This window comes from Aplidium turbinatum, chromosome 6 (assembly GCF_918807975.1).
Source record: "Aplidium turbinatum chromosome 6, kaAplTurb1.1, whole genome shotgun sequence".
Classification (NCBI taxonomy): domain Eukaryota; kingdom Metazoa; phylum Chordata; class Ascidiacea; order Aplousobranchia; family Polyclinidae; genus Aplidium; species Aplidium turbinatum.
In genome coordinates, this window is record NC_137477.1 from 4,593,326 (window position 1) to 4,737,504 (window position 144,179).

At 39.6% G+C, this 144,179-nt stretch overlaps 6 protein-coding genes across 7 annotated transcripts in view; 2 read left to right on the forward strand and 4 right to left on the reverse strand.

Annotated features, from left to right (window-relative positions):
• Positions 1–8,053: 8,053 nt before the first annotated feature.
• LOC145772668 (uncharacterized) lies at positions 8,054–28,512 on the reverse strand. The gene is made up of 4 exons (XM_082584538.1): positions 27,535–28,512; positions 26,115–26,270; positions 10,547–10,636; positions 8,054–8,403 (listed from the first exon to the last, which is right to left on the reverse strand). Exons 1-4 carry the CDS (start codon positions 28,501–28,503, stop codon positions 8,251–8,253), a joined length of 1,368 nt encoding a protein of 455 aa, XP_082440664.1. The 5' UTR covers positions 28,504–28,512; the 3' UTR covers positions 8,054–8,250.
• Positions 28,513–45,687: 17,175 nt separating this feature from the next.
• On the forward strand, positions 45,688–79,485 carry LOC145772651 (uncharacterized). Its single transcript, XM_082584518.1, has 22 exons — positions 45,688–46,431; positions 57,434–57,518; positions 57,814–57,870; positions 58,544–58,655; positions 59,863–59,956; positions 60,902–61,046; positions 61,712–61,889; positions 64,280–64,426; positions 65,362–65,547; positions 66,035–66,184; positions 66,570–66,659; positions 67,256–67,449; positions 67,899–68,266; positions 69,031–69,173; positions 72,024–72,152; positions 73,022–73,112; positions 73,485–73,642; positions 74,097–74,247; positions 74,742–74,870; positions 75,402–75,503; positions 76,365–76,540; positions 76,817–79,485. Exons 1-22 carry the CDS (start codon positions 45,757–45,759, stop codon positions 78,363–78,365), a joined length of 5,109 nt encoding a protein of 1,702 aa, XP_082440644.1. The 5' UTR covers positions 45,688–45,756; the 3' UTR covers positions 78,366–79,485.
• A 2,227-nt stretch (positions 79,486–81,712) lies between these two features.
• Positions 81,713–88,933, reverse strand: LOC145771898 (E3 ubiquitin-protein ligase Mdm2-like). The gene is made up of 8 exons (XM_082583654.1): positions 88,813–88,933; positions 87,509–87,607; positions 86,366–86,499; positions 86,037–86,115; positions 85,478–85,582; positions 85,027–85,176; positions 84,416–84,523; positions 81,713–83,812 (listed from the first exon to the last, which is right to left on the reverse strand). Exons 1-8 carry the CDS (start codon positions 88,813–88,815, stop codon positions 83,219–83,221), a joined length of 1,272 nt encoding a protein of 423 aa, XP_082439780.1. The 5' UTR covers positions 88,816–88,933; the 3' UTR covers positions 81,713–83,218.
• A 5,737-nt stretch (positions 88,934–94,670) lies between these two features.
• On the reverse strand, positions 94,671–100,411 carry LOC145771820 (solute carrier family 66 member 2-like). The gene is made up of 4 exons (XM_082583552.1): positions 100,093–100,411; positions 99,410–99,543; positions 98,839–99,055; positions 94,671–97,901 (listed from the first exon to the last, which is right to left on the reverse strand). The coding sequence occupies exons 1-4, from the start codon at positions 100,299–100,301 to the stop codon at positions 97,724–97,726; spliced, it is 738 nt and encodes a 245-aa protein (XP_082439678.1). The 5' UTR covers positions 100,302–100,411; the 3' UTR covers positions 94,671–97,723.
• A 3-nt stretch (positions 100,412–100,414) lies between these two features.
• Positions 100,415–103,357, reverse strand: LOC145771819 (uncharacterized). Its single transcript, XM_082583551.1, has one exon. The coding sequence runs from the start codon at positions 103,220–103,222 to the stop codon at positions 102,383–102,385; it is 840 nt and encodes a 279-aa protein (XP_082439677.1). The 5' UTR covers positions 103,223–103,357; the 3' UTR covers positions 100,415–102,382.
• A 35,598-nt stretch (positions 103,358–138,955) lies between these two features.
• The window catches only part of LOC145771601 (iron-sulfur cluster transfer protein NUBPL-like), an 8,949-nt gene continuing 3,725 nt past the window's right edge, over positions 138,956–144,179 (forward strand). The window contains exons 1-4 of one of the 2 annotated variants that reach the window (XM_082583307.1): positions 138,956–140,628; positions 142,702–142,863; positions 143,724–143,811; positions 144,092–144,131. In XM_082583307.1, coding sequence (XP_082439433.1) covers positions 139,048–140,628; positions 142,702–142,863; positions 143,724–143,811; positions 144,092–144,131 — 1,871 coding nt within the window. In that variant the 5' untranslated portion in view covers positions 138,956–139,047. Of the gene's footprint in view, positions 140,629–142,114; positions 142,277–142,701; positions 142,864–143,723; positions 143,812–144,091; positions 144,132–144,179 lie in introns of those variants that run through there. The other variant, XM_082583308.1, reaches the window with a different exon arrangement.

Sequence of the window (144,179 nt, forward strand, 5' to 3'; positions counted from 1 at the left end):
ACATTGGAGAGTGAGACGACACAAAAAATTTGCGGCATGTGTCGCAAATGTGATGTTTCGTTTCAAAGGTTAGTTGTGTGCTCACATTGGGTGGTGTTGTTGTGATTACGCTCATTGATTGTTTTTTTTCAGTCGAGTAGAGAAACTAGCACACAAACATCGATCAGTCAGGCACCCATGTCCAACTTGTGGGTAGATATATAAAGAAAAAAAGGCTGAGCCATCACATAAAATCGAAGCACAACCCACCCCAACCCAAGATGCAGGAGGCTATGGCAACAGAAAGTGGATTGGCGATTTAGTAGATATGCTTTAAAAATGCTGTAAAATGAAAGCAAGTTCCAACATCACACACCTGGGTCCTGGGTTTATTGAAGCCTTTTTTTGAGGAATGGGGAAAATGGCTACCAGAGCAAGCTTGCTCTCAACATAAAAGTGACTTCAAAAAACATAAATTGTGGAATGATTAAAAAAAGTGTTCAAAGAAATAGAGTGGGAGGATGAGCCCGTGAGTTCTTTTAAAATAAAATCATAATGTCTCACTCTTTTTTCTGATGTAAATTTTCTTTTACTTTTGCAGAAAGGTCTAGGGGAGCTCATCAAAGACATAAGCGAAAGGCATTGGGTGCTGATGACATTGTTGGGAATTGTAAGTTTATAGAAAGTATAAGAAGGCAATGAACCAGGTATGGTTAAATGATACGAATATGCTGACAATGGAAGCCATATTATTATTTTTATTTAATAAGTTTGGTTTGATGGAGAGAGTGGTGGATAGTGGAAAATTCCTACTTTATGAAATCAATTTAATTATGTATTTTATCTTTTTCAGGAGAGGGGTGAGAGCGTTCTCTCATCAACCCACAAGTTTTTAACTGAAGTCTTCTCAAATGTGTTGCGACAAAGAGCTGGAAGTGGATAATCGAAGAAGAAGAAGAACGCCTTTTTTATATTGCTTTTTACCATTTCAATAAACAAAAAAAAAGACAATGTCGTTTCTGATTCATATTTTATTGACAAATCAGATAAAGCAATCACAGAATAGAATGTAATTTAATACGTTTTTGAGGTCGAAGTAGCATTAGGTTCCAAATGTTATTATTGTTTTGGGGAAAAAAATACGCAGACAAGCAAAGGCATCACCATCCGTCAAAACCCACTCTCAAAAGATGATTACCTTAGTGTTTTAAAAAGTAAACTCTCGAAAATGGGAAAAAAACACCGGGTTTAGAGTTCACAACCATAGGATGTACACATACCTCCAGGAACGAAATGGTTTGAATTATGTTTATATCAAACGTGTTGTGCGGGAGGATGGAGTTTCCACAAAGCCTCTGCGTATATGATTCAATGTATTGTTTGTTTTTTTCATGATATATTTGTGTTAATTTGTGTATGTATCATGCTTTTTTCTTAACTCAAGGGTTGTAATGAGAATCCATAGTTTACTAACACTCCACGTTGTTTTTTTATTATTAATTTCTGTTGTGGGGATCACGTTCATGCGTATTTTTTCTTTTTTGTTAATCTAAAGCTTTCTGTTTTGTTTTCAGAAATTTTACAGAAAAAATAAAAAGTTTTGTAATAACTAATTAATAAAATGGAGATAGCTATTGTAGAAATAGATTGGATTGTGGAACGATTGGAAAAAGTGTTCAGAGAAATAGAGTGGGAAGATGAGTCCGTGAGTTAATCATAATGTCTCACTCTTTTTTCTGATGTGAATTTTCTTTTGCTTTTGCAGAAAGGTCTAGGGGAGCTCATCAAAGACATAAGCGAAAGGCGTCGGGTGCTGATGACATTGTTGGGAATTGTAAGTTTATAGAAAGTATAAGAAGGCAATGAACCACGTCTGGTTAAACGATACAGATATGCTGGCAAGGGCAGCCATGTTATTATTATTACTTTTTTTTAATAAGTTTGGTTTGATGGAGAGGGTGGTGGATGGTGAAGAATTCCTACTTCTTGAAATCAATTTAATTAGGTATATATGTATTTTATCTTTTTCAGGAAAGGGGTGAGAGCGTTCTCTCATCAACCCACAAGTTTTTAATTGAAGTCTTCACAATTGTGTTGCAACAAAGAGCCGGAAGGGGGTAATCGAAGAAGAAGAATGCCAATTTTATATTATTTTTTATCATTTCAATAAACAAAAAAAGACAATGTCATTTCTGATGCATATTTTATTCACAAATCAGACAAAACAATCACAGAATAGAATCTAATTTTATACGTTTTGAGGTCAAAAAGCGCTTGGTGATTGATCCTTTAGGACTTTTAAATATTTGAAGATTTCTTGTAATTGGTGTTGATCTTCTGGAGTTGACAAGAGACATGCTTCATGATAAACCTTCACATTCACTTTACCATCGATAATATGAGAGAGATAGGCAGCTGACGAGCAGGGCCGGATTTAGCTGATGGGGGGCCCGGGGCACTTTTAGATCGGGGGGCCCCATGCAAAAAAAACTTTCAAGCCTAAGGTGCGAAAAACCATCTCTACGTCTACAGTAGCATCAGTCCAGTACTGCACAGCATTTTGCAGAAACTTTAAAGGCCAAAAGGAAAAAAATAACACATAGGAGGGCCCTTCAAAAGTCGGGAGGCCCGGGGCAACTGCCCCCTCCCCTAAATCCGGGCCTGCTGACGAGTAGACTTTCCCACTGGTAAAGTTCAAATCAATTTGTTGAGGGAGGAGCTCCTCTTTCACACGCTGGCTATGCTGACTATGAGCACAATAATCTGAATCTTCTTCTTTGCTCTAGTATAAAAGTTGTAAGATATTTTTTGTGGAGGGTAAAGCAAAAAACTTTTGTTTCAAAATTAGCCTTTTTCTCGACTTTGCAAAGTTGTTCAGGATGAAACGCTTTTCTCGCAATGCAAACAGATGATGAAGCTCGTCTTAAGTGAGGATTGAATCCAATTTCATGATTTACATTGAAAGTACTGGCGATGTGAACAACTTTTGCTGTAGCATGTTTGAGTTTTGACACAGCTTTTTAGCTAAGCCTTGTTCAGCCTCATAGAATGGTTCATAATCCCTAACATACGTTGTGGCGCATAGATTGATGAGATTTGTTTCTCCATGTTTTCCAAACCATCACATAAAAAAACATTCATTCCACCCTTTTTATACTGTGAAAAGGAAAAAAAGGCTTTCCCTTTTTTCTAATAAAGAGAAATGTTGTTGTGCTTTTTGAATAAGTATCATAAATTAATCATGGATACTCAGAAACTGGCAAGGGTTTTACCGACCGATTCATATGCATTATGCAAGGACAGTTTTTAAAGGTGTATTCGAGAAGGAGCAATTTGATTGAAATTGACTTTAAAAACCCTAGCTTATGCGTTATCAAACATGACAGGTCCAATCAACCTAGCTCACATTGGGTAGTTGTCGTGATTGTTCATCTTGGAAAATAACAACATCATGCATTGTCAGTCTGATCCATTATCTTATGAAAAATACTTTATTGATCAAGCGGGAAATGGTCTCCCGCTGTTTCATGGAGCCGAATTTCAGCGAGGTCATGGTCTTGCAACTATATTCTCTTCAGCTGCAAAAATGATGATGCCCTTCCTCAAAAAGACATGAAAAGCCATTTTCCATCAAGTAATCCATTCCGGCTCAGAATTTCTAGGAGATGTTTTAAAAGGAAAAAATGCAAAGCAGGCAGTGGTGAAAAGAAGTAGGGAGGCTGGCTCTAGCCTTCTTCACGCCATGATGAATCACAGAAATAAAAAGCGCAAGCAACCCTCAAAGACATTCAAATCAAAGAAAGCAAAGAAGAAAGCAAAAGATATATTTTCTTAAATGGCGTAGGTTCATCCTTTGTCTTGTGAGTGCTTGAAGTCAGATTTGAATCTTTTTAGTGTGAATCCCTACTCAAACCAGCGTTGAAGATGGAAAATGGATAGAATTTCAACCATTGAACAACATTTCTGAACGTGGTTCTATTGAATTTACCGGGAATTCCTCTGGAAACGCTTGTTTTGATTTGTCAAATTCCATGCTTTTTGTGAAAGCACAAATCGTAATAGGAGATGGAACGAATATTGATGCACAGGCGGATGTGGCTGGTACAAATTATTGGATGCATTTAATGTTTTCTCAAGTGGATCTTTATCTCAATGATAAACTCATCACAGTTTCAGATAACACTTACCGCTACAGATCTTATCTAGAGACATTACTCCGCTTTGGACCAGCTGCCAAAGACTCTCAACTCTCCGCATCAATGTGGAGTAAAGAGGAGATACCCCATCACACATGTCGGATCTTGATCAGAACAATACTAGTTTCACAAAAAGAAAAGGTTTGACTGCAACTAGCCGTCAAGTCGAAATGCTGGAAAAACTTTATTTGGACGTTCTCTTTCAAAACCGATATTTACTGAGTGGTGTAAATATGAAACTACGTCTAATTCGTTGTAAGCATGCTTTTAATTTGAAGGCAGACTGCTGGCGCCGAGTTTAAAACTGTCATAAAAGAGGTATCTATTTACTCGACAAGTGAATTTAAGCCCGGCTGTCATCACAGGGCATATTATACAAAAGCATTGCAAGTTTCAAATGCAAAATATCCGATTTGTCGTGTTGTTACCAAAACGTTTAGTATTCCACGTGGAGATATGAGTTCAACTCATTAGAATGTTTTCATGGGCCAGATGCCTAAACGTGTTGTTATTGGGTTTGTCAAAAATATGGCTTACAATAGTGCTTATCATCAAAACCTATTTCATTTTGAACATTTCAATATCAATTTTTTATCGTTGTATTGAATGGAGAACAGATTCCTTCAAAACCTCTAACTCCAGAATTTTCTGACCAACCACAGTATGTTTGTTCATACAGCCAGGGTTGCTGTCATCACAGGGCATATTACACAAAAGCATTGCAAGTTTCAAATGCAAAATATCCGATTTGTCGTGTTGTTACCAAAACGTTTAGTATTCCACGTGGAGAATAGTAGCAGACCCAGTGGCAAAAGCTTCATCAATAAATTATGCAAGTTTCCAAACCTAACTGATTTTGCTTAGTTAGTAATTTGGAATTTGTGCTATGTTTAAACGATACGTGTTTACGAGAAAGAAAATGCAGTAATCTGATGCGGCAGCTAAACCGTTCAGTCAAGTTCAGAAGCCATGAGAAAGTCTAAGCAGCAAGCATCAAGTACGTTCTTTAACTAATGTACCATAGCAAATAGCGGAATGGCTCGTTTCGGTGAGTCCGTTTCGGTGAGTCCGATCCCTTAGCAGGGGATTTTTTCAATTTTTTTATTAAATTATTGCGTACCGTAGCCTAATTATCATTGCTGTTTTAGGGTTAGGGGTTAGAGATTAGGAACTCACCGAATCAGACTCACCGAATAGATAGGGTCTGCTACTATTCGGTGAGTCCGATTCGGTGAGTCTGATTCGGTGAGTTCCTAATTTCTAACCCCTAACCTTAACTCCTAACCCTAAAACGGCAATGATAATTAGGCTACGGTACCCGATAATTTAAAAAAAAAATTGAAAAAATCCCCCGTTAAGGGATCGGACTCACCGAATCGGACTCACCGAAACGGGCCATTCCGTGATCTCTAAGTGGTCAAAACTGGTTTTGACCACTAAGCGGTTTAAACTGGTCAAAACCCAGAAAAATATTTTTATGTAGTGAATGGTCGGCTACCTGGGCTATTTAGGAAATATAAAAGCAGTTGTGAGCTGTGACCATTTTGATATGCAGGCCTCGAAATAGCTGGCTGCCATGGCCGCCTGAACTTTCATTAATGGCCACCAATACCAACCTGTCAGGCAGCCACAGATGGCTGCCTGTAAAATTCGTACGAAAGATTATATTTATCTTGGATTTTTCTCTTGGTTCAGCGCCGCCAAAAACAAGACATCAAACAGCGTTAAGACTACTACCTTAATTACACGTCGTTCTACGTCTTATGTGCTACGCAACAAGTGGGCAAATGTTGAGCAAATTTTATGACAAAATTGATGGCAAATGTTTTTCATAAAAAAAATTGTTGGAATAAATTCTTATACTTCAGTTGGCTGTGCAAATGGTTCATCGTTCTACCAAGAATTTTTTGGTTCATCAGAAACTTATTTTTAGAATTTGAATTTTCTCAATAATTAAAATAACCAACTGATTGAAATATCAAAAATAAACAGACAAATTGAATATTTTTTGTTCCAAATCCAGCATTTAGGTTATTGTTGATCAAAACAAAATATAGTAGAACATCATTACTAAACATGGAGGATTGGAGGGTAATATTTTTAATTCAATTGAAAAGCAACTTGATTCATACACTAAAGGGGTTTTGACCAGTAATAGGTGGTCAAAACTGCCCGGTTTAAACCGATCAACCCTGCATACAGCACCCTTTTCAATAGAACAGGAACTTTTTTTAAAGATTTGGGAAATTGTATTGACTACTCCGATTATGCCAAGGGTTACAATCTGTTTGCTTTTGATTTAAGCCCAAATTTGAATGATGGTGGTCACTTTGATCTTGTGAGACACGACACACTTCGTTTCGCTGAGACTTTTCGATTGTTTGTGCGAAATGACTTGAAAAACTTCGGTCATTTTTTATATGTTTTGGTCATTTTTTCTGATGAAAATATTTCCTTTCAAGTAGCTGATACAAACTAAAATTTGCACTTCCTGACTAGCTACAACATTAAGTTTCACTGAGAAACGTTGTTTCTCTTCGGACATTTTGACCGAATTGACTATATTTTTTTCGGACATTTTGCTAAAAAATCGGTCACTGACCGATAAATGACCGAAAAAAAAACAGGATACTGTGTATGCTGAGTTTGATAATGTGTTGGAGTTGGATAATGTATATACAAACACCAGAGCAAAAAAAAGGCAGAGTGATAGTCAAGATCCAACAGTATTGATATTTTAATAACCTAACAAAAAATCCCTTCAAAGAAATACCTGCAAGATGATACCTACTTACCAAACGAAAATCAAATGTAAAGGAAGTTGGTGTCAAATCATTTCTCACCATGCCAAATAGGCCAAAATCAAATATCCACCCACGCGATATAGGCCCAATATCAAGTATAAAGGATATTGAGTGTCAAATCATTTCCCACCACATGATATTGGCTCACCACATGATATAGGCTCATCACGTGGCATAGGCTCACCACACGATATTGGACCACCACGCAATATTGGGGTATCTCTTCATATAATACTACTCATGCTCAATTGCAAGCCTTCAATATATTTTTTACCTTGCGCTTCTGGTAGATTGTAGATTATGTAGAATCTTCAATAAATAGGTTTTGAGATTTATTGAATGGTTCTATGAAGTATTGCTTCAGAATACCTCAAAATTTAGATTAGTTTACTTCAGAATACCTCAAAATTTAGATTAGTTTACTTCAGAATACCTCTAATACTTTAGTGCACCTAACTACACGTCGTAACCAACTGACGATATAAGAATTGAGTAAGTGCAAGTACATTAGAAATATCGTTTGACGTAGGCTTCCTTTCAATTTACATTAAAGTAATACATCAAGCACAGGAAGGCCAATGGAACCAAACAAATGGAAAAATTCTAGATTTTATATGATGGTCTGGAAAAGGGTTGGGTGTCCTAGTACCGGTAGTAAAATTAGACTTTCGGCTTTAAATTAGCAATGCATACCACGAGCTTTGAAGGCACTAAGCAATAGCATTCTTAATACAACACTTGCAGTACGGTATAATGACTGTCCGAATACGCTATGTCATAGTAATACGGCATGCAGTAACCAGAGCTCACTAGAGTTGAAGATCTAAAGCTGCTGCGCTACATTTGTCCTTAGTATTATGTTGAACATATATGTTATAACAGGGTCTGCTACTATTCGATGAGTCCGATTCGGTGAGTCCCTAACCCCTAACCCTAAAACGGCAATGATAGTTAGGCTACGGTACCCGATAATTTAAAAAAAAAATTAAAAAAATCTCCTGTTAAGGGATTGGACTCACCGAATCGGACTCACCGAAACGGGCCATTCCGGTTATAACATATAGCCTAATATATGCAACATTTCGAACTAGTTCTTAGGATGAAGTGAACAATTAAAAAAGGTGGTATAACTAGGACCATTACCCATATAAATGCTTTCAGTTGCAACAACCAACGAATAATTACTATAATAAATTATAACGTCGAAATTTCGATATATATAACTATGTAAAATAATAAAAAGGCACTTCACCTAGATAAATGCTACAACACTATATAATGTCGACAATAGTTGAAGATTTCTTCAGTGACGAACTGTCAGATGTTTGTGCTATTTTCGACGACGGTTGAGTGAGTCGTATATCGCCTTCAGATTTGACCAAGTCGACACCTTCCACGACGCTTTCATGATGAGTCAGCAAATTCTATGCAAAATCGTATTTAGTCAAAAAGCAATGCGTCATTGTCAATACTGATATATGAGTGGAACATTGCTATTTGCTGGGTCTGCTACTATTCGGTGAGTCCGATTCGGTGAGTCTGATTCGGTGAGTTCCTAATCTCTAACCCCTAACCCTAAAACAGCAATGATAATTAGGCTACGGTACGGAATAATTTAATAAAAAAATTGAAAAAATCCCCTGCTAAGGGATCGGACTCACCGAAACGGACTCACCGAAACGAGCCATTCCGCTATTTGCTATGGTACATTAGTTAAAGAACGTACTTGATGCTTGCTGCTTAGACTTTCTCATGGCTTCTGAACTTGACTGAACGGTTTAGCTGCCGCATCAGATTACTGCATTTTCTTTCTCGTAAACACGTATCGTTTAAACATAGCACAAATTCCAAATTACTAACTAAGCAAAATCAGTTAGGTTTGGAAACTTGCATAATTTATTGATGAAGCTTTTGCCACTGGGTCTGCTACTATTCGGTGAGTTCCTAACCTCTAACCCCTAACCCTAAAACGGCAATGATAATTAGGCTACTATACCCAATAATTTAAAAAAAAAAATTGAAAAAATCACCGAATAGAGATCAGACTCACCGAAACGGGCCATTCCGTTTGCCACTGTAAAAGCGGCATCTTCAGTATCTTATTCAAACAGAACAGACTGACTTATTTTGTTTTATTGTGCGGTTGTATCTTAAATGTAGGATCCTTGTATAATAATAACAACATCTATATAGTGCCACATCCAAAGTGTAAACTATGTTACTGGGCGCTGTACATGACCAATTGACAATGGTGAAAGAATATGCTGCCCTCACTAAGGGAACGTTCAAATATTACGTAACGCTTTTTTTCCGAACTTTTGACACCCCCCTCCCCCATGTAACGCCAACGTAACGCTTTTTTCAATCCCCCCCTCCCCCATGTAACGCTTTTTCACTACGAATTCAGCACAAAAAACTGCCATTCCGTACTCGAAAGCGTTACGTAACGTTTTGCTTGAACCCCCCCGATGTGACGCTAACGTAACGCTTTGCATAAACCCCCCTCCCCCTCGAAGGCGTTACGTAATATTTGAACGTTCACTAACTCAATCTTGTAAGTTTAGGCTGCTTTGGAAAGAAACTTCATTTCAATTCACGTCGATTAAACTGAGATTTTCAACATCACAAAAAGTAAGTTCACTCCTATTTGTTCGAGAATCGAGATGACTCAAAAGCTAAACTTTGCATAGGTTCAGTGGTTCACCGATCCCTTGGATGTCTGGACATGCAAATATGGATTAGTATGACACTGAATTTCGTTCCTGCATAGCACGACTATATTGACAGCTTTTGGTGAAACATACATCAATGATGAAAACTGCATCGAAGCAATCTAACAGTGAACAAAACCAAACTTTTCCAAATCTGTGGTATCACTGGTATCATAACGAACTCTGCATAGTATATACATAGCCATTAGCCTCACAAACGGAAATACTGTACGCTGGACGTCACAAAATACTTTATAAATCATGGAAATAAACAACATATTTCTTTGCTGAACTAAAACCTGGAAATACTGTACCTAATGTTCATACGTTGACATGTGGAGTACGTAAGACAAAATTGCACACAAATAAATCACAACCGCTTGTCCTGCAGAAAATACATCTCTGAATACACACTTGCACGCAGTTATACATCTTCTTGGTTCTGAAAACTTAACCTAGAAAGACAAACTATTGCTTGAAGCAGTTATTCATTCTCTGTTTAATTTATTCGTGGAATAAATCTTCGAGTTAGTAATCTGAAGCTGAATAATTTGACAATTGATAAAAACTTCCATTACACGATAGTATGAGATGCTCTGCTGAATCTGGTCTGATAATATTAAATTTCTGTTAAAAAAGAAACGAATAGAAGATTCCATTTTTAAGTGGTGAGTTGGATATCAGAAACTGTATCAAGCTGTGTTTCAACCCTAAATTATATAAAGTCAGGAGCGGTCATATTATTAGCAAATGAGAAAAATTAACACATTCAACATAGCGAGACAGATACTGTGATCACAAGAAATGGCTTGACAAATCCAAGTACAAGCCAAACTTTAAGTGTTTATTGATTTACCTGGGCCTTGTCACTGTTCTGCAATGCTGTGGCTAATTCTTTTCTTGCTTTTTGAATAACAAACACCGTCAAAGCAATGCCAATTGCAACCTAAGAAATAAAAGCAAAGTTACATGAAACGAAAACACCATAGAATTTTAGTCAGAATGGCCCGTTTCGGCTAGTCCGATTCGGCTAGTTCCCTATTCGGCTACAGTCCGGTTCAGCTAGTCTGACTAGCCGATTCGGCTGGTTCCCTATTCGTCTACAGTTTTGAATTGTATTTTGTATTTTATTCCACAATATCGTTTCTTTTGCATTCCAACTAAGAAAAATAAATTGAAATGAAATTTAGCGAAAAATGTTTGAACTATTAAATTGAAATGTTTGCTCACATAAAATCGACATGTATCCTACGTCACCGTCTGTATGCAAACTTAGAATATATATATTAGAATCCTCAACTATTACAAAATTCCAAATCCAACGACGCCTTCTGTTTATTTAGAGAATGTTGTATTTTATTCCACAATATCGTTTCTATTATAGTTGAAATTATCGAAGCTTTAGATGAGTGGGGTTTAAACCTAACCACAGAGATCTTAAAACTAAAAAGCAAATTAAGTTTATTTTTGAACTATTAATGTTTGCTCAGATAAAATTGACATGTATCCTGCGTCGCCATCTGCATGCAAACTTAGAATACGGTATATTACTATTAGACTCCTCAACTATTACAAAATTCTAAATCCAACGACGCATTCTGTTTATTTAGAGAATTTTGTATTTTATTCCACAATATCATTTCTTTTATAGTTGAAATAATCGAAGCTTTAGATGAGTGGGGTTTAAACCTAACCACTAAGAGTGAGATCTTAAATCATATTTATGACACCGAAAACATCCCTAGTGATATGGTATGTTCCATATTCATAACTTTACCAAAGAAAACCGGAGCAACAGAATGATCACTCCACAGAACATTTAGCCTTGTGAATCATCTAATAAAGATCTTACTCCGAATCACGATGATGAGATTGAGACCAAAACTAAAATCGGAAAATTCAACAGCACAGTTTGGATTTATTCCAGTCAAAGGGACCACAAAAAGGAATTTTTACATTAAAAATGATAACAGAGAGATGTATGTCCGATTCTTCTGTTTATTTAGAGAATTTTGTATTTTATTCTACAATATCATTTTTTTTGCATTCTTGCATTTTATCCAGTGTTTACCTTTGAGTGCCTTTCCAGACGGCAAAATCCGTCATTTTTTACATTGATTCAACATCTGCAGACGTTGAATCAATGTAAAAACAATATTGTGGAATAAAATACAACATTCTCTAAATAAACAGAAGGAGTCGTTGGATTTAGAATTTTGTAATAGTTGAGGATTCTAATATATTCTAAGTTTGCACACAGACGACGACGACGCAGGATACATGTCAATTTTATCTGCGCAAACATTTTAATTTAATAGTTCGAAACTAAATTTAATTCACTTTTTAGTTTTCACTAAATATCGCTAAGTAATAAACAGAAAGCGTAGTTTGATTTAGAATTTTGCAATAGTTGAGGATTCTAATATATATAATATATATTCTAAGTTTGCATACAGACGGTGACATAGGATACATGTCGATTTCATGTGAGCAAACATTTCAATTTAATAGGTGAAACATTTTTCGCTAAATTTCATTTCAATTTATTTTTCTTAGTCAGCAAAAGAAACGATATTGTGGAATAAAATGCAAAATTCTCTAAATAAACAGAAGGTGACGTTAAATTAATTATTGTTGGATTTTCAAAAAATTGCCGAATAGGGAACCGAACTAACCGAAAAAGACTGTAGCCGAATCGGAATAGCCGAATTGAACTGTAGCCGAATAGGGAACTAGCCGAATCGGACTAGACAGATAGTAGCAGAGCCGAATTTTAGTACCCACATATTGCGCATAGGTTTCATAAATTGCATGGGTTCTATCATAGGTGCCGGGTTTTGAGACTTGAAGTAATTGAATACAAGTAGATGAGATTTGGTGCTGATATAAATTGTGTTCGAATTTAGAGTTATTTGAGAAGCCGTTCGTTAAAGTTCTTCAAGAAGTCAGATTATCATTTCACTAGTAGAATTATTCGACATTTAATTGACTGCTTTTCGGTTTGACCCATTAAACTACGTCATTGAATCTTTCCAAGTCTTTTTCCTGGTAAGAGATAGAAAGAAATCGTGACATTCTGGGGGCTCGTCCGGGATAAACCGAAAAAAAAAATTAACCGAAAAACCGAAGAATACCGAAGATTTATTGAAAGAATAATAAATTAATGTCAAGATGGCGGATTCTGTCAAACATGAGATGATTGAAGACTTAGGGAGCATGGCTGAACGAATGGGGCTGACTGGTAATGAGAAGTCTCAGTTTGTGATGGAAGAGTATCACAAGATAATGGACCAAAAAGCTCAGCGAGAAGCTGACGAAAGAGAAGATAGAAGAGCTGCTCGTGAAATAAGGAAAGCAGAACTTGAAGCTGAGGAAAAGCGAGCACAACTTGAAACTGAAGAAAAGCGAGCACAACTTGAAGCTGAAGCAGAGGAGAAACGGGCGCAGCGCGAAGCCGAAGCTGAGGAGAATCGGGCGCAACGCGAAGCAGAAGAAAGAAGAGTGCAATATGAATTGGAAAAGTTAAGGCTTGATTTAGAAAAACAAAAACTGGACATTGGTGAGCGATCTAATTCTACTAATGATAATGCTCAAGATGTTATTGTGGCGCAAGACATTCAAAATGCTGATGTTTGTTTGTCAGCATTGATGTTTGTTTGCGTCTATCTGCCATTGTATATCGCCAAGCTTTATAATGTAGGCTCAGGCCTCGAAATTCACGGCGGACATGTCCGCCGTCACAGCATGTGATGTCCGCGGGAAGTACCATCTAGATCGGTCATATTTGTCCGCCGAGAAATAACACAGGAACTAGCGATACAAGTCGTCATTGCATAGCACGAACAATTGTTGCAATTAGAGATGTACCGATATATCGGTATTGGCATCGGTATCGGTGATATCGGCCATTTTTTGAGTATCGGTATCGGTATCGGCAAAATTTGGCCGATACTGTGGCCGATACTAAACATGTAAAAAAAGGCGTTTGCTGCGGATTTTCTGCGGAAACAAAGATATAGATTTTTTAAAGTAGTAACTAACGTCACATTGAAGTAGAAAAATAACAACCTGTTCAAATTTTTGATACCTCACAGTCCCATGACATCATGCGCGCACCTTTTGGCATTGTTTGCTTACAGTGATTCTTTCACTCAAACTAAACGTTTTGTTTCAGCAGTTTTGCGTTGTTCGATTCTTAAGTTGTGAAGGAGACTCAATTTCTCCAATATTTATCATTTGTGTTTTTTTTTTACTCTCATCAGAGGATAAAACCAGGCCAAGACTACCCAGGTGGCGGGAATGTGTAGTTTTGCATCGTTTTTGCGTTGCTGGACGTTTGAGGGACCCGTGTGGCTTGGTTGTTTTTTGGTGGGCTGGTTCTGTCAGGTTGTGATTTGGTTTCCGCCTTTCGTTGTGGTGGACTCACCAGGCTTGAACAATGTTGTGGCGGAGTGGGTGGGCTCGGGGTGGGGCGGTGGGACTGCAAATCCTCACTGAACTAATCAATAAGTAGTCTTGTTGCGCCTGGGATGGCGGCCTCATTGTGGGGGGGGGAGTTTCCTTCCCTGCTGTCGGCACGGGGCTGGGCGCTCACTGGTGCGGTGGGCTGTTGCGATTCGCTGGCCATAACGGTGTAGCTTCCACGCTAGCCATTTAGACCATCCAATCAACTACATGTTTCTCGGCAGCCGTTTGCTTTCTTTTTGGGCCTACTTATTCTGCCGTGACATTGTTTGGGCTTGGTGAGTTTGTTGCGGCTAAGGGTGGAAGTTGAATCGCCGACTGGTGGAGCCGGCTTGCTGGGGGCAGCCGAGTTGCACGGGTTTTTTGAGCATTTGGCGGGGTGGGAGCGATGCAGAATTGTGCATTTTTGCTACCTGGGTAGTCTTGGCCTGGCAAAAGCTTTTCAACCAAACGACAAGCGCCCTTAGGTTGCACATTACTTGTCGAATAGTTTTTTGTACGACTACACAAATCCCTTGGTTTACATTTTACATCTTATTATCAATTACCTGATAGCCTATTTGGAGAGTTTGCGCAAACACTTTATTAATTTTTCAGAAACCCCAATTATGATGTAATGTTTCTTCCCTTATACCCCAATCATCAATTACGGTGGCTTTTCATTACTAAAACCTACTATTATGACACAACAATGCGGTTGAGATTGGATTCTTGAATCTTTAATAAATTATGCCAATTTAAAGCTTTTTTTAATAGTTTTATGCAAATAAGGTAAAACTTAGCATTTGATATAATTCCTTGCAAATACCAAAATTGCTTCTTTTTGTAACACCAAAGTATCGGCCAAAATATTGATATCAGTATCGGTATCGGCCTAAATATTGGTATCGGTACATCTCTAGTTGCAATAATATATTTTCCAGCGCATTCTAGCGAGCATCTAGAAAATGTGAATATTGTATCCCTTAGCTTCCATTCAAGGAAGAAAACTTTCGATTTTTACGTTGCTTCAACGATTGATGACATTGAATCAGCGTAACAAACACGAATTCTTCGCTAAGAATCGATAGGAGTACAGGTACTTCTCCACTAGTCACGTGCAATTTAGTTCAAGTTTTACGTCACAATGTATGGCTTTGATCTCCGAGTAATATTGATACGGCAAGGTTGGTTACTAAATTAGATTATACGAGTAGGCTATTACAGCAAGATGCAACAAAATTTGTTAAGTTTTGGTATTACATGTGAAGAAGGGGTGTTCTTCCCGGCCATCAGCACAAGGCTGATCACTAGGGTGGATCAAAAAAAATGAATTTTTGGGTTCAGCTTAGTGCATCTGCCAAAAGTTGCAGTTTGGGCTATCTTTTACATTGGTACTTGAAAAAACATTTTTTGACCCCGTTTGACCCCTATCCAAGAGCTCTCTAGTGGCCACCGAGCCAAAATTCCTTAAATTGGCGATATTTTTTTTTCTAGTAGGTGCAGGCTTGTGGTTTTGGTGTCTATCCCCGCTAAATCAAGTCTTGGGAAGTCATTTCTGCAATCTAAAATCATCTATGGGCAAGCAAAATGACATCAGAGCCTTTATTCAGCAAAAATGCTTGAAAAAGTTGGAAATTTATTGTTTTTTTAACCTTTTGCGGTCCAAGTAGATCCCTGGGATGCAAAATAAAATTATGTAACATGGTCTAACGTCACCCCTGGGATGATGTCTACATATTGGTGATCAACAAGGTCCAAGCATTTCCGTGGGGTGCTTTTGAAAATTGGGAAATTTTGAGAAAAAAATATTTTGGTCCTCAACGGACCAAAATCGGAAAAGAAATTTGGAGCTCAAAAGGTTAAAAAAGGGCAAAGAAAAACAAATGCATAATGCTTCTAAAGGTATTGCTGTTAATACACTAAAGAAAACATATAAAAGCAAACAATTACAGTATGAAGTTTTGCAAAAATGTCTTTAATTTATGCATCCAGTTATCCATAGCATTACAGTAATGGACACAAAATGCACAACAACGGGTTCAGGCAAAATCAGTCTGTTAGTGTTTTGTTGAGGAGCTTATATCAAATCCTGCAGACATATCTTTCTTAAAATCAATGATGCCTGACAGCGACAGGACAGCCACAATAGCCGGATTTGACTATTTCATTCGCACGATTTAGAAGGAAAGAAAATAGGATTCTGAGTGCAAAAAAAAACGACAAAAATACTCTAAAAAAGAAACACAAAAACTGCTTAGAACTACTGTAGCTCTTAAGATAAGGAACTTCTCTGGTCAGCTTGTTTACATCACATCGGTGAAAGCGTTGTGTCACGTATCTTTGAAGATTTAAAGCTAGAGGTTTCAAAATAACCAGAAATGAGCATCTTCATGAGACTCCGCAAGAACTGGGATTCTATTTCACAGTGGCCAACTGCTAAGTACACTGGATGCCAATAGCTTTCCAGTAACAACACACGATCTCATTCAGAACCTCAAAGATGGCGTTGTTCAACTTGCACAAAGCAAATTGTTCATTTGAGGCAACTATAAAGAACTTATGAACTTGTGCAATGTGCATTGCTTAAATATCAGTCCTGGTCTACAAAATGTGAAATTCTACCGTCCTGGGGCCACACACAAGGCCAGATGGATGGTCAAATTGATTCATTCCTTTTAATTGGTGCTCCTGGAAAATCAAATAGCTAAGTTACCTAAGGGAACTATCACATCAGTTCTACAAGTGGCTAAACTGAAAGATCTCATGAACTTCATTTCACTTGTCTAATGTCTACTGTATAATACATATTGGTTTCGGTGTAGTACTGTAGATGCTCCTTGGAACTGTTTGACTATGTACAAGAACATTTTCAGATACGGAGCAGTGCATAAGTTGATATCAGATGCTGCTGAACGTAGCTTCAAACGTCACTTTTGGTATCTCTCTGCTGAGATGGTACCACTGGCAATGTTCAGCTCTGAAGTTCAGGAAGAGGGAAAACGTCAGATGGCTGATGAACTTATACATGTAAAACCTACAGATCCTGTTTTTACACCAGCAGATCGGTTTGGCACTGGCTAGCTACAGGAAACCACGTTTTCCATCAGAAATCAATCTGGAATCAAAACTGACAGATTTTATCACAAAGGACTCTCGGTTCTTTTTCTCTGTTTTAGAGATAAATGATGATTTTCTTCCTTTATCAGTAGAGAAATGGTCTGAATCAAAGTCGTACCAGAAAGCTGTTTACAATGTTGGTTCCATCAATGTCACAAATGATGTGGCTGAACGTGGAGTTAAACTGAACATCGATTACCTACATAGTGCCAGAAACGAGGAACACTATCAAAACACTTTACAAATAGTGAAAGCCAACAGAAACGACACACCTAATTTGAGAGAGAAAAAACTAATATCCTCTTGCACAGATTAGACTAGTCGATCACATTGCCTTCTGTGACAAGGTGTGTTTGTAAAAGTTTGCAGTTATACAGATTCAAGTTTCATGTAGCAAACTTACTAGCCTATTGTTAACCTTCTAGATGTGTATTTGATCTATTTCTAGTGCGAAAGTAGAATTTTAGACCACTTCCGCTCACTGAAGTTGTATTTTTAGCTATTCCAACGCGCAAAAAATGTGAATTTACAGAGAATATTCTTTTAATTCACTGTACAATAGATAGTCGAACAGGCATACTTTTTATGAGTTTTATGCATATTATTTTGTTGAAACATAGCCTACAAATTCTGCTAAGAAGCGTGAAAGTAATTCCATATTATATTTACTTAATGGCAAACCTGGAAATTTGAATGGGATGGTGGCCCACATAAACATGCCCCAATTCTACTGATTTTTGGTCCAGCAAAGATTCTTGGCTAGTGGAAGAATCTCACAAATCTACAAGTCAATAGTACAAAAAAGGAAAAACCAAGGGGGTTGTGTGCACGCTACCTAGGATGTATTCAATGGGATGCTTATTCAGTAGCCAAATGCAAGTTTTGCCTCTAGTAAACATCATATAAACTCAATTGAAAATAAACCATTGAAATAAACAATATCTAAAGCTGTGATGAATGCAATAGTTAAGTTTACACTTGGACCTCATATCACCACCACCTCGACCATCTCATTGGACTAGAGGCCAGTTTGCACACAAATGGTCATATACTAGTGTGTTATACCTAGGTTACACTTTTTTTAGTATTTCATCCATAAAACTGCCCAAAATATCTAAAAATGCCATTTCTTCCCCATAAAATGCGTTTTTTAGAGAAAAAATGTCATTATGCAATTTTGGCTGCCCATGCATCATTTTAGACTGCATAATTGACTTCCCAAGACTTGATTTAGTGGGGTTAGACACCAAAATCATTAGCCTACACCCTGTAGAAAAAAAATTATAGCCAATTTAAGGAATTTTGGCTTGACGGCCACTAGAGAGCTCTTGGATAGGGGTCAAACGGGGTCAAAAAATGTTTTTTCAAGTACCAATGTAAAAGATAGCCCAAACTGCAACTTTTGGCAGATGCACTAAGCCGAACCCAAAAATTCATTTTTTTTGATCCACCCTACTGATCACTCGCTAGTACAGCAAGCAGCAGTAACGCTTCGCTAACCAGAACGGTGTAGCTTCCACGCTAGCCATACTAGCCATAAAGACCTCCAATAAACGGTGAAGTTTCTGGGCAGCCGATTGTAGCATCGAATAGACAGCGATAGACACGTGTTTCGCCCATGAGGCTGGGCTCATCAGTATCGCACCGTAGTGTTAAACTGTTTTATTCACATCAACAGCGCACGGGTACAAATAATTGACACGGCGAGTTGCCACTTGGGTAATCGACCGCCGCTTTACCAGTCAGTTTAACTCTAATCCTTGTGGAAAGAAAAGAGCCAACAAAACCAGCAGGTGCCAGGGGTAGGACATGTGAAGAAGGGGTGTTCTTCCCGGCCATCAGCACAAGGCTGATCACTCGCTAGTACAGCGAGCAGCAGTAACGCTTCGCTAACCAGAACGGTGTAGCTTCCACGCTAGCCATAAAGACCTTGGTATTACAGTTAGGAAAGAAAAGACTTAAAGGAAAATTCACTTTCGCTCACATGACACGCAAAAATAAACTTAAAGAAAAAAGCCTGTGAAACTTTGCACAGCAGAAAATAGTAGCGTTGGTGTAGAAATTTTCCGACTCGTGCCCAGAGTATTGTGACGCAATAAGCCACACGACCTCGTTCGGGGGAAGTTAATCAGTTATGTGACGTATTGACCAGCTACACGGCGCTTTGACTCATCAAGCGCAAGTCGTTGGTCTGATGAAAGCCTTTCAGAGTGACTTTACTGATTTTTTAAAAAACCTTCTAAAACCGTAGTTATAGTTCTGAAATGGCGAAGAATTATTATCAAGATAAAGTGATTAAGCATGACGATCGAGGCTAAAACTGGTGTGTCCGGCTGTCCGCCGTGAGACTTGATTTGTCCGCCGAGATAGCTGCTCAAACCGGACACGTTTGTCCGCCGTCAACAAAAACGAATTTCGAGGCCTGTAGGCTACTTCGAATTATATGCTAGTCACTTTGAACTTTAGCTCTTAATACGCGTAGATACTAAACTGAGCAAACTGCACCTCGTTATTGACACTCCCAAAAAAAAAAGCAGAAGAAATCAAGAATAACGTTTTTCAATCATTGTTACTATGCTTCAACGGCACCATGTTGGCGTTTATCAGCTATCGTACTTCTGTTATCTCAGGAGCAGCGCTCTTGTTGCAACAAGTAGCCTAGATCTTTTAATGGAGATCGGTCCGCAATGAAGCTCAAACTAACGCAAATTTGAACTTACAAACATTTGCTTTAGGATTTTTTTTAAAATAATTTGCGGGGGGGAGCCATCCCGAGCTAAATTCACGGGGGGGGGCGCCGCCCCTCCGCCCCCTGGAGTCGGCGCCTATGGGTTCTATGATTATCTCTTTATTGCACATGCCGTTGACAGTTTTAATTCAAGTACAAACTATATTTAACGTTCGCAAATAACAAAACAGTAGAATCTGCTAACTCAAGACTGGAAGGAAAATTGGCCAGTTAAGCAAAACTTTATTGATTTTGTAAATTAAGCTTTTATATATAAAAACTTGTGAACTCAAACAAGACAAAGAATGCATGCCGTTTGTTTGCAAACAAATGTTAGCCATCTGCAAAATAGAACCAGCTTGGAAAAAGAAGTAGATGCAATCATAGAAAGACCATACACAGTTTAACCCTCGCAATACCAGAAACTAAGGAAGTAATTGAGACAACTGTGCAAGCGTGCACTAACTAACAACAAAAATCGCAGTTCTTTTGCGGAAACTTCAAAATATGGTGTGAAATCAAACGGCATTTGATATTTAGCAGAACAAGATGTTTAAAACTTTGTTTATTTTTAATTTCTTTACTTTTATGCCTTGTAATTATGTGGTACCGGTACTGCTATTTTGGGGAGCAATTCTTTTAGGCGCAGACAGTTAGGTGCCGGTCAAATAGGCGCGCACACTGTGGCGTCTAGATATTTAGGTGCAGAGCACTGTCGCTCCCGTTCATTTAGGTGCTATTCGTAGTAAAGTCTGCAGATTGTATTATACAAGCTTGGCAGGTAGGGCAATGCTATTCACAAAATGTTATATTGAACAGAAAAATATGTTGTTTTGTTAATGCGCGTGCATTTATTTGTTGTTAGTCATGACTTCAGTGAGTGAAGCTGCTTAAACCGGCAATGCTTTTCACACAAAATCTTATATTGAACAGAAAAATATATTGTTTATTTGGGTCTGCTACTATTCGGCGAGTCCGATTCGGCGAGTCCGATTCGACTAGTCCGATTTGGCGAGTGCCCTATTCGGCGAGAGCCCTTTTCGGCGAGTGCCCTATTCGGCGAGTTTTTGAAATTTTTGAAAGGAAATTATCGGGTACCATAGCCTAACTATAATTGCCGTTTTTACATCGTTTTAACGTCGCTAAACGTTGAAATCGTGCAGAAAGGAATAAAAATAAAATGTTTGAACTATTAAATTAAAATTCGTCATGTCAGTTCAGTTGTTTTTATTTCTGACCATCATATCAAAAACAATATAATACACGTCAATATAGCAAAGATAGAAGCGACAAAACGCGAACGTTAAAATCGTGCTTGAGTTCGTCATGTCAGTTCAATTGTTTTTCTTTCTGATCATGATATCAAAAACAATACACGTCAACATAGCAAAGGTGTAGAAAAAGGTAGAAGCGACAAAACGCGAACGTTACAACGTGCGTGTGACCGAAGTAAGTTATTGAGTTGAAAGAAACTTGGCACGGTCGCAACACTTTCAGAAAAATTTAAGATATGAAGGGAAAATAAAACAAAGAAAATGTTACAAAAAAAAAAAAAATAGATCATGTTTATGTCTATAAGTTAGTACTTTCGAATAGTTAAAATGATTAGTTTGGACCAACAAATGTGTGGCCTACAGCTTGGATTGAAAGGAAATTATCGGGTACCGTAGCCTAGTTATCCCTACCAGCAAAAATTTGTTCCAAGAACCCAGTTAGCCTAACAGTTCATTTTTACATTGTAGTAACAGAATGAAAAGGCTAAACAAATGTGTGGCCTATCGTGTTAACGTCGCTAAACGTTGAAATCGTTTAGGAAAGGGAGCTTTTGCTGACTAGGATACTTTGAAACTGAGAAACATTCACAGAAGCCCTACGATTTGTTCCAAGAACCCATTTAGCATAACATTTCATTTGTACATTGATTCAACATCTGAATACATTATCTTAAAAATGCAACGTATCGTAGGGCTTATGTGAATGTTTCTCAGTTTCAACGTATCCTAGTCAGCAAAAGCACCCTTTTCTACACGATTTCAACGTTTAGCGACGTTAACACGATAGGCCACACATTTGGTTAGCCTTTTCATTCTGTTACTACAATGTAAAAATGAACTGTTAGGCTAACTGGGTTCTTGGAACAAATTTTTGCTGGTCGGGATAACTAGGCTACGGTAGCCTACCCGATAATTTCCTTTCAATCTAAGCTGTAGGAGTGTAGGTCACACATTTGTTGATCCAAACTAATCATTTTAACCATAGGCGCCTAAGCCGTGGGGGCCAGGCCCCCACGCATATTTCCACGTGGGAGCAACTTTTTATGCGGCATTGATACATAAAACAATAGATGAACTAGCGATCGGCAGCAGGAAAACATTTTTAAATGCAAACCGCAACAGCTTCGCAGTAAATAATCACTAGAACGAGTAGCGATGCTACAATCCCAACCGACAAAAAATCTGTCAGTTTTACGTTGATTTAACGTCTGCAGACGTTGAATCAATGTAAAAATGACTGATTTTGCTGCCTGTGACATAGCAAAAATCTACCATTTTGCGTCGATTCAATTTCATCAAATGTTGAATGCACCCAAAAACAACATAATTTGCTACGTTGACGCAGCATGCGTTTAAGTTAATGCGCTTGCAAACTGCTTCGCTGTCGCTTTCGAAAGTCGAAACCTCTGCAGAGAATTGTCGCTGCAGTGAATCGGTTGCTGTGAAAATGAACTTGAAGTCTCGGCCCGAGGTTACCACTAACCAACGTAACAAGGGCTGGTACAAACCGCACTGCCCACAGTCGCACAAGCGGCATAATCAATACAACAACGGACTCGCGCAAACTGCATGGCGCACACACGTCCGTTGCCATAGAAACCCGATCAAAGGCGGGGAATATGCGCATCTTTTGTTTCATCTGCAACACGAAAACGGGCGTTTTACAGCGAATTGAAACTTGAAAGCTGGTCAGCCATAAGTTGCGATATTGTAGTGAAAAGGGAGCAATGTCAAGTCGAAAACTTAATCAAACGTCTCTCTGCAACTATTTTTCAAGGGCTGTTTACGGATGTCAGCAACTTTTAAATTTATTAAAGGTGACGTGCTGTTGAATTGATGTAAACATGAATGATTTTGCTTTCAACAGGTATATTTTCAAGCATATGATCAAGTTAGTATTTTCATTCCATTTACAGTATACCTTTTAGTAAACCTTTTCGTCTCTTGTTTCATGCTAATAAATCTAGTTCGTTGCTAAAGTTTATGTTGCGCTTAGCTTAAAGTGTCGCAGTCCATCAACCGCTAGCCTACGCAGACGCATAGCATGTGTTTTGGTCGAGCTTTGTTTATAATAATTAACGGTAGGTCGAACGTAGCGATAACTCCGAGTGTGGCAATAAAAGCAATCCTAGTGTGACGACATAATTACGTCATCCATCTGCGTGACATTTCGCTGAATTTACGTTGCTGCTGATGAAACACGCTTTCGCCCCCATGGCCAAAAAAATTGTGCCGCCTATGATTTTAACTATTCAAAAATACTAACTTATACTATAGACATAAACATTATTTTTTTGTAACATTTTCTTTGTTTTATTTTTCCTTCATATCTTAAATTTTTCTGAAGGTGATGCAACCTTGCCAAATTTCTTTCAACTCAATAACTTACTTCGGTCACAAGCACGTTTTAACGTTCGCGTTTTGTCGCTTCTACCTTTTTCTACACCTTTGCTATGTTAACGTGAATTGTTTTTGATATCATGATCAGAAATAAAAACAACTGAACTGACATGACGAATTCAAGCACGTTTTAACGTTCGCGTTTTGTCGCTTCTACCTCTGCTATGTTGACGTGTATTGTTTTTGATATGATGGTCAAAAATAAAAACAACTGAACTGACATGACGAATTCAAGCACGTTTTAACGTTCGCGTTTTGTCGCTTCTACCTTTGCTATGTTGACGTGTATTGTTTTTGATATGATGGTCAAAAATAAAAATAACTGAACTGACATGACGAATTTTAATTTAATAGTTCAAACATTTTATTTTTATTCCTTTCTGCACGATTTCAACGTTTAGCGACGTTAAAACGATGTAAAAACGGCAATTGCAATTAGGCTATGGTACCCGATAATTTCCTTTTAAAAATTTCAAAAACTCGCCGAATAGGGCACTCACCGAAAAAGGCTCTCGCCGAATAGGAAACTCGCCGAATCGGACTAGTCGAATCGGACTCGCCGAATCGGACTCGCCGAAACGGGCCATTCCGTGTTTATTTAATGAGCGTCTTCAGCATTTATTTGTTGTTAGCCCAGGTTTGCGTTGGCGAAAGCTTTATCAATAAATTGTTCAAGTTTCCGAACTTGACTGAGTTCACTTTTAGTTATATATATATGATAAGTCAAATAATAACTACATTAAACATCAGTAAAAAAATATACCGTAGCCCATAGGCGCCGACTTTTATTTTTGCACGGGGTGGCGGATAGCACAATATGGCAACCTAAAAACTTTCAAACTGCATGTTTTTGTTTGATTTTTTCTAAGCGTGTTTCGTAGATGCAATTGTCTTTTCACACCTGATTTGTAGCTCGATATTTTACAAAGCAACTTTAAAACAAAGCACAGGAAGTATGTCGTGAATTTTATTGTTACGTTGCTGCTCTGACACTCTGTCAATCCAACTGTTAATCAACTGGTCAAGTTGTAACCGTGAAGCTTCAGCTTCATAAACATTTAAAATTAGGACGTGGTTCAATCGCTGTTGCGTCATGGTAGATCGCAAGTAGGTTTTTATGCGCATGAGCGTCAGTTAAAAAATTTTCAAAAAATGAGGGAGGCGATGGAAAGATCGTATTTTATTGATTAATAAATCCCATGGTAAACGTAACGAATGTAACAATGACTTATGACAAGTATATAACAAATAAAACGATCGCAACAACAACAAGGAAAAAACTTGTAGCCACGTGTTGCGTAATCTTCACGTAGCTTGCTTGATGTTACGCGAGTATCATGCTTGTGACAAAAACAATCATTTTCTTCGCAATACTGTATTGGTTCACCTCTTGCTTTACGTTGACTTGAAGCGAAAACCAATGATCAAAAAAAAGATTTAAACGTCCGTTAAAATTACATTTATTTGCAGTAAGTAATGTAACCTAAACGGGGTGGCTGCCACCCCGCCACAGCGGTTATGGGGTGGCGTGGCCACCCCATAACCCCGTAAGTCGGCGCCAGTGCCAAGCGGGTGGTAGGCTTGAGTGAAGACTAACTTAGTTTTCCGTCAAAACCCAGACTAGGTTTTGCCTAAGCTGAGCTGATACAATCTGCAGACTTCACTAGGAAATAGCACCTAAATAAACGGGCGCCACAGTGCTCCGCACCTAAATATCCTGACGCCACAGTGTGCGCGCCTATTTGACCGGCGCCTAATAGACGTGGACCCCTATTTTGCATTCATCAAATGCTGGCATTTGCTCAACAATCTAACCTCTCAGCGTGATTTATTCGGAATCGATTTCACAATAATAATAGCATCTTCAGCTACCACAAGTAAAAAAGAAAAATTGTCATACTTTTTTTGTAAAGTTTCTTTTTGTCAAAAATCGTAATTTGCAGCAGCTTCGTCATAAGTTAACATGATAAACGTAAACCTTTTGTCACAAACAAGCAAATTAAAACTTGCAATGAATCTCATACTTTGGAAGCAGTAAAGTAGACAAATTGTGTGAAAAAAAACTGTAGCAAATCCATTAGCACATTGTAACTGCAGAACAACGTTAAGTCAAGCACTGGGTCCGTCGCCTCATACCTTTTTTACCAAGACAGTTAACCCAATTTACAAAAAAGTTGAGAGGTGATTTTATTTGGATGAAACAAAGTGTCACCCAGGAGTTTGATTTCAATACAAAATTTTGTTTCCAAATATTTTTAAGAAGCTGTTTCGTGTCATTCAATAAAAACTGCTACCCAGAGAGCATATCAGCCATTTTTACATTGATTTAATATCTGTAAATGTTGAATCATTGTAGAAAATGACTGATTTGCTGTCTGGGTAAGGATTCCATGGCATAAAAAGTGCTTGAAAAAACTGTTGTATATGCATTATGCAACTATAGTTGGTTGTAAACTAACCTGCAAAAAAAACATCAAATAGTTTTTTTGAGAATCTTCTCCAATTATTTGTTCTATGGATCGAAACTTTGATGCAATGTAACAGTTCAGCATTTGAGTTGGAAGTAATCCCACATCTGAAGCAAGGAGATAGTACTTCAGGCTAACATTTGAAACCTAAAACAATAAACAAATGTTTAGAAGTGATGCTGAAAAAATGTCGACATATCAAAGATACATCCCATACATTTGAGGCATATTTGATCATAGTCTATATCAGGGTTACTCAACTAATGTTAACAAAGGTCCAGTTTGACAAGTTGAATATTTTTAGCGGTCCGTGAATAAGTTATTTCACATGCAACCATGAAAGTTAAATTATCTGTACCAAACCACGTTTTGAGGTAAAATGTAACTCAAATTGGATTTCTGAGAAAGTGTTGGGGAGTCTGGGAGTCGTAGCCCCCCAGCAACTAGGATGATCACAGTAAAAATTGCTTCCTCCCAGTAGAAATCTGTTTAAAGCCCTGAAACATGGCAATGAGGTTATTCTTCCAAAAGCTCAAGGTTCACAATCAACACCCCAGTTGAGTAGCCCTGGTCTAGATAGAAATATAATTTGCAAGAATCCTGGCATTTTCTTATTTGTGTCTAAGTAACTACTGCATCTTAATTATGATAATATTAGTTCACAATCTGCAGAAAAATAATAATGAAACAGGGCAATGCAATCAGTTAAATGCTTCACAAAAGTTTACATGGGTAATATAAAGTAAGGTACCAATAAAACTACAGCTGAAGCATGTAGTGACATACTAATATATCTTTTTCACACACTTCCTAGCCCTACTCACAATTTTGTTTTCAGTACAAAACCAGAAAACATATTGAAAAAAAAATTTTCCTGGTACGGTATGTCATAAACATTATGGAGGTTATATAATATATATACCATTTGAAGTGAACAGTTTCATTCAACAGCAAAAAAAAATCTTTGGGACTGGTTAGGCATAGCAGGATAGATTTTCAAATTCTTTTGATAATGCCATATGCCTATGTTTATGGAAGTATTCAAAGCACTTTCCAATATTTTATCAGCCAGCAAAATTTGATGCTTAATAAGTTAATATATTGGTACATACTGATGTGATGGCTATGGCTATCCCTCGTCTTCGAGGATGATGGCCTTCGCGATAGAACATACTGATGTAAAACCATGCTCATGCTATTGCTCAAGGTATTTACACTCGTGCATCTTGCATACTCAAGGTCTTAATTTCGTCTGGGGTATATATAAAACTTAAAAATCTGGTTTCCAGTTTAAACAAAAATTCACTAACAAGGAAAGTTTTCCTCTTGTTGTTCTTGAAGGATCAGTTAAAGAGTCAAGTATGACAACTATTTTTAAGCGAGGTGAACATAAAAAAACAGCAATATTTACCGCAAAAAGCCCGTTTTGAAACCCAAATGGAATAGGGGTAAGCCTCGTCAAAGTAATAACTTTCAAGCCAGATTTCCCATCAACAACTTGTAAGATGCTTTCTATCTGGTCAAAATTTGGCCTTTTCTTCAACAAATTCATCACACAAGTAGCAAGATATCTTTTGCACACAACATGTGCAATAGTCAAACCACAAGTGACAGAGACAATAACAACAAGAAGGCCTAACCAAAATCCATACAAGTATCCAGCTGCAAGGTTCAAGATAACATAGCCCCACATCAAGGGAAATGAAACAAGAGTAAATAATATGATGAAAAGTGCAGCTAAAGTTGCTTCATTCACATCTTCAAAATATAATAAGGCGTCTATAAGAAGTGAGGTTTGCTGAGTGTACTTCCAGAGAGTATAACAAGCAGTAACTACAATCAATGAGATCCAAACTAGCAAACACAATGGAGAACAACACAACTTAGAAACACCTGCTTCTTGATCACGAAGGCAAAAGCAACAAGTTTTCCCATAGCAAGGATATAACGAGTTTGTATTTGAGTAGCCTGCAAATTGGAATGAGGCTGGCAGAAATGCCACTGCGCATGGAATAAATGGATAACAAAGCAAATTGAGGACAATACCAAATAAAGACTTTATGCAATTTGTTAACGGAGAACATGAGGTGCAGCATGAGCATTGGCTTCCAGAGCAAAAACGTTGTTGTATACAGGTTGTTCCATTATAATTTGAAGTATACAAACTGCAAAAATTTTGCTTTTCTTCTGTGTACTCATAAGGCAGAGTGTTAAGTGAAGCAATTTTGCTTGTTTCTTCAAGAGGTTCATTTAACACAGACAAATTGGAAGACTGAGACTTAAAACTGTGAGAAATTGCAGTTACAGCATCCTTGACTTTTAATACAACTTCTTCAATCGCTAAAAATGCATTTTTGACCCTTGTCTTTAGCTTGCTCATATTATCATGTTCTTACATATCCTGACAATAATATATGAAAATTTAACCTTACATTAGCAGCCCTTGAAATTAGCTTCCATCTACGACGGCAAAAACATTGCCGTCGCCAAATCAACAAACCTTGGGTTGCGGCGGCAATTGCCGTATGCTTTAATCAAAAAAAAATTTATGCGTTTCTTTTTCATCTTCACTTAGCCCAGAGCATCACGCACGCTATTTTATACGCTGACAATGCTCTTGTGAATTGTAAAAAGTTTGCAACCTTATAAATACTGGCTTAATTGTTACGCAAAAGTTATTCTTTCAATTTCATCAAATGCTTATTTTTGACCAGTGTCGTTGCGAATATAAAAAGTGGTATATATATACAAAATTGGATAAATGGTTCTTCGGCAGTAAAGAAAAGTAATGCTTCCGATCATATGGCATTGCGCGATCATGAACGGGCAGTTTTGCGTCTTCAAGTATTCCAGTGACGACGGGACAACCTCATGCTCCGATTCTGACTAGTTCTTTATCCAACAGACTTTGTGTTGCTCGCAGTATCCTAATTGTGCCGAAATTATGTTAGTGTACTGTATACGGTACGTAAATCGAGGCAATCTTCTCGCAGGGAGCTATTGATTTGTTATCGGTACCTGACTGAGCAATTAATGTTATTTCATGATAATTTAACGTTGCTAGATGTCGAATTAATGTAAAACAAACGTAAATATCTTATTGGGCATTGTTGTTACGCGATATAACTCGCCGGGAAAATTAAATCGATTTGTGCTGACTCAAACGTTGAATCAACCCAAAATTAACTTACTTTTCCCCCCCAATGAGTTACAACGTGAATCACCGTAACAGCGTGCGTATCGCGTTGATCGCTTTATCGCTACTTTTGGTATTATTACATCACAACAAATCAAACAGTGCGGTTGTGATAGACCAGTGGTTCTCAACCTTTTAACAGTGGGGGACCGGCAAAATTTTTAAAAAATGTTCCCGGACCGGCAACCAAAGATTGTAGTGAATAGAATGAATATTTGTAACGTTATGTTAACCAAAGTTGTCGTTGCGCACCATAATGCAAGGTTTTAGCATATGATTTGTATTCAGGACAAAAATCGGAATAAAACGACAATCCAATCAACTCAAACAGAAAAATGTCCATTTGCATACAATATCAATGCCAGTGGGAATTTTGCTTTATTATTAAAGCTAGAGATGAAAAAGAATTGTCGTTTCTAAAGAGCTAGTTGAAACAGCTACCATCAAATCGATTGTTTTGAAAGTTAGGCACGAATTCGTTTGCATGAGATAACCAGAAGTGTGACAATAATGTTTTTCGAATCTGGACTGCAAAGTGGAAGCACAACATATTGTAATTCGATCAGACTTTGTCATGAAGATTAAAGTTGCATGTGTTGACATCATCGATGCATGGATTGTATATCCAAAAGTTTCCATGTCGAGGATCTTCATGTTACGCAAAATGATCGTCAAAATTGTTAGCCAACTCTTTGAAGTGTTGACTCACAATGCTTAGCACCTCTTTTTACTTTATTTACCACTCCATTTCACCAGCATTTTCCACAGCAAATTGGCTTGTTTTCATTCTATTCCGAAGCGCTATTTTCCGCATAGTCTTTGAAAAACAAGATCTTTGCTTTCTCAAACTCCGGTTATGGCAAATTTAAATTGCAGGCCTGACTTTATCCCGGAACTTCAAATTTATCTAATTTCAAATTTTCGTCTCCAACAACTTTGAATTTTTTCACAATCAAGGACAAAATTCCCCATTTGGTTATGTATCTCTGTGTTTCAAAACTTTTGAAAACTACACGCAATTTGTAACAAAAACATTATCTACGACACAGAGTTAGGTCATAAAAAAGTTTACCTTTATTTATGTAGAGATATGTCTTCAATTTTACATGGAGATATGTCAGTTTTACAGCTGTGCATGTTTCACAGTGCGATCACAATTTTACAATATGCTAATGACTCCACATTAAAATAAGCTTTGCAAAAAGTAAGATCTTCTGCGGACCGGCACCGGTCCGCGAACCGGCAGTTGAGAACCACTGTGATAGACTATTCGATTATTTTTTTCTCTTCTCGTTTTGCATGTTTTGATACAATTTTTTAGTAATAAACGTTCACAGCATTGCCAAGGCAATTTCAACTTTTGCCGTTTGGCCTCGTCAACGTTTTTGCGAAGTAAAAATATGCTAATTTTGAATAGGCTACTGTGTGAGTGTTCACAGCAAGTAAAATAGTCCGAGGTGAGGTCTTAGTGCGATGTTTTTGCTGATTAAACTCACGCTGCAAGTAAATCAAACAGTAAGAAATTTTGAACAATTTTTGTCCGAATTAAATGCTCATTTTGCGACGGCATTTTTATTGCTGTAGCAGAATGGCTATTATGACGTTTGCGGCGGCATTTACCACGGCAATTGCCGTGTGCCGCCGCTAATTTCGAGGACTGCATTAGTAGAGAACATTTGTTAAAATACTCAAAAACAACATAGACCTATATTGAGCATAGCCTAGGCCCACCAAACAGCACGATAAAATCATACTTTAGTTTCAACATCAGCCAAACAAACATAGAAAGATCAAAAGTAAGCTATATAACCAAATATCTGAGAGTTTATATGGATAAAAAAATAACTTTAAAGCAAACTGAAACATAAACTTTGACTATATGATATATAAATATATATAATATATAAACCATTATTTATTCAACTACAAAAAGTTTGCGCTACCATTTTATTTGCAACTGCTGCAATCAATTAGCCTACTGGATTAAATATATACTGCAATGAAATCAAATGAAACAGATTTATAATAATACTGTACAAGGACCTGGTTCTTTTTTTTTCGCTGAGACTTTTCGGTCATTTGTCCGAAATGACTTGAAAAAATTCGGTCATTTTTTATTTATTTCGGTCCTTTTTTCTGATGAAAATATTTCCTGTCAAGTAGCTGATACAAACCAAAATTTGCACATCCTGATTAGCTACAAGATTAAGTTTCGCTGAGAAACGTTGTCGTTTTTTCGGACATTTTGACCGAATTGACTATACATATATATTTTTTCGAACATTTTCATAAAAAATTGGTCAATGGCCGATAATGGACCAAAAAAAAAAACTGACAAGGAGAGTTTACATAAATCACCTGGAAATAAAATGATCACAGGTCACAGCAATTAGCAGTAGCCTACCTAGCCTATGAACAGTGACGAGTACGGTACCCTATAAAATCAGAAACAAAGCAGAAACAGCAGTGAATGATGACAGTGATCAAACCAATTACAGTGTTACAAAAAGTCCTGTTGGCAGTAAGTAGCCTAGCTATGTATGTTTGACCATAATTTTTTTGCAATTAAATTTATGCATCCTATTGTTTGATATTAATTGTCTTCATCTTTTTTATATATACTATTGCATTATGTACGGTAACATTTCGTCATTATTACCGCAACGTATATTATTACGATACGTTTTATATGACTGAAACTTGTGTTTCACTTTCAGGTCTGCAAAAGTTTTGTTCGGAAAGCATGGTAGCCTAAACTGTTTTTATTTTTAGTGGCAACACAAATATTTAAAAATATTGCATTTTCGATATCTAATACCGTATCTATCTTAAAGCACAAAATTGATCTTTATTGGAATTGTCTTTAGAAAATAACTATTGGAATTTATTTAAAAAAATAACTATATTGAGATTCCAAACAGTTGAACGACCACGAGAGCTCTAAACGACGTCTACATTCATAAATACAATTCAAAGAAACGTCCTCATGCAAACGGTTTTGCTGGGTTGTGCCAGCAGCAGCCAGAGTTATACTAACAGCTATTTGAGCGAACTGCAACATTCTACATCCGTTACACAGCACGACAATTGTTGTAGCAATGTAGCCACAAAAGGAAAAAGAGTGGCAGTTCAAGATCCTGTTGTAAGGAGGTTGATTTTCAGCTCGCAAGTGCTTTTTTAGTTTACTCTGAAATATTGAAATCACTGTTGGAAACACCTTGGTCTTTTCCTGTCTGTCTGACAATTTGGTGAGATTTTGTTAGGGTTGCCAGATTGGGCGCTTTTACGCCCAATTGGGCTACTTTTGATTTCTCCAGGCGCCAAAAATTCGCTTTGGGCGCGCTTTTTTGGTTGGCGCCCAATTGGGCTACTTTTTTTTTTAAATATAAAATAACTTTTTATGTAAAAATTGTATTATGTTTAAGATTTTTACCTAATTTTTAGTTATTTCACTGAGGAGCAGCGTTTTTGGAGACCTCGGTCAGGCAAGGTAACCAATTTGGTAGAAAGATGTCAATTTTCAAAAATGTGCATGTTTAGGGTTTAATATTTGGCAATCCTGGCAACTTAAGTGATCCAGGTTTTTAGGCAGTGGCTATTTGACCGGCGCCGGTCTTTGAACCTGAAACACTATTTGACCGGTTATGACGTCACTATACAAGGCACTTTTTTTCTTTTTCTCTTTCAAAGCAAAAGACGAGAGCACGTATATAAGCTCTAAATCCGACTATTTTATTCAACTCGTTACGTGGCGAGTGCGATACGTCGCCGCCTCCTATTCCAGAGGGACTGAGTTCGATACTACCCGGAAGCGTTCTTCTTTTTTATCTATTTTTTTTAACTAAATTTTGACACGAAGTGCATTTTTGTAGTCAATTTTTAATTTGAGTTGTCTACAGCCCAATTTTTTATGTCTTTTCAAATGTGAGTAATAAAGTTAGAGTTTTTTTAATTTGCTGGAACTTGAGAATTTCTCTGGGTAATTTTCCGTTTGTGGCCGTGCTAACTATAGCCTACTACATAATTTTTCATTCAGGCACGTTGTAAACCTTCAAGGTTTTGCCACTTTTTCCCGTTCATTATCGTGCTGGGAGGTCCATATCGATTTTTGTAGTTAGTATCTTTTTCGTCCCTGACGCGTTAATGACGAAAAATAAAATGATTAATGGTATGTAAATGTAATGCAACTCAAATTAAAAATTGACTACAAAAATGCACTTCGGGTGAAAATTTAGTTAAAAAAAAAAAAAAATGCTTGCGCGTGGTATCGAACTCAGTCCCTCTAGAATAGGAGGCGGCGACGTATCGCACTCGCCACGTGACGAGTTGAACCAAATAGTCGGATTTAGAAGTTATATACAGCGCGCTTCTCGTCTTTTGCTTGGAAAGAGAAAAAGAAAAAAAGTGATGGTATAATGACGTAATGACGGTCAAATAGTGTTTCAGATTCAAAGACCGGCGCCGGTTAAATAGCCACTGCCAGGTTTTTATGAAAATGCAGGTGGATATCCAGTTCAGTTTGTTTTTATTTCTAACCATCACAACGAAAAACAATAAACGTCAAACATATTCAGGGGTCTAGAAAAAGGTAGAAGCGACAAAACACGGACGCTATAACGTGCATGATGCCAAAGCAGGACAATCAGTTATGGCATGGTCGCAACACCTTAATAAAGTTACAAATGTAGAAAGATGAGAGAAAAAAGGCTAGTGAAGTTTTTTTTTAACAATTTATATGAGTAACAAAAAACAAGACAAAAAGATACTTTCTACGTTGATCGACCTTGGTGGGTTATCAAAACTGTTGATGGTCTTGAGGGAAACACTTTTGAAGCGTTAGCTCAGTGGTCGGGAACCTTTTTAAGTAAGAGAGCCATGGCATTAAAGCTGCATTTTTGGAAATACATTTTCGTGAGGGCCGTAGGTTATACTGCAATGCCTTAACACTTAATACAATTAACACGTGGTGGCACTGGTGAAGTTTTGAAAGTAGGAACGTGTCTTGACAAGAGGAGAAAAACAGCGGGCGGGTTTTCCTCACCAGAAAAAAATTACAATTAATTTGGTGCATTCTGAGTGCATTTTCAGCTCTAAATTGTAATGAAAAGTTAAGATAAAATTTTTGCGGTTTGCACTTGTAACATGTACCATGTTTTTAATTAACAAATTTATATTTTAACATTTAACCGAAAATTATCAGTATTGCAAAATGCATTTCAATGCTGCAAATTCAAAACCTAACGTTCTCATAGAACATAAGTCAAGCTTCCTGTTAACAAACGCCACTCACACAGAATCTAGCTCAACACATCTGTATTTCTAAAGCGACATAACTATGAAACCGGTATAGCTTTTCCCTTGATTCTTACGATAGCTGTTATTGATGAAAAGGCTCTACCGGTATATTATGAAGTAAGCGGGGAATTGAAAAAGACAGGCATTCGAAATTTGACTGGCAAAACGAACGGACTGAATTTTTAGAACGAAAAGGTTAAATGCACGCCGGGAGAATGTCACTCATCCGACACCCGTCTCAATAAACTAGATTAGTTAGTCAATTTTCTCAACTCCCCGAATACTAAAACTTGTAACATTGATAAACAATAAAATGTATGATTCTATTTAATTCGTTTGCTTTTTGTAGGAAGTCATACCCCTAGACTAGACAGCCAGAAGCCTAAATTATCTTTTTAATTAGAGACAGAGAGCCTCAAAATCCCTTTAAATTATCCTTTTTAAATTATCCTTTTATTTTTTAACCAAATTACGACAGTAAGTTAAGCAAATCCCTACACACTTTAGAAGACTTTTTTTTGCGAGCCAGATGCCGTCTTCAAAAGAGCCATAGGTTTCCCACCCTTGCGTTAGCTCATCACGAAAAGAAATTAAACCATTTTTTGTGTTTAGGTAGGCTACTTGTTTGTAGTTATTTTAACAAACAGTTGAGTGAATGCATATGGTTGCCAATCTGTATGAAAGATGTAAAGAACTGGAAAAAACATTTATAATTTGGGACTGATGATCAAGCGTTCTGGAAGTATTTTGTATAATAGCCTATCTCTTTGCTTGGGCTCCATTTTAGAACCCCCAAAAAAATTGGGCTACTTTTGGGCTACTTTTTGCATAAGCTTGGGCTATTTTTTATATTAACCTCTGGCAACCCTAGATTTTGTATAGGGCGCACTATGATTTAATGAAATTTATTCTTGGACTACGTAAAACAAAGTATTATAACATTTATGATTTCTTGATAAAAGTGTACTGATATACAAGCAATTCATTTTTAATAAGTTTGCTGGGCTACGGTATATTTTAGATTTTGAAAACTATGTACGGTGGCCTAGGTTTTTTTTTTCGGTCATTGACCGATTTTTTAGCAAAATGTCCAAAAAATATATAGTGAATTCGGTCAAAATGTCCGAAAAAATATATAGTCAATTCGGTCAAAATGTCCGAAAAAAACAACGTTTCTCAGCAAAACGTAATGTTGTAGCTATAGTCATGAAGTGCAATACAGGCCTCGAAATTCGTTTTTGTTGACAGCAGACAAACGTGTCCGGTCTGAGCAGCTATCTCGGCGGACAAATTAAGTTTCACGGCGAACACACCAGTTTTAGCCTCGATCGTCATGCTTAATCACTTTATTTTGATAATTTTTCGCCATTTAAGAGCTATAGCTACGGTTTGGAAGGCTTTCATCAGACTAACCAGGCGCGCTTGAAGAGTCAAAGCGCCGTGTAGCTGCATACGCCGCATAACTGATTAACTTCCACCGAACGAGGTCGTGTGGAATTTTGCGTCACAATGCTCTGGGCACGAGTCGGAAAACTTCTACACTACCGCTACTATTTTCTGCTGTGCAAAGTTTCACTAGGCATTTTTCTTTAGGTATATTTTTGCGTGTTCTGTGAGCGAAAGTGAATATTCCATGGGCATTTTCTTTCTTACTGTAATACGAAAACTTAACAAATTTTGCTGCATCCTGCTGTAATAGCCTACTCGTATAATCTAATTTTGTAACCAACCTTGCCTTTTCAATATTACTCGGAGATCAAAGCCAGACATTGTGACGTAAGACTTGAACTAAGTTGCGCATCGGTTCTTAGCGAAGAATTCACCTTTGTTACGCTGATTTAATGTCATCAATCGTTGAAGCAACCTAACAACCGAAAGTTTTTCTGCTTCAATGGAATCTAAGGGATATGATATTCACATTTTCTAGATGCGCGCTAAAATGCGCGGGAAATTATATTCTCCCAATCGCAACAATTGTTCGTGCTATGCAATGACTATTTGTATCGCTAGTTCCTGTGTTATTTCTCGGCGGACAAATATGACCGATCTAGATGGTACTTCCCGCGGACATCTCATGCTGTGACGGCGAACATGTCCGCCGTGAATTTCGAGGCCTGTGCAAATTTTGGTTTGTATCAGCTACGTATTTGAAAGGATATATTTTCATCAGAAAAAATGACCGAAATAAATAAAAAATGACCAAATTTTTTCAAGTCATTTCCGACAAATGACCGAAAAGTCTCAGCGAAAAAAAAAACAGCGGTAGGCTACCGTATTTTAGCTAGGTACTGTACAGTACCGTAGTTGGTATCCTGTGGTACGGTACTGATGTCACAAATTTCAACAACAGAACTGATGGTGAGAATCTTTATCTTCAAATCAAGAGAGAGAGAAAAATTTTATTTCTTGTGTTGCGAGAATAGTACAATACAATTGCTATAAAATAGCGTCATAGCATAGGCCTACTAGATTGTCTACAACAGACAGGAAGCAGCGAAGCGAAACACTACTGTTCACACACTTTACCCCATAGATCTTAGTCGATTCCAATTTTTGTCTTATATTCCTGCCATAGTCTCAGAGGTGGGCGTCGGACGCGCTACTTTTAAAGTACCGTATCGCGCTACCGCTACCAATTTACAAAAGTACGGTAGCGCGCGCTACTCGGACCAAAGTAGGGGTCCACGACTCCACGTCTTTTAGGCGCAGACAGTTAGGCGCCGGTCAAATAGGCGTGCACACTGTGGCGTCAAGATATTTAGGTGCGGAGCACTGTGGCGCTCGTTCATTTAGGTGCTATTTCTAGTAAAGTCTGCAGATTGTATCAGCTCAGCTTTGGCAAAACCTAGTCCGGGTTTTGACGGTAAACTAAGTTACTCTTCACTCAAGCCTACCACCCGCTTCAGTATAGCATGTACGGTATATTTTTTACTGATGTTTAGCGTAGTTATTATTTGAATTAACTAAAAGTGAGTTCAGGCATGTTCGGAAACTTGAATAATTTATTGATAAAGCTTTTGCCGACGCAAACCTGGACTAACAACAAATAAATGCCGAACACGCGCATTAAACAAAAACTCTATTTTTCTGTTCAATATAACATTCTGTGTGAAAAGCATTGCCGGTTTAAGCAGCTTCACTCACAGAAACCATGACATATTTTTCTGTTCAATATAACATTTTGTGTGAAAAGCATTGCCGGATAAAGTAGCTTCACTCACTGCAGCCAACACTAACAACAAATAAATGCACGCGAATTAACAAAACAACATATTTTTCTGTTCAATATAACATTTTGTATGAACAGCATTGCCCTACCTGCCAAGCTGATACAATCTGCAGACTTTACCAGGAATAGCACCTAAATGAACGGGCGCCACAGTGCTCTGCACCTAAATATTCTGATGCCACAGTGTGCGACTGTGCGCGCCTATTTAACCGGCGCCTAACTGTCTGCGCCTAAAAGACTTGCTCCCCAAAGTAGCGCGCCCTACTGCTACTTCTTCCACTACTTTTATCTAAAATGACACTAGGAAACACTCTTCAAGTCCCTAGTCACACAAAAATGACCTTGAAAACTAATGTTATCATTCGTTTACACTGTCATTTTAACGTCGTTATAGAAAACACATTCTAAGGGAAATTTATGTTACGCATCTTTTAAAAACACGAGCATTTTCGCTATAAATACCAGTTCATTTGTAGTGTTGTTCATTCGCAATTCAAAAGTTGTACTGAAGAGAGCTAAATGCTCGAAATCCGGATATACAACAAACTCATGTTGTGTATGAATTGGAATTAAAAGCGAATTTAAGTTCATCTGGTCCTTTGTCTCCATTCATAGAATTTGAGCATACGCTGACGACGACGAACATCAAACAGCAAGCGCTATTACTAGGCTACAAAAAATAATGAAAATGTTTCTTCCAATGCTTCGTGAAACTCAGCTTCAGCGTGAGAACTCTCATTGCCTCCCACAAATTATCAAAGTTCAATGTCTACAGGAGCTGTTTGAACTACATTTACGAAGTTACTAGGGTTCAATCATTGTATTTTAAAGTAAAAATGAGAAGTCATATTTTATGAACTAAAACAGAAAATATGACTTTATATTATAACTTCTTAAATTGACCCCGTAGCAACGTCGTTGTTTCACTGTTATCGGTTTGACAACTTTCTGCAACACCAAAAAAAATATGACTTTAAAGACTTTTACTTACATCTTTCGATAACGGTTAGGGAGTATTTTGAACAATAACACACTCGAACAACTAACAAAAAACTTCAGTTTCGCTTGAAAATCACTAGAAAATTCAAATGTCTAATGCATGTACCTACCAAACCAGCTACTTAGTAGTTAAGATCTCAGCACTAGCTGACCTAGTGACCTACCGCAAGTGTTTATAATATTAAGAGGCTAGTTTAATAGCTGTTTAAATTGCATTTAGGAAGTTACTTAAAAATTTAAATAGCTGTTTAAATTGCATTTAGGAAGTTACTAGGGTTCAATCATTGTATTTTAAAGTAAAAATGAAATGTCATATTTTATGAACTAAAACAGAAAATATGACTTTATTTTCTTAAGCTTCACGATAAACCGGGACGCTGCAAAGCAACTACATACTGTAAATTATATATGTCACCACCGTTCCGACCGGCTAAACTTTCGCTGCCGTCGCCCAATTTGACCGTCGTCCACTTGGCACGTCGCCCAGTTTGGCCGTCGCCCACTTGGCTCGTCGCCCACCTTGGTCGTCGCCCACTTGACACGTCGCCCACCTGGTCTCGCCCAAGGTGGCATCGCCCACTTTGCCTCGCCCAGTTGTCGTGTACCGGGTGCCAATACACCAAAAAAATCATTGTCGGAGTCATGACTGGTGTTGGTGTCACTCTTCTCGGTATCAACCTGGCTTGATGTCTTCCGCATCAGTCGAATTACATCTGTCTTGACTTTTTCTCGCAGTGCGTCTGTATCATCCGTGGAAACGTAGTGCAGAAATTGGATGTAAAAAATGAGTATTTTTTTACTTTGAATTGCTTTAAATTAAAAAATAGCGGGTAGAGGGAGTGCAACTGAAAAAAAGTAGCGCTACCGCTACTTTGGAAAAAAATAGCGCCACTACGGCAGCCGCTACTCTAACTAAAGAGTAGCGGTGCTACTGCTACTTTTACCAAAGAAGTAGTGCGCTAATGCTCACCTCTGCATAGTCTTTATGAGCAGGGTGGAGACTTGTATACCAACACAAATCATTTTTACGATAAACTTGACAACGTTTTACATTGGAGTTAGTTTATGTGTCTGCTGACAATGTGTGCATTAACTTATGTTTCAGAAAAATATAGGTTTGAGCGCATGATGTCATGCTTCAGTGATGCAAAGTAGCCATACCTTTAGACTTTAGAGGCTGTCACCTTTTACTAAACCGGAATGGCCCGTTTCGGTGAGTCCGATTCGGTGAGTCCGATTCGGTTAGTCCGATTCGGTGAGTTCGATCCCTTAACGGGGGATTTTTTCAATTTTTTTTTTAAATTATCGGGTACCATAGCCTAATTATCATTGCCGTTTTAGGGTTAGGGGTTTGGGTTAGGGGTTAGAAGTTAGTAACTCACCGAATCAGACTCACCGAATCGGACTCACCGAATAGTAGCAGACCCTACTAAACACCCTTGATTGTTATACATAATATATCATAAATTAGCAGTTAGTTTAGGCTACATGAGTACACGTTTTCCTGAAAATAAAATCTGCATCATACCTAGGGATGGTACCCGGTCATTTGGTCGACAGGACGTTTGGTCGACAGACATTTGGTCGACAGGACGTTTGGTCGACAGACATTTGGTCGACAGGACGTTTGGTCGACAGGACGTTAGGTCGACAGAACGATTTATTTTAGGGTTAGGGTTAGTTAACTAACCATAACCCTAATCTAACCCTGACTCTAACCCTAACCCAAAAATGAATCGTTCTGTCGACCTAACGTCCTGTCGACCAAACGTCCTGTCGACCAAACGTCCTGTCGACCAAACGTCCTGTCGACCAAATGTCTGTCGACCAAACGACCGTGCACCCCTAGGGATAGGGATGCAAGTTCTATTTTTGGACTTGTTTTTTTCAAAAATATGTTTTAAAAAACAAATCAAAAGCCAAAAAAATATATATTATATATATATTTATATATTATATATTTATATATATATATATTATATATATATTTTTTGTGCAAAAAGTTTGTTTAGAATTTAGATTCTGGAACTAAATAAGTACTTTTACTTCTCTGAAATATCTGTGCTAAAATAATGAAGACATCGATAAGTTACAGTAACCACTATCAGTCAACCAGACTGCATATTCACCAATTAGATTTTAAAGAACATTTACTCATATATATACACAATGAAAAAACTAAACATAAGACAAGCAACAAAGGAGGTTGTCTGTTAACACTGTCACCACAATGACAACATGTCCCAGTATTTATCATCTAAACAGTCCTCATCATTGGTACTACTTGGTAAGTATGTAACGTCATATGCGCCGACTTCCGGGGGGCGGCGCCCCCCGTAAATTTATGATTGAGGGAATGAGGGGCAACAAAAATGGTTATTACAACTTACAAGTGGTGTTTCAAAGATAAAACACATCGCGAAAGAGATTTAGATAATTTAAACAGACTTAAAAATGCCAAAATCAAAAAAACAGCCTACGTTGCTCTTGCCCGCAAAACAGCAGCTGATCGCATGGCTTTCTCATACGGTATGGAAATTTCAAAGTAGATGGTAGAGTAATTTACGCTGCTGGAATAGTCACGTAACTATTCACTGCAATATTAAGTAAACCAGCTGAATTAGACGCGCTATTTTCAACAAGGTCTTCTCGCTGTGAGACAATTATGATTCAACAGAACGCATTGTTTTCTTCGCGATGTGTGAGAATTAAATCAAAAACCGATAAAAAGAAAAGGTGTTTAATGGTCTTGGTTGCAGATATTGCCTGCTCTTACCGCTATTATCACCTAGCTAACCTGACATCATTGTTTTATGCGGCCGCTAAGGTTTGACATCGACTTTAACGATAATGGAATGTTACGTAATAAAAGCGATTATATCCTACACGCAAAAATATGATCTCTTAAAACAGCTAGATCTCATAAAAAATAATGATCTCAAAAATATGATCTCATAAAAAAATGATCTCTTAAAACAGCTCTTTTTGCTGTTTTGTCTCGTGAGCTTTGCATATAGCTCAACAAATGCATAAAGTTTAGAATTGACAAGAAATCATTAAATTTGAAAATTAAGGTTGAATCACTGCTAATAAACCAGGGTTCGATCTTAGCGGTAGTCCGCTAGCCAATGGCTAGTGAAAATTTGCGCGGACTAGTAGAAATGTTGCAGTACTAGTCCGATTGGCTAGGGAAAATATTCGCCGGTGAAAAGTTTTGGTGTACAAAATGGCGATTGGCGACGTCACTCTCACTCTGAAATACTGCAGAAATTTGCTTGCCAGAGGCGAAATTGCACAAAGAAGGCTGCAAAGTCGGTCAATTGAGCACGTGACTACTTTTTTCTCGCATTTTCGCACGCCAGGTCTCCAGAGTTGCCAATTTGGCTTTTTTGAAGCCAGATTTTGAGAATCTGGCTGTTTTTAAACTCGCTTGGCTTAATTTTTTTTAAATAAAAAAAGCCAGAAAAATTAGGCTTTTTCTGGCTTTTTTTTCATGTTTCATCGATTTTTTGTCAAATTAATAAAAAGTCAACATAATTTTGGCTTTTTTTGGCTGCGATTTTTTTTAGGAAAAAATTCGGTCTGCGTCAATTCGAGCAGTATTTTCTACCTTATATTTGGTTGTAGTGTCCGACCGAATTTCGTTTTGAAGCCGAAACTAGAAAATTTTCTAGTTGCTTGTCTTTTCATTAACTATGTTTCTGCGTTGTCGCTGAAGTCAAAGTTCGGTGGGACACTATTTGATTGTGCACTTTTTATATGTGTATGTTTAATGAATACTAATTGGCTTTTTCAGCTATTTTTTGCTGGTTTTTTTTGTGACTACGTCTGGCTTTTTTTGGTGAAGACAGGTTGGCAACCCTACAGGTCGCCAGCATTTCAGCAAACAGCAGTTATCGAAATTAACGTTTGTTTGTTGATATATCGTGATCAAATGCTGATTCAACGTTACTACAAAGCGTCTAACGCTGAGTGTTAGCTGGGTAGTTATCGCTATTGTTAATACGTCATCAGACAAGTGAAAAGTCAGTAAACTGGTCGGACTAGTGAAAAATCGTGCGGGCTAGTGAAAACGGGGAGCAACTAGTCCGGTGGGCTAGTGAAAAAAAAAGTTAAGATCGACCCCTGTAAACGTATTCAAAACTTTTACTTAGGCCGACGCAATTTCACACTCCGTAGGTTAATCTAGATCGACAATGATTTTAAGTGCGTTCATTTTGAAAACTGCCGAGCTGGAGACAAAAGCGTGTCCTGTGTTCGTTGAACTTGTCTTTTTGAGGTGAAAATCACTTGCGAACATCTCGACCTATACTCGAGTATATAGCCCACTGTATTCAATAAAAGACTATAAAAACTTTCGATAAAAAAACAAAAGAGAAAACACTTCGCCGTTAACCCTTTGAAGGTAAGTAGCCTAATTAGCAAAACGAGCGAAACGAGGTTAATAAAACTGATAGCGGGTTTTCATTCTGCTTGAGATCATGATTTTTTATGTTTTATTTCGATAACTTCACTGTCTTGATCGTTGTTATTCACTCGCATGAAAAGGAAATGAATTGGCTTGTTTTCAAACTGTTCCAATTATGAGCTAACAATATCAAAATTTTTACGACTAGGCCTACTGCATGCATAAAACTAATCGTTTCACTTTCAAGCAGCGGTTCTAATAAATTCGGCTTGCGACCTAGGTGTCAATATAAACAAGACACTAAGCTTAATCAAAGACAATTTTATTTCAGTGAAATAGCATTGTGGTTATGACGTCATCACCTTTTTCGCCCCCCAAGGTTTTTTGAAAAGTCGGCGACTAACGTCTCACACTTCTGACATAGAACCAAGTCAAAATTATAGCAGCCCTTTAAGCTCCTGGCAGCCATGGCCCCCAAGAAGTCATAAATGCCCTTCGAAACTACTGCGCTGGCCACGTTTGGTCGCTGGCTTCCACAAGTAAACATTTTTCCACTTGTTATTTGAAACTATTTTTGTCCATTGGCGCTCGTATTTCAAACTTTTTTCTTACTCACATTTACAACTTTTACCATGTCAACCCTCATTTATGTTATTACATTTGTAGGCTGTTTTTTGCTAAGTCTTTTTGGTCATTTGTCCGGAATGACTTAAAAAATTTGGTCATTTTTTGTAATAAAATTGTTTTCTTTTTGTGCTACTTTTATATTTGCATTTATCACATGTAATAAGGCATTAGATCAACGTTTAAACATTAAGCTTAAGTCTTGTATGTATTTCCAATTGTAAAAAACAATTGCGTTTACTAAAATCGATTTACGCACATATCTATTTTATATCATATCTATCTAAAAAAACTAGCTTGTAGGAGTTATGATGTCATAAATATATTTTACAATTCTCATTCTATCGATTGATTATGAAAGTTGCGTACATTTGTGATTGATAGATGCATAATGCCAATAGTATTTTGTAATTCTTTTGAAGGTTCATGGTTTGAAATGAATGGTAATTTTCAGTGGTCTACTCAATACTGTTAGCTTACTTCCTTGGAACTCATTTATTCTAGCACTCAACTGAACTATTGCTTAGAGCCATGGTGGTGGAGTAATGATAGTTTATAAGAAGGTGAGTTGTTATCTTTTCTACATGTCATGTATGTATATTGTATATATATATCATCTTTTCAAATCTGCACAATTTAGTTTTTCATTATATGTTTACAAAGCATAATTTGTCGATTCATTTAAGGTATGATAAAGCTTGGGTCTTTGGGTAGAGAGTTTTTGTAACATACCGTATTTATCCGTACGTATAAGTCGCAAAATTTTGCACCAAATCTTGCCCAAAAAGGTTGGGGTGCGACTTATACACAAGGTTCTGAACTTCCGACAAACGAATGCTACAGATCGTGCATTAGCGCTGCTATTAAGCGTTTGTATTTTGCGTGCGAGGATTGCGAGCATCGCATCAACATGCTCACTGCACAGCATGCATGTGAATTTAACGCGAATATCTCGCATGTGCGTGTGCGGCACGCTTGATTACAATGAGAAAAAGGCACGTCTCGGCAAGCAAACACGTGGCGACATAAAAGTACGGTATTTTTTTTTATTTCAAAACAATTTTTTTGCGAATTGCCCCAAGAACAATGGGACAAACTATTTGGCATCAGTGAAGATGAAAACGAGTTTGAAGGAGAGCTTTTAAAATTTTGATTGTTGTTTTTCAATAAAATTTGCTAAAAAAAAAATGTGTACCAATATTTGAGCCAAATTTTGGGGTGCGACTTATACACGGATAAATACGGTAATTAAACCGTATGATTTATTTCTAAGCACCAATTCACTTTTAGCTTTTTACACTTTGTGCCATAAATACTCGTATAGGTTAAAATTATAGTGGAGACTGGAGAGTGGTACTAGAGTAACTGTAGTGTATTATATAGTGTATCACAGTATTTCAGTATATTATCCTTTAATACTAGCAATAAAAACATTTTTTTAGAAAAACAAGGTGTTAAATCGGCATTACACCTACAATAAAGACATTTTAACATTGATGTAACGGTGGCACAAGAACTAAATATGTCATTGCTTAACCACTTTTACTAACTTGTTGTTTAATAGTCACTTCTTTACTTTTTCTGCTTCGGTATTTAGGTAATCATCTAATTGATCATGTATCCTGGAAATCATCAGTACTTTGTTGGACAACCAGCAACAGCAAACCGGCAACATGTTCAAGGATCTTATCTCCCAATGAACCAGCAACAGAATCATCAAGGATTTTCTGCAGTGCAAAATACCGCATTACAACAATTGCAGCAGCATCAAACAGTGCTGCAAACCAACAATAACTACATTGCTAGTCAACAGCAAGTAACTCCCAATGCTCAAAGGCGATTAACCAAGCAAACTTCACAACAACAGCATCTAATTGACCAGATGCAGCTGTGCTACAGTCCCACTCAAGTAGCTGCAAACCAAGTTTGGATGTCAAATGGATCTACTATGCCTTCCCAACAAGTTTCAGAACAACAAGCTCAAAACCTTCCATGGCAACGTCATTCAGATGGTCAAGCATTGCATTCTGATCAACATCTTTCAACTGGTGTTGCGGCGCAGCGAGGCTTGAGGGACATTCTTACAGGTCAACACGTCATGTCTCCATCAGCTACTTCTCAGCTTTCCACCATAAATAAAAACGTGCAAGGCTCTCAAGTAACAAATATGCCCATCTTGCAACAGCAGCAACAGTCTGTTAGTCGTCTATTGCCTCCTTCTGTGAATCAGACTTTGAATTCAAATTCTCCAACTAGCTGGGATAGCAGTAGGCGCCTTCTTCAGACCCACCGTCTTCTGCAATCACCCACCCAAACTCAAGTCCCTCGACAGCAATCCATAAACAGAACAAATTCCATGCCATCACCCCACAGTAGCTTGCCTCATGCAGCTAATCGCATGCTTCCAGTCCGACCGAAAGACCTGCAAAGTAAGGCCATGCCTCAACATGCAATGACCTTGCATAAACAAAAGATTGGATTGCAAAATCAAACAGGAACAGGACAGTTTGATAAAAGAGACAAAATCCATATACGATTTGATCAACTGGCTAAGCAGGTACTGTCTGATGTATGGTAGCCTATAGTATTAGTACGACTACGATATAGCCTACATAAATTTATGTTATGAATTTTTAAGAGCCACTGTTATTTTGCAATGTTGTTTAGTAGAAAGAGCGGTCAAGGCATCTGTAGTATGAGTTAGAAGGAGCCCAGCCTTATAGGAAAAACTCTGGTGTCTAGATATGAAAAGATAAGATAGAAAACATATCTAGAAAACTAGATATGATATGAAAGCTTCAGACTGTTCTACACCACTTTTTTTGATATTTTTATATTGCAAATATTTTAAAATGCTTTGTGTCCCACCAGTTTACTGAAGCCATTGGGAGATGCCGGCTTAGAGCATGTTTAAGACAATATTCGTATTCGATTTTTGGACAGACGACTTGAAAAGTAAAAATGTTAAAGCATTGTTTTTTGGCTACCATATTTATCCGTGCATAAGTCGCAAAATTTTGCACCAAATCTTGCCCAAAAAGGTTGGGGTGCGACTTATACATGAGGGTGCGACTTATACACAAGGTTCTGAACTTCTGACAAACGAATGCTACAGATCGCGCGTTAGCGCTGCTATTAAGCGTTTGTATTTTGCGTGCGAGGATTGCGAGCATCGCATTAACATGCTCACTGCACAGCATGCATGTGAATTTTAACGCAAACCTGGGTTTTTTTTTTGCTGAGACGTTTCGGTCATTTGTCCGAAATGACTTGAAAAAAATTGGTCATTTTTTATTTATTTCCTTCATTTTTAGTCATTTTTGATCATATCTAGTCAATTGACTAGGCTAATGACTATACATTTTTTCGGACATTTTGACCGAATTGACTATAGTCAAGTGGGGTAAAAAAAAATAGTGGGGTTACTGGGGTAAAAAAAAACACTTACCATCTCACATCTAAAATGAGTAGATATTCACTCAAATTTTTTAGTGTCTGTTTATGTGGTCTCTGGTGATTACTTTGAGAGGTAGAGGAAAAAGATTGGATTTGACAAAGAAGAGATATGTTAAATAAAGTAAATATGGCCAGCGAAGGGTGCAAAAAAAGGTTCGGAGGAGTTTAATAAACGTTTTTGCTAAATTTTAGTGATAGGTAGTTTTAATGTTATATTCATCATCATCATAATCCATCGTCGGTTTGTTCCCCACTAGTGGGGGTGGCCGATTGTTTCCGCGCAGCAATTGTTTTAATCCCTTTTCTCCATTTCACTCTGTTCCTTGCATCTTCCTCCTTCAGTCCGACTTTTTTAAATTCATCCTTCACTTGTTGTTTCCACGTTCTTCTTGGACGACCGCGTTTCCTCTTCCCATCCACCTCTTCCCACCCGTAGTAGCCTCACAACATAGTATATTGTGAGTACTATGTTGTGAGGCTACTAGATGCAACAAAGACTGGGGCCTCTGAATGTTTGTGTAAATTATTATTGAGGTGTTTTTTTACCCCAATAAAATTCGTTGATTGGGGGTAAAAAAAAACAGTGCATTTCATGGAATGTTTTGGCTTTGTATTGGTGTTATGTCAACTGCCAAGCAGTAAATCACCAAAAAATACAAAAACAGACTTCTGGATGCATCAGTGCCAATGTATGCATGTGTTATGCACAATCAATTGATGTTTGTTGGAATTGGGGGTCCGAGGTTAAGGTTAGTGTTGCGGGTTGGTCGATCAATACCGGTAGTGCAGATTGAGAGTACAGAGTGATCCATTGATCAATAGTGCACAACAAATACAATCATACATACACAAACTGTTGTTTGGTTTTCTGTCTGGTGTTTTTTAGTTGTATGTTTATTCACAAACTGCTGGTTGATTTTTCATGATCCGCGAAATTTAATCGCCCACTTGCATGTTCAAAATAGAGCTGCAGATAAAATTCAGGATGGCGTGCATAGGCATACTAGACACAATTTTTTGTCTTGCTGCTGTTTTTATTACAGAAATGAGACTTTGCGATTTCACAATGTATATTTTAATAAAAATTGCATACAAAAATTGTGGACAAAATCGTTTACATCATCATCATGACCCATCCGGTCGGTTTCGACTATGGGTTCATCATCTCTCACAAGTCACAATCCTTGATATATATATATATGAGTTACACAAAGCTTCTTTCCTCTGGTGGAGAATCATTAAACACTACATATGAAATCAATAGCAAAACATATGAAATCAATATATTATAATAATAAAGATGAAGAAACTGCTATACTAACAGGTGTTTTTTTTACCCCATGAAAAATTTTTTTCTACCCCAAAGATGGGGTAAAAAAAAATTTCAGGTATTTTGTGCATAATTTTCAAACCAGTTAATGGATTTAAAAAAATTCTTTGGGGGATGATAGACAATAGACATACATGGTCTGTATATTGTGACCAACTTTAGTGGTCATACTTGATAAGCTAAAAAATCCAGGACAACCTTTCTGAAAAAAAATTTTTTTTACCCCACTTGACTATATACATGTTTTTTCGGACGATTTGCTAAAAAATCGTTCAATGACCAAAAAAAACAGACGCAAACATCTCGCATGTGCGTGTGGGCACACTTGATTGCAATGAGAAAAGGGCCTGTCTCGGCAAGCAAACACGTGCAAAAAAAATGAGCCAAATTTTGGGGTGCGACTTATACATGGATAAATACGGTAAATAAAGGTTGATTTTATACAAACATGGTTATTGGTATAGGTACTTAAATTTAGTACATTTCTAAGCAGTGAACACTTTTGAATGTTATCTATTTTTACTTAATGCCTGAGAGTAATGCCTGTTTATCTGCAAATTACAATATAACAATATTACAGTATCTTCATCAAGTCAAATTACATGCCCAAATAGCACAGTATTTTCATCAAGTTAAACCAACCGGAATGCTTTTGCTAAGGAAGGCCTAGGTGCGGCTCAACCGCTGGCGCTCTGGTGTTGGACTATTCTGCTCCAACCATAGGCGCCGACTTTTATTTTTGAACGGGGTGGCGGATAGCACAATATGGCAACCTAAAAACTTTCAAACTGCATGTTTTTGTTTGATTTTTACTAAGCGTGTTTCGTAGATGCAATTGTCTTTTCACACCTGATTTGTAGCTTGATAATTTACAAAGCAACTTTAAAACAAAGCACAGGAGGTATGTGGTGAATTTTATTGTTACGTTGCTGCTCTGACACTTAACATGTGACAAAAGTATTTTTGCGAACAGCAGCTCTGTCAATCCAACTGTTAATTAACTGGTCAAGTTGTAACGGTGAAGCTTCAGCTTGATAAACATTTAAAATTAGGACGTGGTTCAATCGCTGTTGCGTCATGGTAGATCGCAAGTAGGTTTTTATGCGCCTGAGTGCACTAACCAGCGTGGTCCAACTACAGGTCCGCGGGCCGCATGCGGCCCGCGGATAGAATTTTTGCGGCCCGCGAGCTTTCACAGTATTGATTTAATTTGTATTTATGTTACAGAAAGTAATTTTAATTAGAACAAGTATAGCATTTGGACAAAAAGTGTCAAAAATTTAATTCAAAGTTGTAGACAGCAGGGCCTATACTGTTTCAACCTATCAGGTCTCGTCAGTACAACTGGGCTTCTTAAAGGCTGATATATACCTAGTGTTAAAGGCTGATATGTACCTTCTGTACCTAAACTTCCTGTGCAATCTTGCTTTCCTTACAGACATGACAATGCACATGAATGTGTTAAACCTAAATTTGCAGGGGCAAAATGAAACCTCAGAGTGCTTCTGGAAATTAGTCAGCAAGGATAGATTTCCCAAACTGAAAATTTTTGCATTAAAAATGCACTCAATGTTTGGAAGCACATACATGTGTGAGAGTACATTTTCTAGAATTCAGCAAGTCAAGTCTAAAAACAGAAATCGAACGATAGACGAAACACTGGAAGATAGTCTCCGACTTGCTACCACTAACATTGAAATTGATGTAGAAACGATAGTATCAGAGAAATCTCGACCACAGGCATCTCACTGATAGAGCTTTGAAATAAATTTCAATTTGCTATTAATTTTAACAATTTCGATTTTTAACAACTTTAACAATTTTGATTACGCACTCACTATCATTTTATTGGAAATGGCCCGCATGTTGTCACGTTTATGTAAAGTGGCCCGTAAGTTAAAAGTAGTTGGACCACGCTGACTAAATGATCGCTCCGCCTCGCAGGTGGTGGAAGGCAACGATAAGTATATTTTCACAATGCAGGCCACGTTAGGAAGCATTAATGAAATTGTTTCATTGCTTGCAAATAGATCAAGCAGATCAAAAGATCGTAGCTTGTGACAAAAACAATCATTTTCTTCGCAATACTGTATTGGTTCACCTCTTGCTTTACGTTGACTTGAAGCGAAAACCAATGATCAAAAAAAGATTTAAACGTCTGTTCATTATTTGCAGTAAGTAATAGGGTGCGGCTGATGCCCCGACCTGAAGCATAACACCCTAACTTTTTTTTATAGGTGACGCTTGGTACAAAAACAATATTTATAAAGTTTAAGACCAATCTATTAATGTTTAGGGGGTCCAGATTTGAACTGAAAATTAAGAAATTTGGTGCTTAATCGCCATAATCGGATAGTTTTACAATGCTACATAGTCTTTCATTTAGCATGGTAAATTCTGTATTTAAGGTCATCTAGGCTCCACAGTTGCAATGTTTGACACAATATTATTATGTTCCATACTATTGTTTAACAAGTGAGGTTTTGCAAGCAGACAACCAAACACTATTTTGAGAAGTAATGTAACCTATTGCAAAATATACTTGATGTAATTGCTGGAGAATGCAAATATTAAGCAGTAGAACATAGTCTGTGTATTAACTAGTACAACACACAACTTTTATTAAATGTGAGTGACTGAAATCTTCCTGGTCATTACTTGTCAGCTTTACCTTGTGAATCGCTAAAAGTAAAAACATGCCTCTGTGATGTCATAATACCTTCAAAATGACTTACCACTATTTAGCTCAGTCAAATACCTCCAGTTTCAGTCTCGTAAGTGCAGATCATTTCAAAGGCATTATTCCCAGGTTCAGAATAAGGGTAAATGTAAGGAGTCGTTACAGAGCACTTCTCCTATATCAAGACAAGGCTCCTAACCATTTTAATCGTGACAACTTAGGAATGGTGAATTACCTTAGTAGACATTTAGTACGCTATGTGGTGAAACATTCATAGAATCGTATTTATCAATTGCAGATTAGAATCAATACGTGTAGTTTGTATTCAGTTGGTAGGCAATTTAATCGAAAAAAGTTTGCTAGGCTATGTATTCTCATGCACAACATGACCCTCGGTATGTTCTACTCTCTACGATTCCCACAAAAGCAGATCAAGATATAAAACGTAGCAAGTTACCAACATACAAGCAAGTGATTTTCAAATTAATTCAAACAAGGGGAGCTGGTATACAAGTCCCCCCTCCCCCCCTTTGGTAACTCATGACAAAGACAGGACTCAACCAAACATATAGGGTGAAACTACTTTACCTTTGCTTTACTGTTCACACACTTCAATCCACATGTTTTGGTCAATTCCTCTTTGTCATGAGTTGCCAAGAGGGAGAGGGGTGGACTTGCATACCAGCTACAAACAAGGTTATCAGGAAGGCAGATAATTACAGTACAGTTGAGCAAGTTTTTACATTTTACTTGTGAGCTAACATTTCTTCAGTTGCAAAGCAAAAAATGTCAGAAAAATAATTTCTTTTTACAAGCAAGAATTTCAAATAAAGATTAAGAGAGACAAAGGCCTTTCTCCTATGCTCTGCCGTTTCATTTTGCATTTCGTTTTTCTATTCAGTGTTTAGATCATTTATTCATTTTCATTGTAGATATGATAAGCAGTTATTTTTTTGTTACTTGATAAGGGCTAACGTGTGTATGGCCGAAAACGTTTGTAGTTTATAGTTTATGTTCAATTTTATTGGATTATGTTAAATGCCGTGTGGTTTCTTGGTTGTATATGTCTGTGGTTGAACAAAGGCAAACCACTAAAAATGTACTGTACAGGAATTTCAGAAAAAGCTTAGTGAAACCTTTCTTTTCTGGCCACGCAATGTCATGGTAAAAAATAGCAATGAAGAAGACATGCTATTCCTTATCAGTATATAAGCAACCAGGAAGCAAGTATGGCTGGAAATGATAGTGTTAAAAGCAAAAGTTAAAAAGATCAGTACCAGGCGATAACAGCAAGATAGACGAGTAGCAAAGGAGGAGGCCCGAGTGAATGATATAAATAATGCTATTGATTTAGAAGCTGAGGATGATGTGGACAACGAGCCATGCACATCTTCATTGATTTGTGAGATAGAGGAAAAACGCTCTCATGAAAGAAGATCAAATACAGGAACAGCCATCTTCATTCCTCATGACATAATGAAATTTCCAGGATTAGTCTCTGCAGCAATCAGAAACAGCATTACACCAACTGCCTTATCTGTAACTATCCATTTTGTGGCTCAAACCTGTTCTGGAGATGCTTCGAAGCTAAATCTCCACCTATCTCAGTCACACAGTCTCACAGATACAGAGTTGAAACAGCGCAATATATTTCAGAAAAAATTCTGTGGTCACCACCTGCTGTTGGTGCTTTACATTGGGATGGAAAACTTATGGAGACTTTAACAAGCAAGTAAAAGCAAGATGAAAGGATCCGAGTTTTGATATCTGGCATCGGTGGCATTAAATTGTTGGGTGTTCCAATAATCCCAACCCATTCAACAGAAACAGCTGGAGCACTTGTGTCCAAAGTTACTATGCAGTTGCTTAAAGATTGGCATTGCAAAGATTTTGTTACATCTCTTGTTTTTGACACAACAAGCTGTAATACAGGGCATAAAACTGGTGCTTGTATGCAACTTCAAGAAGACATACGTCGCCCCTTACTTTAGGCTGCGTGTAGGCATCATGTGGGTGAAGTAATTCTTTTTAAGGTGAAAACCTGTGGTGAAATGATACGTAATTATGTATCATAGAGTACTAAAACAAAATTGTTAGAATGTCACTTCGTATATAATATCTAAATTTTACCTAAAAAGCAACAAAGGAGTGCTTATATATTAAATTTATTATGGCTAAAGCCTACACAGCGCTGTGGACTGTGGTAAATGACATTAAAAGTATAAAACACTGATTTATGTTTGTTCTGAACAGGGTATTAATTCAAAGAATTTGCAATCCGAAGACACCATTTTTTAAATTTGTTTGTTTGCCCTAATTCTGCAAAAATTTCAGTAATTCCGTTGCACAAAGTATGCAAAATTACCCCTAAATTGACACACTGGTTCTAAGTGAAACCTAAGTTGCTGTTCACAGCATAAAAACTATAACTTGCAATGATTTACAAAAATTAGCTGGTATCACATGAACATATAAAAATCACTCAAGTTTTTTTAAGCATAAATCACTCAATTTAATGTCAAAATTGAAATTTGGGAAAATCGATAATCCTATAAAAGTTTGATTGCAATCTGGACCCCCTAGACCTTGTTCGATTTTGCTGAAACTTCATATTTAAGCTTTGTACACCAAGCCTCACTTCCAAAAAAAAGTTAGGGTTGCTACGATCAAGTTTTAAATTTTACGGGGCGTCAGCCGCACCCTAGTAAGTAATGTAACCTAAACGGGGTGGCTGCCACCGCGGTTACGGGGTGGCGTGGCCACCCCGTAACCCCGTAAGTCGGCGCCAGTGGCTCCAACATGCACAATTGGGGAATGGTTGCATCTGTGACCTGTGCGTGTGGCAAGGAGGAAAAAACGCAGACCACATAATCTGCCACTGTGCCAAATGGTGTGCATGAATTGGATGATGAATATTTTCAGTAGGCTAGCTGTTTGACACCTGCTCAAACATCTACTCCGAGTTGCCACCACTTCCCAAGGGTGGTAAAAGGCAGAGCCCCTCGACCCTTGGATTGGCGAAAAAGGTTCACACTGAGAAGACATGTCCATCTTCTGTATAATAATATTGTTTTATTTTGTGCTCATTGCAACAAGATACAGTAGGCCTACTGCAAATACAGATGCAACGCAACAGGAACTTCGCTAATCTAAAGTTATTTACCAGTACCGGTACTGCTAGTTTTTGTTTTTCTATCTTGTCATTTGCGTATGCGTGTTTATGATTTTCAGGTCACCGCAGCAACCATGTGATATTGTGAGCGTCTTTCTTGAAAATTTCTGATATGAAGTAACTTATCAGTAGACACAGACTGGCTTAATAGTTTGGTCTCTTAGACTTAGGGAGGTAATAATTTTGATGTGGGTGTGATTCCCACCACTATTATTATTTTTTTTAATTACCAAACTAAGTTCATAGCAAGAATCAATTCTCTGTCTGGGTGCTAGAAAGGTCACCAGGACTGCAGTCAGCTGGTTTAAATGGAAAACTGTCGTATTTTTTAAGTGTCTACCGGTCAAAACACTCCATCTGCTGCAGCGACCTACAGGTTACAAATACGCTTTGCGTGTAGGTTGCTACATGGCCACCTAAAGATACGGCCTGATTTGTCACATTTTGCAGAAATTACCGGGTTTTTCTAACTTTGGGCGAACGTTTAAATATTTTTTTCTAAAAATTAGATTTTTACGCTTTCTTTATTCTTATCCCCAGATGACACAATAGGTTTTAACATCCTCACATGTTGAAAAACAAAGAAAATTTAATTTCGAAGATTTTAGTCAGACTGTTAATTTTCAATAACAGTCTGATTTTGCGTTTTTCAACTTACCTTTTCTCATTTGCTATTGTTTCCCCAAGGCAACAAAAAAGTTTTATGTCATTAGGAAACCGCAAAAAGTAAAAACATCTCAAAAAATGTCAGTCAAGCACTAACAGTAGCTGTAATCAATATCTGCAAAATGTGACAAATCAGGCCGCATCTCCAGGTGGCCATGGTTGCTACTAGTAATATATGTTCAGGGTGGGCTACAAAGATGCTTTTAGCGTTGTTGTTTCCACAATCTTACAAAGTCTTTCCAGCCAGCTTGTGTAGAAAATGACTGATTTGCTGACAGATTTGGATACAAAATACCAAACGTGCTTGAGTTTAATTGAAAATACTTTGTGCCCCTTTAGATATGGATGGAAATGTTTAATCTGAAACCAAAAAGACATTTTAATTTGAGTACAATATCAATATACAGGAAACTTTTGGCACTTAAAATGGTTTGTTCTGATGCATGTTTTTCAAAGCCACTTGCAGCCTGGTGTAAGTCATCTCCATTATATATAATGCATGGGCCAGTTTTCTGAAATGGAATATTTTTGTCAATATTTTCTCAGGTATGGCAATACAGGAAATTTGCAATTGACTTGGATTCAACAACATCTCACTCTGCTGTGCTTCCACTTATTTCCTTATCAATTAAACCAGATAAAAACGGCCTGTTTTGTCGTTTCAAAGTGTAGACTATAAAAGAGCTTTGTTGCAAACATATCACTCATGGTCTTGACAACAGCGTTTTGTTTAAAAAAATGGCCCTTGTTGGGTGTTACGGAAACTTTTTATTTCCACTGATTGCCATTTTTTCTGAAGAGCTAGGCTATGCTTTTTTAATTCTGCATCACACTCTGGTCAACGTTAAGTATTGTACATAGTTTTTTCTTTTGAATATTTAGTTATGTTTTTGAACACATACACATGACAGCAAGTCAATCACTTTTTAGTATTAATTCAACATTGGATCAATGTAGCGAAAGTTTAGCCGTTCGGCATGGTGGTGACCTATATAATTTATCTAGTTGCTTTGCGGCGTTACATTGTGAAGCGAGAAACCCCTCAGAAAAGAGACAAACGAAGACCTCCCAAGAGGAATGGCCAAAAAGTGGTTGACGTCAGTTATGAAGGCTCCCTAACCGTTATCAAAACTTGTCAGTCGCAATAATCTTGTCAATGCTAATGGTGCATTCTGTTGAAACATTTTTCGGTGTAAGCGACAGGCAGCAGAATTTTACCAGAATAAGTCCCCCTAGCGTTGACGCAAGAACCGTATGCCGAGTTTGTTTGCGTAGATGACAATCTACAAGTGACGGGAGTGCAAACAAATGAAGAACTTAACATTGCAAATTAATTCTTTTACGAGACAACGTAAAAGTCTTGAAAAAAAAAACTTTGCGATTTCAAAACAAACAGTGAGTGTGAGCGGCATTTTTCTACATTACCTCTGTTTTAGTATGCCACACTCAAAACTACACAGCAGGTACGGATGTAAAAATAACATGCTTGAATGCGGAGTATTCAGGTCATATTAGTTTCGAGCTGCAATATTTGCTGTAAAGGAACTGCAAAGCAACTACACAAATTATATAGGTCACCACCGTTCCGTCCAAGGGCACAGATATTTGGGTGTTTCCATCAGTTAAACAAAGAACATGCTAAAGCCCCTGAATGCTGTCCCTGGATTAATGCAGAGGTACCGCTCAGATGTTGAATTTGCGTTGGCGTGCAAAAGCGTCATAGCAAGTGCATTTCTTCCCAAGACTTCGAATTGTTGAAGAACTTTCGCTGCCGCTCATTTTGGCTGTCGCCCACATGGGCCGTCGTCCACTTCGACCATCGCCCACATGGTCTCGCCGGAGGGTTTCGCCCAGATGTCGTGTACCGTAGCACTGGAACCATTTATGTGGAAATTTTTTTTTGCCAGCATGTTTTCAAGTGGATTTTGACTTTCTGTGCAGGGATTGTGAACTTCTCAAAAAATGTTTACAGTAGTTTCTGGGCAGCCGAGAGTAGGTTTTGTCGTGCTCCATGAATACAAAATGTCAGGTTAATTAAATCATGCTAGAGTACAACTAGCAGACCCAAGCTTCCATATTTTAATAAAACCTGTTAACTACCTACTTGTCAACAGCTCAACAAAAATTGTTTTCATTTAATTTTTTAATACTGCGTATTTTGTAAGGATCGATGGCTTACTAACATTGAAGTAGTTAGAAAAGTACTTGTTCGTAAGCACATAACGAAAGTTTGATGTGAAATTATTTTTTATTAGTCACAGCCCACGCCAGTGCAACAGAGTCTTCACACAAAGCAAACCATTTCAGAAACACCTGAAGCTGGAAACCGCAAGATTACAGGTAGGAATGCTAATTGTTTGTTTTTGTGATTTATTGTAAAACGTTTTTGTACTTTTTGATGTGCCTATTTATATAATGCTGCATCCATTGCGAATATGCGTTGCTCTCAGTTCCTTTCAAGGCAAACAGAATAAAATCAAGGCCATTTTAAGGTCTTCCGTATCACTAAACATGGAACTCATGTCTTATTTTTCGCGCAACTCATGTCCGCTGCTTCAGCGAGAGCACTCCATTTGCTAACTAAACCACTGAGCCATTTATACGTTCAAAGTATAACAGTGTTTCTTAATTTCAGACACTCGCGCATCCAGAGATGATGATGAAACCGAGTGTGGCGCCAAGTCGCCTTTCCGTAAGTTGACTTGTACTTATCTGCGCTTGGTTACTGGCGTTAGCCTTACAATAAACAATTTCTTATCAGATACCAATTCTTCAAGTATGCAAAATATAAAGAGATTGGACGTTTAAACAATAAACATAGACCTTTGTTTTTATCATTTACTGCAATCGGGATGTTCTTTGGAAAAAATGTTGCTTTCAAGAAATGACGGAATCTTATTTATTTCATTGTGCTCATTGTGCTAAATGTCATACACTCGTCACTCTTTGACTTGGTTAATTTAAAAAACTAAACTTTTGTGTTGACCATGCAATTATTTATCCGGTCTAGAGGTTTGAATGGTGACCATGTTTCAATGGTGGCTTCATTTTAGAAATTATATTGTTTCTTAAAGGAAACTACTAATCACATATTTGAATTAATCACGTACGAGAATTCGCATACTTAAAAGCTATTTTTCTAATTTTTTAATCAATTTTAGATGTTTAGGAGATCCGTAAGTTCTTTCCTCGGCTAAATTTTTCCTCAGTTTATGACTGTAAAAAGCTGGGAATCACCATGTATAGGTTACAAGCTTTACTATATTGCCTATATCTACAAACTTCAGCCAATCTTACCACTGATATGTGTCATATGTGATGCTGTGTATAGTTTGTTGCATTTCTAAGCTCAAAACTATTTACAGAATTGGAAAATCACACTCGAATTGTCATTGATGATGATATTGAGATTGTTGGAACCAAAGAGGCCGAAGTAATGTCCCATATCAGATCGGATTGCCCCATACATCCTTATGTGTAAGACTCATCAACAATTTGTAAATACTAGTTGTTGAACAGGCAATGCTGATGGATGCCAGATAAAGGCATTTTATTGTGAAATGTTTGGAGTTTACAATCCTCATGCGATAACACCGTGTATTGGATTGTTAAGAGTCGTTTCCAAATAACCAAATTTGTTTGTAATTGCATGAATTATAAGCCAACGAAGAGTATGCAGTTTACTGAAATTTCTGAATGCTTACTGGTATTTGAAGACTCATCAACAATTTGTAAATACTATTTGTTGAACAGGCAATGCTGATGGATGCCAGATAAAGGCATTTTATTGTGAAATGTTTGGAGTTTACAATCCTCATGCGATAACACCGTGTATTGGATTGTTAAGAGTCGTTTCCAAATAACCAAATTTGTTTGTAATTGCATGAATTATAAGCCAACGAAGAGTATGCAGTTTACTGAAATTTCTGAATGCTTACTGGTATTTGAAAATAGGCGAACACTATCGTCTTCATTCAAAAACTTGACATTAACGTTTTGTTTTCTCGTTTCAATCTGTGGATCAGAATACTTTTATTACTATTTTAGTAGAGAGGTTACTTTTTTAAACCATAAGCAAACAAAACCATGCAACAACACGGCATTTAGCATGATATAAAAGAAAACTGAAAACAAGATTTCGAACGTTTTCGACTATACGTCCAACGCTTGTCAGGCCTTTTTTTTAAACTGATTGACATGTTCGTTCAAGTAAGAAATGTTAAAGAATGTACTACAGTAAATTACGCTGAAAATGCTTCAAACAATCGACGGCACTGCTTTACATTGGTTAAGTTCAAACTGTTAGAGAATATATTGCGAGATAAAATGGACCGAGCATTTCAAAAAAATAAAAAAAACTCATGTGTGTACTAAAAATTTCAAATAGATTACGCACCATGATATTTGCAGAACTACGATTTCATTTGGAATTAGATTTTCTTTCAATTCTCATCTGAGTTTTTATATCAACGAATTCAGCACGCGGGAATCTGTTTCATTGATCATTTCATGATAAAGTTTTATTCTAGTCAGCAAATAATTTCTTTTTCACATTAATTCAACCCGTCTGGTAAAGTCTGTAAGCTTTTGATAACAGTAAAAATAATATATTTTGTTGGGAGGACGTATAGCCTTGCGAATTCGATGCTTCATTCACTCATTGAAGTTGATGATTTCTTTCCAGACGCGTTGAAAGAGTCAACGCTCCTGCTGATGAAGCCAACACCAAGAGATGTTCAAAGTGTTTCTGTTACATTTGCGACAAGTTGGCACTGGAAGTAAGCTACATTGATTTAACATTTATAAACGTTGAATCAGTGAAGAAGAATTGATTTGTTTGTAAACCGTAGTTTCTCTACGTAAAATCCACGACAAACAGGCTGTGAGCGCCATGCATCAACATTCTAAACTGCTACGTTGCTCGTGAAGTACCAGCTTTGCTGCGTCACGGTATTTTTACTTTAACGTCGCAATAACATGTTATGAACGTCTTTCCATGAAGAGACAAAGGTGTGTTGGCCACGCTTAGGTATGAAGCAGAAGCAGTTTTAAGCCAATGCTGACTTCATGATTATACGAAGAAGTTTACTTTTCACTTTTCCACCGAATGTTTTTCCCAAAGCTGTCGTTTTCACGCTGTTTCAACGTCGTCAAATGCCGAAGCAATGTTGAAACATAAACTAGCTGGTTTATCACGTTTCCTGCGCATACAATTTACATTATGGCAATACCAATTGTTTTATTTGATTCTCACATGTCACCGCAAACTCGTAGCTTCACCGTTTTCAAAATACTATGAAGTAAACTTGTATTTGTGGCGGGACAACATTCCAAAGGGTAAAGAGAAAAGCAACTTAACAGTGGTTGCACGCGCGTCTGAGTTGTGGAAAAGTCGCCATGTTGGTTGGTTGGGTGGTGTGCATATGAACCAAATACTTCAGTAAAAAGAACAATGTGGCTATGTGTGAAGGGTTTTATGAAACCTCACATTTTCCTGGGTAATGCAAACCTGTTTGTTTAATCAGTTTTTTCACCTGAGTATTCTTTTTTTTCTAACCTTGCTATTTAATTTCGTTGAATAAGGAAAGTCTGTGGTATTCTGAATATTATGAAAAGAATAAAACCAGCATATATTTATCTAAACTTTACATGAAACGCATCAATATAATAGTTATTATTGATTTTGAGGAGGTCGCTTTTTTACTTTCAATGTTCATCTTCAGTGTGAGAAATGGATCGATCCTTCCTGCCCTCACTGCAATGCCAATACAAGGTCCAGCTGTTGGAAAGCCAGGCGAAACATGAAGAACAGCCAGCTTATGAACAAGCTTACCACGGAGGAACTATCTCCTGAAATGAAAGATGCAGGTAGTTTGACGCTGAATGTTTGGAGCTGAGCAGCAACTGCGATATGTATCGACGTTTTTGTCATATTCCATTTTTAATCCCAGTTGTAAACGATTTATACTGAGACTTAGTGGGCAAGGAAGCCAATCTTCAAACATTTTATTAATTGCCTTGCCAAAAACACTGACACTTGCCCTTGAGCGGTGTCGAACCTGCGCCCTTCCGGGCGTCGTATCAGGGTTCTCACTACTTAGCGATGCAGGAAACGGCTGTGAACCGAAACGAGAAAGCAATAATCTCCTCTGGATCGCCTGTTAAGCTTTTAAATCTTTCACGGGTCACTGCGTTATGAATGCAATAACGTTTCGTTGACGTGAAGCCTTGAAACATTCTTTATGGTGGCACAAACTTTATAACATTGTTCTGTACCTGCTTGCTTTGTCCAAGAGCTTCGGTTGTCTTGTTAACCTTGTACGACGATTACTTTCATGGGCAGATAAAAACTTCGACGTGCTTCTAAAACATATGGCATTCATAAATCGACATAGCCACACAAAACACAAGAACTCCTTAAACGCGTTTTACGCAAGTCCAACAAACGTTACTTTTATAATTATAAGCTTCAAATGTCGTCCTATTTTATTCACTTGAATCATCATTCACCGTGCAACCTTCAATTCATCCAGGTTCGCTCGCGATGGAGTATATCATCCGTGTTCGAGAGGAATACATCACTTACAGGAACGGCATTCCGTGCGAGGCTCATCTCGTACCATGCGATTGTTCCTGCCATCGTGCCAACAAGTTGTCTCACGACGCATGCGCACAATGCAAGGCTGTGCATGACATGAAGAAGAGATTTAAGTATGTTTTTATTTTTGTCATTCATCGTCATCCGTTTTGCTTCAAACAAGCCTGGTCTTCATCCTGAAATATCAGGGTTGACCAGTTGTCTGCAGTAACTCTTCCATCTTTCTCTTTTGTCGACATCTTTCTCGGTGTTATTTTCGTCATTGTTTTTATTTTTTCCTGTCTACCTTAAACCCTGGGTTTTTTTTTCCCTGAGACTTTTCGGTCATTTGTCCAGAATGACTTGAAAAAATTCGGTCATTTTTTATTTATTTTGGTCATTTTTTTCTGATGAAAATATTTCCTTTCAAGTAGCTGATACAAACCAAAATTTGCACTTCCTGACTAGCTACAACAGGGGTCACCAAACTTTTTTCTTTGAGGGCCGGATTGCTGCGAGATCAACAGCTGCGGGCCGGATGCAAATTGCAAAAAGATATACAACTATTTAGAAACTCCATTGGCTTGAATTGAGCACAATAAATAACAAAGTCAGCGGTAGAATAGCAAAGTTATGATGAAAATCGAAAGGTTGCTGGAAAAGTTATCCCGTGCTGTGATACACTACAGGGCATCGTGCTCTTGAAAAAACATTACATCTTTCCAAATTTGGCCTAGGCTGTCCCCATATGCGGTGACCTAATGATAAAAACAGAACACCAACATGTAGGCTGCCTGCTGGAAAAATGTACAAATTCAACATACAACAACGAACTATAAGAACGAATAATTTTAACAAAGAGGTCTCTATTACACAAAAAGGCAAAGCCAAAGACGGTTGCTAATGCCAAGTTGCACATGAAAGAAGAACTTTTTTCTTAACAGTTGTAGTCACCTGTTATTTCTGCAGCACGTGGCGGGCCGGACGAAATTAGTTTGCGGGCCGGTCCCGGCCCGCGGGTCGTAGTTTGGTGACCCCTGAGCTACAACATTAAGTTTCGCTGAGAAACGTTGTTTTTTTTGGACATTTGACCGAATTGACTATATTTTTTTCGGACATTTTGCTAAAAAATCGGTCAATCACCGATAAATGATCGAAAAAAAAACCAGCCTTAAACATATCATAGTGCCTTTTGAGTGCTGTGAACAGCTGGTTTCAGACTAACACTCATTAGCAACTTTTGTCAAAGGAAGCTTAGCACTTTGTTTTGCCATTTGAATCTCAGCGGTCACACATGGGTAGACCAAAATGAAGTTCACCGTGCACACCAACTCCTGTACGGGACAGACATCTTGGAAGTAAATTTTTACCATCACACACTCGCTTGCTAGGACCTGTTCAACATCAATTTTTCGTTGAGTGAGAATCTTAGGCATTGATAGCTCCAGTTATACCAATCGAAATTAAAGGGTCCGTTTTCTAAGCACCACTCCATCCATGGTTCCATTGAATTTGTTGTTTGCCTTTTTCTTACGTCTAGTAGAACATAAAGAGACTAAAAATTACATTTCACCTTTTTAATTTACGTTATATGTTTTTCGTGGTATGTGGTTATGCGTCTATTCAAAGCCGATAATTCAAAGATAACAATTCAAAGCGGTCGATTGAAAGCCGATAATTGAAAGCCGGCAGTTCACGAAAAACGTATAACGTAAAGCTTAATTTCCAATTCACGTTTGCAACTAATTCTACTTGTAATTAACTGTTTGCTAATTTTTAACGCGTGCTTTGCCGATTCTTACTGAGTGACTCTGTAACTTAACTTACAGGGTTGTTTTTAAATTGGAAAAGGCATTTTGTGACCCACTTACAGCTTGTTGTTGTTTCTCGCACGTTTAATTGAATGTCCACCCATATGTTTTGACCGAGAGAAACCATGCAAACGCTTCGTGTTGTTGGGAGCGTGACATGATGTCTTTGAGCCGGAAGAGCCAGTATTTCCGTACAGGATAGGTCACCCATTTCATCATATCATGATTGATATGAAAGATGTTCAATTCCCGCTCAAGACACCTATCATATGAGCGATTTTATATGTTGGTCCGCGTGGACGCGCTCATATCGATGTGTAATTGTGTATTGCATTAAGATACCAGCTTATGATGGCATCTCGACTTGCTTCAATGCCAGTGCATGCTCAGTTTATTTTAATTATGTTTTCCACTTTGAAATGCTCATACATTGCGACCACTGCTATGTGCAGTGTGCACTGTGCATTTCTACAGTTTCCTAATTTCTTTCCCCCTGTAGATGATGAAATTATCTTGTATCTTATTTTATATATTTATAATAGTATCTTATCTTGTATCACCTGTTCAAGTTAAAGTCTCAACACTTGATTAGACAAGTTAAACCGCGATGAGAATTTCAATCTCAAGTCAATAATAAAATTTTCACCCAATGCAGCTTTTCTGCTAGAAAGTAACATATGATTGTAGAGACTAAACCTTTCTTTTTGATTCAGCTACGACCCGGTCCGCAAAGAAATCCTTGCGATCACCCGCAGTATCCAGCAGAAGTATGGGGAAAGGCCTTACAGTGCGCTCATTTTGTTTGAGGCGCTTCTATTCGAGCTCTGCTCACACCGGCCAGCAGACTTCAACCACATGACGTAAGCATTGCTGCGTGACCTGACGTAAATGTCCGTGCGTGACCTGACGTAACCGTTGCTGCGTGGTACATGTACTTTATTGCGTCAGCATAACTACATCTTGTCAAGTGGGTTAATAGCCCACTGGAGTATGTTTCAATTCAGTTTGTTTTTATATATGATCATCACATGATGATGAGAACACGGCAATCGTAGCAGAGGTCGAGAAAAAGTTAGAAACATAAAGCCACTAACAAGTAGTTTTCCTGCTCAGCCAATCACGCATGTAGCTTATGAGAAGTGTATTGAGCGATGCAGTAGAAATGTGCTCCCACGAGAATACTGTAATGATGAAGAGATTATTAAAACTCCTTGTACTTTTGTTTGGACCACAAAGCTACTTAGAAATACCGTCTTAATTTTTGCCTGAGTTTTCTCACTGCTCACTGCTTCTCCTAGACCACATGTTGCGTTGTAATATTGCCAGCTACTCAGTGCCGAATGAGAAACAGGTACTGCTAATGAGAAACAGTGAATTGTGTAAAATTTCAATCCAACCAATTGGCCTATGTTAGAAGGTAACGCCTATTGTGTGGAATGTGGATGCTTATGTTTTGAGAAATCACGTTGTAAAGCTTAGTCTGTGTAGGCTCGTACCTGTACGCTTTCCTTAGGCTAAAATTCAATGTGTCTATTGTCAATTAATTGTTGTAAGATAGATGGGTGCTGGGCTGTATCACTTCAACATGTGCGCACCCAAAAACCATCATACGATTCTAGACCAAACGAACTTAGGATTGTCATTCCAAGCTTGGGATATTGAAGCTCAATTGTTCTTGTTACTAACTGGTTGATTGTGAGCGATTCTACCCCGATGTTGACCATTGCTTGAGCCATTTATATTCACAAGTAGCTTCCACAGCGTATTCCAATCGTTTTTGTTTTTTTTTGTGTAGGCGCATGCCATCCAATCCCGACCCCACTTGTCAGTGCAACACCCCTCAAATCATGGACGAGCACATTGAAGTGGAGTTGGTGAAGATATTCACTTTACACGAAGTGGCGACGTCTTTTAAGGACAAATTTCTAAGTTGCGTCAATGCCTCTGTCCAACCTTTGCAGTTAAAAGATGTTATGAAAAAGTAAGATATGCTACAAATTTTTTTTGTATACTTTCAACACCCGTCACTTACAAAAATTTTTTATTTCTGAAACAACATAAAAATAACGTCTTTCAGCGTTGAATCAATGTAAAAAGAACAACTTTTGCCGGCTGGGATAATTGTCTTTTAATTTCCACTTCCAACTTATGCTTAAAAGTTTCTTTATGTCATAAAACATCGTTGCTTTTTTGTAAAGATTTTAATTGTTATACAGGATTTCCTTCTCTTTTCCGCACGTATATATGGTACAATATCTCAAGCAGTAGGCCTTGCTTCCTACTTTTATCCACGATACATTAATTTACAAACGTTGTAATTTTTGTTGTAGGCTACCTGGATTTCTTTTTGAAGCATTGATTCAACGTTTGCAGTCTTTGAATCAATGTTACAAAGACAGATTTGCTGGCTCGGTGATGGTGATGAAGGTTGCTCTCAAACTTCAAATTAACGAATTTAAACGTTGCAGTTTTATGGAATTACGTCATTGGGACGACCTCCTCCTTCGGGCTGTGCTGTCAGGCCAGAACACAGCTGGTAGGTTGAGCAGGGGGGACACGCTGCGGGAAACTGCCTCCATTATCGAGATGAGGGTGAAAATGTTGGCTAGGGATACAAGGTGAATGGTGGCAACAGTAATTTTTCCTTGATTCGTGTGACTGACAAAAGATGTGTTGTATTGAGATGGTTCAATGTATTGTGATTGCACTGACACTGCCTGTTTTGTAAAGCGCTAAGAGTATCGTATATCCGCGATGGATACGACGCTTTATCAATACACTTTATTATCACTAGTGGTTCAATTCAATTGAATCACTAGCCTATTTCAATACATATGTAATAATAACTGTCTGTAATCATGACGAAATGCAACAGTTTAAGCAAAAGGGGTTGAATAACATACACACTTGTAGTAGTGCCAGACGGTAGTCAGTTGCGCGAAGGTTTGTTTGTTTTTGTACGAATGTTTGTACCAAACCATATCTCATCGACGCCTTTCGCAGGTACTTGGCCATCACCCGATATCTAAAGGCTGTGAAAGTCTTCAAACCTTCCAAGGGTAACCCTGTAATATCGGATGGCACACCCATAGCGTGAGTACTGAGTATCATTGGTTCAAGCTGTTGTTAGAGTTCTGTTGTTAAATTGCATTAGAGGATTGTTAAAGAAATTTGTTAAATTTTGTTGTTTGACAAAAGTTTGAACTGTGATTCACAATCTTCACTTAAGGACGTGAGACGGTCACTTTGCAGCTTCCGGTTGCTGTCTTCATTATTCTTCTATCTATATTTATTCCTCACCAGTTGAGGAGACCGATTTCTCCATTCTTCCCCACATATCCTCCTCATTCAATCCGACCCTTTCTGCCTCATTTTTCACTTTTTGTTTCCACGCTGTCTTCGGATGTGCACGATTGCTTTTACTGCGTCCGTTGCAATTCATGCTCCCAACCCTATGGTCTTACTTGCATTGTAATTTATTTTTATTCTTGCAGTTATCTTTTGCTATTCTCACTAATGTATGCTTCTTTATGACGAGACAATCACGCTTTCTATTTATTTTCAATACCACTACTAAAAGTATTGACATAGCAACCTAAACAAAATACAATTCATAACTTTGGTGATAAAGTGGTCATTAATAACGGCACCTTATTAGAGTTAGACGACATAATTTTTTCTGTTTTTAGGACTGCCATCTACAAATGGAATTTGAAGTTCACCTCAAAACGTGGCAGCTTCCGGCAAGCTTGCATCCAACTGGCTGAGAACGTCCAGTTCATGTTGAGTCTGTCAATGGACTTCTTTCTGGAACTACTGTGCAACTTGAGCGGGATTGGACTGACAACTAAAGCTGAGATCGTGTCTTCATTCAACAGCTCGAGTAGGAGAACATGCACTTTCATTATTTCGACTAAAAATTAAACATCTTTGTTAATTTTTGCCTAAAACTTCAGTAGAACCAATGTATTGGTCTCACGTTTCACACATCACATCTACACACATCCTCGGAGAAAATGTTATTAGATTTTGCATGAAAGTTAGTTACCATAAGGTGCTAACAACCTTAACCATTTATGAAGGAACAAAGTTGTTTCTGTTGCAACAACAAATAAATTAGCTTGGGGATCAAGAGTATTGCCAATGCAGTCATTCCATGAATCCTTTATCTGATATCTCAGCGTCGCTTGCTTGTACGCCAGTGATGTTGCTGCTGTCATTCACAGGTTCTATAATTTAACAGTTTGAGTCTAGACACTTAGGTTCTAACTATCTCTTTTCGCTTAATTACGTAAAATATTTTGCAATGACTTTCATCCAAACTTTTTTTAGAGGTTACCCGCTACGAAATCACTCTGACCGACAAGACCGTTCTGCTCTTTCTATGCTTGGTCTACATTGAAGGGAGTAAAAGCGCTGAGGTTTCCTTCGATTGCCATTTGTGGTTAGCCCAGTGGTTAAACACGGAAAAGTTTTCCAATGATCCAAACCGGGCTAGAGCCTGGATGCAAAGCAGCACTGAACTTCATGAGCTCAGCAGGCAGGCTGCCCTGACCCATCAATGTTCTCATCATCTGCAACAGTGCCATCCAATGGATGCACAGGCAGCACTCTTCGCCTGCTCAGTGGCGATAGCACGCTTCCTCACCAAGTCAAGCAATAATATTGCTTATATTTCTGACGTCATTAATGTCTACCAGGTAACTTTTTAATAACTTTGGTTTTTAAAATATTTCTATTTAAATAAGTTACGGAAGAAACTGTTTTAAAATGGCAAAAGCTTCACCATAATAACCATCATGACCGATTGTATAAAATATTTCTATTTTCTCAAGCAAATGTTACGAAACGAAAGAACACAGACATTCTCAGTTTGAGAATTGGCGTTCTTCTATTCCCAGCCGACGAATCTGCATTATGTTAATTCTTTAGGCATGCAAAGCGCAGACCTTCAATTAGTATAAAAAAAGGACTGATATGCTGGCTCGTTCAACCATCGCACCTACAAACGACGCATTATTACAAGAGGCGTGTCTCATCAGAGATATTGATCGCAAACCATACTGTGACCTGCATTGTTGATGCAATACCAATAACACAGGCAATTTTAAAACTTATGAACGTGTAGTGTTGTGGAATGGTCTAGCCGATTAAGCGCTGACTTTCGGATAACTGGCTTCTGGTTTAACACCTGGCTGAACTGGTTGTTGGAATATCACCGCAAATCACTTCTATCCAGGGTGTAACAAATAGGTAGGCGTAGTTGCTTAAGGAAATGCGGACAAGAGAAAGGAACTGGCCAATCTTACTCTCACTAATTCCGAAGGTTGCTTATGAAAATCATTCTATTACTTCTTGATATAACCAAAACTTTATCTTCTCACATCTCGATGGTTAGCATCAAGTATTATTCCGTCCACCTTAAAATGTAACTATTGAGGCTCTAATTAAATTTCCCTTTCAGAACAACGAATGGGCGTTGTATTACCTATTCTCCCAACCCGCGATCTTGAGCAGCGGAAGTCATCACGTGATTGAGTGGCTGACCAGATTTCTTAAGTCAACAGGCTCCACGATGGGAACGTTCAACTTGGAAGCGTTATACTCGTAAGATCTCATGTTGTGGTTAACACATTCGGACGCTATTGTTAGCTATGAACTTGAGGCGCTATTTTAGATTTGTGAGTTGTTCTATCTTTTATTCGTTAATGGACAAAATGAAAATTGAATCCCCATAATTTAGAAAATAAATCAATAGCCTAGCTTTTTTTCTCAAGTAAAAAGCTGAGAAAAAAAGCTAGGCTATTGATTAGGGTGGGTCGAAATTTGGACTTTTTCTTCGATTTCATTGCTACAAACTTTTTTTCTTGCTAATAGTCATAAAACGACATTCCTGAAAATTTGAGCTTGATCGGACATCATCTTCATTTATAAAAATCGCGATTTATAAAGGTACCTGAAGCGATTTTTTCGAGGCTTGAAAATGCATTGTTTTTAATAGGAAGTTGTTTTCACGAGATTTGAAAACGTCATAACTTACTTAATTCTTATTGTAAAAAGATGATTTATGCGTCAACAGATTCAATATAATTAGGAGAATCCAATTCATTGTGTATTGACTCCCAAAAATGATGACGTCATCAATGACGTAATTAAACAGTAATTTGCAAATAGCGATAAAACTGATGATTCTACATGCTTCATCTCTAAGTTATTTGATAATGAATTGATGTACTTTCTAAACATAAACATCATGCTGGTGCTCGATGACGTAATTGATGACGTCATCTGCATTACTAAATTACATTTCACTATGATGGCTTCTGGAAAATATTGCTTGTTTCTGATAGATAATGGATCGTTATCAATTAGTTATGATTCGCTTGATTTTAAATAACAATATTGCTCTTTAAAGATTTGTTCCGCACTGCCTTTCCAGGTGTGCAAAATAGGCATTCTTTTTAACATATTTCAACGCAATGTCTCGAATTTTATCAGGCAAAGGTGAACAGCACTGCAATGATTTAAGAATATGCTTTGGTCCGTCTTTGTACAATGATTCACATTTTATATTGAACCAACATGAGGCATATTGAATGACTATATGCGCAACAATTATTTTCAAGTTTGCTGCAATGTAACTTGGCAATTTGTGATCACTGATGTATAGTTTGTATCAACGTGAAGCGAAAGTTAGCCACCACGAACGATTTAACGGACCAATCTTTGCGTACATTAGTTTAGATGAAACATAGCCATTCCTAATGGCATTGGTAATCTCGTACAGATACCTTTGATCAGTCGGTAAATCTTTTACTATGTGCTCCGGTAGCAAACGATTTCCTGGCCCCATCTTTACACAAGTTCACAGGCACAAATAAAGGGTTGACTTCTTCAAATTAAACTCTACTTAGAAGCTTCCCTATTGGCCCTTTAAACGGTCTGTCACCACTGGTAGGTCCATCTAATGTAGCGAAGACGTGTCGAAGGGGTAACTCATTGGCTGCAACTTTGCAACATGCATATAAACCAACTCACACGATGACCAAAGCGTTGTTCCAGTCCAGTTATCACACCTGATTTAAATCCAGTGTTTACATTCACGGAATCACACCCAACTACTTTGACACAATGCACCATATTATATTTTTTGATGCAGTCCATGAGAGCATTTGTAATATCTTCAGCTGTTCCTGATATTGGACTGACAACAGTTAAATACTGATTTCCAGGTTTCTGAACAACACTGCAGTGTTCTTCGCGAACAAAAATCTTGCCACCTGTTCTTGATGCTATCTTAACAGTTTCATCTTAATAAAGTGAGTGACGTCATCAATTACGTCATCAAGTACCAGCATGATGTTTATGTTTGGAAAGTACATTAATTCATTATCAAATAACTTAGAGATGAAGCATGTAGGATTATCAGTTTTATCGCTATTTCCAAATTACTGTTTAATGACGTCACTGATGACGTCATCATTTTTGGGAGTCAATACACAATGAATTGGATTCTCCTAATTTATTGAATCTGTTGACGTATAAATTATCTTTTTACAATAAGAATTAAGTAAGTTATGACGTTTTCAAATCTTGTGAAAACAACTCCCTATTAAAAACAATGCATTTTCAAGCCTCGAAAAAATCGCTTCAGGTACCTTTATAAATCGCGATTTTTAGAAATGAAGATGATGTCCGATCAAGCTCAAATTTTCAGGAATGTCGTTTTATGACTATTTGCAAGAAAAAAAGTCTGTAGCAATGAAATCGGAGAAAAAGTCCAAATTTCGACCCACCCTACTATTGATTTATTTTCTTAGTGATTGCTTTTTGTGTTAGGTAGGATCGCCCATTTGAGGAAGTGTCATAGTACCAGAGCACCTTTTCCAGTTAGTTTTTCCCACTTTTGATCCCCATAATTTGGATTGCAGCAATTTTATCACCAAACTTGATGCTACACTCACAGTGATGTAGTGGCTTTTGGTTAATTTGAATCTCGCTTGAATTTATGTCCAGTCCAGCTAGCAAACGTTTTCATTTTTAATCGATTCAACGTCGTGTGACGTAATCATTTTACTCACTTGAGAATGTTGGTTACATTCACTTAACTATTGTGAAGATTAGTCGGAGAGACAAGCAAGCCAGCTTTGACGCCGGCTGTCACATGTGTCATGCTAAGAATGCGTTCTGGGTGGGTAGACATCGTACTTGCGCCCTTTGAGCGTCGATAATGCGCGTTCGTCGCGATACACAAACACAGAGTCATCAATAATTGTCATACTTGAATAGACTTGCAATAGTAAACCTGAGTTGTTGTTTTTTTACTTCATTTGTACAAGCTCCCGCAGAGAGAGGGGCGAATAAAGCTTTTAGCCAACCTCCCCACGATCACCATCTTCAAATAAACTTGTGTGTATAGTGAGCTTGCTTGGCCGATTTTGACATTTCCTTACACAGGTTGATAAAGAAGAATACTTTCCATGACGTATCCGCTTTCCTCCACCAGTGGATTGACCCGAATTGGACAAGCTGCAACGTCACAATGATGCAATATGTTTTGAAAGTTATCTCAAGATTTGCCTCCAGGTATGGTGACACACTGTACGCAGTAGGAAGTACGTTAGTACGTAGTGTGCGCGAACGGGCTACTTGTTCACTTTTCTTTCTTCGGTCTCAGTTTTCAACGCCTTGCAAAATGAAGAAAAACAATATTTGTACACTTTTGTTTTATTAATTCAGTTTCTTCTCTCTAGTGATAAGCAAAAAAAATAAATAACCGTCCTGTAACTCAACCAACTCAAAACTGATGAATTTTGCTCAACGTAGTCAAAAAATGAAACGTGTAACTTACAAAAAATGTGAGATCATCTGAAGGCAAGCGCGAGACTAATTTAGTTTCTCGCGCGGGCTTGCGGTGATCGAAGCCAAACGTCACAGTAGTAGGTATACGCTATTACGCATAGAGTTGTTGCTACCGTGTCTCCTAGCATTTTGTTTTAGCTTGACATTGTCGTATCCCAGGTGAAAGAGAAAGTGCGTGTCATTGAATGTTGCTCATTCGGCGTGACACTTTGTTATAACAATGTTATCGTTTTGAGAATCATACTTATGACTGATCATTTGACTTTAAATAGACTATCCAATATCCATGGACTGCACTACCCGGTGGTTTTAACATAGTTTTTATAATGCTGAAATATATTTGAAAGTTAGCTAAAAGACGGCGAGCTTCAAGTGTGAAAACAACGCCAAACAAAACTACTACTACTTATGGCTACATTCCACTTGTTTATTATATCATCAAAGCTTCAATTTATCAATTTAAAAACCACACAAGTATTGAACAGCTCTTACAAATGCAACCTCTGTCTGTTTGAGCTGCAACAACACAGCTTTGTTAACTTTTGTGAAGTCTAAATGTTATTTTGCGTCGTAACTCGCCTTATTGCCATCAGGGTCATCAATGACTCTCTTGTGAATCAAAGTCAAGTAGTGGAGTGGCTTAATGACGTCGTTCTAGAAAAAATCATCGACAAGAACTTGCAAGTAAGTGTTCGTGGATACGTCCATACATATACACAGTCAAGCTCGCTTGGTTGAACCACGCCTAGACCATGGGTTTGGGAGCTGTGAGAAAGCTTCCTTTAAACGGGCAATCATATTGCAGCTTTATTGCATTTCGTCGTTCATTGTGGTTGTGCATTGGCCTCGGTATACAAGGATTACCTGCTGTACAGACCACCCATGATATGGAAGTCCTAGTCTCCATTGATGATAACACCAGGCAGTGGCTAACCAACCAGCCAGGCAGTAGCTTGGGGTGCTCTGATACTTAGCGACAATATCAGAAAAGTGCAACGTACTTTGCACATTTTCAGCGTCATCAAAATTACAAACATTGATCTGTGTACTTCCCAGGCAAACGACAGCCTGCTGCCTTTGTGCGAGACCATAGGGAAAGCTTGTTGTTACGTCAATATCAAGAATGTTACTTCCTATAAGAAGATCCTACCAACTTCTATGTGGCAGATGAGCCTTAACCACATTTTCTTACTCTACCAACAGAAGTTCGAAAGGTAATTGACTATAAGAGGGTGTAATGCTTTTTCATAAAAGAGCTCAATCACTGTTGTGGTTTTCTTATTGTAGGGTTGTCTTTTGGACTTAGAACGTTCACTTTGGTTATTTTGTTTAGTTTGCTTGGCAAGCTTTGCTTTTAGTGTTTGTAAAATCTATAGCCAAATTTATGACAGTTAGTTCTCTGCCTTTGCTTATGTCCGCTACTCATCTCACTTCCTCACACCTATAATTTTTTGTCCTCTTTTCACAATAACTCATGTGTCTATCATCTTCATTGTATATTTTTCATGCAAACTCCAAGTACGTCTTTTACTTTTCTCTCCAAAATTAATATAATAGTTATACCTTCAAAGGCGGTTTATTTATCACGTGCAATCGTGCATCCAGTATCGTCCCGACAGGGAATCGAAGCCGGTGAACGCATCTAAATGACGCCATTTTTCGATGCAGGAATCTTTTGAAACAAGAAGAAACCGCTGAGCTCCTCTTTCAGGCCGCCAAGCATGGCTACCCTCCCCTGGTGAACGCGATCATGGTACACTACACCGACAACCACGCTTGCTCCGAGGGCGGATCGTCTTGCTTGGATATAATGGAAAAGGTACGTCTTTTCCGAAAATCGTGTTTGATTGCGTCAGTGAGAGGGTTCGAAGAAGATGGTGAATTAGCTGGCTGTTATATTGATGTACTTGCAGATGTTTTAAATAAGGAACAATTGAGCAGTATAACTCAAAGGCTACTCAAATTTCTCAGTCACATCATTAAAAAAGAAAAATTTGAAGACCTCTGTCTAACTAAAAGCGGTCGCCTTCTCGGGAGACGTGCTCGCGACAGGCAACGAATAATATTTATCTTTAATTTTCAACGAAATAAATCAACTAGCCAACCAGGAACACCTTGGGACACTGTGCGACGTAGGGAACGATCAAAAAAATTGCAAACTGAGCATCTAGTCCAGTAAAGGTTACATCGCTGTAATACTGTAGTGGTTAACTGGTTATCTTCACTTTGCTAGCGAGTTATCATGAAGTTTTATTTCCACGACCTTCTTGCGCATGATTTGCTGCTTGCATTACTTTTCGCGTTGTGTTCCAGGTCATCAAAATACTAGAAACTCCACAAGAGGAACTTCTCATGAAGAAGATTGTCATTGTGGAAGCGTATTCCAACCTAAGCGCACATGAGACCTTGAGGTGGTTGGTCTGTGCTCACTGCTCTGCTAAGGTGAGTATCCCGACAGCAATAAAATCTCTTTTTACATTGATTCAACCTTTACAGACTTTAAATCAATGTAAAAAACGACTGATTTGCTGTCTGGAAAAGTAGTTGGGAAACGCATCCAGAAGCCACCAATGCGAGCATCAGCAAACGCGATTCCATGCTAAAGCTTGAATTACGTCACAAATCCAGTTGATTGAGTCCAATAACCGACCGTCCGTGTTGTCCATGAAATTATTTTCCTTTGAGCTAATCATGTATCAATCATCCAAATGGATGCGCAGTGTTTTTGACGTATCCAGCCTACCTACGCTCGGCTGAAGATTTAGATTAAGTCGACGGGAAGGCAGCTTTCAAGTGTCCTGCCAAAGACACAGTCGCATGTTCTTGGGCGGTTTTGAACCGGCACCCTTTCGAACGTCGTACCGGGATGCACAGTGTGATAAGTAATAATTCAAATTTATTCTAAAGCTTTCGCCACATAAGCGTGGCTTTATCATATCATTTTTATTCAAACAAAATTTTTGTTGTGTCTAGATGCCGAAAGAATGGGCCAGGGTCTGGTGCGCATTGGAGCGGAGCGGCATGAAGACTGAGCTCAATAAGATTGTCGAGCACACCTTGGAACAGTTTTCATTGGTGAGGCATAATACAATCACTGAGGTTTCAACTACGTTCCAAATGCGTGTTTCACAACTTGGTTGATGCTATTTAAACATTATGAAAGACACTTGGAATGATGGTGTGCTTCCATTTCAACATGTACAAGTGGGGTTTGGCTCCCTCATCGGCCTGCGAATGCGGCGCGGAGAAACAAACTGCTGACCATGTCATTCTTGTATGTCCCGTTTACAAGACGCCAAATGGAATGCATGGTGTAGTAGCACTGGATGAAGCTACAATTACCTGGCTTTTCATCACCTGGCCTCAAATTTGAACAATCCTGTGTCATACGAAAGAAGAAAAACATTAAATCATATTATTTTATTACTTTTCTTCGCCTATGGCGTTTGTTACCAATACTGCAATAAGTTTTACCACCTTGCTTCCTAAAAACTCTTAATTTTGTTTCAAAGAAGCGTGATCTTCACCCCGAAACACCAGAGGTCGACCAATTGTCTGCCGTGAATCCTCCATTCCTCTCTATCATTGGCGTCTTTAATTTTTCAGTTCCTTCTCAAATTATTCCACCTCCTGGCATGTGTTCGTTATCCTTTTCTCATTTTTACTTTATTCCAAACGCGTCATATGACGACAATGTACGAACGCAGCCACACTGCCACACTCAGCCACAGCTATCTAATTTGTCTACTTAATGTTCTACCAACCCGTCAATTATTATTATCAATTTAATATATTTATATATTTAATAAATTATTATTATCAATTTAATACATTATATGTATTTAATAAATTATTATTATCAATTTAATACATTATATGTATTTAATAAATTGTTATTATTACCATCAATTATCATCTTTCATTGCATCTTGACAGTGGGTGAAGGAGCTGAGCGTGCAGGAAGAGAGTGACATCCAGCGGTTGTTGCGCTGCCTCGACACATTCGTCGTCCAAGTTGTGACGACACTTCTTCAATGCAACTTCGACGAGCAGAGCGTCGAAGACATGATCTCCGAGACGCGATACTTCATCGCCAACATCCAACTGCGACAGTGAGTCAAGCTCTTGCTTGTTGCACACAAGTTATTTTTGTAAGATTGTGACAAGCCGTCTTTGATGCGGAAAAGCGTTTCGCCGTTTCTGAAACACATTTAAACGCTTTCCATACTTTCACGCGTCGCCAATTTGCGCGCTGGTGGTTATTTGAATCGTCTGTTTTACGTAAAAAATAACTACTTGACTTTCAATTTCATACCGTTGCTTAACTGGAGCTAACCACTTTGTTATCAAACAACCTTTTGTTGAAACATGTTTTTTGATATTTTTAGTGAGTATTTGAGAATCATTCAACGAGTGTTTGAAGCGGTCAAAAAAGGAAAGAAAGCGGAAAGGAAAAAAGCTTTACCGCCACCTACCGAGGTAAAGCCGCAAGTTGCTCAACTGTCTGAGACGAGTCCAGACACCACGAGGAGTGAGACTGTTGAAAGCACTGCCGCTAGAGAGGAGAGAGAAGTGGATAATCCACAGAAGCAACAAACCACGAGCAATGAAACAACGACAAACATTGAAAGAATCGAAATGATTTCGTCACCTTCCGAACAAACTAAGCCAACAACAAAGGTTGACAAACCTTCATCAGGTTTAAAACTCACCATTTCAAAATCCCGTATAATCCCTACACCTGACACCCCGGCCAGTGGGTCCGATACGGGGCTAACCTCACCCTCTCTAGCGTCCCCAGCTACGCTTTGCCCCCAGTGCGGTGACCCAATGACGTCATTATTCCGATGCTCGAAGTGTCATGCGAGGAAGTCGGTAGAAGTAAAGTGCCCGAACTGCCACCAGATCAACCGGGGGCTGAAGGGGTACAGCTGCAGGTTTTGCTACACTTCCTTGCTTGGTATTCTTACCAAGGGGGAGACAGCCACAGAAGAAGACCTTCCGGAAAGCAAACCGGAGAAGACTCATGTTGAGAAGAAGCCAAAGAAATTAAAAAGGAAGAAGACAGAAGAGCTTGTTCACCCCAAAGATGCGGCCAACAACAACCCTCCAGCAGTCGCACGAGAAAAACACTCTGCTCCTTCAATTGAGAAGTTGCCTTTAAGCTTTAGTCCTGTGCAAGATGTTGTAAACGCCAAACGAATGAAAATGAGCCTCCTTAAGGAGAGTCGTGATTTTGGCCACACAAAGGATCTTTCCTTCTGGACCGATTCTCCTAAGCATAACCAGAAGGTCCTCGATAAAGTTCCAGCTGACGACTTTCTTCCGCAGAAGCCGAAGCCTCATCAACGGGCCAAAGAAGCTCAACAGAAGGAGAGGCCTAACCCCAAACCAACCACTCCACCCAGGTCGAGTTCGAATTTGTTTTCCAATATGCAAAGATATCTTTCCTCTGAATCCAGCACTTCTTCCGATGAAGAGGAAGAAACTCGCCATGTTCCACCGTTGATCCTGAAGAAGAGAAAAGAAGTTGACTCACCCAAGGTCAAAGAGATTAAAAACAACCGCGCTATGGATTCCCCCGGTTCTGGCATCTCCACCAAGCGATGTGTCACTCAAGGGACCGCCATGTCGAAAAAACAGCGCGGGATATTACAGCGAATGAAAAACATAGGAAAAGTGCCTAAGGTCGCCAAGATATCACGCCCGCTCCCCAAAGAACGAGACTTAACGAAGAGACGAAAGCCAGGTCCTTTGAGTCGGACCTCGTATTACGTCATTCACAGCCACTGGAACATTCCTACACATATTAAAGTGCCCTACACCACTGATCTCCCCAGCTTTTGTGTGGTGCATTTAAAGTCTTTTCCGCCTGATAAAATGAGAATTATCCGCAACTTGTTACCAGACCTTGGACTCAGGAAGTTATATGCCTGAGCTAAAAGGGAAAAAGACCTAATATTTAATGCAATGCAAAGAGTTGCTTCTATTGGCCAGGCCTATTATTGTGCCTGTAATCTGTTATTATTCTACTGTCCAGTTAAAATTGGCCAGAGTGAACTTTGTAGCCTCCATTTGAGGTAGACATTATGGGACGCGTTGCTCCTCTTTTCCGCCCACATCAGAAGGGTTAATTGCGTTTTTTTACGCTTTGCTGCCGGCTTAATTTCAACAGAAAAACCTTAAATTACTTCAAAACCAACTTCCCTTCTCTTACATAACCCACAAAAAGTACATTATTTTGTAAATCAGAAAAAATCGTAACCCTTCCCGTGTGGCGGATAAGTTAAAAGCGGATGCAGTTTCGCATCCCCATAATCTAAAATGTCTACCTTGAGGTTCGAACGTGCTATACTTCATATCTTTCCGAAATTGCAATGTTTTCACGGTTTCACGACCACTTTGTGGTCCACTACCTGGACAACTATGGACGACTGGACGTAGATTCTTGGTCCTTCGTGTACTTGCCCAGACAGCGAAATCCGTCATTTTTACATTGGTTCAACGTCTGCAGACGTATTTTGCTATTTGGTTGAAACCACTTTACTGGGATTTGCAGTCATCTGATTTTAAGTGTTTTTACCATATTGAACGCCGTGTGTAGATTGCAATCCCTGTTTACGAATTGTAGATTTAATGAAAGAATGAAAGTTATGTCAGCTGTAGCTCGAACGATCGATTTGCATCATTCAACAGTCAACTTGCTGCAGGATTATTGTTTTAACTACAGATCAGTTGGCAATGGAATCAATGTTAGAAACATGTGGATATTGTAATACAGGATTTATCAAAAACAACACCCTTGGTCGCAATAAACTGAATTCTACTTCTGCGCATTAAAACGTAAATTTGTCGGTTCAGTTGTTTTACTGAAATCAAATGGAAGCCATCCTATTGGATATGACATGCATTTCAATCCGGACAAATGACAAAATATTACCACACGAATGACTTTCCACTAGTGGAAACGTTAACGTGAATTATTTGAACAGCTCGGTTTCATAATAGTACATTATGAATTTTTGATCTGGCGTTTCTATTGATTAAACTGTATTTTGACAAACGATTTTGTGTTGCACGACTACTTTCATTTGTCGTTGAAAAGAAGTCTGTTTAATCCTCCCATTTCGAAGCAAAAAATCCGCTGAGCTTCGCCGTAAAGGAGCCATGATTTCTCTCGCTCGCCGCGCTCTGGGCCCCGACCATCCCCTCCATGCAACATTCAAGCGACCATCACCTATAAAGCAGCGGCTGAAGTCAAGACGCCCCTTTGTGCCTGCCGCACAACAACTACTTAAGAACGAAGAAGAACTTGGTTTAAGTGCGAAACACTGGACTAACCACATGTGGAACAAGGAGTGGCAAAACCACACATCCACGCTCCGTGACTTCATACCCGACGCCGATCCCGTCTACCGGGGATGTCCCCCGCAAGGCTTGCGTGGGTCAGGCTTAATCGCCTGCGAACTGGCGTCAGCCGCTTTCGTTCGGACATGCACAAGTGGGGCCTGGCTCCTTTACCAGAATGCGAGTGTGGTGCCACTGAACAGACCGCAGACCATGTCATCCACCACTGGGTAGGCCTAACCCATCGGCCTCCACACGGCACGCATGGTCTGAGGACCCTGGATTGACGAGACTGTTGAGTGGCTGATGATTTCCTGCCCTCCAATCTAGCCTGGAAAGATCTGCTCATACGCATACCGATGAAGCAAAAAATATCTATCTCTAGGATTTAACGTCTATTGTTCCCCGCATTGCGAGGGTTGGACGCCAACGAATGTCTGATGGCATTTCTCCATGCCACCCGATCCTGAGGGTCGACCGAACCAAATCTTCCAATCGCAGATCTTCCCGGATGTTGTTGAGCCAACGCTTCTAAGGACGTTCTCGAAGATTATTTCCATAAAATGTAAGAGAAGGAAATTTATTTTTTTCTTTCCCACTTGAGTAGCTTGCTGTAGGTTACATCAAGCTACCACGTCGCGATTATTACAGCTTAATCGAAAGATAATGTGGTCAGGCCCGGATTTAAGTAGGGCAGAGAGTGCAGGTGCCCCGGGCCCCCCTTTTGAAGGCCCCCCGACGTGGAAAAAATGTGATTTTGTGTTATTTTTTTCAGCCTTTGAAGTTTCTGCAAAATGCTGTGCAGTGTTGGATTAATGCTACCGTAGACGTGGTTTTTTGCGCCGTCGGCGCGAAAATTTATTTTGCACGATTTAAAAGTGCCCCGGGCCCCCCATCAGCGAAATCCGGCCCTGAGTGTGGTCAACTGGATATTGTGCGAGGTCTATTTTTTTACCAGTAAAAATTGAAAACTGTTTTTTCGCAGTCGGCCATTCCTCAACCTGAGATTATTCTATTGTTGGTTGGTTTGGTTTTGAATCTTTATCCTCGGACTGACAAAGCCTTGATTGGTTATTCCTGGTAGTTTCGCATACTTGTAGAGGCTCTTCAGTCTTCACGCAGGGCCGGTTACCGAGATTGGAAGAGTGAAGTTTTCCGATCGTTGAGTGTTGTTGCCAGGGAATTATTCCATTCACTACGTGCCGCTGAATGGAAAGCAGTCGTAAAATGCGTTGCTCAATTGTTTATTAAACTATCAGTCGTTGCAAGGCAAGACAATAGAAAAGCACTCGATATTTTCACCTAGTTGTGGTACGTTGCTTTGCGCAGACTAAAGTTAACCAATTTTCACGCTTTGGCAAAAAAGCAAGATAATTTAGAATCCTACGCAAAATATAGATTTCTCAGTATCGTATCCAATGGCATTGAAAAATTAACGTTGATTTTCTGAGGGGGTCCCGGTGGAAAAAAGATTGAAAACCCCTGGTCTAAAGAATGGAAAGTAGTGGAGTCCATCCCTCCGCAGTGAGCCACAGTTACTTACCAACGCTTCTTCCTTTTCCCATCCCTTTGATTCAAACTAAATATCGACTGGGGGGGAAAAGCAAGGATGAGCCATTGACCCTATTAGTGGGTTCACTTGCCTCTCCAGTCCATGCACTTCATGGGATTGACTTGCCAATAAAACATGCCAAACGCAATCCGGCAGTCGAGCCGTTACCAGGGTGTGGCCGTTGGTGTGCATTACCAACTACGAGGAGCCATAAGTGAGACTTAGGATTTCAGTGGAAACCTCTCCACCCACATCAGGGATGTGCGACTGGTAGAAACAGAGGTGCTACCTCTCATGAAATCCCATACACCAAAAATACATTAAAACTATTTCAATAGTTTCTTGCGTTCTTCTAGTGGCTGCACACTAGACGACCAAAAGATGATGAAAATGATAGACAGCTTTATTCCCGACGTTTCGTCAGTCAGCACGACTGACTTCATTAACGGCGCTAAAACAAGTAAAAACTACCTGTTTAGCAGCAAAATGGCGCACCACAGAAATATAATCTTGAAATGAAGAAATTCAAAGAATACAAAATTTAAAAACGCACAAAATTGTCGCTCAATTTCAATGACAACGCAACTGATACGTAAAAAAAACACAGCCTTATCTAACCAGTAAATCTGTTAACTACTCAACAGACGTTGAATTCATGTGAATAGAAGATGAAAAAATGGAGCTCAGCGAATGTGGCGAAAAGTAAAGTTAAGTTGACGAATGGGACGTAAATGAACGAGAATAAGGAGTGAAAACATTTGGTTCAGTAACAGCGTTGAAGTGAGTTGTGAAATAGACACGAAAAATATTTTTTGTGAAAAAATGTTGGCAATGAAAGAGGTACCGTACAAGAAAAAAGAATGGGGGTATCCCTTTAACACGTAATCGAAAGAAATAGGATCGAGCATCACAGCCGATACAATCAGTGGGGATTTTGTGCTTTGATAGACGTGTCAACATCCCTGTATGTAGTAAATCATTTTTTACAGTTTAACGTTTGCGTTTTGTCGCTTGTACCTTTTTCCAGACCACTGCGATGCTATGGCAAGTGATATTGTTTGTTTGCTTTGATGTTTGCTTGATTGCTTGATTGTTTGTTTGCTTTGATATAAGGTGAACGAAAACAATAAGAAAATCACGTATTTGAACACACTTCAGTCACGGTGAAAAAATTTATAAATTGCAGATTATTGTGGGCAATCAGATAGATTTCAACCAATAAGGCAGAGAGTTCTCAAGACAAACGAGTGGACTGATACAACTTCATGTGGGCTTGGTCGCAAAATATCAGTTTACGGTATCGACATAGTGCTGTCTATGATGCAATTAGTTAATTGATAACTTTAACTGTTAAATAGGTTCACAGAAATATAAATTCAGAGTATTCACCAGCAAAGGTGAAGATATGATAATAATTACTTAAATATAAGCAACTTGATTCTACTTTCAATACGATGCTCACGAAGAGGTTTTTCTAAGAGAAACTTCTCATATCTGGAATATCGGGCTTACTTGTTGTTTTCTGTATAAAACTAGGATTGTCACATAAAAACCAGTAATGAAATCCTGCAACAGTATTGCCAAACCCCGCCAAATGAAATTTTACAAGTGCTTCGAAAATTTCCCAGCCGCAATTCGTTTCACCAGCGCTATTTAATCGCAATTGAGTGTGTTCCGCCCACATCAAAGTGATCTCAAAAAGTTCTTTACTGTCAAGACCCAGATTTCCAGACCAAGGCTCTTCCAAGATCCTCAAACTTTTCCAAATTTTATTGTGCCCAACGATTTTCATAATTTGGGGACAGTTTTCCGTATCTGGCAACACTGTTACACGATCTTTTTCCATTTCTCGTCCACATGCTACCGTACGTGCAAAATAAGTGGTAGGATGTCAGTTAACAATGTAGTTACGCACAATAAATATGATTTCTTGTCGACATACTGGGCAATTTTTACCGCGTTTTTTCAGACGTTTCGCGCACCGGAAGCAACAGAACTGATGCGACGTCTTGCCGTGAATGATTGCGGCATCATTAGGATTGTTCCGGCATATGTTGCAGAGGCCAGGCCCTCCAGAAGAGTCATTGGAACTGCTGGTCAAGGAAAAGGAACCAGACATCTGGGAATCCACGCTCGTCTCTGGCTGATCTAAGTGCATCTTTTTCGCTTCCGTTCCCATTGATGCATCAGTCGATTTATCATCTAACTTGTGTTTTTGGGGGGACATGAATGAGGGTAAACTTGGGGTGATAGTTGATTGAGTGCTGCACTCGCTTGGAGGGGCGTGGTCACTTTTTTTTCCATCCGGGATATCGAGGCCCTGGTTGACACTGTCCATGGCCGTGGACGTACAAGGGTCGGTAAAGCTACGATGTAGATCGGTCTCGTTCTGCTTGACCCAACCTTTCCTCATCTTCCAGCACCGTTCGCAATAACCAACAGTGGGAGGGTTCTTTATTCGGCATTCACTGCACTTCCAGTACTCCTGAGTATGTAGAAATAAAAATTTATTGCAGCCCCTTTTTGGTCGCATCCAGACAGACATATTCAATATTCATGGTGCCAGCGAAGTTTGTGATTGCGGGCGGGAAAGCAAATAGTTTAACCTTCGTGTTTACTTCACAACATGACAATAAGTGCATCTTATGGCTCTTTAGTTCTCCTTTTAACCGGATACGACTTCAGTATTTTTCAGACCGTGCTACAATTTCTTCAAATGCATATCTTGAAATGTAAAATACAAACGCAGCATAATCGTTTTATAAAACTTCAAAGTTTTGTAAAAGTGTAATCACAAAAGTATTCGACACAGCCAAAGCGGTGGGGTGACGCAGAAGATAAGACGTTGGCTTTCCAATGATTATGCAAACCTAGTTCGGCACCTGGCCTAAGCTGATTGTTAATAAACACCGTTCACCTCTACCTAAGATGTAAAAATTGGGTGGGCGTGGTTGCTAAAGGAAGGGCGCGGCAGCTGAGAGAAAGGAGCTGGCCACAATACTCTCGTTAGTGCCGATGGCTGAGTGTAATGAAAACCTTCTCATTCCCCGATGCTCAGTAACCTAGTATAGGACCACCTTCACCTTACCTCTAAAGCTATGTCGGAATCAATGCTGAAGTCAGTAGTAATATCATCGTCGTCGTCGTCATCATCATCATCAAATTGTTGAAACTGCTGCAGGCTTTCGATTTCGGACTATATGAAAAAAAAACTATGTGAATAACTAGGTAGTCAGCGTAATGTTTCAGGCTTCGAAGCCATTTTACTTTGTTTATTTGCTAATAATCTTTCCAGACAGCAAATCAGTTGCTTTTACGTCAGTGGACGTTGAATCAATGTGAAAAACGACTCATTTGCTGTCTGAGTTATCTTTCGACTAAATAAGCGATCACAATTTTAAACAATGAGCGTTTTCAATTGCTGCTCTAATACAACCCTCGCATTCTGCACCCATTAACAGGTAGAATATACAAAGAACACTTCTATCTTAAAATAAAAATACATTTTCTTTGTAACTCTGTTCCAAAAAACGAACTTCAAGACATGAAATTGCTAAAGCCTTATCCAGTTGGTTTATAGCAAGCAAAGATAAATCACAGATCGAATCTTATAAAAACCACTACAGGAAATTACAAGACAAAGTTTCCAATAGTTTAACCAGTAACTTTTCTTCGTTGGTAAAGTAGCCTGGTACGTACAGCAGTGGTGTCTTCGTCGTCTGAAGTCACTGGCTCTGTTGCGTTAGAGTCGGACTCACTGACGGGTTCGTACTCCTCATGGAAGTAGTCCCGGTCATCGTGGTCACTATCCTCATACTCCGTGTCCCTTACACCAACCGTGTCGCGGTCCTGCAATGGAAGTCATGCGTTAGCGTGAAGGTCTGAAAATCGTGTCCCGGACACAAGTTTGACGTTTAGACTTTCTATTTAGGGTCGTGAAAATTTCTACACAATCTTAAAAAACAAGCATGCTTTGGTAGGGTGTTGAACCCATAACTTTTGCTGGAAAGCTGCTTTTTCTGAAAACTAACTGACTCGAATGAAAAGATATTGGTTTATGGCACATAACTTTAATCAGTTTCGTTTTAGAAAATCACTGCACAAGGCCAGGAATGTATAAGATTTTACACTGGACAAAATCTCAACATACAGCATAACTGTCTTTTCCGGTTGTCTGGCTTTGGTTGGCATCACTTTTATTACGTTTGACATAATACCACCACGGTAATTCCGCTCCACTGCTACTTTCCCCCTCCTAAAACAAATTAAGGGTTGTTTTAAATTGCAGTACTATCAAACAAGATACTTGTTGTAGTAACCCAGACAGCAAATCAATGTGAAAAAAAGGTTGATTTACTGTCTGGGAATAAGCTATTGTGGGTTAAGGTTAAGTTACAACTATTATCACGTGATATGACACAAGTCAACAAAATACAAGCGTTTTAATCGACATTCTCAGTAAAAAGTATGAAGACTATTCACAAGAATTTTATTTAAAGTCTGATTTGACGAAAAATCGAACCAGAAGTTAACACCGAACACAGTGGCATGGTGCAAATAAACAAACTTGTGAAGTGAAGATGTAAAAAAATAAAAATGCAATTTAATGTATACAGTTTGCCTGGTGTTTTTTGTTCAGCTAAATACAAAGTATGGCGGAAAGAGCAGACGACACGGTTATTCCTAAACAAAACTTTTGCGTTGTGTACCTTCGGCTCAAGTTGGTTCACCTTAACTTCTCTTGGCGTTGCCTCACGCAAACAAGGGTACAAATATCTCCACAAGTTTCTGGAGATAGAAAACACAAAATAAAGCATAAAGTTTTTGCTTTTTTTAGGTTTTTATTTGTTTTTTCTTAAGATTATGTTAAAATGGCAATAATTAACCTTTGAACAGCTGGTGTTGCAAACGGGATTCAACAATCAACAAGGTTGCTGCTGCTAAACTCGGGATGTATATTTCTTTTCAACTTTAATCATCATGTTTGAAAATTGGTTACTTCAGTTTGCAGATTGCTAGGAAATAGGTGAAGTCTTACTTGAAGTCACTGACAATGAACTCATCAACTTGGAAAACCTCGCCTAGTAAGTCATCCTTGCACCGGATGATTCGCTTATTGACGGGATCGTATAACTTCTTTTTTTCAATATACTTCCCAAGAAAAGCAACTACCTAAAAAGGATATTACAGTTATTGTACACGATTGTATAAAATTTATTTTCTCATTTTCAAAAGAAAAAAAATGACTAAATGATAATACCAGTAAGATAGATCAAAAGTAATTGTGCTCAGAAATGGCCTTTGATAAATTTATTTGAATTTACAACATTCCAATGAAATGGCAACAGTTTCACTACACCAACTTCTTCTTCAATTGCCTTGCCTGAACCAGGCATCGACGGCCTCAGGTAAATAACTAGACCAAATATTATATGTTGCATGGACGATTGTTTCTGTCTTGTCATTAAATTGTTTCAGAGGAGTTTGTTCTTGTCTGCAAGGTGCCCGCTTTTCAAAAATTTTACCAGTGAAACAGGGATGCTCCAGTTTTTGCTTTCTTATTACACTACGCCAACAGCCAACACCCAATTTAAAAATACAGAATTAAATTGCGAAGCATTACTTCCATAAGCAGCAGGCCTCTAAGCTTCTGGCAGTTATCGTGGGCATGGCCATCGAGAAGCCGTTACGGTAACATGGCCTCCGAAACTAACTGTGTCGGTAGGCCATGTTTGGTAACCGGCTTCCATAAACCAACATTTGTTCAGTTAAATATATATGTCTGTCAATCTGATACGCCAGATGTCTGCAGACGTTGAATCAATGTAAAAATGACGGATTCTGCTGTTTGGGCAAATACAACTGTTTACGTTTTTCTTACCTGAGTGAACGCAAAAACACGATATCAATTAATGAAATTTTAAAAACATGAATCTTTTTATTTTCGCTGCTGGGCGCGAGAATTTGGCCGCTGAAAAGAAGCTCTGGTAGGCTATGCTTGGTTGCAAGAAAAATAAAGGACATTAGAGGCCTGAGCAGTATGGCATATAAAACATAAAAAACACAATGTTATTATATATATTATTTTATGGTAATTACATTATAAACTCAAACTTGACTAACAAACTTATTCCTTGGTTGTTTGAAACAATTTTCATCACTATTATTAAATTCCACAAACCTGGGAGGCAGTAAACAACTGCCCAGTTGCTCCACCTATTTGCAGCACAGCTAAAAGCTTTGGAGTCGTGTCAAAAAATGCTTGCGATGATGAAGATGCCTAAAACAAAAAATATGTTTATTTTGTACACTTCAAAACTTGGTGTCCTGTAAATTGAAATAACATTGTGACAACAACCTTCAGAGTAAAACAAAGATGACAAGCATATCTCTTAAGTAAAATATTTAAAGGGCTGTTTTTGAACTAGTAGATATTGAGGCAATGATACTACCTTGTACTTGTAAACACATTATATCTAGTGCTTTGAGTTTGTTCAATACATCATACAAGTCAAGATGAGAATAAATCTGTTTGAAGAGGACCTTTAACTAATGGTTAACTGTGTCTTCTGAAGTACTGCATTCATACAAAAAGCCAGAGGCAGTATAGTTAAAGCCTCATTTCTGGACAGAGCGCTTGCAATCAGCAACACTGAGGTTTTATCATTTTGGTTTGTTATCAGGTTGAAGTCACTCTTTTGGGTTAATGAATAACTCTGGTTTAGAAAATGGATCAAGCATTTTCTGCCAAGATCTAACAAGCCCCATGACCTAAGTGATTGATTCAATCATGGAGCGCAATAATTTTAAATTTAAGGAAGCCATGCTCTGGAGCATTGTTGTTATCCAGTACGAGGATTCAAATTAAAGTAGCGCAGTAAAAGAAAGTGGTCAAATCTTATGGCGGCATAAGTATTGTTGTTACATGCAAAATATCTTATTAACCATGCTTGCAGTTGCGTCGATGACAGATTTTCATTGCAACATTCATGACTGCCATGCAGTATATTTGTGAGTTTTAATAAAGCGATGAATGATGTTTTGCTTATTTTGCAAGCTACGGTACTGTAATTGATACATGACAAAAGCAGTTTGAAATCAATTTTCCTTTTTAAGAGTGAATTAATAGAAAACACATGTATAGTGCTATGTACCATATCTACTGGTTTATTGAAAAATAGAAAGTGGCTATTTTTCCACACTTAATGCTATGGTTACAATCAGGTGTTGCCAGAGTTAGGATTAAAGTTAGGAAGGGTTAAGGTAAGGGTTAGAGTTAGGAATAAGATTAAGATTGCCCAGGACTAAAAAAATTTCCAAAATACAAGTTTTTGTTTTCAACAGCTTTAAATTTTTCTCAAATCAGGGCAGAATTCCTTATCTGGCAACACTATTGAGGCCATTATAACACTATATAGTGTAAATATAGCCACAGCCTAAAAAATAAAATTAAGCTACTGTCATAAAAAAATAAAATTAACTTACCATTATCTTTCTTAAAGCAAGAGGCTAATTTCTTGTATAATCCTACCTTCTACAATCGTCCTAGATTAAATACTGAACAAAATTTTGTAAACGTCTATCAATCATCAAGCTATCTATGAACTACAAGGAACAACATCACTTGAAAGTGATATTATGGATAGAATTCAATTATTTTTTATCCCTAGGACTAGTAATCCTTAGATGCTATAATAGCAGATTCCACCACTGTATTATATATATTATGTATAATAGATATGACAAAAATAATAAACAAAACTAAAACAGTCACAGACATCATAAAAGTTACCGGTAAGTGACCGAGCAACTACAAAATATTCACAATATTATACAGTTATAAGAATGACCTAGGTTTGCTGACACTACAACATGAGTAGGGACATATGGTCACTTACGGTAACACTTGATGCCATATCAACATCTCGAGAACCTGGCTTTAGGCTAGGCCAAGCATACAATGGAAGGCATACCAGTTGGAGCAGTATTTTTTTCTCTAAATAAGTCATTCTTATCCTAATACTTTTTATTCCTCTTGAAAGAATTTGTCAATAAAATTAAACTCTGCTACAGAATAAAGCCACAACACAACAAGCCGAATCCACATCAAATGATCAAAGAACAGAACAACATTATCTTGATGCACTTAGCAAGGCCAATCGAGATTCCAGATATTTTTTACATTTCCAGCCGAATTGCCATCAAAAAGTAGCTAACCATCCATAATTTGAAACAACTCCAAAAACAGTTGAAAGTTTTTGCTTGAAAGGGGAGAATTACAGTAGTTTTGTGACATTTGATTTGAAATAAAACGAAATTAATCAGCACGAAGCCCGCGGCAGGCAAAATTTTCCGCGACTACGAAACAAAATTCGCTAAACTCCGTAGAAAATCGTGGAACTGGCAACTCTGATCTGAACCAAGGGCAAGTCCAAACCAAACACGAAAGTTGTCAGATAAAACCTTTGCTTCTACCCACTAAAATTTTTCTAAAGTTTATCACACCTATTTCAATACTTTTTCTTCCTCTTGAAGTGATGTACCAATGATATTTAACATTTTAACGCAAAATCAAAGGCACGCACACTTAGTCCAGTGATACCACATCAAAGAACAACGTCAAACCAAGATGCACATTGCACAATGCGTTGAATGCACACAGAAAAAAATTGAAGGGCAAGTCCAGACTTGAAGCATAAAGAGCTGCCAGATGAAAACTTTATTCCTTGCCAGGTGTGGCCGAAAACTTTTAGTTTTCGAAACAAATACCAGTTAGTTAGCAGCAGTGGCGTAGCCAAGGGGGGGGTTTTGGGGGTTAAAAACACCCCCTTTGGCACGCCTGTGACGTCATGATATTGAGAATGATGCTTTCAGTCTCTATGTCTCTAAAACAAAGTTTGCCTAATTTTAAACGAAACTGCATTAAAAGAGCGTGTTTTGCCAATACCAAACATTCAAATAATTCAGCCAACAATTAGCAACAAGAAAACATAGAAACTTAGCTTTATTTCCAAAAAATGCCCAAGAAAACATGATCTTATCATTTTGCCATGCCACCGGACAGCACCATTTTACAGGAATATTTATACCCACATTTTGTTTGAAAATGCTCTCAGAATGCACCAAATTCAAAGTAATTTTTTAAAATTTTCTGGGGGAGGCCCCCCAGACCCCCGGTCGCTGGGTGTCGCTTTTTGCGAAAACGCCGTCGAGCTTCGCCCGCCGGCCGTCAAAACCCCCCCCCTTTCACAATTCCTGGCTACGATACTGGTTAGCAGGGGTTTTAGGTTTTTTTCTTTAAATGTTTATTATCCCCAGATGACAGCAGAAACCGCTGCTGGCGTAACTATGATTCGATGACACAGAGATAATGCAATGAGTCTCAAGGAATTTCTTTATTTGTGAATTCGAATTGCATAATTTAGAACACCAATTTTTGAACTACTGGTAGCGTTTTTTAGTGTAGAATGAATAGTGTTTTGAATTTGGAAATAAGAATTATGTGTTATCTCATGGCAAAACATGTTTGTGTGGAGGTATTGTTCCAGACGGTTGTTCGCCTGGTCAAACGTCATATAAAAACCGTTCAAGTCTACTGAATATTACGTCATGGAAATTCCTAAAACATGAGCCAAAATTGCGCCATCGTTCGTAAGACCTGTTTCAGTTGAAACCTGTTTAAACATGAAATGTTGCGTCGCGCTAACTGCTGACGTGCCTTTGAGTTATCACAAATTTTTCTGATTCATTCTTGAAGTTGTTTGTTGGAAGTCGGTCGCACATTTAACTGGTTTATTTAGTGCTTGCTAGCTGGACAAATTCTCCGTCTTTTATCCAAGTAATCTGTATCGTAGTGACAGTTTTTTAGAGGTGTAAGGCATTGCATCTCGATTTCGATAGCCGCGGGCTAATTTTACAGGAATACACTTATTGAATAGACGTTTCAAGAAGTGTTTCTTTCTCGGACGATACATACAGACGAACGGATTCGGGAATCTTATGTTACAATTTTCCCACGAAGAGATTATGGTTTACCGCTGTGATCAGGTATATCCAGGTATATAAAGCACTTTCAGATTAAAAAAAAAAGGCAAGTAGCCTAATTAAGTTACGTAATTTAAAGTGTAAACGTGAAAAATTAATTATGTGATCTACCTTTTTTTAGACCTCTGCTATGTTTGTCATATATTGTATTGTTTTCGTTGTGATGGTCAGAAATAAAAACAAACTGAAAGTGTTGATTATTGCAAATTACTCGGCCGACATTTCTGAATTAGCCCCCCCCCCTATTTTTTTTCTGAGTGCGCTAAAAAGGACTGACGAGGAAATAGTATCCAAGTTGAGCAATAGTCTAAGAAAACAACTGAAAACGGTTGATTCAGCCTGTGAATGAGAACTACTACGCAAAAGCTAATTTAATGTTCATTTGTGAAAATCATTCTGCTGCAAAATCGTTTATTTTCATTCCCAGCAGTTATTAGGGTCATTACAGGCGTTGCTGAGCAACAGTTCATTTCACAGCTAGCAAAACCACTTAAGCTTATATTACTTCAAACATCAGCAGACGTTGAATCAATATAGAGAAATCAAAGGTTTGCTAGCCGAGGTAGTGAGGAAAACAGAGAGACAATCGACTGCAGTAGCGCACCCAGAAAAAAAATTAGGGGGGCTAATTCAGAAATGTAGGCCGAGTGATTTGCGACAATAGTGACAGTAGGCCAATGCCCATCCCTTTGATTAATATTTAAAGGCACTCACGGCCCACAACCCACCGGTTGCCGATACCAGGATTCGTTCTCTCAATCAGATTACAAGTTGGCTTGCTAGTTTGTTTTATTTGTTTTCGTCATTGATTCGTATCGCCAAGTTGTATCTTTTTTGTGAGTCGTGCAAGGCCTGGTGCGTTGCGCTTGAAATGGTTTTGCCCGTGGTAGGATTTCTTTGTGGGGTTTTCTTTGCCTGCCTTGCTCTTCTTTGCTATGAGCTAAACGCATCAAGACGTGTTCCCCTCACGACCATCAGCACTCTTGATAACGCACCATGGCCGATCTTCATAGCAACTGTCCATACAAATCTTAAATATAGCCTATCAGCTAAAGCTATTTGGGCTAATAAAGCTATAGCCTAAATATAAGTTGTTTATTTTTTTTTGTAACAGTTTTTTTTTTATTTTCTCTTTAGGCTACATCTTAAATTTTTCTGAAGGTGTTGCGACGGTGCCAAATTTCTCAACTCAATAACTCACTTCGGTCACAAGCACGTTTTAACGTCCGCGTTTTGTCGCTTCTACTCTTTTCTCGACATTTGCTATGTTGACGTGTATTGTTTTTGATATGATGGCCAGAAATAAAAAATAACTGAACTGGCTTAGTGAAGACCATGCTACTAGCACCATCAGCATCCTCCTTCCTACGTCCACTCTCGCAATCTTCTATAGATCTCGACTTTTTCGTCATGTAGGCTATGACAAAATAGAATTATCTTTCCGTTTGCCAGCACAAATAAGTGCAAAAACAACAACTAGCACGAAAACAGTTTGAAACAAAACACTAATTTTGTAAACAGTAAATTTGATGTGGACATTTTTCCTACTCACAAAACATTCAAAATTAGTTCGTATTTTCAATTCAAGTCCCAGACGCCTTCGACTCTCTGCTCAAATGTCGTAGGCTAGCCTATACAGTTTTAGGCCTACACCACTAGAGTACGGGAGCATCTGCACTTTAGGGAATTAACCCTAGCTGTAGCGATACGGGGTTTAATGAGGCCGTCCCACTCTAGTAGTGAAATATTTCTCAAAAGGAAATATGCTAGAAATGTGAAATTTCTTGACTTTTAGTTTTTATTCTTTGCGAATTTTTTAAACCTATAGCCTACTGGTCATTTTTTACCTTCCTGCCCTTCACAATAAGCATTTCGTCTCAGGTGGCTAGACATTTTTGTGCAATGCTAGATATAGGCTACATAATTTAATGTAAATGCAATATGAATGTTACTGCAATTACTTTAAAATGTAAAAAGGCCCAAAAATGCCTTATATTTATGAGCAAAAGTAACTTTTTGTTTAGCATTACTTTATGTTATAAGTTAATTCAAAACTTTCAATTTTGAAGCTACTTTTGGGAAAGTAAAATAAAAATCGACTTTCTGACGTCTTTTTATCTCAAACAATTTATTTCAATAAATTTGTTGGGTAAAAATTTAATTTCTGTACGCACAATACACATTGCTATTATCTTGTAAAATATTTTGGCTTTGTGATTTTCATAGCTCCCGTTATTAGCGATTAATTAGCCCGGGGCTAAGATAGCCCGTGACGTGCTAACCGAGTACGAAAACAGCTTGTATTAAGATAGGGGTGAAGAAAGGTGCTATCAAAGACCATACCATGGAGTGGTCTTTTTGCACAGATCAAAATTCTCTGCTGACTCATTTAAAATTTTACACAAAGGCAAGTCCCAATTTGACACCAAAATTCAGGAAGCACTGTTAAAGCTACAACCCAAACAAACAATTATTTGCTGGAGGCGCGTGTAATCTCCTCAACATTTACTTGATGTAGCCTATCACGTTTCCTGTGGTGCACATTTTTTGTAGTTATTTATGTTGTTGCCTTTTCCTAACGTAAATTTACCTTAAAGAAGTTGAAATTTGTTGCATTTTTTAATTAACTTATTTTTAGATTCCAGATGAGGCTGAAGTTAAACTGAAAACGTTCGACTGTTAAAATTATTTGTAAATATATCGTTATAATGCTCAGCCCTGTTGTATTGTTGTGTCTTATTTACATCTAACCTGTAAGCAAAAGGTATAACTTAAATGGAGAACATACAAAAACTTCATTTTTTGTGGCTGGTTTGGGGGAGGCTTAGCCCCATGCTGGGTGCGCTACTGATCGACTAACAGAACAAAGAAAACTGGGGGAACCAAGCACTATGAAAAAATGTTTAATAAAATGAAAAAAGTGGCTTTCAAAACAATTTGTTAGCAATAAGCAAAGGATGATAACTAGACGTTTTTTTAATGTTTTCCTTGCTACATATTAAGTGACTGAAACACATTTAAAAACTGGCTAAAAGACAACGAGCTTCAAGTGTGAACACGCAAAGCGAAACTGCTACTACCGACTGAAACCACTTTTATTGGAAGGCTGCTTTGATACCCATAATTTATCATCCGTTCAGTCGGTTTCTTCTCTCGGTCTCTCAATAAACATTTTCCCTCCACAGCTCTCAATTCCTTACCTCTTTCAACTCTTCCGTGCCCATCCCGCTGTCACTCGTCACCGTGTCGAGTTATCTCGTTTTGGAACGACTCTTTTCCTCCTCTGACCAAACCAAGCATGATATTTTATTCACTACAACTTTCTAATGGTCGACTGAAGCTAACAATATCAACATTACGAAATTAAAGCCGACCCGCTAACAAATTTTGCTATCAACGAATCAATGTAGGCGCGTGTAGCTTCATCCGGGAAATGAACAACGCTGGAATAGTTGTGAATGCTATTGGTCCCGCTGCCATAAAGCCTGTAGCCAACAAATACAGTAGACGTTGAAATTGTTTGAAACGTACTAACGTAGCAATATTTGCGAGGCTTAACAAACATTCTCTGGAAAACACTAGGCCTATCTGGAAAATAAACAGTTTAAACACATTTTCAAAATCATCGTCAAGTTCTTCTAAACAACATCAGAATTGAGCTCTGATTGAACCTCGCGTCAGTTGTCCAAAGCGGTATTTTATATTTTAATTCGTACGTACATTGAATTCTAACAGTAGCCAAGTTACAAGACATACTCAATGCAAAAACACAAGATATTGTTTTATAAGTAACTTCAAAGATCAGGTAGCGTTGATTTTAAAGCAGTAATGATCACCAAACGTCGCCTTTTCAACATGTAACAACTATAAACGATGCAAAAAGTGGCAACAATTAGTAAACACGAAAATATCTCCTCCCTGGTTACCCTAACCAGCAAACCAGTCCTTTTTACGTTGAACCAGCGTCTGTAGAAGTTGAATCAATGCAAAAATGCCTAATAAGTTGGCTGGGTAATACATCAAGAAAGGTGGGGAACAAATACGAAAACATAATGCACCATAAAACAGGAATCAATTGGGGGAATACTTGCAGGCGGGTTGAGTGCATACCCGAGTGGTGAGAGCCTTGGTACAGCGCTCGAAAGAGCGCCGGTTCGACATCGCTCAAGAGCATGTGGTTAGAAAACTTAAATACCTACCAGAAGGTGGACACGAAGATCGGCTTCCTTGCCTCCCCGTCCACTTAATCCAAATCTTCAACCACCAGGCAATAGCCTAGATTTGGCAAAAAAAGAGAATATAGCCTATGCTTAAACGTTCGACCAGCCGAAGAACAAGGATAGTTTGGTTAAACAAATCAAGGCATATTGATCTGATCAGCATTGTGAATCTAAAACCGTTAATACATTTAATTTCACTTTCACAAGTTTTGTGGTGAGCTTTGGCTATACTGTATGTAGGCTACGAGATATAGAAAAGCAATCGAAAAGTTTCGGAAGTAGCTCAAAAACCTCTGATAAATTATGCTGTCGAAATTAGAGTTAAGCGTTTCCCTTGTATGAACCTAGCCAATAAATCAGTCCTTTTCCGCGTTGATACTGCTTTCGCAGAAGTTAAAATATTGTAAATAGGACTAATTTACTGGCCAATAAAAGACTCTAAAACACACAATTGTGTAAACAACGACACGGCAATATGCATTTCAACATAGCATTTGGGCGCACATCTAAACCCTAGATATTCGCTGTTTTCCGCATCAATATGATTACACTAATAACACGAGAAAAAGACATAAAAAACTAGCTAAAAAAGTATCAAGACATGTTTCATCCTGACTATTATTACAGAAACATTTACTTTACTGCCGTTTAAGAGCAAAACAAAATAACCATAATACAGTAGATGAAATATCATTGCCAACTTTTAAATGAAGAGTTGGTATGCAAAGTCTATTTTAATATCTTGCCTATCAAAAATGCTAGATAAATTGAAAAGCTGTTAGAAGTATGTAAGGCATGAAGTTGATTAAAACAAATCAGCTCCATGCTTTATTATTGTGATGAACAGCCTTGCAACTCGTTGAGGAATAGGTTTAAAGCGGTTTAAAGCAAAAAGGGAAGAAAATACCACGACGAAAAGTACGGAGAAACACCACGCCTGACGTGTCACAATGATTTATCGAACAAGTTGATGAAATGTTTTGACGAAACTACAAATCACATGTCACGTGAACAACGGACATGAAACCTGCTCAGGTATAGAATATCTGTTTTAGATGGGAAACTGCATCAGCCAAAGCTGCTGCAGATCAATTTCAAAAAGAATTCAAAACTTTGCACAAGAGTATACAATAAATCAGTTTGGTGTCATACAACAACAACATACAACATTACTTTTCAGAAAAATTAATATATTTTATATCAGTAGATTCATTTGATTGACAAATAAAACCTAACAACCAAAGGGCATTTAACATAATAACATGAACATAAACTAAAAATTATGATCGTTTTCGGCCATACTCATGTTAGCCCTTTTCAAGTAACCAACTAACTGATGTTCTTCATAAATTGAAATAACAAATCTGATCTACATACACTGAAGTATGGCCGAAAACGTTCGTAATTTTTACTTTATTTTCATGTTATTATGTTAAATGCCGTCTGGTTGTTAGGTTTTATTTGTCTATGGTTAAAACAAATAACCTCTCTACCAAAATTGTATCATTTGATTGAACAAAAAAAAAAGCAAAATCCGGAACTCGACAAGACATTTCGCGTTTGATGTTTTGATGAAGACTTGGAGCTTTAAACGTGTGGCCTTGATCTAAACTGGGACAAGCTTATTCAGCAAGATTATCATATTCTGGCAAAACGAAAATGCCAAATGTCTTGCAGATATCTGGACCGCACGAAACGAAAAACAATAATTTCTACAAATATTTTTTTAAATAAGTTAAAAGGAGGACGTCAAACAAAATGACAAGTTGAATGCCACTTCAAGGGTCTCACGTTATTGTCAAAATCGGTTTAAAATCAAATGAAAATGACAATCTTTTAACAACGTAAATTTTGAAACTGCAGGCAAAATTTATAAACTAGTAAATTTTGTTGAGATTATTTAACAGGTTAATTGTAAAAGTTCAAGTTTTTCCTGAAAATGCGAAGATTTTTTGATAGAAAAAGAAATATTAACCAAACCTTTGCAGAAGATTGTACACATACAAAACGTCAGGGAAAAGACGGAATTTCTACTAAATATATGGTTTGCATTCTCTGTTGCACAGAAGTATTTATTGGAGGCACTTGTAATTGTGACCGTCAACAAGAGCTAGGCATAGAGCATCTGTGACTCATAGGGATGACTTCTTTATTACATAATTGGAATAATACCAGACTTGGAAAAGAATGGACAAGTCTAAGCATACTTGCAAAACTCCACATATCCAAAACTGCATTGGAGCACTATTAGCGATGAAATATCCTGTTTTGAACACATCTCCACTTGTCCACATCAAAACCATTTGGACACTGGAACACAGTTAAATACATTAAATCGTATAATTAAGCCGAATTTCAATAACATAAACTCAGAGCATAAACTCAAATGCAATGGCAAGATATTTATTTGCACTAAGAAAAGTATCTTTGGAGACTTAGCTTCGTATGCGTATGGTTCAACAAGACAAAGTCTCTACCGAAGCTCTTTTGAGTGTTATAATCGTACAAATGTTTACAGTGCTCAGATATTGTTTTGTGTAATGTGACTTTCGTACTTTCCATAATAGTTGAATTGGGCTTGATGACTGCAATTCGCAGAATAAATGCACTCAAAGCTAAAAGTGGTACAATGTGACTTAGGGTACCTTTACTTATAGCTTAGTTAAGCAATTTCCCAATTACTTGATATGTTTAAGTAATTTGCTTTTAGAAGCAACATTACGTTTGATACTAAACGCAATCTTACACACGGACGACGGACGTGACTTGTCATACTGTTACTCATGTCATGTGTAATCATTGTGTGTATTGTATTTCGTTACTTGAGCCCGCCAATAGTTGTGACCAATACCTTCCAACTTGTTTTATCAAATCGCAAATCAATCGCAATACAACAACTGACTGGGCAATTCGAGTTTAAATATCACTTTGTTTTTCAATGCCAAAAAAACTTTTAAACAAATAAATGACTAAATTCAGTTTGGAAAACACTAATGGTATGATACGAATATATATCTCTGTACGAATCTATTAAATCGCAATTCTTCGAATACAACAAATGATCTGATGGGGCAATTCGAGTGAATTCGGTTAGGAAAACACCAATGGTATGGTACCATGACTGTATGGTACGAACTTGTTTCTCGTTTATTTAATACGTTAAAATTGCATAGACAATTTACATTGACTGCTGCACCGCATGAATTACATTAATCTTCAGAAGAGTCTTCAAGCACAATGTATTTACCTCATTCCTAAAGTGGATTTGTTTTGGTAATTCTTGTAAAACTGTGGTGCTCCTAGCATTGCTTCAGTGAACACTGCGAGAAAGCCAATTGTTTCTATATAGATAACGGAATCAAGTAATACATAAGTAAGATAACTTCCAACAGCTGCAAATAATGATACCGCTTGTAGGTAATCAGAAAAGCGATTCCATTTCCAGAAGTACCTTGTGTCAAAGTCTGAAAATTATAATACAATTCACAGTAATTGTTGCACTCAAAAATCTAAAACACATTTGACTTCATAATATGAGGCTAACCGCATTATTGCACAATAAAAAAAGATAACACATATAATATAACTAATTTTAACACAACTAGGTACCAAAATTAGATCACGTACTATAAAATATTCAATAATCTAAGATCATTCTAGTTTCGACTAGATATCCGGCGTCAACAGAACATTCAATATTTCATGTTTCATAGACTACTAGCCAAAAACATATGAATTCCTCGTTGCGTTGCTGGAGCTCATGCTGAGGGAAGTTGGACACTTCATTAACACACGAAAAGTAATGCACGAGCTCTCACCAATAAATGCTCTTCTTCTTGAGGTTAGCTCATGAATATTTTGAACCTTGACACACAAATTTAACATTCCAAGCATAGTGAGAATCATAACAATGCTCTGTAGAAGGAGGGGAAGCTCGAAACGTCTTCCAAACCTAAAATCAAAACAATTTTACTTTATGGTATTTGAAGTTATGACAAATAAACAATATAAACATAGGTGCACAATGCATTAATGGGTCAAATTGGATGATCAAAACTTAAATTGGGTGGACCAGAGCCTACTTTTTGTCTTCATCTTCAAGCGTAAAAGTCCAAAAGTGTGCAAGAAGTAAAAAATTAAGCTTTAATTTAGTTAATTAGCTTAAAAAATTATGCTAATTCTTTCAGGCCTCATAAAAGTAAAAAGTGCATACTGCATACTCTTCTGTATTGAGAAACATGTTTGATTGAGTGACATTGTCAAAGCACCAACTTTAAGTCCCCAAGTGAACGCATCAAATAGTTGATTTTCTGTTTATTAGATACACAGCTCAGACATAAAGCATCTTACATGAAACGCAAGCATTTTTCAAATTCCACTAATAAGCCAAGAACACTTGTGAATATATATGCACAATAAATATGCAATCTATATTATTACAAAACATAAAGAAAAATGAAGAAATTACACATCCGTTTTCTTCTGCTGCTTGCAAACTTACCAAAAAAATATTCTCAATAAATTGGCTACTAGAAGGACAAGACAAACATAGCTTGAAAATCCTTCGGCATTTTCAGTTCTTTTTATATCTCTGTATTGAGGTACGTAAGGAACAACGCCACCTAAAACCATTGCTCCTGATGATATCCATTTGACAGCAGAGCTGACGAACCGCATACCAGTGTCCCAATAATTGACAGATAGAGCCATGTTGTTTTTTTTGCAATATTTTAACTTATTATGTTGTAACAGCTATGTGGTTCATGTCAGACAACCATACACACATTCAACAAATGACAAAACAAGCAATGCGACAACAAAAATCTGAAAAAGCATAACATGTGTTAATAAAAAGGTAGGCCTGGCACTGTACAGCTGATCTTGTATCTACATCATGAGCATTATAAGGGGGCAAGTTTACACTTGTGGTAAGCAAAAAACTGAAATTGAATCTTGCATGAGACATTGGTAATTTCCGAAATAATTAAACAAAACAATGAATTATGTTGACAAAAGAGCACCGATGCAAATTTGTAGCAGATACTGGTTGCAATGGCAGATAATTGCGCCAAAAATAAACAACACAAGAAACTAAACTAGACTTGTAAACTACCTATATCAGATGTGTTGGTAATAGACATAAGCAACAAGGCTTTGCCATTCCTAACATTCACTTCTTCAAATTTCATGTTAAAAATGTCATACAACTCAGGTTTATCTGATTCGTATCTTTGATAAAAATAATTGCAGTATTGTTGGGGGTCAGGACATTCTGTTACAACCGACCTGTCACAAGACAAGTGACCACAGGAGATCTGTTGCTGAGATAAATCACTGCAGCCGATCTGTCATAGAGACAAATCATTGCAGGGTTCATCTCCCTGCGATACTAGGCTACTTGGAAAGAATTCTACTTTATCCCTGGAGCATATCTTGTCTTTTCAGAGACTTTTGTTTATCAATGCTTAATTCCTGTAACATTAACTAGGCACTTGCTGTGATGCAAACGTTATCTAACATGTACTTAAAACAACAAGCAGGTTGAAGAAATATTTTAAAAGCCAAGTAAGACGTGTTTAGCAGTACACATCATCTGGGCGAGCCCATCTGGGCAAGCCCATCTGGGCGAAACTCTCTTAGGCAACGACCAAAGTGGGCGACGGTAGGGAAAGTTTAGCTGTTTGGAACGGTGGTGACCTATATAATTTATCTAGTTGCTTTGCGGCGTCAGCCGCGTCACGGTATATCATGAGATTTATGTCGCATTTCAACAGCATTCGTATATGATATACCACCACTCCACCAGTGCAACTTGCAAGTATGGCATGGTTGCGCCAATGTTAAGCGAGAGCCACTAATGAACGGGTGTGCGCAGCTCTGTGGCTTCTATGGGTGTTATTTGTTCCTATTTTTAAAGATGAAATTAATGATTTTTAATTGCTTTTATGTACCCATTTTTTTTGAAATTTATTAGATTCTGAGGCCCATTGAATTATATCAAGTGACAATGCTGCCCATTATAATAAAAGGTTTGACATGCCTGGTCTAGACATTGCATGAAATATTTGCATAAGGAAAAAATAAAGTAGAATTGGCGTCAAGTAGTCTCATGATGGGATGTACCCTGCAGTGCGATATTGTTGCGACAGGTCAGATGCGACAGAATGTAGTGTACCCTAGTACTGAATGTCCCCAGAACAAGGTTGAATGAATGAGAACAATATGTGCAAAGAAATGCAAAATAATACCAACTGCTTCAGTTGCAGCAATTTTTATAGGCCTATTCACAATTCAATAGATAACTTAAAATAGCTTAGGATTATGCAGTGCAATGAGTGCATGCATTTCTTCAATTCCAGCAGGTCTGCTATCTTAACGGTACAATCTTTGGAAGTTGGTGTACAAGTTTCCACCCTGGTAATAAAGTATTCTGATATCATACATAGGAATTGACCAAACATATAAGCCATAGGGAAAGTACTTTACCTTTGCTGTACTGTACTGTTCACACACTTCAACCCATGTGAATTGGTCAATTCCTGTCTATGACATCATAGTATTTGTTACCAGGGCAAAGATTTGTACACCAGCTCTTCATCTTCTTATAAATGTTTTATGAATAACCAAAAAAACTTATTGTTTTTTAAAAAGATAAAATTTTAATATAGCAGCTGTTCATTTTCTTATCATAAATGCTTGTCAAATACTATTAACAGAATAGCATATAAAGTGAACATAATTGTTATTACTATTTTGACACTGAAGTAGACACTCAATCTGTGGCTGAAATGTCATTGGTTAGGATAAAAATTCACCAAAGCACCAGATATTCTAATAACTTTACTAGCATATTCTACATCTTGTATATCTTTTAATAAAACAGCAAAATTATTCAATCTTTCCATAGCCACATTTACTGCTTTTCTTGCTTTTTGTATAGCTGAAAATCCCTGCCTGGTAGTTGTGCTCAAATGTTTTTTATTAGTCTCCTTTTGAATTTTTAATACAAAACATTTAGCATTATTAACGTCTAGCAAAGTGTCTCCAAGATTCATTTTTTCCAAGATGTCACAATTTTCCAATGTCATTTCCTCTGACATCACTTTTGATATGTGGCAAATAGCACCCGATGTTGTAAACACAATTACCACTTTCAAATCCGCACCATGATTAACCGTGTTCACTATGTATGTTAGGGGTTTATTGCCTTCATTCTCTGGCCAAACCAGCAACTTTGCACAGACTGCATGGAGGCTATTGAGCCATGCTCCAACAATCCTTTCAACATCAGCATTTTGAAAGAGCTTGCTTAAAAATACATCCGGTAAATCTAATTTTATCCGCATTAATGTTAACATCAGTTGGTCTGCCAAAGAATTCGGACTTTGAGATTCAACGTGAGGGGCTACGAACCTAAGCAGCCATTTAAAAACATCATATGATGTGCATCCTGTTAGATATTCAGCCATTTTAGAATCTTTCTCCATTACATGATAGCTGAACTTATTTGCGGCAACAAGCTGGTGTAACTTTTGGTTTTCCGTTCGAAGCTTCTGCATGTGCTGCCATAAAAAACTATTCTGTTTTTCCAACATTTTCTTCACTTCATCACTAATTTCTATTGTTGACATTTTGGAAAAATGAGAAGTTTTGTTTATATATAAGTTTCACAGGTATTGTATGTCAGAGTCACAACAGATTAAACCAAACCTATCATCAATATCATGTTTAAATAGAAGATTAAGAAACATTGTTGCATGCATTTGTCTTATGATACTTTGCCAACAAACACAAAAATACTTGAATAAGATAATATCAGTTGGGTCTACAAATGGTTCAAATTTGGCTTTCAACAGATTTATGAGGCTTCTAGAGATGTACCGTATGTATAGGTGATTTTTTTAAACTCTTGCGTAAGTTGTGAGACTCCTTTTTGAGTTAATAAAATGCTAATAAAGATGTTAAAAACACTTTGATTGTAAAAATTGTTAACATTTGGTTTGATTAAAGAAAGCTTCTTTGGAAGCTTAAACCTACTAGTTTCTTACCTCATTGTAGTCTTAGGTTTGAAAGTCTGACAAAGTTTTTGTTTGCTAAAAAATGTTGTTGCTTGTACATTATTCCATCAGCCAGATGCTTGAATGCAGAATAATTTTTGAAGTGAATTGCTCAAGCGCACATATATGTCAAGAATTCAGCCAACTTTATTTTCTTACAGCTTTTCATGCAGAGTCGGAGATTGATTAAATCTTTATCCTCGGACTGGGAAAGCTGCTTGCAGACTTAATCCTGGCAGTTTTGCATACTATTACTTGTAAAGGCTTTGAATCACTGACACAGGCCTGGTCACCGAGATTGCTGTTTCCGATTGTTAAAGTCTTGTTGCTGGGAAGTATTCCATCCATTAGATGCCGCTGAATGAGCAGTCTTTAACGTGTGTTGCTCAAGTGCACACCCCGAGAGTCGCACTGCTTGATCAAGAAGCTTCTTAGTTCCAGAAGTCACACGCTAACCAACTGAGCTATCGGGACGGACCGACATTAAACAATTGCATTGGTAGGTAATCTTATTCAACCAAATAACAATCCACCCTTAAACAAGCAATTATGGACGGTCTTTCTTTCTCTGCACATTTACCTGCTTTAATGCAGAGCAGCGAAAGAACATGACAGTCATCTGCTTCCGGTGTTCTTGTCAGAATATACAATTTCGATAAAGAGGTTACTATTTTAAACCATAAACATTCATAACTTAGCAACAACAGTAACACTATAGCGAACGTTTTCGGCTAGTCATACAGCCCTTAAATTTTCTTTTAAAAATTATTTTAAAATATTTTGTTATAGGCTTGAAAAAGGCTGTATGACCAGCCGAAAACGTTCGCTTATTGTTTTATATTTTTGTTTTTATAATGATAAATGTAATGTAGTTGTTGAGTTATGTCTGTTTATCAGATAGTTTGGCCTCAGGCTTCGCCCAGCGATGCATATGAACAACGACTGCTCACTTTGTGATTAACAAACAAACATGAACTTTAGCAAATAAGTGAATCCAAGTAGGCCTATGCTTTTTGTATTGACTTTGGTCATTGTTAATGTTGCTCCGATTTCTTTATCTCAAAAATAAATTGATGATAAATTTGATTTAGTTGGTTAGCGCGTCACTTCTGGAACGAAGAAGCTTCAAGATCAAGTGGCACTGGTTCGACTCTCGGGGTGTGCGCTTAAGCAACGCATGTTAAGCCTTCAGGACTGCTCTCCATTCAGCGGTATCTAATGGATGGAATAATTCCCGGCAGCATGACTTCAACAATCAGAAACTTCACTCTGTCAATCTCAATGACAGGGTTGCCAACTTTTGAAAATGTTTCCAGCCCAAACTAATCACGGAACCAGCCCAATCTCCAATATGCTTCAAACTTTCAAAATATTTTTGACAGACTCAATTCAATCATATATATATAGGCTACTGATGTCTAACATATCTAGATCTTATAATTTTACGCTGAATTTTGCATTTATCTGCAAAAAAAGAACAATCAATGTGTAAAAATTGAAATAATTACATTGCAAACAAAATAAGAAATATGTAACTTTACTAAACACAGGTCAGCACCGCAAGTACAGTAGGCTAACGGCACGTGATTGATTTCAAGTAATGGGTAGTACCAAATTTAAGTCATAAGTGGAGTAGACAACCGGTAACAGACATTGCCGTCGGCTGAAGCGTGGGTCAGGTGTACGTCGAAAGGCGTACACCGATGCATAGCGCTCAAGTCCGCTTTCCCGCATGGCAGGATAAAGATATCCCATTGCGATTGCAGCCTTTTAAGAGTTAAGTGAGACTACCCGTGACAACACCGAGAATCGAACCCAGGTCAATGGAGTGAGGTGCCACTCCACTAACCGCTACTCCATTCCTTGCCCATTGCGATTGCAGCCTTTTAAGAGTTAAGTGAGACTACCCTTGACAACACCAAGAATCGAATCCAGGTCGGTGGAGTGAGGTGCCACTCCACTCCTTGCCCATTGCAATTGCCGCCTTTTAAGAGTTAAGTGAGACTACCGGTGACAACACCGAGAATCGAACCCAGGTCGATGGAGTGAGGTGCCACTCCACCAACCGCTACGCCACTCTTTTCCCATTGCGATTGCAGCCTTTTAAGAGTTAAGTGAGACTACCCGTGACAACACCGAGATTCGAACCCAGGTCGGTGGAGTGAGGTGCTACTCCACTAACTGCCACGCCACTCCTTGCCCATTGCGATTGCAGCCTTTTAAGAGTTAAGTGAGACTACACGTGACAACACCGAGAATCGAACCCAGGTCGGTGGAGTGAGGTGCCACTCCACTAACCGCTACGCCACTCCTTGCCCATTGCGATTGCAGCCTTTTAAGAGTTAAGTGAGACTACCGTGACAACACCGAGAATCGAACCCGGGTCGGTGGAGTAAGGTGCCAATCCACTAACCGCTACGCCACTCTTTGTCCATTGCGATTGCAGCCTTTTAAGAGTTAAGTGAGACTACCCGTGACAACACCAAGAATCGAACCCAGGTCGGTGGAGTGAGGTGCCACTCCACTAACCGCTACTCCACTCCTTGCCCATTGCGATTGCAGCCTTTTAAGAGTTAAGTGAAACTACCCGTGACCAGAGATGGGCAAGATCACCAGTATTGGTGATCTTGAAGATCAAGATCAAGATCACCAAGAATAGGTGATCTTGAAGATCAAGATCAAGATCACCAAACTACGTGATCTTGAAGATCAAGATCAAGATCGTGATCTTGAAGATCAAGATCACTTTCAAGATCACTTTTTGTGTACTTGAAAAAAATGAAGTTTTTGATCAATGATGTTGCAAAAAATAATTACTATAAGCAACCTGGGTAAAGGTATATAATTGGTATTGCTAACTTTTACTTTTAACTACTCGATCGCTGGCCTAAAAATTGTACTAAGTTAGTAACTGTTGCTATTAGGCCTATCAATTGTTGACGTAGTTTGCGTAGAATCGCAGCGTCACACCCAAGGCCGAGGTTAATTACAGCAGTACTGAAAAAGTCGCAAAATTTGCAATTAGTTTTATACTTTTTATTTATAATAAATAAATAAAAATAATCATTGAACTGCATCATTTTTTTACCAAATTTTTGTCTGAATCATGTGGGAGTTTTTATACGTGTTACTAAGTACTCTTAACTTTCACTGTATTATGTTAAAGTTTATTGCACCATTTATCCACCTGGCAACGTTGATACTGTTGTCTGCTATCAAAAAAGTTCAGAGGTTTGCGGTCAGACAAACCGCTTCATACTCAGACCCTAAACAAGTCTTGGTCTGGTTGATTTGCTGCAATAAACCACTTTACATGACTAAAATCGGCTGAATTCTAAATTTTTTAACACCGCTATTCTAGACTTTTGAAACATCTAAAACTGGATCAAAGAAAGCAAACATTTCTTTAAAATTTACACATGGAAATTGTGAACAAAGTTAAATCATATTTATTATACATCAACATAAAGTAGTACACGGAAGATGACTTCTTTATTATGACCAACACAAAAAACTTTTTCAAATTTGAAATGGCAACACTGACCAGATCAGATGGAGACTTTAAACCGTCTTTTGTTGGACACATATCACATTAACAGTGGCTTAATGGTAGTAGTTGCCACTAATTACTTTGTAGCCTACAGTACGAGTTCTAAAAAAATGCCTCTATCTAGTAAGTAAACTTCAATTTTAAAGTGATCTTGATCTTATTGTTCTTCAAGATCAAGATCACCAAAAAAAAAGTGATCTTGAAGATCAAGATCAAGATCTTGATCTTCAAGATCACGCCCATCTCTGCCCGTGACAGCACCGAGATTCGAACCCAGGTCGGTGGAGTGAGGTGCTACTCCACTAACTGCTACGCCACTCCTTGCCCATTGCGATTGCAGCCTTTTAAGAGTTAAGTGAGACTACCCTTGACAACACCAAGAATCGAACCCAGGTCGGTGGAGTGAGGTGCCACTCCACTAACTGCTACGCCACTCCTTGCCCATTGCGATTGCAGCCTTTTAAGAGTTAAGTGAGACTACCCGCGACAACACCGAGAATCGAACCCAGGTCGGTGGAGTAAGGTGCCAGTCCACTAACCGCTACGCCACTCTTTGCCCATTGCGATTGCAGCCTTTTAAGAGTTAAGTGCGAGACTATCGTGACAACACCGAGAATCGAACCCAGGTCGGTGGAGTGAGGTGCCACTCCACTAACCGCTACGCCACTCCTTGCCCATTGCGATTGCAGGCTTTTAGGAGTTAAGTGAGACTACCGGTGACAACACCGAGAATCGAACCCAGGTCGGTGGAGTGAGGTGCCACTCCACTAACCGCTACGCCACTCCTTGCACATTGCGATTGCAGCCTTTTAAGAGCAAAGTGAGACTACCCGTGACAACACCGAGAATCGAACCCAGGTCGGTGGAGTGAGGTGCCACTCCACTAACCGCTACGCCACTCCTTGCCCATTGCGATTGCAGCCTTTTAAGAGTTAAGTGAGACTACCGTGACAACACCGAGAATCGAACCCAGGTCGGTGGAGTGAGGTGCCACTCCACTAACCGCTACTTGCACATTGCGATTGCAGCCTTTTAAGAGTTAAGTGAGACTACCCGTGACAACACCGAGATTCGAACCCAGGTCGGTGGAGTGAGGTGCTACTCCACTAACTGCTACGCCACTCCTTGCCCATTGCGAGTGCAGCCTTTTAAGAGTTAAGTGAGATTACCCGTGACAACACCGAGATTCGAACCCAGGTCGGTGGAGTAAGGTGCTACTCCACTAACTGCCACGCCACTCCTTGCCCAGTGCGATTGCAGCCTTTCAAGAGTTAAGTGAGACTACACGTGACAACACCGAGAATCGAACCCAGGTCGGTGGAGTGAGGTGCCACTCCACTAACCGCTACGCCACTCCTTGCCCATTGCGATTGCAGCCTTTTAAGAGTTAAATGAGACTACCATGACAACACCGAGAATCGAACCCAGGTCAGTGGAGTGAGGTGCCACTCCACTAACCGCTACTCCACTCCTTGCCCATTGCGATTGCAGCCTTTTAAGAGTTAAGTGAAACTACCCGTGACAACACCGAGATTCGAACCCAGGTCGGTGGAGTGAGGTGCTACTCCACTAACTGCCACGCCACTCCTTGCCCATTGCAATTGCAGCCTTTTAAGAGTTAAGTGAGACTACACGTGACAACACCGAGAATCGAACCCAGGTCGGTGGAGTGAGGTGCCACTCCACTAACCGCTACGCCACTCCTTGCCCATTGCGATTGCAGCCTTTTAAGAGTTAAGTGAGACTACCGGTGACAACATCGAGAATCGAACCCAGGTCCGTGGAGTGAGGTGCCACTCCACTAACCGCTACGCCACTCCTTGCCCATTGCGATTGCAGATTTTTAAGAGTTAAATGAGACTACCGGTGACAACATCGAGAACCGAACCCAGGTCCGTGGAGTGAGGTGCCACTCCACTAACCGCTACGCCACTCCTTGCCCATTGCGATTGCAGATTTTTAAGAGTTAAATGAGACTACCGGTGACAACATCGAGAACCGAACCCAGGTCCGTGGAGTGAGGTGCCACTCCACTAACCGCTACGCCACTCCTTGCCCATTGCGATTGCAGCCTTTTAAGAGTTAAGTGAGACTACCAGTGACAACATCGAGAATCGAACCCAGGTCCGTGGAGTGAGGTGCCACTCCACTAACCGCTACGCCACTCCTTGCCCATTGCGATTGCAGATTTTTAAGAGTTAAATGAGACTACCGGTGACAACATCGAGAACCGAACCCAGGTCCGTGGAGTGAGGTGCCACTCCACTAACCGCTACGCCACTCCTTGCCCATTGCGATTGCAGCCTTTTAAGAGTTAAGTGAGACTACCCGTGACAACACCGAGAATCGAACCCAGGTCAATGGAGTAAGGTGCCACTTCACTAACTGGTCACAGCGGTAAACCATAATCTCTTCTTGGGAAAATTTTAACATAAAGTTCCCGAATCCGTTCGTCTGTATATAATGACCGAAGAAACACACACTTGAACTTCTTTTCAAACAGTGTATTCCTGTAAAATTAGCCCGAGGCTACCGAAAACGAGGGGGTGCAACGCCTACACCACTTAAACTGTCACTACACAACAGATTACTTGGATAAAAGACGGAACCTTTGTCCAGCTAGCAAGCACTAAGCCAACAGTTAAATGTGCGGCCAACTTTCAAACAATCATTTTACGAATGACCAGAATAGATAGCAATATCTCAAATTCACGTATGCAGTACTGTGACGCAATAATGAAAGACAATTATGAAGTCATTCCAACAGGTGTTTAAAGCTGATGTAATATTTCCTGTTTAAACAGGCCCAAACAGGTCTGACACAAGTCTATGAACAATGGTGCAATTTCGGCACATTTTCTAGCAAGTTCCATGACGTAATATTCAGTAGACTTGAACGGTTTTATATGACGTTTGATTTGTACAGAGATTGGCCGTAACACTAACCGCTACTCCACTCCATGCCCATTGCGATTGCAGCCTTTTAAGAGTTAAGTGAGACTACACGTGACAACACCGAGAATCGAACCCAGGTCGGTGGAGTGAGGTGCCACTCCACTAACCGCTACGCTACTCCTTGCCCATTGCGATTGCAGCCTTTTAAGAGTTAAGTGAGACTACCCGCGACAACACCGAGAATCGAACCCAGGTCGGTGGAGTAAGGTGCCACTCCACTAACCGCTACGCCACTCTTTGCCCATTGCGATTGCAGCCTTTTAAGAGTTAAGTGCGAGACTATCGTGACAACACCGAGAATCGAACCCAGGTCAGTGGAGTGAGGTGCCACTCCACTAACCGCTACGCCACTCCTTGCCCATTGCGATTGCAGGCTTTTAGGAGTTAAGTGAGACTACCGGTGACAACACCGAGAATCGAACCCAGGTCGGTGGAGTGAGGTGCCACTCCACTAACCGCTACGCCACTCCTTGCACATTGCGATTGCAGCCTTTTAAGAGTAAAGTGAGACTACCCGTGACAACACCGAGAATCGAACCCAGGTCGGTGGAGTGAGGTGCCACTCCACTAACCGCTACGCCACTCCTTGCCCATTGCGATTGCAGCCTTTTAAGAGTTAAGTGAGACTACCGTGACAACACCGAGAATCGAACCCAGGTCAGTGGAGTGAGGTGCCACTCCACTAACCGCTACTTGCACATTGCGATTGCAGCCTTTTAAGAGTTAAGTGCGAGACTATCGTGACAACACCGAGAGTCGAACCCAGGTCGGTGGAGTGAGGTGCCACTCCACTAACCGCTACGCCACTCCTTGCCCATTGCGATTGCAGGCTTTTAGGAGTTAAGTGAGACTACCGGTGACAACACCGAGAATCGAACCCAGGTCGGTGGAGTGAGGTGCCACTCCACTAACCGCTACGCCACTCCTTGCACATTGCGATTGCAGCCTTTTAAGAGTAAAGTGAGACTACCCGTGACAACACCGAGAATCGAACCCAGGTCGGTGGAGTGAGGTGCCACTCCACTAACCGCTACGCCACTCCTTGCCCATTGCGATTGCAGCCTTTTAAGAGTAAAGTGAGACTACCCGTGACAACACCGAGAATCGAACCCAGGTCGGTGGAGTGAGGTGCCACTCCACTAACCGCTACGCCACTCCTTGCCCATTGCGATTGCAGCCTTTTAAGAGTTAAGTGAGACTACCGTGACAACACCGAGAATCGAACCCAGGTCGGTGGAGTGAGGTGCCACTCCACTAACCGCTACTTGCACATTGCGATTGCAGCCTTTTAAGAGTTAAGTGAGACTACCGGTGACAACACCGAGATTCGAACCCAGGTCGGTGGAGTGAGGTGCTACTCCACTAACTGCTACGCCACTCCTTGCCCATTGCGAGTGCAGCCTTTTAAGAGTTAAGTGAGATTACCCGTGACAACACCGAGATTCGAACCCAGGTCGGTGGAGTAAGGTGCTACTCCACTAACTGCCACGCCACTCCTTGCCCAGTGCGATTGCAGCCTTTCAAGAGTTAAGTGAGACTACACGTGACAACACCGAGAATCGAACCCAGGTCGGTGGAGTGAGGTGCCACTCCACTAACCGCTACGCCACTCCTTGCCCATTGCGATTGCAGCCTTTTAAGAGTTAAATGAGACTACCATGACAACACCGAGAATCGAACCCAGGTCAGTGGAGTGAGGTGCCACTCCACTAACCGCTACTCCACTCCTTGCCCATTGCGATTGCAGCCTTTTAAGAGTTAAGTGAGACTACCCGTGACAACACCGAGATTCGAACCCAGGTCGGTGGAGTGAGGTGCTACTCCACTAACTGCCACGCCACTCCTTGCCCATTGCAATTGCAGCCTTTTAAGAGTTAAGTGAGACTACACGTGACAACACCGAGAATCGAACCCAGGTCGGTGGAGTGAGGTGCCACTCCACTAACCGCTACGCCACTCCTTGCCCATTGCGATTGCAGCCTTTTAAGAGTTAAGTGAGACTACCGGTGACAACATCGAGAATCGAACCCAGGTCCGTGGAGTGAGGTGCCACTCCACTAACCGCTACGCCACTCCTTGCCCATTGCGATTGCAGATTTTTAAGAGTTAAATGAGACTACCGGTGACAACATCGAGAACCGAACCCAGGTCCGTGGAGTGAGGTGCCACTCCACTAACCGCTACGCCACTCCTTGCCCATTGCGATTGCAGATTTTTAAGAGTTAAATGAGACTACCGGTGACAACATCGAGAACCGAACCCAGGTCCGTGGAGTGAGGTGCCACTCCACTAACCGCTACGCCACTCCTTGCCCATTGCGATTGCAGCCTTTTAAGAGTTAAGTGAGACTACCATTGACAACATCGAGAATCGAACCCAGGTCCGTGGAGTGAGGTGCCACTCCACTAACCGCTACGCCACTCCTTGCCCATTGCGATTGCAGATTTTTAAGAGTTAAATGAGACTACCGGTGACAACATCGAGAACCGAACCCAGGTCCGTGGAGTGAGGTGCCACTCCACTAACCGCTACGCCACTCCTTGCCCATTGCGATTGCAGCCTTTTAAGAGTTAAGTGAGACTACCGGTGACAACACCGAGAATCGAACCCAGGTCAATGGAGTAAGGTGCCACTTCACTAACTGGTCACAGCGGTAAACCATAATCTCTTCTTGGGAAAATTTTAACATAAAGTTCCCGAATCCGTTCGTCTGTATATAATGACCGAAGAAACACACACTTGAACTTCTTTTCAAACAGTGTATTCCTGTAAAATTAGCCCGAGGCTACCGAAAACGAGGGGGTGCAACGCCTACACCACTTAAACTGTCACTACACAACAGATTACTTGGATAAAAGACGGAACCTTTGTCCAGCTAGCAAGCACTAAGCCAACAGTTAAATGTGCGGCCAACTTTCAAACAATCATTTTACGAATGACCAGAATAGATAGCAATATCTCAAATTCACGTATGCAGTACTGTGACGCAATAATGAAAGACAATTATGAAGTCATTCCAACAGGTGTTTAAAGCTGATGTAATATTTCCTGTTTAAACAGGCCCAAACAGGTCTGACACAAGTCTATGAACAATGGTGCAATTTCGGCACATTTTCTAGCAAGTTCCATGACGTAATATTCAGTAGACTTGAACGGTTTTATATGACGTTTGATTTGTACAGAGATTGGCCGTAACACTAACCGCTACTCCACTCCATGCCCATTGCGATTGCAGCCTTTTAAGAGTTAAGTGAGACTACACGTGACAACACCGAGAATCGAACCCAGGTCGGTGGAGTGAGGTGCCACTCCACTAACCGCTACGCCACTCCTTGCCCATTGCGATTGCAGCCTTTTAAGAGTTAAGTGAGACTACCCGCGACAACACCGAGAATCGAACCCAGGTCGGTGGAGTAAGGTGCCACTCCACTAACCGCTACGCCACTCTTTGCCCATTGCGATTGCAGCCTTTTAAGAGTTAAGTGCGAGACTATCGTGACAACACCGAGAATCGAACCCAGGTCAGTGGAGTGAGGTGCCACTCCACTAACCGCTACGCCACTCCTTGCCCATTGCGATTGCAGGCTTTTAGGAGTTAAGTGAGACTACCGGTGACAACACCGAGAATCGAACCCAGGTCGGTGGAGTGAGGTGCCACTCCACTAACCGCTACGCCACTCCTTGCACATTGCGATTGCAGCCTTTTAAGAGTAAAGTGAGACTACCCGTGACAACACCGAGAATCGAACCCAGGTCGGTGGAGTGAGGTGCCACTCCACTAACCGCTACGCCACTCCTTGCCCATTGCGATTGCAGCCTTTTAAGAGTTAAGTGAGACTACCGTGACAACACCGAGAATCGAACCCAGGTCAGTGGAGTGAGGTGCCACTCCACTAACCGCTACTTGCACATTGCGATTGCAGCCTTTTAAGAGTTAAGTGCGAGACTATCGTGACAACACCGAGAGTCGAACCCAGGTCGGTGGAGTGAGGTGCCACTCCACTAACCGCTACGCCACTCCTTGCCCATTGCGATTGCAGGCTTTTAGGAGTTAAGTGAGACTACCGGTGACAACACCGAGAATCGAACCCAGGTCGGTGGAGTGAGGTGCCACTCCACTAACCGCTACGCCACTCCTTGCACATTGCGATTGCAGCCTTTTAAGAGTAAAGTGAGACTACCCGTGACAACACCGAGAATCGAACCCAGGTCGGTGGAGTGAGGTACCACTCCACTAACCGCTACGCCACTCTTTGCTAATTGCGATTGCAGCCTTTTAAGAGTTAAGTGAGACTACCCTTGACAACACCGAGAATCGAACCCAGGTTGGTGGAGTAAGGTGCCACTCCACTAACCGCTACGCCACTCTTTGTCCATTGCGATTGCAGCCTTTTAAGAGTTAAGTGAGACTACCGGTGACAACATCGAGAATCGAACCCAGGTCGGTGGAGTGAGGTGCCACTCCACTAACCGCTACTCCACTCCTTGCCCATTGCGATTGCAGCCTTTTAAGAGTTAAGTGAGACTACCGGTGACAACACCGAGATTCGAACCCAGGTCGTTGGAGTGAGGTGCCACTCCACTAACTGCCACGCCACTCCTTGCCCATTGCGATTGCAGCCTTTTAAGAGTTAAGTGAGACTACACGTGACAACACCGAGAATCGAACCCAGGTCGGTGGAGTGAGGTGCCACTCCACTAACCGCTACGCCACTCCTTGCCCATTGCGATTGCAGCCTTTTAAGAGTTAAGTGAGACTACCGGTGACAACATCGAGAATCGAACCCAGGTTCGTGGAGTGAGGTGCCACTCCACTAACCGCTACGCCACTCCTTGCCCATTGCGATTGCAGATTTTTAAGAGTTAAGTGAGACTACCGGTGACAACATCGAGAACCGAACCCAGGTCCGTGGAGTGAGGTGCCACTCCACTAACCGCTACGCCACTCTTTGCCCATTGCGATTGCAGCCTTTTAAGAGTTAAGTGAGACTACCCGTGACAACACCGAGAATCGAACCCAGGTCAATGGAGTAAGGTGCCACTCCACTAACCGCTACTCCACTCCATGCCCATTGCGATTGCAGCCTTTTAAGAGTTAAGTGAGACTACCGGTGACAACACCGAGAATCGAACCCGGGTCGGTGGAGTAAGGTGCCACTCCACTAACCGCTACGCCACTCCTTGCCCATTGCGATTGCAGATTTTTAAGAGTTAAGTGAGACTACCGGTGACAACACCGAGATTCGAACCCAGGTCGGTGGAGTGAGGTGCTACTCCACTAACTGCTACGCCACTCCTTGCCCATTGCGAGTGCAGCCTTTTAAGAGTTAAGTGAGATTACCCGTGACAACACCGAGATTCGAACCCAGGTCGGTGGAGTAAGGTGCTACTCCACTAACTGCCACGCCACTCCTTGCCCATTGCGATTGCAGCCTTTCAAGAGTTAAGTGAGACTACACGTGACAACACCGAGAATCGAACCCAGGTCGGTGGAGTGAGGTGCTACTCCACTAACTGCCACGCCACTCCTTGCCCATTGCGATTGCAGCCTTTTAAGAGTTAAGTGAGACTACCGGTGACAACATCGAGAATCGAACCCAGGTCCGTGGAGTGAGGTGCCACTCCACTAACCGCTACGCCACTCCTTGCCCATTGCGATTGCAGATTTTTAAGAGTTAAATGAGACTACCGGTGACAACATCGAGAACCGAACCCAGGTCCGTGGAGTGAGGTGCCACTCCACTAACCGCTACGCCACTCCTTGCCCATTGCGATTGCAGATTTTTAAGAGTTAAGTGAGACTACCGGTGACAACATCGAGAACCGAACCCAGGTCCGTGGAGTGAGGTGCCACTCCACTAACCGCTACGCCACTCTTTGCCCATTGCGATTGCAGCCTATTAAGAGTTAAGTGAGACTACCCGTGACAACACCGAGAATCGAACCCAGGTCAATGGAGTAAGGTGCCACTCCACTAACCGCTACTCCACTCCATGCCCATTGCGATTGCAGCCTTTTAAGAGTTAAGTGAGACTACCGGTGACAACACCGAGAATCGAACCCGGGTCGGTGGAGTAAGGTGCCACTCCACTAACCGCTACGCCACTCCTTGCCCATTGCGATTGCAGATTTTTAAGAGTTAAATGAGACTACCGGTGACAACATCGAGAACCGAACCCAGGTCCGTGGAGTAAGGTGCCACTCCACTAACCGCTACGCCACTCTTTGCCCATTGCGATTGCAGCCTTTTAAGAGTTAAGTGAGACTACCCGTGACAACACCGAGAATCGAACCCAGGTCAATGGAGTAAGGTGCCACTTCACTAACTGGTCACAGCGGTAAACCATAATCTCTTCTTGGGAAAATTTTAACATAAAGTTCCCGAATCCGTTCGTCTGTATATAATGACCGAAGAAACACACACTTGAACTTCTTTTCAAACAGTGTATTCCTGTAAAATTAGCCCGAGGCTACCGAAAACGAGGGGGTGCAACGCCTACACCACTTAAACTGTCACTACACAACAGATTACTTGGATAAAAGACGGAACCTTTGTCCAGCTAGCAAGCACTAAGCCAACAGTTAAATGTGCGGCCAACTTTCAAACAATCATTTTACGAATGACCAGAATAGATAGCAATATCTCAAATTCACGTATGCAGTACTGTGACGCAATAATGAAAGACAATTATGAAGTCATTCCAACAGGTGTTTAAAGCTGATGTAATATTTCCTGTTTAAACAGGCCCAAACAGGTCTGACACAAGTCTATGAACAATGGTGCAATTTCGGCACATTTTCTAGCAAGTTCCATGACGTAATATTCAGTAGACTTGAACGGTTTTATATGACGTTTGATTTGTACAGAGATTGGCCGTAACACTAACCGCTACTCCACTCCATGCCCATTGCGATTGCAGCCTTTTAAGAGTTAAGTGAGACTACACGTGACAACACCGAGAATCGAACCCAGGTCGGTGGAGTGAGGTGCCACTCCACTAACCGCTACGCCACTCCTTGCCCATTGCGATTGCAGCCTTTTAAGAGTTAAGTGAGACTACCCGCGACAACACCGAGAATCGAACCCAGGTCGGTGGAGTAAGGTGCCACTCCACTAACCGCTACGCCACTCTTTGCCCATTGCGATTGCAGCCTTTTAAGAGTTAAGTGCGAGACTATCGTGACAACACCGAGAATCGAACCCAGGTCGGTGGAGTGAGGTGCCACTCCACTAACCGCTACGCCACTCTTTGCCCATTGCGATTGCAGGCTTTTAGGAGTTAAGTGAGACTACCGGTGACAACACCGAGAATCGAACCCAGGTCGGTGGAGTGAGGTGCCACTCCACTAACCGCTACGCCACTCCTTGCACATTGCGATTGCAGCCTTTTAGGAGTAAAGTGAGACTACCCGTGACAACACCGAGAATCGAACCCAGGTCGGTGGAGTGAGGTGCCACTCCACTAACCGCTACGCCACTCTTTGCCCATTGCGATTGGAGCCTTTTAAGAGTTAAGTGAGACTACCGTGACAACACCGAGAATCGAACCCAGGTCGGTGGAGTGAGGTGCCACTCCACTAACCGCTACTTGCACATTGCGATTGCAGCCTTTTAAGAGTTAAGTGCGAGACTATCGTGACAACACCGAGAGTCGAACCCAGGTCGGTGGAGTGAGGTGCCACTCCACTAACCGCTACGCCACTCCTTGCCCATTGCGATTGCAGGCTTTTAGGAGTTAAGTGAGACTACCGGTGACAACACCGAGAATCGAACCCAGGTCGGTGGAGTGAGGTGCCACTCCACTAACCGCTACGCCACTCCTTGCACATTGCGATTGCAGCCTTTTAAGAGTAAAGTGAGACTACCCGTGACAACACCGAGAATCGAACCCAGGTCGGTGGAGTGAGGTGCCACTCCACTAACCGCTACGCCACTCCTTGCCCATTGCGATTGCAGCCTTTTAAGAGTTAAGTGAGACTACCCTTGACAACACCAAGAATCGAACCCAGGTCGGTGGAGTGAGGTGCCACTCCACTAACTGCTACGCCACTCCTTGCCCATTGCGATTGCAGCCTTTTAAGAGTTAAGTGAGACTACTCGTGACAACACCGAGATTCGAACCCAGGTCAATGGAGTAAGGTGCTACTCCACTAACTGCCACGCCACTCCTTGCACATTGCGATTGCAGCCTTGAGTTAAGTGAAACTACACGTGACAACACCGAGAATCGAACCCAGGTCGGTGGAGTGAGGTGCCACTCCACTAACCGCTACGCCACTCCTTGCCCATTGCGATTGCAGCCTTTTAAGAGTTAAGTGAGACTACCATGACAACACCGAGAATCGAACCCAGGTCAGTGGAGTGAGGTGCCACTCCACTAACCGCTACTCCACTCTTTGCCCATTGCGATTGCAGCCTTTTAAGAGTTAAGTGAGACTACCCTTGACAACACCAAGAATCGAATCCAGGTCGGTGGAGTGAGGTGCTACTCCACTAACTGCCACACCACTCCTTGCCCATTGCGATTGCAGCCTTTTAAGAGTTAAGTGAGACTACACGTGACAACACCGAGAATCGAACCCAGGTCGGTTGAGTGAGGTGCCACTCCACTAACCGCTACGCCACTCCATGCCCATTGCGATTGCAGCCTTTTAAGAGTTAAGTGAGACTACCGGTGACAACATCGAGAATCGAACCCAGGTCCGTGGAGTGAGGTGCCACTCCACTAACCGCTACGCCACTCCTTGCCCATTGCGATTGCAGATTTTTAAGAGTTAAATGAGACTACCGGTGACAACATCGAGAACCAAACCCAGGTCCGTGGAGTGAGGTGCCACTCCACTAACCGCTACGCCACTCTTTGCCCATTGCGATTGCAGCCTTTTAAGAGTTAAGTGAGACTACCCGTGACAACACCGAGAATCGAACCCAGGTCAATGGAGTAAGGTGCCACTTCACTAACTGGTCACAGCGGTAAACCATAATCTCTTCTTGGGAAAATTTTAACATAAAGTTCCCGAATCCGTTCGTCTGTATATAATGACCGAAGAAACACACACTTGAACTTCTTTTCAAACAGTGTATTCCTGTAAAATTAGCCCGAGGCTACCGAAAACGAGGGGGTGCAACGCCTACACCACTTAAACTGTCACTACACAACAGATTACTTGGATAAAAGACGGAACCTTTGTCCAGCTAGCAAGCACTAAGCCAACAGTTAAATGTGCGGCCAACTTTCAAACAATCATTTTACGAATGACCAGAATAGATAGCAATATCTCAAATTCACGTATGCAGTACTGTGACGCAATAATGAAAGACAATTATGAAGTCATTCCAACAGGTGTTTAAAGCTGATGTAATATTTCCTGTTTAAACAGGCCCAAACAGGTCTGACACAAGTCTATGAACAATGGTGCAATTTCGGCACATTTTCTAGCAAGTTCCATGACGTAATATTCAGTAGACTTGAACGGTTTTATATGACGTTTGATTTGTACAGAGATTGGCCGTAACACTAACCGCTACTCCACTCCATGCCCATTGCGATTGCAGCCTTTTAAGAGTTAAGTGAGACTACACGTGACAACACCGAGAATCGAACCCAGGTCGGTGGAGTGAGGTGCCACTCCACTAACCGCTACGCCACTCCTTGCCCATTGCGATTGCAGCCTTTTAAGAGTTAAGTGAGACTACCCGCGACAACACCGAGAATCGAACCCAGGTCGGTGGAGTAAGGTGCCACTCCACTAACCGCTACGCCACTCTTTGCCCATTGCGATTGCAGCCTTTTAAGAGTTAAGTGCGAGACTATCGTGACAACACCGAGAATCAAACCCAGGTCGGTGGAGTGAGGTGCCACTCCACTAACCGCTACGCCACTCCTTGCCCATTGCGATTGCAGGCTTTTAGGAGTTAAGTGAGACTACCGGTGACAACACCGAGAATCGAACCCAGGTCGGTGGAGTGAGGTGCCACTCCACTAACCGCTACGCCACTCCTTGCACATTGCGATTGCAGCCTTTTAAGAGTAAAGTGAGACTACCCGTGACAACACCGAGAATCGAACCCAGGTCGGTGGAGTGAGGTGCCACTCCACTAACCGCTACGCCACTCCTTGCCCATTGCGATTGCAGCCTTATAAGAGTTAAGTGAGACTACCGTGACAACACCGAGAATCGAACCCAGGTCGGTGGAGTGAGGTGCCACTCCACTAACCGCTACTTGCACATTGCGATTGCAGCCTTTTAAGAGTTAAGTGCGAGACTATCGTGACAACACCGAGAGTCGAACCCAGGTCGGTGGAGTGAGGTGCCACTCCACTAACCGCTACGCCACTCCTTGCCCATTGCGATTGCAGGCTTTTAGGAGTTAAGTGAGACTACCGGTGACAACACCGAGAATCGAACCCAGGTCGGTGGAGTGAGGTGCCACTCCACTAACCGCTACGCCACTCCTTGCACATTGCGATTGCAGCCTTTTAAGAGTAAAGTGAGACTACCCGTGACAACACCGAGAATCGAACCCAGGTCGGTGGAGTGAGGTGCCACTCCACTAACTGCTACGCCACTCCTTGCCCATTGCGATTGCAGCCTTTTAAGAGTTAAGTGAGACTACTCGTGACAACACCGAGATTCGAACCCAGGTCGGTGGAGTAAGGTGCTACTCCACTAACTGCTACGCCACTCCTTGCCCATTGCGATTGCAGCCTTGAGTTAAGTGAGACTACCATGACAACACCGAGAATCGAACCCAGGTCAGTGGAGTGAGGTGCCACTCCACTAACCGCTACTCCACTCCTTGCCCATTGCGATTGCAGCCTTTTAAGAGTTAAGTGAGACTACCCTTGACAACACCAAGAATCGAATCCAGGTCGGTGGAGTGAGGTGCCACTCCTCTCTTTGCCCATTGCAATTGCAGCCTTTTAAGAGTAAAGTGAGACTACCCGTGACAACACCGAGAATCGAACCCAGGTCGATGGAGTGAGGTGCCACTCCACTAACCGCTACGCCACTCTTTGCCCATTGCGATTGCAGCCTTTTAAGAGTTAAGTGAGACTACCGGTGACAACATCGAGAATCGAACCCAGGTCGGTGGAGTAAGGTGCCACTCTACTAACCGCTACGCCACTCTTTGTCCATTGCGATTGCAGCCTTTTAAGAGTTAAGTGAGACTACCCTTGACAACACCAAGAATCGAACCCAGGTCGGTGGAGTGAGGTGCCACTCCACTAACCGCTACGCCACTCCTTGCACATTGCGATTGCAGCCTTTTAAGAGTAAAGTGAGACTACCCGTGACAACACCGAGAATCGAACCCAGGTCGGTGGAGTGAGGTGCCACTCCACTAACTGCTACGCCACTCCTTGCCCATTGCGATTGCAGCCTTTTAAGAGTTAAGTGAGACTACTCGTGACAACACCGAGATTCGAACCCAGGTCGGTGGAGTAAGGTGCTACTCCACTAACTGCTACGCCACTCCTTGCCCATTGCGATTGCAGCCTTGAGTTAAGTGAGACTACCATGACAACACCGAGAATCGAACCCAGGTTAGTGGAGTGAGGTGCCACTCCACTAACCGCTACTCCACTCCTTGCCCATTGCGATTGCAGCCTTTTAAGAGTTAAGTGAGACTACCCTTGACAACACCAAGAATCGAATCCAGGTCGGTGGAGTGAGGTGCCACTCCTCTCTTTGCCCATTGCAATTGCAGCCTTTTAAGAGTAAAGTGAGACTACCCGTGACAACACCGAGAATCGAACCCAGGTCGATGGAGTGAGGTGCCACTCCACTAACCGCTACGCCACTCTTTGCCCATTGCGATTGCAGCCTTTTAAGAGTTAAGTGAGACTACCGGTGACAACATCGAGAATCGAACCCAGGTCGGTGGAGTAAGGTGCCACTCTACTAACCGCTACGCCACTCTTTGTCCATTGCGATTGCAGCCTTTTAAGAGTTAAGTGAGACTACCCTTGACAACACCAAGAATCGAACCCAGGTCGGTGGAGTGAGGTGCCACTCCACTAACTGCTACGCCACTCCTTGCCCATTGCGATTGCAGCCTTTTAAGAGTTAAGTGAGACTACTCGTGACAACACCGAGATTCGAACCCAGGTCGGTGGAGTAAGGTGCTACTCCACTAACTGCCACGCCACTCCTTGCCCATTGCGATTGCAACCTTGAGTTAAGTGAGACTACCATGACAACACCGAGAATCGAACCCAGGTCAGTGGAGTGAGGTGCCACTCCACTAACCGCTACTCCACTCCTTGCCCATTGCGATTGCAGCCTTTTAAGAGTTAGTGAGACTACCCTTGACAACACCAAGAATCGAATCCAGGTCGGTGGAGTGAGGTGCCACTCCACTCCTTGCCCATTGCAATTGCAGCCTTTTAAGAGTAAAGTGAGACTACCCGTGACAACACCGAGAATCGAACCCAGGATGGAGTGAGGTGCCACTCCACTAACCGCTACGCCACTCTTTGCCCATTGCGATTGCAGCCTTTTAAGAGTTAAGTGAGACTACCGGTGACAACACCGAGAATCGAACCCGGGTCGGTGGAGTAAGGTGCCACTCTACTAACCGCTACGCCACTCTTTGTCCATTGCGATTGCAGCCTTTTAAGAGTTAAGTGAGACTACCGGTGACAACATCGAGAATCGAACCCAGGTCGGTGGAGTGAGGTGCCACTCCACTAACCGCTACTCCACTCCTTGCCCATTGCGATTGCAGCCTTTTAAGAGTTAAGTGAAACTACCCGTGACAACACCGAGATTGGAACCCAGGTCGGTGGAGTAAGGTGCCACTCCACTCCTTGCCCATTGCAATTGCCGCCTTTTAAGAGTAAAGTGAGACTACCCGTGACAACACCGAGAATCGAACCCAGGTCGATGGAGTGAGGTGCCACTCCACTAACCGCTACGCCACTCTTTGTCCATTGCGATTGCAGCCTTTTAAGAGTTAAGTGAGACTACCGGTGACAACACCGAGAATCGAACCCGGGTCGGTGGAGTAAGGTGCCACTCCACTAACCGCTACGCCACTCTTTGTCCATTGCGATTGCAGCCTTTTAAGAGTTAAGTGAGACTACCGGTGACAACACCGAGATTCGAACCCAGGTCGGTGGAGTGAGGTGCTACTCCACTAACTGCTACGCCACTCCTTGCCCATTGCGAGTGCAGCCTTTTAAGAGTTAAGTGAGATTACCCGTGACAACACCGAGATTCGAACCCAGGTCGGTGGAGTAAGGTGCTACTCCACTAACTGCCACGCCACTCCTTGCCCATTGCGATTGCAGCCTTTCAAGAGTTAAGTGAGACTACACGTGACAACACCGAGAATCGAACCCAGGTCGGTGGAGTGAGGTGCCACTCCACTAACCGCTACGCCACTCCTTGCCCATTGCGATTGCAGCCTTTTAAGAGTTAAATGAGACTACCATGACAACACCGAGAATCGAACCCAGGTCAGTGGAGTGAGGTGCCACTCCACTAACCGCTACTCCACTCCTTGCCCATTGCGATTGCAGCCTTTTAAGAGTTAAGTGAGACTACCCGTGACAACACCGAGATTCGAACCCAGGTCGGTGGAGTGAGGTGCCACTCCACTACCTGCCACGCCACTCCTTGCCCATTGCGATTGCAGCCTTTTAAGAGTTAAGTGAGACTACCGGTGACAACACCGAGAATCGAACCCAGGTCGGTGGAGTGAGGTGCCACTCCACTAACCGCTACGCCACTCCATGCCCATTGCGATTGCAGAATTTTAAGAGTTAAATGAGACTACCGGTGACAACATCGAGAACCGAACCCAGGTCCGTGGAGTGAGGTGCCACTCCACTAACCGCTACGCCACTCTTTGCCCATTGCGATTGCAGCCTTTTAAGAGTTAAGTGAGACTACCCGTGACAACACCGAGAATCGAACCCAGGTCAATGGAGTAAGGTGCCACTTCACTAACTGGTCACAGCGGTAAACCATAATCTCTTCTTGGGAAAATTTTAACATAAAGTTCCCGAATCCGTTCGTCTGTATATAATGACCGAAGAAACACACACTTGAACTTCTTTTCAAACAGTGTATTCCTGTAAAATTAGCCCGAGGCTACCGAAAACGAGGGGGTGCAACGCCTACACCACTTAAACTGTCACTACACAACAGATTACTTGGATAAAAGACGGAACCTTTGTCCAGCTAGCAAGCACTAAGCCAACAGTTAAATGTGCGGCCAACTTTCAAACAATCATTTTACGAATGACCAGAATAGATAGCAATATCTCAAATTCACGTATGCAGTACTGTGACGCAATAATGAAAGACAATTATGAAGTCATTCCAACAGGTGTTTAAAGCTGATGTAATATTTCCTGTTTAAACAGGCCCAAACAGGTCTGACACAAGTCTATGAACAATGGTGCAATTTCGGCACATTTTCTAGCAAGTTCCATGACGTAATATTCAGTAGACTTGAACGGTTTTATATGACGTTTGATTTGTACAGAGATTGGCCGTAACACTAACCGCTACTCCACTCCATGCCCATTGCGATTGCAGCCTTTTAAGAGTTAAGTGAGACTACACGTGACAACACCGAGAATCGAACCCAGGTCGGTGGAGTGAGGTGCCACTCCACTAACCGCTACGCCACTCCTTGCCCATTGCGATTGCAGCCTTTTAAGAGTTAAGTGAGACTACCCGCGACAACACCGAGAATCGAACCCAGGTCGGTGGAGTGAGGTGCCACTCCACTAACCGCTACGCCACTCCTTGCACATTGCGATTGCAGCCTTTTAAGAGTAAAGTGAGACTACCCGTGACAACACCGAGAATCGAACCCAGGTCGGTGGAGTGAGGTGCCACTCCACTAACCGCTACGCCACTCCTTGCCCATTGCGATTGCAGCCTTTTAAGAGTTAAGTCGTCGTCGTCGTTCGTATGAAGCAGAAAGTTTGTGGTCAGCCGAATGGAAGGACTTGGAGCCAACTTTTCGTCAAGTCATCTAGTGTACGGAGGCCTGTTATTCCATTGGGAGGGGAATAGATGGGACACCCAAAGATAATGTGGTTAGCTGTTTGCTCCGTCGCACCGCACTGACAAGCAGCAGAGTCCCTTATGCCCCAGCGTGTCAAGCAAGCATTGAAGCGGCCAACTCCCGTTCTTATTCGGTTCAGTGTCACCCACTCCCTTCTCTGAAGCTCAGAACCAAGTGAGAGTGAAGAGGCAGGAGAGACATCGAATAGAACGAGGCGAGACTTTATTTTTGGCACAGTGCTCAATTCCTCGGACCAGGCATCTGACGTGCTGAAATCAGCGAGCTGGAGTTTTGCAGCATGCCTTACAAAAGGGCGCCGTGATGGTAGGCGTTGTATGATTGGGACATTGACAGTGGATACGCAATCGTGTAGTATGTGGTTCGGATCAGCACAGGCTTTATTTACCAACGAAGACACCATCGCTTCTCTGCGTGCATTAGCGGGTAGGATACCTGACAGCACTGGAAGGTATTGCTGTGGTGTTGGTTTTAAGCATCCAGTAATAATGCGCATTGTCTCGTTCAGGCAGGCGTCTAATTTTTTGGTGTGCTTGCTGCGACACCATGCCGGAGCTGCGTATTCTGCGGCACTGTAGGCAAGCGCGAGGCCACCTATGCGGAGGGTAGATGGTTTTGCCCCCCATGTTGTGCCGGCCAAGCACCTCAAAAGTCCATTGCGTGCAGTTACTTTTGCACGCAGGCCTTGGATGTGCTGCTTGTACGTCAGTTGCCTATCCAGTTTCACCCCGAGATAAGTTGGTTGACTCTTGAACGGTAACTGACAACCATTGACTTCGACCTTCAATTTCCTGTTGAAGTGAAGACTACCGTGAAGAGTTAAGTGAGACTACCGTGACAACACCGAGAATCGAACCCAGGTCGGTGGAGTGAGGTGCCACTCCACTAACCGCTACTTGCACATTGCGATTGCAGCCTTTTAAGAGTTAAGTGCGAGACTATCGTGACAACACCGAGAGTCGAACCCAGGTCGGTGGAGTGAGGTGCCACTCCACTAACCGCTACGCCACTCCTTGCACATTGCGATTGCAGCCTTTTAAGAGTTAAGTGAGACTACCCGCGACAACACCGAGAATCGAACCCAGGTCAGTGGAGTGAGGTGCCACTCCACTAACCGCTACTCCACTCCTTGCACATTGCGATTGCAGCCTTTTAAGAGTTAAGTGAGACTACACGCGACAACACCGAGAATCGAACCCAGGTCGGTAAAGTGAGGTGCCACTCCACTAACCGCTACGCCACTCCTTGCCCATTGCGATTGCAGCCTTTTAGGAGTTAAGTGAGACTACCCGTGACAACACCGAGAATCGAACCCAGGTCGGTGGAGTAAGGTGCCACTCCACTAACTGCTACGCCACTCTTTGCCCATTGCGATTGCAGCCTTTTAAGAGTTAAGTGAGACTACCCGCGACAACACCGAGAATCAAACCCAGGTCGGTGGAGTGAGGTGCCACTCCACTAACCGCTACGCCACTCCTTGCACATTGCGATTGCAGCGTTTTAAGAGTTAAGTGAGACTACCCGTGACAACACCGAGAATCGAACCCAGGTCGGTGGAGTGAGGTGCCACTCCACTAACTGCTACTTGCACATTGCCATTGCAGCCTTTTAAGAGTTAAGTGCGAGACTATCGTGACAACACCGAGAATCGAACCCAGATCGGTGGAGTGAGGTGCCACTCCACTAACCGCTACTCCACTCCTTGCACATTGCGATTGCAGCGTTTTAAGAGTTTAAGTGAGACTACCCGCGAAGCCAGGTCGGTGGAGTATGGTGCCACTCCACTAACCGCTACGCCACTCTTTGCCCATTGCGATTGCAGCCTTTTAATAGTTAAGTGAGACTACCCGTGACAACACCGAGAATCGAACCCAGGTCGGTGGAGTAAGGTGCCACTCCACTAACCGCTACGCCACTCCTTGCCCATTGCGATTGCAGCCTTTTAAGAGTTAAGTGAGACTATCGTGACAACACCGAGAATCGAACCCAGGTCGGTGGAGTAAGGTGCCACTCCACTAACCGCTACGCCACTCTTTGCCCATTGCGATTGCAGCCTTTTAAGAGTTAAGTGAGACTAATATAAAAGCAGTTGTGACCATTTTGATAAGCAGGCCTCCAAATATCTGGCGGCCATGGCCGCCTGAACTTTCATTAATGAGGAAAAGATGAAATTGACTAGTGAATGAGGCATTTGAATATACTGTAGAGACTTGTTAATTCCAATTGTTCAATTGAATTGTTCTACATAACAGTGGTGCCGAAGTAGGGGGGATGGGGGGATATATCCCCCCCAATATTTTGGAAGCATCCCCCCCAATAATCAGAAAAAATAAAATTTGCTATGAAGTTTTACTTCGATTTAGTTGTTTTTAAGCATCTGGAACAGCTGTTGTTTTTCTTTTATTGATGTTTGATCACAGTTCAAAATTGTCTTCGATTTGACGCTAGACAATGAAGGATCTTCATTGAAGGTATTAAGGACGAGTTGGACCAGGCCACTGGCCACGGTACTGCAGTAATTAAGAAACTGCAGAAACATGTTTGGGACTTGTGCTGATTTTCAAGCCTTTGGCACTTCTAGAGCAATTTAGTATCATGTTGCAAGGAGAAAAGCTTGATATTGACTCTTGTGAAAAGCTGTTTCAAACCTTGAAAATCACTCGAGAGAAATATCGTGATTTGGAGTTTGAAAACAATTACAAAAATGCAGTTTCACTTCTGGAAAAATTTGCTGCTAATTTTATCACGTCTTTGCAAGCACCACGGCAAAGAAGAGTCCCAGAAAGATTGGGTGGAAGCTCGATGGCAGCTACGAGCTACTGCAGACACTCAACTGCATTACAAAATACTTTACAATCAGTTCATGGACAGAGTTATCTCTGAACTGACCGAACGGTTTGAAAGTAGCCTGGATTGTGATTCGGAAAAGTATAAAGAACTTGCACGTATTTTCAAGACCGGCTTAGTTCCTGAAATGGTCAAAACTTACCTAGAGCTGAATAAACAGTAGACAATCGATGAGTTATCAAACTGATTCATTCAGAAAGGCAACAGGAGTAAAATCTCTGTACGATGCTAAAAGAGCTTACCAGGCATTGTCCTAGTTGGAAAAACCTCTCTATTCTCAAATACTCCAGCTGATTAAGATCCTCTTAGTTTGGCTGTTAAGCTCAGCTGCTTGTGAGAGGTGTTCTTCCAATCTTCGTAGATTGAAAACCTGGCTGAGAAATACTTTGGGACAGGAAAGGTTGAATGCTAGCATTGTTTGCAACATTCACGACAATAGCCTATTCTTAATGACATCATCATAAATAACAGTGCTAATTAATTAATTGCTAATGAGTTTTCAATGCGCACTACCGTAAGACGCAATATGTTCGGTTGTAACTACGTAGTTCTTGTGATGTGTTTGAAAGTTGTCATTTTTGCCATAAATTTGAAGATGTTCTTCTGTAGCTTCGATTGTTTTCAGTCTCCTGACTAGTGACTTTGTCCTATAGCCTAGTGCACTAAGTGTTGTGATTCTAGTGAAGGAGAGGGCAAGAAGAAAAGGGTGCAAGTATAGAATCCGCCACCCACAGACATCTTATTATAACTAGACTGCGCTTCTCGTATTTCGATTGAAGAAATTGAAAAAAGGCGGCGGCCATTGTTAGTGTCTCAAACTCGCGTGAAAGCTGCGCTGTTAACGATAACATTTCTGAGCTGGTTGCGCTTCTGCAGAAAACTAACTTGTTAACTATAATTTAGAACTTTGGTGTAATAGAGGTTTTATTCATCTATGAAATGAATAAAAGCATGTGTTAAATTGTACAGAATTATACATACAGTCTATAATATAAAGCAAAAACACTGCGATGCGAGAGCACGTATACGATACACTGAATGCATCATTTCCAGCAGTTCAGCAGAACTCTTACCGTATTCAATTTGGCGTTACAGCTGAGCTGATGATTAGCCTATTGTAAAAACAGCAACAAACAGTGTATTACATCAAACCTAAGCAAATGATACGCTATATTATAGCGGCTATAACGTAGGCCTATAGCTCAACAAAATCAAAACAAATTAAATATTCACCAATACTGATGTGATGTCGAAAGGAAGTAGTTTATTGGTGTTTGAAAAGTACTGTTTTGTTAAGCGTTTTACGAACCAATTTGCCTTGTATTTGCTTGCAGGTTTCCTTACCAATGTGGTAAAACCTAATTTTTAAATAACATTTGGACACAGTTTTGACTAGCGTAAAAATGTGATTATCGGTAACGGTGCATTCAAACACAAGATCCGTGAGATTAGTAAATATCTTGGAATGGTTTATATTTCCAAGCACAGCTACCGCAATAGCTTCCACAATGCCTGGATGAAGAGGTAATCTCCCAGCTGTGGTAGTTAGTAACCGTTTAATGCATAATTCAGTTTCTTCACAAATATATACAACACTGAAAGAAGGTTTAAAAAGTCCACTTCTATCTTTAAATGATAAGAAGCTGGGTTGAACAGGTAAAGTGTGTGAACTCAGTTCAAAGCGGCACCTTGCACATAACGTTATCTTTGCGCACATTTTGGCAGCATAAATTAACAAATTCTAACAATATGTTTGCGATTGTAGAACAGCAAAGGTGAAATCATATAAAGATTTCGTCATACTAGGTGAATTGCGGAGATATTTATTAGTTGTTATTTCACAGCAACTTGAAACTGAAGCTATTTCTTTAAAAGTTATTGTTGATGAAATCACACGAATTTACGTCATAATGCAACGTTTTGCTACAACGGAGAAAATCGAAAGCCATCAATCTCTATTGAACAGAATCCTGGTAAAAGCTGCGGTTGTGTTGTTGCATAGAAAACTATTTGTTTTGTCAATTATTTGTTCACAACAACTGAGTTTTTTAAGAAACGCAAATATTATAGGAGAATTACATTTTGTAGAAAGTTAAGTTGTGTTCAGTCGTGTTCTCATTGCTTTAAGAATTGGCGCTCCAGTTGTTTCAGGAACGAGGAGGCGACTGATTCTTAACTAATTAATTCATCTACTTCTACTTGTTTTAAAGTATCAGGTTTGGTGGCCGTGCTTAACTACTGTATATTTATCGATTCATATACCGCAATATTAAATCCGTTCATGCACGTCTTAAACCATAATAGTTTTGCCACCTTTTCCTTTTGTTGGTTTTGTTCCTGTATTTCTTTTTCACAATATCATTTGTTTTGCATTCTGACAAGGAAAAATAAATTGAATTGAATTCAAAACAATGAAAATTCATTACGGGTCCCTACAAAAGCATTGGCAAACGCGCGGAATAGGTACACTAATAATGGCTGACGTCTGAACCTGCTTTCTTCAAAAATCGTAAACGAGAGAAGTGACGATGCGCGGTCTAGTTATAATAAGATGTCTATGCCGCCACCCTAGTCAACATGACGTCACAAAACGGACGCAACTACTACATAAGGGGTGAAAAAAAGGATGCTGAAAAGCGGCGGAATGAAGGTGATAAAGCGGAATGGATATGGATTTTTTGACAATTTTACTGTGTTTTTACAATAAAAACATTAAACCAACGTCGAGTGTTGAATATAACTACCTAGAATGACATAATATTTACCAAATTGCATCAATTCAGCTAAAAATTTACCCAATTAAATTTTAAAAATAAAAATATGAAACGTTTGCAACTAAATGTGTTGTAGCTATCTAATTTCAGCTCGCTTTTTAATTTTTACAATAAAAGTACCAATCTAACGCAACTGCAAAGAGTATGTCTTGCTTTATGCACCTGGAAAGTTTCAGGTTTATATCTTATCTACAAAACGGGCAATCGTCGTTCAAACGTAGCCGCTCGGCGACACTTTTTTTCCAATGCATTGTAAAGGCGAATCGATCCTTATTCAGTAGGTAGGCACTTTAACATTACCCACTGGTCGAAGAGGTACGCAATCATGCGTGACATGTTCATTCGCGATTCAGCTGATTTCAGTCATGTGACTCGTGACGTGATGTTCTGATCAAAAATTTTGATATAAAGAAATTTAACTGAATGCTTCACCACAACCACCGTTGCCTAATGGTTAGGGCAGAGGAGTATAATAATTTCGATTTCGTGGGTTCAATTCCCACCCTCTGCTAATACTATTTTTTCTTCTGCAACTGAACTGAGTGCAAGAAGGATCTTAATGGTAGCCACTTCAACAAGTCGAAATTGTGACTAAAACACAAATATTGATTGAACATGTCACGCATGATTGCGTACCTCTTCGACCAGTGGGTAATGTTAAAGTGCCTACCTATTCAGTATACGCCACACCCTGTTTGCAGTGATTGGTAAATAGTGCTTCCACTAAACTTGCTGTAGTTTTCTCGTTTCTGCTCGGATTTTAACAATTTTGCCATCGTTGGAAAGCACGATCATACATCTACACGAATCAATTAAACAGTAGCACAAAATAGGTACGGTACTAGCTTTATCTTGTGATAACTTAAACTTCACAAACTTGAAACGATTCTCAGCAATTTAATTTTTGCAATAAAATCATTAATCTTTGCAAACTAAAAGAATATGTCTTGCTTTATGCACATGAAAAGTTTCAGGTTTATATCTTATCCACAAAACTGGCAATCGTCGTTCAAACGTAGCCGCTCGGCGACACTTTTTTCCAATGCATTGTAAAGGCAAATCGATCTTTATTCAGTATACGCCACCCCCTGTTTGCTGTGATCGGTAAATAGTGCTTCCACTAAACTTGCTGTAGTTTTCTCGTTTCTGCTCGGATTTTAACAATTTTGCCATCGTTGGAAAGCACAATCATACATCTACCCGAATCAATTGGCTACAAATCCAAAACAAGTACTATCATTATCTTGTAATAACTTAAACTTCACCAACTTTTACCGATTCTCAGCAATTTAATTTTTACAATAAAATCATTAAACTTTTGCAAATGGAAAGAGTATGTCTTGCTTTATGCACCTAAAAAGTTTCAGATTTATATCTCATCTACCAAACGAGCAATCATCGTTCAAACTTAACCGCCCAGCGAAGCTTTTTTTCAATGCATTGTAAAGGCGAATCAATCCTTATGTTACGGCCAATCTCTGTACAAATCAAACGTCATATAAAACCGTTCAAGTCTACTGAATATTACGTCATGGAAGTTGCTAGAAAATGTGCCAAAATTGCACCATCGTTCATAGACTTGTGTCAAACTTGTTAGGACTTGTTTGGGCCTGTTTAAACATGAATGCATTGGTTCACTAGCTTTGGACACCTGTTTTGAATTGCGTGACAATTGATTTCACTATTGCGTCACAGTTACTTTCTACGTGAATTTGAGATATTGATATCTTTTCTGATTCATTCGTAAAATGATTGCTTGAAAGTTGGCCGCTCATTTAACTGTTGGCTTAGTGCTTGCTAGCTGGACAAAGGTTCCGTCTTTTATCCAATTAATCTGTATTGTAGTGACAGTTTTTTTAGAGGTGTAGGCGTTACACCTATTTTCGATAGCCTCGGGCTAATTTTACTGGAATACACTGTTTGAATAGACGTTTCGAAAGTGTGTTTATTTTTGGGTCATTGCATGCAGACGAACGGATTTGGGAATCTTACGTTACAATTTTCCCACGAAGAGATTATGGTTTACCGCTGTGACCACCTTATTCAGTATACGCCACCCCCTGTTTGCTGTGATCGGTAAATAGTGCTTCCACTAAACTTGCTGTAGTTTTCTAGTTTCTCCTCGGATTTTAACAATTTTGCCATCGTTGGAAAGTACGATCATACATCTACACGAATCAATTGGCTACGAAACTTTATCTTGTAATAACTTAAACTTCACCAATTTGTACCGATTCTCAGCAATTTAATTTTTACAATAAAATCATTAAACCTTAGCAAATTGAAAGGGTATGTCTTGCTTCATGCAACTGAAAAGTTCAGGTTTATGTCTTATCTATAAAGCGAGCAATCGTCCTTCGTATTTGGACAACACTGATACATCTCACATCTAGGAAAAGTGCAAGATGCTAGCCGTTTTTGTCATTCGTCCAGTTCAAAGAACACGCAACACAATTTAAACCCTTTGAATTGGGATTGTTTGGAGGGTAGCTCATAGCCTTCCTACCAGTTCTGTAGCCAAGGGGGGGGGGGTGGGGGTTGGGGGTTACAACCCCCCTTTAGCACGCGTGTGACGTCACGATATTGAAAATGATGCTTTCAGTCTTTACGTCTCTAAAACAAAGTTTGCCTAATTTTAAACGAAACTGCATTAAAAGATCGAGTTTTGCCAATACCAAACATTCAAATATCTCAACCAGGAATACGCAACAAGAAAACATAGCGACTTACCTCTATTACCAAAAAATGTTACGTTTGAACGACGATTGCCAGTTTTGTAGATAAGATATAAACTTGAAACTTTTCATGTGAATAAAGTAAGACATACTCTTTCAATTTGCAAAAGTTTAATAATTTTATTGTATAAAGTAAATTGCTGAGAATCGGTACAAGTTGGTGAAGTTTAAGTTATCACAAGAAAAAGATGGTACTTGTTTTGGATTTGTAGCCAATTGATTCGTGTAGATCAGGGGTGCACAACCTTTTTGCTATTGCCGGCCGCATTCCGATTAATTCTATAAAGCACGGCCGCCAGTGAGTTTTAAATGATTTTTTTTTTCAATTTGCGTTATCTAAGAGAAGAATTTATTCGTTAATATTTACTAAACTTATCATACTTAGGCTATACCTAATAGTACCATGAAATATCAAACATTTTGAAATGAATTTATTCAATAAAAGTCTGCGACATTGCAACTCCCTTGATTTTGCATACGAGCACCGGTTAAGACACCAGTCTCAGTTAGCCTGATTTGTTCGGTACTCGTTTTTGTAGGTACTTCATTCGTGAAAAGGCAGACTCACACTTTTCTTCAAATTTTCGACACAGATTTTCCTCGACTCGCCTTCCAATTTTGCATAATGGTGTGACATATGACGACAAAAATGCTGTTTTGCATTATTTCCTTTAACAGTTTTAACCACTTGACTGCATATTAGACACATCATAGTATGCGCTGCCGTCTCCATCATGAAATAACCCAACTCCCATTTGGAATTGAATATCCTTTTCTCCTCTGCTAGTGTTCTTTTTCTTTTTAAGGACATAATGCAATGTAGGCAGTGCCGGTCTTAGGGTATTTCGGGCCCTGTGCGGAATATGCTTTGCGGGCCCTAATGACAATGATCCAATTCAGTAGCGTAGCTAGGTATTTGAAAGGGGAGGGTGTTTTGACGGCGTGTTCGCCGAAGGCGACACCCAGCGTCTGGACTGGAATGCCTCAGAAATTTTTGAAAAATTACTTTGAATTTAGTGCAGGCTTGCCAGATTGGCTTTTTTACGGCCAAATTTCACAAATTTGGCCTTTTTTGAAGTCGTTTGGCCACAAAATTTGGGTTTGGCTTTTTGGCTTTATTTTGGCTTTTTTTTCATATTGGTTTGGCCGCAAATTATTTGTTTGGCTTTTTTTACATTTACTGTATTTTGTAAGATTGAAACAACAATGGCAACACTTCTCCTTTATTCTTTCACTTGTGGGATTGAAGAATTGCTATTTGTTAATGCGCATGTGCACTGTGCAGAGACTGCAGGGGCAGACTGACAGCGTGTGCAAGGATGAAGTCTTGCTCTTTTGGCGATGCTTGATAATTTTATAAAGTGACCATTTTGACAGGCTATTATTTAAAGTACCGTATTAATTATTATCTGTTCAAAAGTAGTAGGCCTATTGTAGCTGTTAATAATATGTCAAAACGAAAGTGGAAGGCAATGTATGATAGCAGCAGGAAATATCTACCTGAATGGGAAAATGAGTTTTCTTAGCTTAAAAAAGATGAACGCACAGGCAGGGCCGTAGCCAGACCGCAGAGCAAGGGGAGGCCAACCTTTTTTTAGGGGGGCCAAAAAAGCTCTGCAACGGGAAAGATGGGCAAAATCATTATAATTGTAGCTGTTGTTCGAGAATGTTGGGATTTTGCCAGGAAGGGCAACATTTTTTTCAGGGGGGGCAAGGCCCCCGGCTGGCTACGGGCCTGCGCACAGTTGATGCTTTTTGCAAGTTATGCCAAGCAACTATTGTCCCAAAGAAAAGTAATTTTAATAACCATGAAACGACAACGAAGCATAAACGTAAACTTCCAGTACAAGCTCAAAATTCTTTATTATTTGATACACTTGCAGCTACTGCACTTGATTCTAAAAAAGCAAAAAGAAGATTGAGCTGAAACTAGCATTGTCTGTCGCATGCCACAGCTCTATCAATGCAATTGACCATTTCCAAGACATAATTGTTGCAAATGCAAAGGATTGTAGCATTCTAGCATACTGCAACAGCTAAAATCGTCACTAATTACCAGCTCCTGTTGCTTTTTTTTAATGAATTACAAACTGTTAGAACGCAACGTGAGTATTACCTATCAAACTTGGTTTTTACAAGTGACTTGTTTGGCTGGTTTTTGGCCTTTTTTAGTTTAATGTTTGGCTTTTTTTTACAGTTTTATTGGCCTTTTTTGGCTTTTTTTTTATGAAGTTTTGGCTTTTTTTTCAATTTAAAATCTGGCAACCCTGATTTAGTGCATTCTGAGAGCATGTTCAACAAAAATTTGGGTATGAATGTATGGGTTTTCTTGGGTATGAATTATGTATGGGTATGAATGGGTATGGGTATGAATGGGTATGAATGTATGGGTATGAATTTGGGTTTTCTGTAAAATGGTGCTTGCCTCACCCTCACCCTCAGCACTTGCCTCACCCTAAAGCCGCAACTATGACTTCAAGGAATGGGCTACCGGTACTTGCTTGTGAATCGAATTGAATTTTTTTTTATTGGAAATGACAAAAATTACTGCATTTTTTGAGTAGCCTAAATTGCGGGGCCCCCTAATTTTCGGGCACTGTGCGATCGCACGATTTGCACACCCCAAAGACCGGCACTGAATGTAGGCTACCGTTACAATGAAATTAGGTTGAGGAAAAAGTTTTGTCTCAAAACGATACTGCTTCCTGTTGTCGGTTGTATCGCATCTGTGATCGCAGTGTAGGCTACTGTATGTTATCGCAATGGGCGCAAATAAAAACACGATTATTATTATAAAGCAGGACAATCAGTTTAAAATATGACGTCGTCGTGCTGGTAGGTTTATATCGATTTTTGTAGTTAGTATCTTTTTCGTCCCGGACGCGTTAATGACGAAAAATAAAATGATTGATTGATTGAACGGCCACAAAAATGCGTATCCTAACGATTGAATCGTAAAGTAGCCTAACTAAAGGTTTGAGAACAAGACGTCTCTGCGGCTGCTTGGGCGGACCATAAATGGAGTTCTGAATGGAAGTCAAGCGCCGCCAAACTCTATTCGTTCATCCCCGACGCCGACACACGCCCAATCGGCCTAACACTATACCAGGACAGGACGTCGGGCTTTTCCGCTCAACCATGCACCAATGGGGAATGGCCTCTTCCTCCTTCTGTGAATGTGGTGCCGAGGAACAGACCGCAGACCACATCATCAATGACTGTTCCATCTTCAAGCCACCTAACGGAGAGTTGAACTAAGGTCTGCGTGTCATGGATGACGAAACCAAAGACTGGCTGCTCTCTAGTAGCCTTCCAGTGTAGTCCGGGAACATCGTGAATCTGGGGTGGTAAAAGGATAGACCCTCGGCCCCAGAGGCTCACACGACGACGACATAGGCGTAGCCAGGGGGGCAAACGGGGCCATGGCCCCCCCCAAATTTTCAAAGTTTGGATTCCGAAGTTGAACCCTTTGTTGAAAATATAATTTGTATAAATTTATATTGTTTTCCAAGACATCTGGCTATTAACACCCCCCAGGACTTGTTTTAGACACACAAAAAGACACCAATAAATTTTGCAAATCGTAAATCGCGCCAAGTTTACGCGATTTACGCTTCTTTTAACTAATCTGTGGAAGCAATTTCAGAATCGCTTACTCTGTAGGGTTTTTGTGTAGCTGAGTTTTTTGTGTTCTCTAATTTTAGCCGCAGTTTTTGCCCGTTTGTGTGTAGATAAGAGCTACCTTTAATAAGTTAATAGCTGTTTATCTGCTAATAAGTTTCATACAAATATTACCCTGAAAGTGTTTCCAGAAAGCGTTATAATCCATTATTTAAGTGTAATTTTGCAAAAATTTTCCGAGGGAGCATGCCCCCGGACCCCCCTAGAATACGCGTGCCTTCGGCACGCTCTAACCCCCACCAGCTTTATTGCTTCCCTTGCTTAACCCACCAGGATGCGCCACTGCACATCAAGTGGTGATGTCTTAAATCAAACATTTTGTCGTTCTCTTTAATTCATCAAATATTTGGCCCCCCCCAAAAATTTTTTCTGGCTACGCCACTGGACGACGACACTATATTTTAAACTGATTGTCCTGCTTTATAATAATAATCAGGTTTTCATTTGCGCCCATTGCGATAACATACAGTAGCCTACACTGCGATCACAGATGCGATACAACAGGCAACAGGAAGCAGCGAAGTGATATTTAGTCTTCGAGTCAGCTGTTCCCCTTATTTTGGCTTGCCATTAAGTGTCTTTACCGAGACACAGCCGCGTCCTTTCAAACGCCGCGCAGACGTTCTCACCACTCGGCTATCTGGTATCATGCACGGTATAACGTCCGCGTTTTGTCGCTTCTACCTTTTCTGGATCTCTGCTATGTTTGTCATAATTATACTGTTTTTTCGTTGTGATGCGCAGCCTAACGCTTGAGTCACTTCAGGTGAGAATTTAGCCTAAAAAAAAGCACACCTCTTGGAAGTATCGAACTCATATCCTTGGGAGTACGAATCTGACGCAGACCGCATGCGCGCACTAAAAGCGACGTAAAGACTAGAAAAAAGGCATGGAACGTCTGTATTTACGGCGCCGTAAACGCAGCCACTTCCTTGTTTAATAAACTTAATACTAGTAGCCTACCACTAAAATTGTGTATAAAAATAAGCATCCCCCCCAATGTTCAAAATCGTCTAAAAATTTGATAAAATTTTGATTTATCCCCCCCAATCCTCAACTAACTTCGGCACCACTGCTACATAAAGTACCTAGATAGGCATAAGGCATCACAACATGTTACTTTTCCAATTATCATTTCTTGGCTTGACGACGACGTGTACTTTGCTTCAAAGAACGAATAAACTATCCTGTCTTTAATTTTTAAAGCATCTTAGAATATGCATTCGCATTGTTTTATTTTAACTGGATAAAATTTGATGGCAAATGTTTTTCATAAAAAAAATTTGTTGGAATAAATTCTTGTACCGTACTTCAATTGGCTGTGCAAATTGTTCATCGTTCTACCAAGCATTTTTTGGTTTATCAGAAACTTATTTTTAGAATTTGAATTTTCTCAATACCGTAATTAAAATAACCAACTGATTGAAATATCGAAAATAAACAGTGAAATTGAATATTTTTTCTTCCAAATCCATCATTTAGGTTATTGTTGATCAAAACAAAATATATATAGTTGAACATCATTACTAAACATAGAGGGTAATATTTTTAATTCAATTGAAAAGCAACTTGATTCATACACTAAAGGGGTTTTGACCAGTGATAGGTGGTCAAAACTTCCCAGTTTAAACCAGGTGTTAACTGGTTTTAACCGGGCGGTTTAAACTGCCCCAGTTTAAACCGATCAAACCTACACTGCCTTAAAATAACTTGGCATTACTCACTGGTTTCTTTAATATTTTGATATATTTTTCAATTCAGCCATTTTTTTACTTTAACTGGCATTTTATAAAAGTAAATTATTCTGCATGTCGCAATTAGATCCTAGTACAGTGTTAGAAAATCCAAATGATCTGATTGCCAAGTGTTATTTTCAAAAATGGCATAAAAGGTGTGATAGCCGAGCTCTTCTTGTAGAACAACAATTATTTGAACAAGAAAGTAGCTCAGATGAATCAGAAAATGAGGCTCTTCCTAGAGATGTAAAAACTCCTGGAGATTTATTCAAGCAAGAAGACCAAGTTAGAAAATCGTTGGTACAAACTATTAGAGATTACAAGTTCCCAGCTTCTGTGAATCCTGAAAGTGATAATCTTTATTTTTTCTGGCAATTTGCTGTTTCTTCTGCTTTAATTTATAATGCATTTTGCATTTTTTTAAGAGGCAGCTTTCCATTTCAAACTCCAAATAATATCCATTTATGGTTGACATGTGATTATGTTGCAGATGCAGTCTACCTCATTGACTTGGCCATGTTTCAAGTGCGGCGCCAATTCTTAAAAGGAGGATGTATTGTTGAGAATTCTCTTGAAATAAGACAATATTATATTAAAAGTTCAAGATTTAAGCGGGATTTATTTGCTCTCCTGCCTACAGATCTGCTTTACTTTGCAATTGGAATTAAGCCAATGGTCAGACTAAACAGGCTGATAAAAGTTGATTCTTATTTTGAGTTCAACAATATATTTGAGAACATGCTGAAACAAGCATACATCTTTCGAGTAGTGAGGACGACTTGTTACTTGCTTTATGTTATTCATTTAGATGCTTGCCTCTATTACTACATTTCCTATCTGAAAGATTTTAAAAGTGAATGGGGTTACAATTTGCAAGGAAATTTTTATGTGAGGTGCTATTTTTGGGCATTTATGACAATTACCACAATCGGTAATGTACCTGACCCTGTGTCTACGTTTGAATATATTTTGCAACTTTTACATTATTTTGCTGGGCTCTTTGTATTTTCTATTGTTATTGGACAAGTAAGAGATTCGGTACAAGCTGCTTCAGCTGAAATGGAAGAGTATCGTATGAAGAAAAATTCTTGTTTGAACTACATGCAACAGAATAATATTCCTCTTCATATTCAAAAGAAGGTGCGACTGTGGTTTGAATACACTTGGAATACACAGCGGATTTTAGATGAGAATGCTCTATTGCAGCAAATGCCAGGAAAAATGCACACTGAATTGGCAATTAATGTTCACATGAGTGTCTTGAGTAAAGTAGAAATATTCAAAGAATGTGACAAGCAGTTGTTATATGATTTATTGCTAAAACTACGTCCTATTCTTTATTTACCTGGTGATTATGTTTGTAAAAAAGGAGAAGTAGGTCGGGAGATGTATATCATAACTAACGGGATGGTACAAGTGGTGGGAGAAAAACCATCTCAAGTTTTTGCATCGTTGTATACTGGAACAGCTTTTGGTGAGATAAGTCTGCTAGCTATTGGTGGTGGCAATCGCCGTACTGCTAACATCTATAGTCCTGGCTACACAACCTTGTTTATTCTTTACAAACAAGATTTAAATGAAGTGTTGCAAAATTATCCAGAAGCTCAAAATATTCTCAAGAAAAAGGCCAAGAAAATGCTAAACAAAGATGGTGTGAAGAAAAAACCTATTATCGTATCCTCATTAGCATCAATCAAACCAGCATTACCTAAGAGGAACAAACTTTTAGATGTTGTATTTCATGCAAACAAGTCTAAACAGAAGTAGCTACCACAGAATTATTATTGATTGTGAATATACTTGTGGTTGTTGTTAGTTGTGTCATTATTTGCACCTTTAAGTATTGTTGTATTGTACTTCGAATAAAAATTGATTTTTTTTTAAACAGAGGGCTTTTTTCTGTTTTATATATGCAACATGAAAATGCTCCACATGCATTTACATCAGTTTGAAACACAATTTGCATAAATTATTGTTTTTTTATTGCTTTGACTGTAAAACTTGCAGTACCGGCAATTTGAGTGAATTTGTTTTGTGATCTGCAATCTAATAATCAATTAATCATGACCTTTTTTCAGTCCTTATCTTTTGCAACACATGCATATTCTTTATTTTGAATCTCAGATGCTTTCTTGTAGAACAAGATCATTGCTTAGTCACTTTTTTACGTGTTAAGAGTGGTGTATCCCAGTTAAAATTGAACATATAATAATGTTTACATAAGTAGTAAATGTATGGTGCTATAGCTGCTCAACTTTTAGTCATAAACATAATGCTCTATGTGAAGCAAGGCTATATTCGCCATCAAGACAGATAAGCGTGGGGTTCAACAAGGCAAGGGGGTCATCTTTGACGTTTTGTGTAACGGAGCATTTAGGGCAGCGCTGGGCATAATATTGTCCTGATGTGGAGACAACGTGGCCTCTGATGTTGGTGAAGACAACCACTTATTTTTAGTATATTTTTTTTTTCATCCATTACCTTAGAACTTTAAATGATGTTTTTCACTGTGATGAACAAACCTGCCAGCATTGGAATGTTTTAGTGCAGTATCATCTGTTGTATATCTGTGCAATTATTGTATCATTTGCATGTACACATTGTATTTTCTTTCAGTCAATGCATTGCACTTAAAGCACAATAAATGATTAATCATGATTTTGCGGTACCATACCTTTAAATACCCATTGTCAGAGTTGACCAGTTTTTTGGATTGTGGTTTGGGTTACGATTTAGGGTTAAGATTATGCCCCGATAACTCAATTCCTCAAAATGCCTAGCAATGCTTTACTATTCCTGAAAGATTTCAAGGGTTGCCGGATCTGCGAGTTTTACCTGCCAAACTCGGCTAGATTTGCTTCCCAGTTGCAGAAAATTTTTAGCAGTTGCAGTTTGTGATACAGTATTGTTGTACCTTTGAGTTTCTTTCATTTCGAATCAACATCAATGAAATAAATACTATTTTTAGTTAAAAACACCTTGCAACGCTGACAATGCTCAACAATGTTTGATGATGGGTATGTAGAGGTACCTAATTTTTGTGTTAATGTTAATTAAACTTACTGTATATTAATATTAATGTGTTCTATGTAGTTATTGCATTCATGACATAAATGTTGTCATTAATAGTTTCAGGATAATTTTTTATAAACCTCCAACAAAACCAATGATACTAAATCTTAAACTTGCTTCTTTACTTGCTCCAAAAGTGGGTAGCTGTCATTGTGGAAAACACTGGATGAAAACTTTTTCCTCTGCATTTAAACAAAAAAATGATGCGAAGAGTACAAATCACAAGTTGGTAAGAATGATAAGTTGTGAATTCATGGTTTTTGTTTAATCACTTGTACAGTTTTTGACATCATTTATGTTTGTAACACAGTTAAAACATCTTCAGCTAACTTAAAAACAGATGTATTTAGTTGTGTTTTATATCAGCTATATATATATACCATAATTGAAATTATTTTATCAACAACATTTAACGTAAGGTGCTTTGTCTAAATGAAAACCCTATCCTCAGGCTATAATTTGTATAAACAGCCCTTGATCAAATATTTCGATGTCTCAATGGCAACTCTGAAAGGCATACATGTTTAAAGTTTATAATATATCAAAAATGTTATGTTTAAAATATTTAGTATGTTTGTTTAAACTTTTTTTTGCACTTGGGAGCTGAGAGTGTAACATTTGATGCTGACAAACCCATCTTCACTGGTCAAATAGAAAGAAGAAGAAAGGAGAAACAATGTGATGAAAAAAGGATTGCCCAAACAAAAACCTATACCTGGTGTGAAAGATATTCTCTTAGTTGCTTCGGGGAAAGGTGGTGTTGGAAAGTCTACCGCAGCTGTTAACATTGCTTTAGGCTTGAAAGAGTTAACAAAGGTATTTTATGTGGGTAAGATTAGAATTTTTTTATGAACTAACTTTTGATAAACTTGTTTGGTTGTTCCATGCTATGACAGTTTTCAGCTTCCAGACATCATTGCTGAAGTGCAACGTGTGTTTATTAATTTTTATCTTCTGTTTACATGCTCAAATTTTTATTTTTTGTATTGTTAAGGGGTAATATGTGCTTGGGTTATGTTTCAAAAAACCATAATTATCTATAATGCACAATGCTATTCCCATCATTGCACCCGGTATGATGTCATATTTTGTAATGTCGCTGATTCTGCGCACCCATAAGAAATTCAAACTTGTACTCTACAATTTATGTTGTTAGTATGTTATAAACCCACAAAAAACGTTGTGTAGTAAAGGTCAATATATAGAGCAGTGGTTTTCAACCTTTTTGGTGGAAAGGAACCCAATGAAACATTCCAAAAGCTCATCTAACCCCTGTTCAATAATTTAATTGCCTTATGCAAAAAACATCGTTTGATTAATAAGAACTCCTTGAAGCGAAGAAAACATGTCGACGAAATTTGGCGGAAAGCAGGAAGTTAAAGGTGATCTCACAAGAAAACAACAAAAATTCGGGATTGCACGAACGTGTTAAAGTGTAGCAAATTTATTAATAGTGGCAAACCTAATCAATATTTGATTATATTTAAACAATATACATATAATAATAAAATAGACTCTCGGATTTGAATGTAAACTTGCAGAACCCCTAGACTTACTGGCGGAACCTTTGGGTTCCGCGGAACCCTGGTTGAAAACCACTGATCTATATGGAAGTCCTGTACTTTACATGTATAGCCTACTGTATGTATATTGTCCACACTGTATAATATTTTCAGAAAACCATCGGGCTTTTAGATGCAGACATTTTCGGTCCCTCAATCCCTAAGTTAATGGGCATACAGCAGAAGCCGCAGTTAAATGAAGGTATGATCGTCCAAATAAATTCCTTGTGGTATTTTGCAGACAGACTTGTAAATCTATTTGGGATCAACAAAAGCTCTTTGTTGACCAGTACGTAGTGCCATGATCTGCCCTGACCAAAATTGTTTCTTAAGACCGGCAGTAGCATTGTGGAAACTTGAAGCTTGTTTGCAGCATCATCTACTGTAAATTTAAAGCAAGATTTTATCAAATTTTATATATCTAGCTTCTTGCAATTGACACAAAATCACCAACCGTCACCTCAATACCTTTCTTTAAACAGATAAAGCCATGATTCCACCAATGAATTATGGAGTGCCATGGTATGTTTATTTCCTTTGGTTATTTTCATTCACAAGTGAGCACTAATC

What these genes read in the sequence shown, in the direction of transcription:
- LOC145772668 (XM_082584538.1), bottom strand. Translation starts at nt 28,503, where the DNA reads ATGAGCAAGCTAAAGACAAGGGTCAAAAATGCATTTTTAGCGATTGAA. An exon ending in TTCAAAACGGGCTTTTTGCG is followed by an intron (nt 26,271 to 27,534) that starts GTAAATATTGCT and finishes TTATTGTTTTAG; the next exon opens with GTTTCAAATGTTAGCCTGAA. An exon ending in ATTTGATGTTTTTTTTGCAG is followed by an intron (nt 10,637 to 26,114) that starts GTTAGTTTACAA and finishes TTTATTTCTTAG; the next exon opens with GTTGCAATTGGCATTGCTTT.
- LOC145772651 (XM_082584518.1), top strand. Translation starts at nt 45,757, where the DNA reads ATGCAGCTGTGCTACAGTCCCACTCAAGTAGCTGCAAACCAAGTTTGG. An exon ending in TGGAAACCGCAAGATTACAG is followed by an intron (nt 57,519 to 57,813) that starts GTAGGAATGCTA and finishes TCTTAATTTCAG; the next exon opens with ACACTCGCGCATCCAGAGAT. An exon ending in ATGTTGGCTAGGGATACAAG is followed by an intron (nt 66,185 to 66,569) that starts GTGAATGGTGGC and finishes CGCCTTTCGCAG; the next exon opens with GTACTTGGCCATCACCCGAT.
- LOC145771898 (XM_082583654.1), bottom strand. An exon ending in AGTTGTTTACTGCCTCCCAG is followed by an intron (nt 86,500 to 87,508) that starts GTTTGTGGAATT and finishes TATCCTTTTTAG; the next exon opens with GTAGTTGCTTTTCTTGGGAA. An exon ending in TTCATTGTCAGTGACTTCAA is followed by an intron (nt 86,116 to 86,365) that starts GTAAGACTTCAC and finishes TTCTATCTCCAG; the next exon opens with AAACTTGTGGAGATATTTGT.
- LOC145771820 (XM_082583552.1), bottom strand. Translation starts at nt 100,301, where the DNA reads ATGGCTCTATCTGTCAATTATTGGGACACTGGTATGCGGTTCGTCAGC. An exon ending in AAGAAGAAGAGCATTTATTG is followed by an intron (nt 99,056 to 99,409) that starts GTGAGAGCTCGT and finishes TATAATTTTCAG; the next exon opens with ACTTTGACACAAGGTACTTC. An exon ending in AAATCCACTTTAGGAATGAG is followed by an intron (nt 97,902 to 98,838) that starts GTAAATACATTG and finishes ACTGTGTTCCAG; the next exon opens with TGTCCAAATGGTTTTGATGT.
- LOC145771819 (XM_082583551.1), bottom strand. Translation starts at nt 103,222, where the DNA reads ATGTCAACAATAGAAATTAGTGATGAAGTGAAGAAAATGTTGGAAAAA.